Source organism: Mytilus edulis, chromosome 2 (genome assembly GCF_963676685.1).
Source record: "Mytilus edulis chromosome 2, xbMytEdul2.2, whole genome shotgun sequence".
In the NCBI taxonomy this organism is placed as follows: Eukaryota; Metazoa; Mollusca; class Bivalvia; order Mytilida; family Mytilidae; genus Mytilus; species Mytilus edulis.
The window spans coordinates 44,883,140-45,011,245 of NC_092345.1; the positions used below are offsets into that span (position 1 = coordinate 44,883,140).

The 128,106-nt window shown below is 31.4% G+C and overlaps 4 protein-coding genes and 1 non-coding gene across 11 annotated transcripts; 3 read left to right on the plus strand and 2 right to left on the minus strand.

Moving 5' to 3' along the window:
• Positions 1-6,187: 6,187 nt before the first annotated feature.
• On the minus strand, positions 6,188-6,260 carry Trnar-ccg (transfer RNA arginine (anticodon CCG)). Its single transcript has one exon. It is a non-coding gene; the product is annotated as a tRNA-Arg (tRNA).
• Positions 6,261-12,752: 6,492 nt separating this feature from the next.
• Positions 12,753-34,506, plus strand: LOC139512227 (alkyldihydroxyacetonephosphate synthase, peroxisomal-like). Its single transcript, XM_071299675.1, has 19 exons — positions 12,753-12,976; positions 14,965-15,054; positions 16,104-16,194; positions 17,599-17,719; positions 18,461-18,535; positions 20,079-20,150; positions 20,501-20,580; positions 22,795-22,875; positions 23,943-24,068; positions 24,784-24,892; positions 26,985-27,112; positions 27,500-27,691; positions 28,170-28,219; positions 28,545-28,614; positions 28,953-29,014; positions 31,415-31,504; positions 32,161-32,260; positions 32,607-32,664; positions 33,366-34,506. Exons 1-19 carry the CDS (start codon positions 12,837-12,839, stop codon positions 33,509-33,511), a joined length of 1,881 nt encoding a protein of 626 aa, XP_071155776.1. The 5' UTR covers positions 12,753-12,836; the 3' UTR covers positions 33,512-34,506.
• LOC139512228 (abl interactor 2-like) lies at positions 34,380-52,609 on the minus strand. 6 transcript variants are annotated; one of them, XR_011662209.1, is made up of 10 exons: positions 52,455-52,609; positions 47,248-47,415; positions 45,831-46,019; positions 44,139-44,412; positions 43,800-43,922; positions 42,829-42,852; positions 40,679-40,744; positions 39,494-39,670; positions 35,503-36,392; positions 34,380-35,322 (listed from the first exon to the last, which is right to left on the minus strand). XR_011662209.1 is itself a non-coding variant. In XM_071299676.1 (9 exons), exons 1-9 carry the CDS (start codon positions 52,569-52,571, stop codon positions 36,229-36,231), a joined length of 1,302 nt encoding a protein of 433 aa, XP_071155777.1. In that variant the 5' UTR covers positions 52,572-52,609; the 3' UTR covers positions 34,380-36,228. The 6 variants fall into 6 exon arrangements, 3 of the variants coding, with proteins under 3 accessions (XP_071155777.1, XP_071155779.1, XP_071155780.1); XR_011662210.1 differs by lacking the exon at positions 42,829-42,852; XM_071299676.1 differs by having other exon boundaries at positions 34,380-36,392.
• A 5,536-nt stretch (positions 52,610-58,145) lies between these two features.
• Positions 58,146-78,372, plus strand: LOC139512229 (armadillo repeat-containing protein 8-like). 2 transcript variants are annotated; one of them, XM_071299680.1, is made up of 20 exons: positions 58,146-58,247; positions 59,726-59,799; positions 60,694-60,765; positions 61,470-61,612; positions 62,276-62,373; positions 62,997-63,089; positions 64,070-64,150; positions 65,180-65,255; positions 65,668-65,819; positions 66,257-66,463; positions 67,167-67,253; positions 67,826-67,990; positions 68,807-68,911; positions 69,176-69,268; positions 70,031-70,180; positions 71,137-71,232; positions 72,388-72,483; positions 73,273-73,345; positions 74,103-74,196; positions 78,166-78,372. In XM_071299680.1, the coding sequence occupies exons 1-20, from the start codon at positions 58,230-58,232 to the stop codon at positions 78,194-78,196; spliced, it is 2,004 nt and encodes a 667-aa protein (XP_071155781.1). In that variant the 5' UTR covers positions 58,146-58,229; the 3' UTR covers positions 78,197-78,372. The 2 variants fall into 2 exon arrangements, with proteins under 2 accessions (XP_071155781.1, XP_071155782.1); XM_071299681.1 differs by lacking the exons at positions 58,146-58,247; positions 59,726-59,799; positions 60,694-60,765 and adding an exon at positions 60,795-60,819.
• Positions 78,373-86,911: 8,539 nt separating this feature from the next.
• Positions 86,912-109,018, plus strand: LOC139512241 (cyclic AMP-dependent transcription factor ATF-6 alpha-like). The gene is made up of 14 exons (XM_071299724.1): positions 86,912-87,080; positions 93,419-93,504; positions 97,208-97,289; positions 98,657-98,772; positions 99,590-99,857; positions 100,352-100,506; positions 101,139-101,216; positions 101,561-101,668; positions 102,534-102,631; positions 103,960-104,184; positions 104,766-104,927; positions 105,363-105,471; positions 106,534-106,618; positions 107,538-109,018. The coding sequence occupies exons 1-14, from the start codon at positions 87,008-87,010 to the stop codon at positions 107,681-107,683; spliced, it is 1,791 nt and encodes a 596-aa protein (XP_071155825.1). The 5' UTR covers positions 86,912-87,007; the 3' UTR covers positions 107,684-109,018.
• Positions 109,019-128,106: the final 19,088 nt, after the last annotated feature.

The window sequence follows — 128,106 nt, forward strand, 5'->3', positions numbered from 1 at the left end:
GATGGCGTCTGTAAATTCTATGGGATGATTTCACCATTTGGAACTCTTGGTGTGATAGCTTCCAGTTGAGTAGCAACCCCCCCCCCCCCCCAAAAAAAAAAATCAAGAAAAATATGAGAGGAAATACTAGCCTGTGAATATCGTATCGATTGGAAGATATATACTCGGTATGCAGGAGCTGCTAGATTGTTGCTTCATAGAAATGAAAATTTTATATAGGGAAGCTGAAATCATCTCTTTAGTCGTAAAGTTTGGTTTTCAACCGACCGTCATTGTCAATTTCTAAATACACGTCAAGATATGAGGCAGACAAAACTCTATCTGTTGTATCATTTATCTCTAGTTCAATGGGATAGATTCGTTCAACATAGTCACCAAATTTTGAATTATGTAGTGAGAGAACATCATCTGTATAGCGGAACGTAAAGTTAAAGGATATTGTTAACTTCTTATCCTTCTTCCTAAGAAGTTCCTGTATGAAGTCAGCCTCGTGGTAATTAAAAAATAAGTCGGCAAGAAGAGGGGCACAACTGGTTCCCATTGTAAACTGATATCTTTACTCACCGTTTTTTATTTTGTTTTTGTACCCGTTTTAAATTTTCAATATCACAGTTTCATTAATGACAAGAGTATGTTTTCCAGTTTAACTCCTTCTCGTCTGTAAACTGATTTTTAATACTCATGCTGGGTTTTTTCTGTTTGCCATACAGATTAACATTCATTGTAAAGTTGTAATGCCTGTTTAGCTTCTCCGTGTCCTATTAACTGATGTTCATTATTCTGTGTTTTCTATTTTGTTTTGTGACCCATTCATAGTTTCACCCATAACTATACTTGAATCCATGTTTACCTTTTTCTCCCCAATGTTGTTTTATATTTTGTTTGTTTTTTCAGTCTCATTAACAGTTTTAACAGTTTAATAATGTCATCTGATATATCACTTTACTCTTATTATCAAGTGTTTTATTTGTTTGTCAGTAGATAAACCGATTCAACTTTTGGTGTGAATTTCTGTTTCTTTTTTATATTTATTTTTATTATTGCTATTATGAACTTTGTTGTTTTCGGGCGATAGAAAGGGTTGCTGGTTATTATTTATTAATATTTAACAGTTATTCTCACTATGAAAATACATTTATTCATTTCGGTTCCCTTACGTCTAGTGACAGATAATTCGTAAATGTAAAAAATAAATTATCAATTAATTGAATTGGTATGTCTTTTACTAGAGGCCGCACGGTATGTAGGTCGGGAAAATGTTGACTTCCATAAGAAAATTAGGTTACATTGTATTGGGACAGAAATTTTGTTTTGCAGCAAGTCACCTACAGACCCATCAAAGACTATCTGGTAGGGTTCTTAACGTACAAAGAGAGTGGCTCTCTTTTATCGCGAATAATCATATGTGTTATCCCCATTATTACTGGATGTTGCTGTACAACGCGATAAGAATATCCTTATTATCTAGAATAATTTATACTTTTGCAAACAGTAAATTTCATAAAATGACTATATAAAAGATATACATGATATAACTGAAGTATTAACTAATTATATAAAAAGATATGGATACATTAGATAAACCAAAATAATCCAACACAAAAACACAAGATACCTGACAATAATTGATGATTAAAACTGAATCTGATTTGAGCATATCAACAGTTCGTTAAAATTATCATCTTCTGCAGGGACGAAAAGGTACACTGTAAAATCCAGTAAAGTTTGATTTTTTTTCAAAAAGCATTAAAATTTTATTTATCTTGGAAATGCTATGCATTAAAACTTTTCTAGATGCACAGGTGAGTCTTTAGTAAAATGGTATGCGAAAACACAGCTAGGCGTTTTAGCCAAGGGGTCCTCATGCACCTTAAGACACTGAATAACAATCAGTTTTAACAAAATTTGAATACATTTTGTTAAACTGTTGATGACCTATTTTCGCCTATAAATATTGGGGTCAGTATTTAATTATCTCCTTTTCCTTCTAATTGTAAACTGATATTTGTTATTCACTGTTTTCGATTTCAATTTTGTGTTCCATTCACAGTTTTTCCATATACTGTTCAATACATGTATAATTATTTACTTCTCACCTGTAAACTTGTATGTATTACTCATGCTATTTTCCACATTGTTCTGTGCCCTTCACAGTTTCCCCCATTCACAATTTCATTCGTGATTAGATTTTTTTTATCTTGCTTAATCTTTTGCTAATCTGCTCACTGATATGTAGCACTCAATGTTTTTTATAATATTTTGTGTTTTATACAGTTTCATTCGTGACGGATTTTTATCCTTGTTTACTTTCTTCTCGTTTGTGAAAAAGGGACGTAAGATACCAAAGGGACAGTCAAACTTATAAATCGAAAAGAAACTGACAACGCCATTGCTAAAAAAGAAAAAAACAAACAGACAGCTAACAGCACACACGGCACAACATAGGAAACTTTACACGAACCTACCAAAAATGGGGATGATCTCAGGTGATCCGCAAGGGTAAGCAGATTCTGTCACATGTGGCGCCCGTCGTGTTGCTCTAGTTATTACAAATCCGGTAAATAGTCTAATTCGATAGTTCACATTCGTGAAAAGGAAAGGGTTTGTAGATACGACATAAGGAACATATCCGATATCATTTGTGAAACAGTTTTTCCATAACTGTCAACCAACTCGTGATGGCGTCCGTAAAATTTATGGGATGATTTCACCATTTGGAACTCTTGGTGTGATAGCTTCCAGTTGAGTAGCAACCCCCCCCCCCCCCCCAAAAAAAAAATCAAGGAAAACATGAGCAGGAGCTACTGGAATGTTGCTTCATAGAAATGAAAATTTTATAATTGGGTAGCTTAAATCATCTCTTTTGTCCTTAAGTTTGGTTTTTAACCGACCGTCATTGTCAATTTCTAAATATACGTCAAGATATGAGGCAGACAAAACTGTATCTGTTGTATCATTTATCTCTAGTTCGATGGGATAGATTCGTTCAACATAGTCACCAAATTTTGAATTATGTAGTGAGAGAACATCATCTGTATAGCGGAACGTAAAGTTAAAGGATATTGCTAACTTTTTATCCTTCTTCCTAAGAAGGCTGTATGAAGTCAGCCTCATGATAATAAAGAAATAAATCGGCAAGAAGAGGGGCACAACTGGTTCCCATTGTAAACTGATATCTATACTCACCGTTTTTTATTTTGTTTTTGTACTCGTTTCAAAGTTTCAATATCACAGTTTCATTCATGACAAGAGTATTTTTTCCTGTTTAACTCCTTCTCGTCTGTAAACTGATTTTTAATACTCATGCTGGGTTTTTTTCTGTTTGCCATACAGATTTACATTCATGGTAAAGTTTTAATGCCTGTTTAGCTTCTCCATATCCTATTAACTGATGTTCATTATTCTGTATGTTTTCTATTTTGTTTTGTGACCCATTCATAGATTCATTTATAACTATACTTGAATCCATGTTTACCTTTTTCTTCCCAATGTTGTTTTATATTTTGTTTGTTTTTTTAGTCTCATTAACAGTTTTAACAGTTTAATAATGTCATCTGATATATATCACTTTACTCTCATTATCAAGTGTTTTATTTGTTTGTCAGTAGATAAACCGATTCAACTTTTGGTGTGAACATGTGTTTCTTTTTTATATTTATTTTTATTATTGCTATTATGAACTTTGTTATTTTCGGTCGATACAAAGGTCAGCGCACTCGAGTAAATTTTACACTTAAATGGTATAGAAAGATACGATCTGGCGTCTTAAATGCATAAAAAAATCTGCACACGATTTATATGCAGAAAAAAAGCCAAGTATCCTTTATCTTGCTGTGGCGTGTCAAACAATGGAATTTTCACAAAATATTTAAATATTTATTAATAATATCTGAAGTTCTGAACACATAAACAAAATATATATTCAAAAAATCTAAATATGTGTTCATAGATTAACGTATGTATGCAGGAAAATAAATATAAGTTCATATAATTTAATATATATGCATAAAAAAATATGTTCATGAGAAAATTAATACATAAAAATAAAATATTTATTTCAAAAATCAAATGGTTTTCATTAAATGAAACGTACGTTCATGTTTGTTACAGAATGAAAGTCTTTAATGAAGGGCTGCGGGGAACACTTTCAATAAGGAATAATAGAGATGTGTAAAACACTAAATTGTATAAAACTCAACCCACAATCGCAAACTCAGCACCCAAGTCCAAGTGAGTGTGATTACATTGGGATTAATATGGCGGAAGAAGCGAATTACACGGCGAGATCCATCGGGCCTCTCAGAGGGAAAAAATAAAGAAACTTCTGTAGATTGATCAAAAGTTCAGCGCCCAAAGTCAGGATTGAACTTGGTGTCTTCAGTACTGCACCTAACGGTCTTAACCACTGCCCGACACCTCAAGTTGTGTAGGTACGCTGGCGATACATAAAAAGATGTCTGATTTTCACCATTCAATACATCGACGGAACCCATACCGACGTTTAAACTGGAAAGGGTACTTTGAGGCCTGGGATGGTCAAATTGACCCCGGCTTTGACCTGAAGATCAATCTGAATATCTCTTCGGTTTTTGTGTTTCCGTTCAGGAGCCCGTTTGAACACTTATGTTTCCTTAGCCATAATTACCGACTTCCCGATTTCCTATCACTTGGTGTTGGGAATTAAATTGTCCATGTCGATGGGCTGCATATAATTGTGTGACACCATGGGCATCTTCGTTAATCCTTATAGGGAATTTAACAGATTCTACTGTTCTCTCTCGAGGCCCTCGTGGGTTGCCTTGCAAGTAAGCAAAGGAGTTACATGCCAGGATCCCCATGCAGGGGCGGATCCAGCCATTTTAAAAAGGGGGGTTCCTAACCCAGGACAAAAGGGGGGGGGTTCCAATTACATGTCCCCATTCAAATGCATTGATCGTCCAAAAAAAGGGGGGTTCCAACCCCCGGAACCCCCCTCTGGATCCGCGCCTGCCATGATTTTTAGAAACATGTGCCTGTGTAACCATCATATATATTTTCATGAACATATTTAAGATTAGAATGCTTCTTTTTGTAATTTATTCGGGTGTAGAAGCGTTGACCAAAGTACATTTTGTATGATAGAAATGTGCATACGGTCAACGATTTTACAACACTATAGAATTGCTTATGATTACATTTTGCTTGCATTGATCATGTTGATATGATGATAAAAACACGATTCCTATCAAGTTTTTCTTTTATTTACATGTTCACTTTATTGTTGAAACGCGTTTTATCTTGAATGCTACATTTCATATTGAAATTAAGACTAATTTCAGAATCAGCTGCTGTTAACCAATCAAAATAATGTATTATAATGAAACATACATGTAATGTAATTCTAAATTTTTGAAGGAACATATATTTAATCTAATTAATACAAATATTGCCATAAACACGTGTATATACTAGACTATCTTTATCTTGTCGTACTCTAATTCGCAGAAAATTTTCTATAAGCATTAATTTTTACCATGAGACCTCGCATAAGAAATGCGGTCACCGCACAGTGCAAGTTCGAAGGAAAAATGTGATGAAATAAACGGTAAACATACGTGGAATGCAGGTAGAGCAAATTGATTCTAAAATAAAAAAGAAAAAAAGTTACACTAAATCATTTAAAAGCTGAAAGGTATGACAAAATTTAGTAAACAAATAGAATCGCATGGAAATAAAAAAAAGACATGACACCTCGCACATGTCGCATTAGAACTTCGGCGAACGCACAGTGCAAGTGCGAAAAAACACCCGTGGTGAAATAAAAGAAAACAGATGATGTGGAACATTTAAGCGTTAATTGATTCTAAAACTATGTTTATACACCAGAAATGCAAGGAAATATAAAAAAAAAACCATTCAATATTTATTTCAAATGTTTTACAAAAAAAGTGCACAGAGGAATAAGTTAAGTCTTGGTTCAACTAGTTATCAAAGATACCAGGATTATAATTTAGTACGCCATACGCGCGTTTATCCTTCGCATTTGAATTACTAGTACATCGTTTCGTGTCTTTAAACAAAAAAAATCTAAATATTTTCTTCAAGTCCGGCATTTCATTTTGGGAAATGGGAAAATTATGTAAAATATTTGATTTTACTGATTTGCCTAATTGCAACACCAAAAAAAAGTAAAAGAAAATAATAACTTCGACCCTGATGGGACTCGAACCCACAATCTTCGGCTCCGGAGGCCGACGCCTTATCCATTAGGCCACAGGGTCATCGCTTTGCCTGGATAATATTTTATATTTATTTAACAGCTGGCCTGAGATATTTAAACTTAGATATATCATTCCACAGGACGGCTTTTTTCCTGTTGATTAGCGCAATGTTGAAAGTATATAAAAGTATTGACCATTCCTAAAATAGTTTTGAAATATTTGAAATAGCGAACTTACAATAAAAAGTCCCGAAAAGTCCGAAAGTATTATTTTAAAAATATCTTAACTCGTCACGAAAGACATCCTCGACACTATTTTCCCAATAAACTTATAACCGGCTTGAAATTTGAATACCGGGAAAAGGGTTCATTATAACCGAGACTACTATAGAACTGTTATAATAGTCTCAGATCATACTAGCATTTAGAAGCGAACATTGTAGCACACGTGTTAATGGCAAATTTTTCACAGATGATTTCTAGACCCTGTACCAGAGACATATAAATACAGTATACATGTCTCTGCCTGTACAAAGAGAGATAACGCAAATTTGTTCATTTTTTTTTTTACATGTATAGTTATTTTTAAAGATAAAATTGTGTTTTATTATCATGCTCCCACCGTCAAAAATAAATAATACTGGTTTATTGTCTGTCATTCTTATTTTTTCTCAGAAGGACATATAAATATCACCGTGACCCAGTTCATAATTACAGAGAAAAAAAATATATACCATTTATCAATTTTACATGTTCAATGATAGAATATGTAATAAAAGGGACGGGGAAAATAACCAAGACCATAACGTGTTGGATCACCTGTTCTACAAAAGCATGTGTATTGGTGGACATCGTGACCCCCACCCCTCCCCCCGGCTTTAAAATGAATCTTGATGAGTAAACTTGACTCGATTTCACTGGAACCATCAATAAAATCGTACCTGTTTACCACAGGCACGTGTCTCAGAAAAAAATCCCATATACCTTAATATAACACAGGCACTTGTCTCAACAAAAAAAATCACATATACCTTAATATAATAATATAGGAATTTTTTTCTGAGAAATTAACATAGAATTTAAATTCAATTTTTGTAAGCCAATTAATAAAAGTAAAACAAAAACAGTTTACGCAAACAACCAATGATTAACTAAAACCATAAATTGATTGAAAATGAAAAGCTCCTAAAAATAAATATTAGGTCAATGAAAGAAAAATATAAACTTTTATGTATGAGGCTGAGAAACTGGGAAGGGCGAGGTTCTACCGAGCCCTTCCCCAGTTTTGCGCCGAGTACAAAAAAGTTTATATTTTTATGACATTGACCTTATATTGTTTTTATACTGCAACTTAAACTAATACATTGATAGCTTTTTGAATTGTAACACAAATGTCAAATTTATTTTCATCCCTTAATGAACCCCTGATTGTGGAGAAAGTGTTCCATGATGAAATAGACATTATACAAAATATAGCTATGTTACTATATTTAGGAAATAAACACAACTAGTTGCAGTATAAATACTTCTTTTTCGCCATTGTGAGCCCTCGGGTATTTAAGGAGTGTATACTCATTTCTCAAACATTACTGAGACCGACTTAGGTATAAAATTCCCATTTACATGGTGGCAAGATGGACATAATTCAGTATGTAGCAAACGGACTGGAAACTTATATATTAGATAGTGTTTTACGAAGACTAGAAACAAATCTTGTAGATACAAAGAAGAATCCGAGTGGCAGTAGACTAAGACAGACTTCCCTTTATGATACAAACACATGCTTCAGATATTCTGCTTTACCTAATTATTCAAACTTTTATTAAACTTATCAAGCTTCATGCATATCTTGCAACATTCTGCCCGTGGTGACGAGGGGTAACATGAAATATTTTATGTTAGTGCAAAGGAAATATGAGTATGTATCATAAACCCGAAATGGCAATTGGCAAGTGGCGAAAATGAAATACCAATTAGTCCAAATGTCGAGAAGAGCATGGTCAGCATATCCAAATGTCGCCCTGGAAACCATGTCAAACATATCCAAATGTCGAGGAAAGCATGGAAAACATATCCTATAGAGAAAAAAAATCATAAGGTAACACAAACACAATGTTGAAGCTCTTGGCTGGTTCTGTTCTACATAATGTAAGTCTTTCAATTAGAAGAGAAAACGCATTTAAAAGTAGATTCTCTTACTTTAGTTGAAATAAGTCCTCTGACCTTAGGAGTTGAAAGTCATTATGTAATAAAGTTGCAAGATCAGAACTTGACAGCCTTTATATAATTTATAACAGGAAATTAATAATAACAATATGTGAACACATTACAAACAGAAAAATCTGAAGACTGAAAAGATCTGATCTGAGTGAGAAAGAAAACGTTATAACCTTGGGCCATATTCTTACCGGTACATTTGAACATAAGACCATTTGTAAATTTCATATAGACAGGCAATCACGAGTAATTATATTGGGAAGTAAACTAACAATCAGTCCTCGAAAATATTTGAAAATATTATATGTAACGTCAAAAATTAGTTACTATATGTCAAAATAATTTTCTGTTTGTGAGTTCATGTTTGTTGTAGGCTCAGTTTGCCGGGGACGATATTGTAAAGCCGGGAAAGTTATATTTGACTTATATATTTCCATGACTTGATATCAGATGGAAAAGTGTACTGTAAGCCGGAGGGATAGGGCCTCACCGACAATTATAAATAGCTGATTTAGTTGAAGTATGTCCAGTGTCGATATTGTCAACATCGCAATGTCAACTTTATAGTGTCGTTATTGTATTTACATTGTATCCTATCTATATGTGCTATACCTTTGTATTTATACCGTTCAGATCGTATACACCATGATGTTGACAATATCGTGTCAACATCGTTTTTATGTTGTATATAAAGAGTCTATACCGTTCTGTTTACATCGGTAAAGCAAACAGAGTAGAAGTCACAAATGGAATTCCCTTATCACAAATACACCGACAGAGAAAAGAAAATCTCAATACATGTATATTGTAAAAAAAATTGTAAAAAATACCATTTCTTTCATTCAATGAAAATACAGCATTATTATATAAAGTGGAATCATATGTTAAATTTTGGGAGAAATCCGTTTGCGCCAAAAATGCGTCCTTTTGCGCCACAACTTTTTTTCTCCAATGCTAGTTTGCGCCACCTGTTTTAAAATTATACATGGTTTCATTTGCGCAAAAAATAAAACATACGATTGCGCCAATTAGAAGAAAAATGACTTCCCTTCACCTTTATTCTTACTTAGAACCGGCAGTTTACACGGTAAATGTTTCCTTTTCTGAAACATATCTTCTTCTTATCGTGCTGCTTGTATACTTCCAAAATTTTTGTATGTAGTAGCTTGTAACTTCACTTTATTGTCCAAAAAACACAAAAATAGACAGAAGAAATGCATAAAACAGTCAAGGTAATTCTTGTGGAATGCTTCTGCTCCATTACTGATACGTCTTGCGGTAGATAGTTTCAGCCCATACGCATGGTGTCATCAACATATGTGACTAAAACATAATCAGCAAATGCTTAGACTATGTTCTTCTCTTTTGTCATATCTTGTATTAAATATTCAGCAAAGCAATACGTTTTCTTCTCCCTCTGTACATAGACTGTCTTATGCATTTTAAGTCATTTCTCTTCAGATGTTCATCTACATGGTAAAATATCTCCGAACATATGATACTTTTTAAGCCAAAAATAAGAATAAATATACATTTATGACAGATATGTGCATGATGTGTACAGGTAAATTGGCGCAAATGAACTCCGATTACTGGCGCAATTGATACATTTGGAAAACAAAATTTGGCGCAAATGATACCCCTGAAAAACAGTAATTGGCGGAAAAGGACTGCTGCCTAAATTTTCACGTATTTTACGGATAAAAGGATTTCTTTTTACAATTAACAAGTAGTTTCAGCTTGGGGTTAAAGTTACGTCATTTACATTGTCAAACCAGATTATATGTCTCTGGTCAAAACCTACATTGAATTTTATGTTTTGGCAGAAGCTTTTTATGATTTTATGTCTGAAGCCAAATTTTAAAGTATTTGTTTTCGTTCATTTTTCAGTATCATACACACAAACGGACTTATCTTTACGCAATAAATAGCTAGACGATCTGGGATTTCTTTTTACTACACTTGATAATTTTATAACCTTCATGGATCGTCATGAAATTTGGACTGACGTACAGACCGTAAAAAATAATAAAAATACACCATTTAGATTCTAAATATAAAAAAGAAGATGTGGTATGATTGCCAATGAGACAACTATCCACAAAAGACCAAAATGACACAGACATTATAACAACTATAGTTCACCGTACGGCCTTCAACAATGAGCAAAGCCCATACCGCATAGTCAGCTATAAAAGGCCCCGATAAGACAATGTAAAACAATTCAAACGAAAAAACTAACGGCCTTTTTATGTAAAAAAAATGAACGAAAAACAAATATGTAACACATAAACAAACGACAACCACTGAATTACAGGCTCCTGACTGGGGACAGCCACATACATAAATAATGTAGTATGTTGCTATTGACGAGTTTTTAATGACAGGCAAGGTGTATCAATATCGATAACTCGTTAGCTTTTGTAGGCTTCGCCCCCTTGAGCACACTACCACCCGGTGCTTTAATTTGATCTTGACCCACTTTGTGAACATGTTTTGTATAAGTTTATAATTATTGTAAACGCACTACGTTTTTTCTGCAGATCTTAAAACGAATAGAATGTCAATATTGTTTTGTGATATGAAAGATTCTAATTCATTATTTTTCATTGTAGATATGTTTCATGTAAGACACGTATGCTTAGTCCTTAGTGTGCCGGCGAAAGGACAGTTATATAATTGTCAATTGTAATTGTAATTCTGATCCAGTTGTAATTGGGGACTTTTCTTTAAATATTCTTCTGTATGCAGATGATATTGTTTTATTTTCTCACAGTAAAAAAGGACTACAAAATAGTCTTAATGCTTTATATGATTATTGTGATTGTTGGAAACTACAAGTTAACACAGATAAGTCCAAAGTTATTGTATTTAATTCAAATGGTAAAACTTTTTTGGACGAATTTACTTACAATGATTCTTGTATTGAAACTGTTAGTCATTATTCTTATTTAGGTATTGTAATAAAATGTAATGGTAATTTCAATTTAGCCATTAATACTCTTATGGAAAAGGCAAGAAAGGCCTATTTCAAAATTAAGAAAACTGTTGGTCTGAATAATCCATGTAGACTACTTGAAAAATTGTTCGATACATTAATATCACCTATACTGATGTACTGTTCTGAAATTTGGGGTGTTAACTCATCATTAATGGGACTCTGAACCCTTTGAAAAATTACACATTAAATTTATTAAAGAAGCACTTGGTGTTCATTGCAAGGCTTCAAATGATGCTTGTCGTGCTGAGCTTGGTAGAATTCCACTCAAAAATAAAATTGTTTTTTCAAGCATAAATTTTCTAGAGCATATACTTTCATCAGAAAATACACTTGTAAATCAAATTTTCTATGCAACAAGATTTTCAAACCCCTGGATCCTAAAAACTCAGTGCATTTTACAAAAATTAGGATATTCATATCTTGTTGAAAAAAGTTGTCTAACAAAGCAGCACTTGGGACAAGTAAAACAGAGAATTTATGATCAGTGCTTGCAAAATCAAAATGCAAACATACAGGAGTCTTCTAAGCTCAGTTTCTTTCGTCAAGTCTACAAAATGGGTCAAAGACCATCATATGTTGATTCACTAAACAATTTAAATGATAGAGCAGCAATATGCAAAATACGCATAAGTGCACATCCTTTAATGATTGAAAGGGGAAGACATCTTAATATTCCTAGAGAGGAAAGATACTGTCCTTTCTGTAAAAATGGGGAAATTGAGGATGAACAACATTTCTTATTAAAATGTAATAGATATACCTCAAAGCGAGAAATATTAGAAAATAAAATAAATGTTATATTTCAAATACAGCGTAACATTACCGCTGATGAAAAAATATCTCTATTGGTCAATAATAGCTCAGCATTATTACTTAGACTGTCTTCCTCTTTCATATCAGAATGTCTAAATATAAGAAATAGTGAACTTATATAATACATCATTTTGTAACTTTTCATAATTTAGCATGATATGTTATCATGGAACCTTTCATTCTACCATGTCAATTATTATAGTTGTATGTAATGCCATAGGTCTTAACCATTTATTGTTAATGAGTTTGTGCCAATAAAAATATTTGTATTTGTATTTGTATAATTAGATAATAAAACTTTGCTGCACTCGTCTAGGCGAGCTGTTTCCCATAGATAAGTGTTTGAATTTTTGTTCATAAATACTTTATTTGCGTTTGAGGCCATGAATAAGAAAGGCAACTTTATCCGATAAATTTGAGGTTCCATTTAGTTAGGGGGAATGAAACTAAAACTGTTCCGCAGGGGATCAGTATAGTGACGAATTTAAATGGTCCGAGTTGGTATTCACCGATTTTCGAATGTCTCTGTGTTTTTCTTCAAACAAACCTTTGAACCAACGCCTGATTCTGATCGGTCCAAATACTAGCACTGTTTATATAAGAAACATGTCGAAGGACAGGCTTACTGTTGTGAACAAGCACATTTGTGAAAATTCAAGCAATTGTTACAGCTTGACTCAATGCAATGGTACAGAGAAAAACAACGTTGCAGGTCAAAATGAAGCCCCTTCAATGCCAAAACGCCGGTAGGTGATATAACACAAGCATGGAAATTTTACTATGCTTGTTCACTGGCGGATCTAGAAATTTTCATAAGTGGGGGCCCACTGACTGCCTCAAAGGGGTCCCGCTCCAGTCACGCTACAGTGATTCCATATATAAGCAATCAATTTTTTTCCCAAAAAGGGGGGGCACGGGCCCCCTGCCCCCCCCCCCTAAATCCGCCTCTGTTGTTACTGTTCCTAGTGTTATAGCAAAAAAGCATGGTACAACAATCCAAATTAATATCAGCAAGTGGTCAATTTTTCAAAAAGTGACATGAATTTATTATGCCAAAAAACCATTATAATTATATATATTTGTTTTATTTTTTTGCAAAACTGAGAATACAATAGACTACTTTCATGACTTTAAGAGCGTAGTAATGTCCTTTACCGTTAGGGGTAAAGGGTAATTTTCAGCCAAAGTTAGCGTCAAATTGGTTAAAATTTTACCATTATTCGTCAAAATATCCTTATCATGATTCGTCAGAGGCCTCAAATAACTATTATGGAAAAAAATAACGTTATTCGTCAAATTCAGTCGATTTTTTCAACGTTTAAAAGAAAGTGTTCATTTTTATACGACCGCAAAAATTGTTTTTTCATGCACCAAAAATTACTGTTAACATCATTTGGCAAGAAATTTTAACGTTATTCGTCATTATTTTATTTCACAACACATGTACATGTAACATGGTAGTCTTGGTGTAAAATTAGGGTAATTAAAGTTCATTATTGCTATTGTTGGAAATTTTCCTTTAATCTTACCGACTGATAATTTCCTACTCATCACAGTAGAGTGATATGATAAATTATCGCTAGAAACTAAGGGAACACATGCTGTTGGCAATGCAATTTTAAAACAAAATTTTTGTAAGTAAAAAAGCGATACAAAATTTCCTTGGTCATCTCAACTGCTACAGATCTGTATTTCGCCATACCTGCTCAAGAAATTCAATCTCATTGAGATGACCAATAATAATTTATGATAATGATAAATCACATGATTATCAATCTTTGGTTGGTTCGGAAATGTTTCTTGCTGTTGTATATAGTTTAAAGTTTAAACATATTTTATTTGTTCAAGTACAAATTGGATAAGACACAAGTCAAACAGACTTATGAAGTCTTCTCCATTTAACATTTATAGCAATATAATACAAAAATATATGTATGAGCATGCATGTATAGAATGGTATATCTATTTAGTATATATATACATGATATATATAATTATCGGTACTTGCCTAATATTTTCGAGTATCAACGTACTGGCTGTATCACTGAAAATATTAGGCAATACATTGTGTGACATCATAATTACCGATAAACAGAATAATAGGTAGTTTCGTTTTTGATACTGACTATATCATGTGGAAAATCTAAACTCGCCTGTTAGAAACTACCTATTATTCTATATATATGGATCAAAAGACGGAAAATTGAAGAAAAAAGAAAATAATAATAATAATACAGAAAAAAAAATGAAAAAAAATAAATGAATATTTCGAAACAAAAACACAAAAAAAAAAAATACAAATTTATAAAAAGGAAAAAAAGAAAGGACAAAAAAGGGTGAAGAATGTTGTTGTATATGTGGAGGGATGAGGACTTCTTCTTTGTAACTTATTATATATATATGTATGGGATTCGAACCCATGCTATCTCTCAGTAGCATGGGTTTGAATCCTGGTGAGGGAAGAACAAAAAATTTGCGAAAGCAAATTTACAGATCTAACATTGTTGGGTTGATGTTTAGACGAGTTGTATATACATAATGTACACAGCCATGTATCACAATCATTGCTGGTGATCCGATGGATAAATCTGTTGTAGAGTTGTCACTGACTCAGACTTACTTATATATAGATTATATATATATAATATATAGATTATAGTAAGGCTTGCATGTAAACAGATTAAAAACATAAAAAGATTAAACATATTTTTGAAAATAACTTATTTACTTTCAGACAAGAAGTTTTGAAATGGAATGGTTGGGGATACAAAGATTCAAAGTTCAAAGTCAACAAGGATGGACAAGTAGAGTTCACTGGAGAAAGGTGCGCATACACATTTTTGTGCATATGTCATGTATGCTGAATATGAATTGTGATTCAGTTGAAATTACTCTTAGTTTGTTTCTTTACAGCAAATACTAATATTTATGGGTGATTTAGTTTCAAAATATATCTGTCTATTCTAAAGGTAAATAAAGTATGATCAGGTCAAATATTAAAAAAAAATAAGAAACTAGTGGGGACTGGTCATCAAAACCACTATTTTCGTTTATGGGAATATTAAACATTCCTGAACCCTATATATCTGTATATTCTAAAGGTAAAGTATGACAAGGTCAAATATTAAAAAAAAAATAGGCAACTAGTCATGCTAGTAGGGACTGGTCATCAAAACCAAAATTTTTAATTATACAACCAATGGTAATTCATGTAATTTGGGTATTCACTATTTTCGTTTATGGGTATATTAAACATTCCTGAACCCTACACCTTACAAAAACATAATACTTCATTATACTTTACAATTTAACATTGTCTAAATGAAATCTCAAAAATAAAAAAGCACAATTCATTAATTTTCCACACACATGACACACCTGAAAAGATGGATATTCCTATCTTGTATTAAAATTATTTGGGTGTTAACTTAAACCATAGTTACCACACATGCATATATATATCTCTCTAAGAGGGATTCAGAAGATTTCAGATTTGTACAAGCCATTTGTTCCAGATAATGTTCAAACTGTTCAAAAAGTTTTTGATCCTAAAGCATATGAAGCTTAAACACTACATCTGAAGTAGAAAACCATACTGAACTCTCATTAGTGCTTCTGAGTTCTAAAGAAATTCCAATCTTAATAGAGATTAAATATGAAAGGATACATTCTTCTTTTTTCATTTGAAATTTGTGCCTGAGTGTTGCTTTATAATAAAATATTGAAATATTGAATTTCAATATACTAGAACAAAGTATGAAAAAATCAATAGATAATTGGTCATTGGGTTGTATGGTATTATTTGTTGTATATTCATTGTATATTCATTGTATATTCATTGTATATTCATTGTATATTAATTGTATATTTCAGATACAAACTTAGTGGACAGACCATGCCTATGTTAAAAGAATGGATGATGGCTACAGTTGGGATAAGTCTAGATCATAAAACACCTGCACAGGTATGTTATGTATGTTAGCAATATATAACTTCTTCAATACCACAACAGCAATGATTGGTAGTTGCATGGGAAATAACTTTTACAATGATTCACATATTTTTCAGCTATTGTTCTAAAGGGGATTCATTAAAAATTCATGCTTGCATTGTCTTGGTGGTAGTTTTGACTAAATACACTGTAATTTATTACTAGTCTGTAAATTTTCAGTAGTTAATATCACAAAGGCCATGCTGTTTAAAAATGACAAAAGAAATGCATGATTATGTTGATTTTCTGTAGACAAGAAGATGAAGTCTGAAAAGTCCATGAAGCAATGCTTATCCAAAAAATCGGAAAAATTAACATCCTTTTGATCTTTAAATATATATATATATACTGTACTTCACACTATTCAGTGCCATTACTTATAGTATGTCAGTATGGTATGATTGGCAATAACTAAGACAACTTCTCACCAGACCAAAGTATAACTATTATCTCCTCAGACATTTAAGAACGTGCAAGTCTTTGAACTTACACTTCCCAAGTATGCAGACCACAATTTTAAAGACCAGTCACACTCACAGGCTGGATAAAAATAAATTAAAAATACACAAGCTAGTACATGTGTATGTCCAGTCTTTTTACTTTGATATATATTAGAATAAAATGGAAAAAGATATGTTAACAGATCAAATTATAAATATGAGGGTTTTGATTGGGTTAAATGATTAAAGAATAATGCCCTTAAAAAATGAAGATAGAGAATAACTGGCAAATGAAGATTATAGAAAAAAGGGGTTAATTTTTTAAAGATTAGAGAAAATAGGGGTGAAAATTAAATGTTTACAGAATAACAGACCCCCCCCAATCCAGACCCTCAAATATTGTAGTTGCTGGTATTGCAAAGTAGCAATAGAGAAAAACAATATTTTGATAATCTTTAATGTGAATGAAAAATAACATGTTTACCTCCAGCTCCAGTTTAATAACATATTAATACCTACATGTATGAAATTAATGGGAAATATATAATTAATATCTTATTTATGGGGGCTTTAGGGGAAAGCAATACATTTTTTTTTAATTTATTGACTAAAACACCAACCCAATATATACCCTAGGTACTAACTACAGGAGAGGAGTGATCTGAGAGACTGTACTTCTGAAATATTGAGTCTTTTTATTTTCAAACCGTAAAAAATTAAAAGGTTATGTGTCATGGATGGAAATTCCATATCCTTTGTTTTTTCTATTATATAGCAAGCTGTAATAAAACGAAAATTTAATCATTCCTTTCAATAAGAAATCTAAAATAAAAGATACTACTGTCATTATATTTGTTACACTTCAATATCTATATATTCTTGGTAAGAAGGGTACAATGTACATTGTAGCTGCACAATTGTGAAATTTATATTTTAGCCTGAATTAACAGCTAAAGATATACAGGCACCTATAAAAAATGACGAATTTATGTCAGACCTGAGACGTACAGGGATAAGTAATACAGATGATTGCCAAGACAGACTTTTCAGAGCTCATGGTGAGATTATTCACTTCATACACAAAATTTAGTCCTCTTAACAGTGTTTTTTTTGTGGATTGGTTTCTTAACTTCATGATCTTGATTTATCATAATTTATGTAATTTTGAATGACAGTCTGTATAAGATAGATGATGTTGAGATATTTCAATTTAAGGCAAAAGGGTTTCAATTTTTGTAAAATGAAAGCACCACAATTCACATGTTTTGTGTGTAAAAATGATTTACAGAAACTTGCTTAAATAATCTTTTTTTAAGTCTTCAATATATTATGATATTTAACCAGATTTGAAGGTCAAAAGATTACACATGTTTAGTTCCAAAAATTTGCAAGTAGAAAATCGATAGATTAATCTGTTGGTGAGAAATTTCAATACATTTGAGGCTCCCGCAGGGTTAAAAACGACCTGCGACCTCTGGGCTTTTTAGAGGCGACTTCCGACCTGAGAGCCTTATAAAAACGACCTGCGACCTTTAAAATTTGGAAAAAACGACCTCCAACCCACTTCCGTCCTCTATGTTGGGAAAAACGACCTGCGACCTGTACATTTCCCTTAAAAACGACCTTTCTACGAATTTAAAAGCGACCTTGCGACCTGAGGGGGGTACCCTGTGGGAGCCTCACATCTGTAGTTGTTTAATTAGAATAAAGATTTTCCGATTGATTTAGAATCAAAATAAATGGTGACCTTGTCTCTTTAGATATGTGAATTTCATATAAGTCATTTATATGTTTTGAAGGTCATACTTTACATGAAATATTTCTTCTACGAGAAGGGAAATTTAAAAGAATTCCAGATCTTGTGGTGTGGCCAAGTAAGTACAAGTTTATTTTATAATGTTTGCTGTATATAAAGAATTCCTCAAGTGACAATCATTTTATACTTATTATTAAATAAAATCATGAAAAGTATGATGTTTGTGATTTGCGGTCGTATATTGTTATCATGTATTTGTTGTCGTCGTCGTCATCTGAAGTCACTTAGTTTCCGGACAATAACTTTAAATTAAGAGAATGGATCTCTATGGACTATAAACACAAGGTATGAAACCACAAAAGGAAGGTTTGGATTGATTTTAGGGGGTTATGGTCCCAACAGATTAGGAATTAACGGCCTAAAAAGGGGTTCAAATAAGCATTTTTCTTGTTTCCAGACAATAACTTGTGTGTAAGTGTATGGATCTTTCTGAAATTGTACCACAATGTTCCATACGGAAAAAGGAAGGTTGGGATTGATTTTGGGGGTTATGACTCTTAACTGTTCAAGAATTAGGGGCCAAAAACAATACTTTTCTAATACTTTGTGTAAATTTATTATTTCTTGACCAATTTCAATGACTTAAATTGGGTGTACCTTTTATTTATCCTAGTGCTGTCAGGCCTTCAAATTTTTCCAGTTCTTCATGTTTGTCTATGCTTGGTGATTTGGAAATTCTTATTTTTAAAAGTTGACATTCATTTACATTTGCCATTCACATTAAAGGGGCACTAGCTGTCAAATTCATGGTCACCGATTTGACTCAAATTCTCATATATGATTTATAACAATGTAAAACATTTGTCCAAACTATCAAAAGTCTAAAATAAACAGTTTACAGAGCATGGGGTAGATAATATATAGGTTTGTTTCGTGTATATTTTAGTCCAGACGCCATCTAATTACCTATGGATTTGACCTCAGATGACCATATAAGCAATGTAAACATAAATAAACATATGAATAGATTAAACCAACACGTGCAATTGGATTTTCATAGGTCTGTTTGATTTCATTTTATAGATTAAAAATAGATGTTTCTCATTGTTTTTAACCGTATAAGAATGATTTTATGTGCATCGAATTAGTAATCAACTGATTTACCGTAGTTTCACGTTCATTGTTGACATTCTTTTTCTTTAAATAACCAGGACACGTACAATGCATGCGTTGTCAATCTCTAGCTAGGGGTTAAATTGAAGTTCACATGAATACGGATTTAGAGAGGTCGACTCATTCACTTGCAAGTAAATTACTAATTATCAATGTTTCTTAGCGTAATTTGACAAAATTTAACCTTTTTGGCTGCAAAGAGCGAATTGTTATTTCACTATTTCACTTTCATTATTGATTGAACAGAAAAAAATCAAACTTTAGATTTTTTATATATCTCGTAGCTAGTGCCCCTTTAATACATACATTAATATTAGAAGGTTTAATTATTGTTTAAATTCCTTGATTATCTCAGAATGGAATATAAAAGTCAATGAAGTAAAAGAAAATAATTCAAGATTCACATGCATGCCTTGAATTAGATTAAATCATTTAGCTTTTTTGCACACTTTAGTTTGTATACTAAGATATAACTATTTGTTTTCCAGCCAGTCATAATGAAGTTGTAAAGATTGTTGAACTTTGTTGTAGACATAATGTTGTGTTGATTCCTTTTGGAGGTAAGATAAAATTCAGTTTGAATGTTCAGGGTTTTTATCAGACAATTTGCTACTTTTAAATTGATGTTAGTAAATACAAGTTCTGCCTATCTCACCTTCATTTTAAACTCTTTGTTTCATTCTGAAGAAAGATATGTTTTTGAAAAGAAGCCTCAACATTTTCCAAGAAAAGCAAATATTACAAGGAGAAAAATGTGGTTTGTTTTTTTCAGATTTCTATAAACATGACATAATTTATGTTCTATAATTTTTAATTTTTTTTTAAATTTCTTATATTTCATACAAATATTTGAAAAGGTATATTAAATTCGCCTACTTTAATCAACAATTTTTGTCAAACTATTTTCCAGGTGGGACAAGTGTATCGTCTGCTCTAGAATGTCCATCAGCAGAACAAAGAATGATAGTCTCCCTTGACACATCACAAATGGTATGTGTGTTTTATATAAATAAATGCACTAGGATCAAAAGACAATTAATATGGAGTAGACAATACTTAAGGTAGCACAATACAAAGATTTTATAACTACAACTCCCAAGTTTTAAAATGCTGTAACTTTCTTAATAATGCTTGAAAATTTATAAAAGTGGTAGTTTTGGATAGCTAACAGATTACTCTTTCAATTTAATGCAATGTTAGTATTATTCAACAATTATGTAACCAATTATAATGTTAACTGTGTCTAAAATATTTTTCACCAAATTTCCACTTTCAAATGAAATTAGCTTCTGCATAGGTATCCCTAGAGGGTTGATTTTATTATATGTTGTTCCTATGGCCGTTATCTACAAAAGGGTGTCTCAGATTTCAGATAGAATGTATAGAACAAATTTTACATCTAATCAAACATTATCCTCTTTTATGTGTTTACACTAATTAGAGATTTATGAGAGAATGGAATACCATAAGAACAATTTGAGACACTCTTTTGAAGCCCATGATGTTTTGATTAAGATTTCGTTAAAATTTTCTGTATAGTTAAAGAAATGATAGAGCTAAATTCATTCAAGTGAACTGACCCAGATTTTGCCGCTAATTACATTATAATTGATTACATAATGATTGCATAATAAAAATATTGCAACCATTTAAAAGATTAATCTTTTATCTATCTATATAAACCTCTTTCATTATTTCTATGCATTCATAAGAAAGTTACAGCATTTTAAAGGTTAGTGATTGGAAGTAAAAAAATCTTTGTATTGTGCTACCTTACAAAAAATTAACGCATGGAGTCATAAGAATGTTTAAACAGCTTTAGGATATTACAAAATTCCAGACATCTGTTGATTTCCTTGTGGAATATTTTGAGTAAATCTTCTTGCCTAATTTTACTAAAATTTGGATCAGTTATTAAATAGTTTATATATTTTATTTTGGATAAAAAAATGTATAAAAATAAATTACAATGGAAATAGAAGTATCAAGATAGTGAATGCTCCCAGGGGATGTGGAAATATTTGTTGTGAGCACTTGTCCTTGGGCAAGTAAAACGGTAAATTTTACTTGTCCAGAAAAAAAGTTACTTGCCCTGATGGTCCCAATAAATATTGTAGTATTTTATTGTTAGCTAATATATGATTCTTAGCACTGTTTTGCATCCCAAACAAATCAGTGAAATCAATTGGTTTATACAAATCTATGTGTAAAAATTTAGGAATGTTGGAAATGGGTTTATAACATCAATGGGACAGAAACTCAAAAGCAAACCAACTAAATGAAATGACATGTAAAGGACAAGTTTGCAGCATTGTTTTTTATATAAACCTTGACCATCTCTGTTTGCGTTTCATTCTTTCGACTTGACTCAACATTCTTTTTGTCTTGCTTGCCTGATGTTTTATTTTAAAAGTATTCATCAATCTGAATCTCGATTCAAAATCTTAAGAAATGACACTTCCGGTGAATAGTGGATAAAACATAATCGACGATCCCGGGTCAATGGACAAAGCCAATGCAATATTACGCGACTCGGGTTTGCATATTTATTTTTACTCATTTTGATAATCGATTTATTTCCGGAGTTATGTAATATTTATCGTCATGAACATTGATTTTTATACTTAAATATATGTTTTTACTCGCTGATTATTGGTTTCTTTTACATAAATTAAATATCTTTATACGTTTTGAAATTAATCCTATATTTTTGCTGAATTTGAACTTTGTCTTGTATATTATTTTACTTGACCACGGGCAACCAAGACAAAAATAATTACTTGTCTGGGTTTTAAAATGTACGAGTAGGGCGAGTCGGGCATAGCATTTCCACACCCCTGGCTCCTCACTTGATAAAATCTATAAGGTCTATAATTTATAAATATTAGTTTCAAATTATCATAAAATTTTTAAATGATTGTCTGCCATTATTTGAAGATTTATCAGTTGATAAAGGCAAACTTGTTACCTGTGAATTCCTGCAGTATTATTAAGGCACATGACCTGTATTATTCAAGCACTTATATTATACTAACAGGACTGAAGAACATTTGTTACACAGCAGATTTTAGATTTTAAAATGAAGTAAAGATTTTAATTTTTTTCTCTCTTGAAAACAAGTTATTTTATACATTCATTTGTCTGGATATAAACTTAATAAAATCATGAAAATGCAACATTCTTATGCTTTTATTATTGTTTCAGAACAAAATACTATGGGTTGATGAAAAGAATTTAACAGCATGTTGTGAAGCTGGCATAATAGGTCAAGATCTAGAACGAAGGGTAAGTCGGACATTTAGGTTGATATTTAAAATCTACATCCCAAAAAATGTTCTGTTTTCAATTCATTTGCTATCATTTTGTACTGGTCAATACTGAATTGATTTTTTTTATATTTCGAATTTTAAGAACATAAATAGGCAAATTGTAACATCAAATATTAAAGTCATATGAAACGAGTGACAGGTGAAAAATAATGTTATTCCAATTCTTGAACCAATGCATACAAACATCATAAACTTAGTCTTCTGTGCAAGATTTTATCATTTTTTTCGAATAAATTTTATATAATCATCAATTTTTTTTTCAATCGGTCAGTGTTGTTGTGAAAATATGGCAGGTAATTAAAGTTTGTGTTTTGAAGCCGAAGTTTAACGATTGTCACCTGTTTGTCAACAATCGACAAAAAAGCATGGATATTGAGAACGTGTTTAACATTTAAAATCAGATAATATTTTATTTCAAGGACATCCATGCGTATTGCGATCACCAGATTTTTACGAGATGGGTCACACTGAGGTCACTTAGCATACGGAAAATATGTTGGGGGGGTGGGGGGGATTGCTTCCTTTCGAGGAAGCAATTAAAATAAAGTAAACTTCTTCTAAATATGAACAAATTAAAGAACTTTTTTCAGAAAAAAAGTAGATGTACATAAGTTTTATAATGAAAACTATCCATTGAGTTACAAAAATATGAAGTGAAAAATAGTAAATTTTCAAAAAAATAATTAATCAGGGCTATTCCAGAAAAAAATGTATGGGGGGGGGGGGGGGTTGGGGGTTGGAAGGCAGTTTTTGTCAGCACCCGCCACCCAGACAATTGTAATTGTGAATTATAGTGTGCAAAGTTGCTCTGATACCCATCACCCATGTATTATTAAACAATGTGCCTTCCAACCCCCCCATACATTTTTTTCTGGAATAGCCCTCATCTAGATACACTATCCAAATTAAATTATTATGTTAAATCTTTGTTCACACTAGGAAAGAGTTGGGTTTTTTTTTTTTCGAATAATAAAACTAGCATGTTTTGATTGCATTCAATTTTGTAAATATTTGTTTTTTTAGTTATCTGAAAAAGGATTTTGTACAGGGCATGAACCCGATTCAATGGAGTTTAGTTCTTTAGGAGGTTGGGTAGCTACCAGAGCATCAGGCATGAAAAAGAATATCTATGGCAATATAGAAGATATAGTAAGATTTTTACAGAAGATTTGAAAAATATTTTAAACTAAGAAGTTACTCTCATTTATTTTAAACTATCATGCTTATTTATATGATCAGTTATTTATTTCTGACAAATATGTTCAAGATCTCATGGAATAATATTTATATTTCATAAGTAGATTGAGAATGGAAATGGGGAATATGTCAAAGACACCACAACCCAACCAGAGAGCAGATAACAGCTGAAGGTCACAAATGGGTCTTCAATGCAGCAAGAAAATCATGCACACTGACTCTAAATAAACTACTAGTTTAGTGAAAATAGCCGTCATACTTAACTCCAAACATTTAAATGAACTAAATTTTAAAACATACAAGACTAGCAAAAGCCAGAGTTTAAAACTGATTTTGATTGATGTCTGCTCTTTATCTTTTATTGGGGAGTAACGGTAAACCAACTTATTTTTTTGGGGAGGGGTGAAGGGGATTTAACAGATGGCCATTTACTAATTTGAGTTATCACAGCATATTTGTGGGTTTGTACTGTATTATGATAATCTTACAAAAGAGGTTGAGTTTAAAGAGCCAGTAGGATCTGCTGTATAAGATCATTAGGTTAAACGCTCAAAATTTGACCCATCTAGTAAAATATGTACAAACTTTTTAAAGAATAGAAGCTTTGGCCTGAATCTAGGATAATATATTTTTAATTTTTAATGATTGCAGTTTCTTTTTTTTTCAGGTCGTCCATATTAAGTTTGTAACACCTAAGGGTGTAATGGAAAAGAGTTGTCAAGTTCCTAGAATGTCATCAGGGTTGGATATCCATCATTTCATAATGGGGTCAGAAGGTCAGTCAGACAATTTTTATACAACCACAAAAAAATTTGCGGTCTTATATATTGTTATCACGTCGTCAGCGTCATCCTAAGCAGATGGTTTCCGGATAATAACTTTAGTATAAGTAAACAGAAATCAATAAAATTTTAAGTCAATGTTTATAACCACAAAATGAAGCTTGGGATTGATTTTGGGGGTTATGGTCTAAGGTTTAGGAATTAGGGGCCAAAAAGGCCCAACAATAGCATTTATCTAGTGTCAGAATAAGTTGTGTATAAGTATTTCAATTGTTCTGAAATTGTACCACAATGTTTACCATAAGTAGAAGGTTGAGATATATTTAAAGGGTTATGGGGCAAACAGTCTAGGAATAAAGGGCCAAAAGGGGGCCAAAAACAAGCATTTTGTAGTTTCTAGTCAATAAATTGGAGTTATCTTTCTTTGTCCAGAATGGTTGTTGAATCACCTAAAACCAATGCTTTATATAATCTTGGAGTTATCTTTCTTTGTCCAGAATAGAAGTTGAATCAACTTAAATCAATGCTGTATACAATATACAATGCAATATTCACTTTACTACCAACTGATACATTAAAGCAATCTTTACCATTCAGTGATTACAAGCACTTTGATTACCATTCTAGGGTTATGCCCCTTTAAATGTGGAAAATTGAAGAATTTTTTAGTTTCTGTTCTCTTACTTTAAGTTTTTCTGAGCTAAATTTATTGAAATGTGTAGATAATGCTTATTACCTCTAAACTCAGTTTAAGTTCAATTTTTGGCAGCTTCACTTATACAGTTCTTGAGTTATGTCCCTTTATAACGTTATATGCTAGCGGGGCATCATCTGTGTCCTTTTGGACACATTCCCCATTTAGTTACTATTAATTAATATTAATTTTAACCCTGACTGTATGAAATTTTATATTTTAATATTTTATGATGTATTTAAATGAGTAGTAATTATTGCAAACTCCATTAGAAATTTGAATTGAGATCACTTTTGGAATAAGGGAAAGGGGGAAGTGAAAAAAAAATTGGGGTGGGGGTCAATTTTTTTTTCTCATTTCAGATTTCAGAATTTAAAATTTCTTCAAAGTTTTTTTCTTTGAGAGGACTAATATTCAACAGCATAGTAAATTGCTCAAAAGCAAAAAAAAAATTTAAGTTCATCAGACCACATTCATTATGTGTCAGAAACCTATGCTGTGTCAACTATTTAATCACAATCCAAATTCAGAGCTGTATCCAGCTTGAATATTGTTTCCATATTTGCCTCAACCGTTCGGGGTGCGACTTCTGCTGTCGTATAAAGATGCGCCCTGAGGAGCATCTGGTTTGAGAATGATTTAAAAGTATAAAAAAATAGTTTGTTTAAGGAGAAGTATTTTTACAAAAATCAAAAATATAGCAATTATGATAGAAAAAAACACAGACATTGATGAAACAAGTGGAACATCGCTGAAGTAAATTGCATGGTGTCAAACAAGTGCATTTTAGACATTACTATTATGATTAAAATTTTTCAATGCAAGAAAGAAGTGTAGTACTGTGGATTCATTTATATTTTCGTGGGTACCAATTTTTGTGGATTGAACAAAACTTACACTTTCATGAACATTTAATTTCAAGGATCTGCCAAATTCTGCATTCAAGCTAATGGAAAATTTGTAATTCGTTGAACATTTACCCACAAAATCCATAAAAATTGGTATGCAACAAAAAATAATGAATTCACAGTATTTGATGTTAAATGGGTTGTGATTATAGATTGTACATGTCGATTGAAATATGAATTTAAAAGACACAGTCAACTTTAAAAAAAAAAAGAAAGATAAGTATTTTATTGAAAAGGAAAACTGTCTTGAACTAACCCTGGTTAAAACAAAATCTACCTAGTTTTATCTGAAAAGATTGTTCAGTCTAAAAGCTTCACTGTAAATGATAGATGTATATTTAAAAAAAAATAATGTTTATGAAATTGATTTCTGTTTGTTTTATGAAAGTGAAAGAACTCTCCTTTCTTCTGAATACATGGTCAATTTAAGATAAGAAGTGAAATAGTAGAATATTTTATTTATAGTTTTTTTTTTATTTTGTAGGCACATTAGGTGTAGTAACAGAAGTAACGTTAAAGATCAGACCAATACCTACATGTAGAAAGTATGGTTCTATTGTGTTCCCACAGTTTGAGAATGGAGTTAATTGTATGAGAGAAGTAGCCAGACAGGTGAGCGAATCTATATTTGTAAGAATAATATATCAAAGCAAAACCTGTACTTTTCTAAGAATTTTATCAGAAATGACAGTTATTTTTTTCCGTACAAAATTATCTGAACCCTTCCTAACATTTTGTACGATGGACCAAAAGTTATTCCAGAAAATTCATTATAAAAACTCCAACAGTAGTATATAGGATTTAAAAGACAATATATGTAGAACCCTTAGCCAAAGTATCAGGGGGGAAATTCCAAAAAATTGTTGATTTTGGCTGTTAGTTTCCTATTAAAATTGACAATCTACTATTCAAAATTCATGATGCCTTTTTTATGTAGCTTATTAGCCTATCTCTTTTATAAAGTTATAAAGTGATTATTTTATACTGTATTTGTTTCAGAGATGTGCTCCTGCATCTATAAGATTAATGGACAATCAACAGTTCCAATTTGGTAGTGCTTTAAAACCAGAGAGTAAATCACTCCTTCAAAGTTTTATTGAGGGAATCAAAAAGTTTTACATTACAAAACTTAAAGGATTTGATCCACACAAGTTGGCAGTGGCTACTTTATTGTTTGAAGGCACAAATGAGGTGAGTGAACACTCTACAGGACTTCTGATTTAAATTTTCCTTGGATTTCAGAATTTTTGTTATTTTGCTTTCTGACAATCTCAGGTATACTTCTGACTAGGGTAACAACATGATAGGAAAATAAGGAGATTGGGCATTGCCAATGAGAAAAATATCACCAGAGTTCAAATGAGGAAGATAAAAACAGTTATTGATCACTGTACCGCATTCAACAATGAGAAAACTATAATAGACAAAATTAACTTAATTGAATGTTTTAGTAGTACACATGTTTTGTTTTCTTGTACATTGAAGTCTTCAACTTTGTACTTTTGTGTGTCTGTGCTTTTCTGCATTTACCTTAATGAGGATTGCTCAGACCCAACAATTTTAAAGCCATGGAAACTCGTGCAGTTATATAATTGTTCATTGCTTTTTACATTTTTTTACATTTTCAAGTTTAATAGACATGTTATACAATGATTTTTGTCTCATTCAGGAAGTTGCTGCACAGGAAAAAAGAGTATATGAAATTGCTGCACAATTTGGGTAAGTAATATGCCCAATTGAACTGAAGACTTTTGTTTTTAAATATTTTTCCTATAGATTTTGTACATATGAATAAAAAGATGTGGAAATACTGCAATCCATTTTTGTAAGCAAATTTTATTTTAGAAAGTTTGAATAAATGTTAGCAAACTTTTGAAATATCTATTCTTATCAGTAAAGTAGTTCTTTATGAAAAATCTATTATAAAAAAAAAATATTAGACTTAATTGAACAGATACATCAATTCTGTTGTCATATAAACAGCTTATTGGAAACCGTTGAGTTTTATTTTTAAAACACAAATTGATGTATTATTATTTTACAGAGGTCTGCCTGCTGGAGCTGAAAATGGAGAGAGAGGCTATATGTTAACATTTGTAATTGCATATCTTAGGGTAATTATAATATTAATTAACTAGTTAGTAATTTTTAAAGGGAAATTTGAATCTTTAAGGAACAAATTATCATGATAAGCATTGGTTGATGGATATATTGTAGTGAAATTCATAGTTTTATAGTTTTTCAGTGTTTGGTAAGAAGGGAATATTTTATATAAAACTCCATAGCAACCATGTGATTGTTAACCAACAACATGTACTAGATTTTATCTGTACCTTATATTTTTAGATTTGAGGATTCAAATATTGAACAGTAGTTAAACATTTCATACCTTTATGATAAGACTTGAAATTTGAATAAAATGTGAAATTACAATTTTATTATCTGTTTGCAGGACTTAGGATTTGAATATTATATTGTAGCTGAATCTTTTGAGACATCTGTACCATGGGACAGGTTAGTTTTATTATAGCAAGCATTTATTTGACTCACTTCATATTTTATTTATTAAGATTTATGTATGAAAAAGTGAATCCCTGAAATGCATTAAAGTTTTAAATTGAGAAAGGAAATGGGGAATGTCAAGTGACAACAACCCGACCATAGAGCAGACAACAGCCGAAGGCCACCAATAGGTCTTCAATGTAGCGAGAAAAACTCCTGCACCCGGAGGCGTCCTTCAGCTGGCCCCTTAAAAAATATGTATACTAATACAGTGATAATGGACGTCATACTAAACCCCGAATTATACACAAGAAACTAAAATTAAAAATCATACAAGACTAACAAAGGCCAGAGGCTCCTGACTTGGGACAGGGGCAAAATTGCGGCGGGGTTAAACATGTTTATGAGATCTCAACCCTCCCCCTATATCTCTAGCCAATGTAGAAAAGTAAACGCATAACAATACGCACATTAAAATTCAGTTCAAGGGAAGTCCGAGTCCGATGTCAGAAGATGTAACAAAAGAAAATAAATAAAATGACAATAATACATAAATAACAACGGACTACTAGCAGTTAACTGACATGCCAGCTCCAGACCTCAATTAAACTGATTGAAAGATTATGCCTTCATCATATGTCTATTTGATAAATAAATACTAATTTTTATGCCCCATTAATAGGCATTATGTTTTCTGGTCTGTTTGTTCGTTGGTCCGTCCGTCTGTCCCACTTCATGTGGAAGTTTTTGGTCGAGGTAGTTTTTGATGAAGTTGGAGTCCAATCAACTTGAAATTTAGTACACATGTTCCCTATGATATGATCTCAGGGATGATTCTACTATATAGTTTAGGGCCGCTAAGCGGCCTTTTGATCGGCCAGTGGCCCCCAAAAAATGTACATGAACATGAATTCCCAATTCAAGAAAATTAAATAAAAATCGATATTTCCGGAAAAGTTTCTGTCCCCGATTAAGGCAACTATAATTTTTCATAGTTTATTGTCAAAACGTTTTAAAATTCGAATAAGAATGCTGTTTATGATCGCATTTTATTAACAACGATTTAATTATGTCAACATGTGGCAAACAATTTTAGCAGCCAAATTCAATTGATTAATATGTTATGGGAGTATTCGATCTTGTAAAAGCAGATCGCCCAGCAGGTTGATAAAAATGGGTGTCAAAGCAAACCTCTGCAGAGAGCAAATTCAAATTTTGATATAACATTGATGGATAAAGTTTAATGGGCACCGATCTCGTAAAAGCAGATCGCCCAGCAGAGCCGGTTATATAATATATTGAAAACTTGTTTTGTAAAAGAAATTATTTCCTCAAAAGACAAAAGTTTGAGCGTTTTTTGAAAATAATGTTGATGATAGACCATTCATGAAATACGATGTCATCATTATGGAACTATTTCAAAAGTTTTGAAGATGACCCAAATAATTTTAAAGAACACTGGTTCAATACTTTAAATATCTTATGAATTAAGTATATGAACTTTTCTGAATTCGACAATTGACCAGTTGACCAGTTCAATTTGAAATCGATTTGAATCAAGGTAAATTTATAGAGATGACCTGCTGTTGAAAAAATACCAGATGAATGATTTTTTTCAGTGGTTTATGTTAGCTGAAATATATGTTTTTGTAATAGGCCTAGGTAACTATAGCTAAGATGATAGACTAGTGCATCATGTTCAATGATATTCATGTAATAACAGTAGCCCATCCAGAATTATTCAAAATGTTACAACTTACATGAACATCAGTGTACAGGTTAAACTTAAAATATACATTTTCCGTTTTTACAGGAAAATAATGTTATTTCGTCTTAGATTTAATGCTTAAAAAATTCCCAATTTGATGTTCAAGGGATCCATTTGAAAACACCTGGAATCATCCCTGGATCTCTCTAATTTTAATGCAAAATTCGAGTTTTTATAGAAAAATGAAAGTGCGGGTGGGGCATCCATGTACTGGGGACACATTCTTGTTCAATTTTAAATTTAGCTTGCACATAATTTAAAAATCCAAATTTGTGTCATGATAGCCTTAAAATGGAAATTTCTTTCGTGTTTTATGATGATGATTAATTTTGCATAGAAAGAAGCATATGTCAAAATCATCAAATGAAGTTCCATCAAAAAGGCACATTTTCTTTACATTTCTTAGAATTGTAGAAATTGGTTTCCTAAAAATTCTGTTGAACCTTAAAACAATATTTATCAAAATGTGAGTCTTATAACAAGGGCAATGAGACATGTAGTTAAACTCAATAGCAGACTAGAACTTCATTAATGAAGATTATATGTTGACATCCAAAAGTCTTTTAATTTTAATTTGATGTTTTGTTACATATAATGTACAGTTATATCCATCCTTTTATCCATGTGTATGATATATTTTACAGATGTTTGGACTTGTGCAATAATGTAAAGGATAGACTGTATAGAGAATGTAAAGAACATGGTATTCAGTTTCCACCATATATAACATGCAGGTAAGAATAGGTAACTCCAGTAAAAACACCAGGAGTCGGTTTCACCAAAAAACTTACGACTAAGATTGATCGTAAGTATACTGAATTGTTCATGACTTTCAATCAATCTTAGTTTTACACTTTTTGTGAAACTGACTCCTGGGTTATTGTTATTTTGAACACTGTTTAAAATGCTTCATAAGTTAGCATATAATCCTTTTTATGAGAAGGTCCTTAGAACTTACTTGGTAATTGTTCACTTTTAGAAGTTATTTGCCTGAATATAATAAAGTTAGATGTTATGCAATTTCAACCAATTAATTAATCAGTTTCTTAGTTGATTAATAATAATTTGGGATTAGTGTTGAAGTTACAAATAGTTTAATATAAAATAAAAAAGAATTTTTTAAATGAATTATTAAAAACAAATATGAAAATCTTTTTTGTCAGTGGACACAGTTGTATATAACCTTTAAGAATCATCTAACAGACACAAAATGAACAACAAGTTGACCTTTATTATAAAAAAAAACGCAATTTTCCTTCAAATATTATAAGAGTGGAACAATGTCTGTGTAATAAATGTATTCCAGTGGCTTTTGGAATTGTTTTCCCATTGTTCAAGCTTGATTAAGGCAAATTTATATTCACTTGTTATTTTGTATTTCTATTTTTAGGGTAACGCAGACATATGATGCAGGTGCTTGTGTTTACTTCTATTTTGGCTTTAATTATAGAGGCATTTCTAATCCTGTTCAAGTATATGAAGCAATAGAGGTATGTCATATTAAGTGTGGTTGGCTCTGAACTTCTTGTACAATTGGTCACATGACTCATACAAAATAGTCTTCAAGAACAAAAACATTCAAGATCTACGAAAACGTTATTTTCATTAAATGGATAACTTCTCAACACATTCTATTATAATGTTACTTTATCTAATTATCTCCCTTTATGTGGCAGAGTAAAAAAATGGGTTTTGTAAAATAAAACACATACTTTTAATATAAACATTTAAAGTCTTACACATAATTCAGGTAGTTATCTTGTGTACTTTTAAGGTTGAGAAATGATGTTTTTATACATGTAGATTTCTCACATATTCAAACTTTATTTATTACAGAATTTAGCGAGAGAAGAAATTTTAGCAAATGGAGGAAGTGTTTCACATCACCATGGAAGTAAGTGTATTACTACAGTCAATTATTGATTATCAACATAATTATGGGAAAGTTTTGGTTTGATCTGTAATTCAATATGGCTGCTACTATCAAACAAGTTCAATAATATTTTTTGATTACTAGAATCTATTTGATTGAAGTTGATGTAAAATTTCATATCAGAATATAAGATTGCATATAACAGAATGCTTGTTTAATATCTTTTGGTATTTTGCAGTCAAAATGAGTTTTGCTCATAGTTAAAGGCTGTACGGTGACCTACAGTTCATAATTTCTGTGTCATTTGGTCTCTTGTGAAGAGTTGTTTTATTTGCAATCATACCACATCTTTTTATAAAAAAAAATTTCGACTCTTGCAAAAAACTACCAGAAATATTGCATCTGTGAAAAATGTGTTATTTTTTATTTTTTTATTAAAGTATATATTTTGGTAAAAAGTTCAGACAGAACACATTCCAGTTTCTTCCCACATCATCTATATATTTCATACATTATAACAGCTATCTTGTGAAAGCTTCTGCTCAAATATCAATTTACTAATGTGGATATTTCCAAAATACAAAACATTTGAGCATGACTTATTTATAATGGTTCAGGCTTTCGAAATCAGTTCAGATCAAATAAGTTCAAAATCAATTTGCTTACCGGTATGTATTTAAGTCAATGATAAAAAAAAATTAATACTTGATCTTGTGTTTCAGTTGGAAAGATAAGAAAACAGTTCTTAAAACAGACAGTTGGGGATGTTGGAGTAGGAACAATGAAAGCTATAAAGAACTACATCGACCCTGAGAACATATTTGGAAATGATAATTTAATGATTGGAGATCTTTCCTCTAAACTATAGACACTGGGCTATTTAATTGATAAACTATCTGTGATATCATTCTTCATATTTCTATTTATACATGTTGAACCATGATATCATGTCATTCAAACTTGCTTACGCTAGATAAAGGCAAAGGAGTAGTTTCAAGAAGGGTCCATACCAACCCTAAATTCCATAAGCTCTGAATGCATTTGACCCTAAAATTCTGTTAAATATATCTTAATCAGACAAAACAAATTCCATAAGCTCTGATGCATTTGAATTAATGTGATGTCATATTTGTGCACTCTAATGAAGAAAGTAATGTTTTGACTCAAATTTCTCAACCTTTTCTTGTTCTACAGTATAGGAAAATATTTTGAAATACAAATGTCAATTGTCATAGCTGCAATTTTTTGCAATTCTTTTTGTTCAAATTTCACTGTTATTTATCTCCCCTATTTCTCAATAGTATGTGTCTTATATTATTAACAGATTTCCTTTGTTGGTTGTGAGAACATAGAGTATCTTATTAGATGTGTACTATTTTTCGCTATCTGTTCTGTCTGTGTGTCATTTTATTAGAGGGTATTACTAACTTCAACAACCTCTTACTTCCTTAAGGTGATACATAACACAACAGGGAGATAACTCTGCTGAACGTTTTATTTACATCTAATGTTAAGGAAATAATAAACTTTTCAATTATCAAATTTAGTGATAGTCAAACTATTATATATCTAATGAAATTTTCAGATAAAGTTTTTTGAAACAATTATATTTTTGTCAAAGTGTCAAAATTTTATGAATATTAAAAGAGTCAAATTTATTTTGGTCAGGTACCAGAATCTGAAAACAGCATTATCCTTGTACAAACTTGCAGCTTTCATAATAAATGAAAAAAAAATACAAATAATTTTTATTGATTGGTATTGCACTAAATGGTAATATAATAATACAGTATAATTAATATTTATATCGTGTAATTCATAATATGTAGATCTACAAAAATAAAAATAAATCCAAACATAAAATGTGTTTTCTTTTTTTTTTAATTTTATCTATTTGATCGTGGAACTAATATTACAAGCCTGGAAGTTACAGGGGAATGAAAAGGATATAAGATTTAAGTTTTGTAGTGAGATGCAAGGGAAATCTATGTAAATTACATTCTAATCTCAGCATCTTGACAATTATATATTGAAAGTTACATATAATCATGTATATACAAAACATATCAAGAGACTTCCTATGATTCTATATCATTTTAACTGGTTGATAATGAGTTCAAATAGGAAGATAAATATAGATTCCACAACTGCAACAAGTGTATTACGATATTTCTCCACTCGAGACAGTTAAATTTTAATATTTAAAGTGTGAGGCTTCCCGAGCTTTTTAAATAATTAAAATTTAACTGTTGAGAGTGGAGAAATATTGTAATACACGAGTTACAGTGGTGGAATCTGTTTCTCTTATGACTTTTATCCTTCCTTTTCAAAGATTTGAGGAAAATTGTGTACTTTTGATGTGACATCATCAGGCATGGTCACCTTTTTTCATGACGTCACAATAAGAAAATTTAGAAGAAAACGTCACAATTAAATTTCAACCAATCATTTGCCGAGAACAGATTTTTCACTAGTGAGGAGAAATATTTTTCTCACACCGGTCAGGAAATGTGAAAATAGCACAGAAATTAAAGAAACATATATTCATGATCTTTGTAAAGTCAACTGTGACTATAGGAAGTATTTTGTGAAACATACATGAAATACATACATTTGGATATTTTTCAACATCTACAGACAAGGTTGAATATTTTATTGGTGATGTTTCAACATGTCATACTGTAAACCAACTTATTTTCGCCAGCAATTTAATTTCGCGACTTTCGCGAGTAGAAAAATGACACGAATAAAAATCGTCGCGAATATGTAAAACTTGGATGTTTCCTTAATAATTTTCATCAAGTAAATCAGAAAATCGCGAAATTGAATAAAAGTATTGGCGAAAATAAGTTGGTTTACAGTAATTATTACTGAGATTCTGAGTTTGGTAATTTATACAAAAGAAAATCATTATCAACATAATCATTCAATAACATAAGTGTCAATTCAGTTGTACATGTACAAATATTCTACATGTAATTTTATATATGTTGGACTCAGAAAAAGTCACTCATTACTATTCAACTGTACAACTTTCATGGTTTTTTTTTTTTAGAAAACAGCTATGAATTTATAGCAAAATACAAGTCTACTATAAGCTTGTATGCTGAATTATTTTTTTAATCACAAAATTAAATTTCCACAGGAAAAAAATATTCAATCCATTAAAATTGGTACCGTGAAACTATAGGAATAAACAATATATGGAAGTCAGTTTTAAGTAGTACCTGTACACATCATTTTTTAACTTGAATATCTGAGTATATATTATAAACAAATGGGTGACATTAGTTTTTGACCTATTTTTCTATCATTCTTTATTTTTTGGAGGGCCATTATTCTCTTTTTTAAACTCCACCAAGACCCTTCCCTCTAGCTGTTAAACTGTTAAGATACGACTTAAAGTTACACCACACAAAAATCTTATATTTATAAAACAAATACTGTTTCAAATCAGTCAAACCATGAAATTTTCAATAAAGTATTTTTAAATCCATGTATATTGTGTCTAGTAAGCACTTTCAAGTTATCTCCATTTGTTCATACTTTTGGTAAAAAGAACTAAATAATCTTCACAGACACTTTTCACATGCAAGGTTCAACATAGTTTCCTGGGAAAAGTCCTGTAACGCCATTACATACACCCTCGTACCATCCATCATCGTTCTTCTTTAAAACATAGACGACTGAGTTCTCACTGAAGGAGAGTTCATCTGGCTTGTCAGCATCATAGTCATAAATAGCAATAACTGTAATGAAATAGAAAGATTTTTTTTAATTGAATGAAATTTTAAAGGTATTCTGTATTTTTCCCTAAATAATAAGAATAACATATTCCAGGAATATATTTTATATCAAATTCTTGACAGTTGTTTGTATGTTTTCTGTGACAAACCATCTTCGCTAGCCAAGGGTTATGATCCACTCCCGCTCTCTTCACCCTTGGCGGATTGAGGTAATATTTCGGAGACACAAGGTAAGGATTTTTATTGGTTGCAGTAGAAACTCGCTGCATCCAATCAAAAAGCGCCTATAACTTGATCACGTGTAAATGTAGAAAGTGTTTGTAAACAATTGCCACGTGTTTATTGTGCAACAAGTCTTTACCTCACTAAACATACGACTACATTTAGTGACAACTTGATTGTTTTCATTCAACTAATAGAAGTTCCTGTGTATGTTTCATGCACAAATGCATGAATGTTGACATATATTTTCGTTTCCGGCTTTACCAAGTGGGTAGAATCTAGACGCTACCGTGTTTTTACCTCCAAATTGAAGAGTTCAAGTGCTACCATTGGTCAAGAATAATGTATTCGGAATGGGCGTGACTTTAATCTTCCGATAGATGTCGCAACATTGATATCACAAATGTTGGCTCAATCTGCCAAGGGTGAAGAGAGCGGGAGTGGATCGTAACCCTTGGCTAGCGAAGATGGTGACAAACTTAAGTGCCTTAATCTTAAATCTTATACAAGACCAATCAGGGTTCTCGTTAAGAGGTGTATACGCGTCCTGGACGCATGGAAATCAAGCTGGAGGCGCCATTTTTAAAACCTGTGCGTCCCTGGGACGCGTCCTGATTGTATCCCCTGAGTCCCAGAAACATCGTTTTGACTAGAAGATTTATGATACAAGTTACAACATTGTTTTAAGCCGTTGTTTAGACAAAAAACTAAACCGGAAGTTGATGTCAAAACATCGATGTAATGCGTAGATCAATATTTTTGACAGCTGATAGATTTATAATTTACATAATTTACATTGTCTGCATGGTTGAACAAGCCAATGAACGATCATGAGACATTTGTCAAATTATAAAATAAAAATTGTTTGCAAACTATTTTTAAATACAAATGCTTGAATGTACCTGAAATTGAATGAATATAAAACCAAACTAAATTATTAAAAGCAGAATAATCCAGAAATTAAATGAATTCCTTGACCAAATGTTTTCTTTTGTTGACAAACATGTCACATGATCATTTTAAGGGGGGAAAAATACTTGGGGAAACACCTAAATAACAGACAACCCTGTTTGGATATTTATAGCCCTTAAAAATAAACAGCCTATATAGTAGTGCCATGAAAATAGTTAAATTTGGTGTATATATTTCAATCTACACTAATCTAATTGGGAAAAGTGTGTAGAGGGAAAGGGATTAATTTGTAAAGTTATTTTTTTGTTATTTAAATTTTGGTAACTAAAAATCACCAGACAAATTCTTTAACTGAGTTTATTATTATAATAGTCCATTCATATTAAAAAAAAAAAAAAACCTACCTATCGCCCCAATCTTTTTTATGGAACTCTGGCTTTGGCAAAACAACATTTTTTTTCAATGTGGCCCCACATCAAGAATATGACAGATCCAGAGAAAAGTCTGTTTCATGTATATATTTTGAACAATAACTATTGAGCATTGTTAAGAGATAATTTTAATTGATACTAGAACACACCCGTGATATCACGGGTCCGTGACTGAATTAAAGTATATAACTATGCGCAAGCCTTGTTTTAGTATTAGTATTGTCATCTGATAAAGTCATGCCGATTATAAGATACACAGTTTTTCTCTGCTTTCAAGTCTTTCTGTTTGAACCCGTCGAACTGAAACAATAATATTAATTATTTGGAAAACAAAAGGTCCTGGAATGGAGTATTTTTTAATCAACAGCATTGTCCTATATAAGTTATAAATAAAGTTGAATTCTTTGCTTCACTGTTTTACGTCATGCCCACTAACAAATTGAAAACTGTACCTATACGCCTTATTTTTAGTCCAGATTTTTAGTATTCGTATTGTTATCTTAGAAAGTCTTATTGATTAAAATACTACAATAGGTAACAATTTGACAATTTAGTAGTGTCAACCCTGTGGTTTAATATGACCCGTGTATATAGCATATTAATCCTGAATACAACGTTTGGTGGTGCGCCTGTCAGATGCGGAACGTACAGATAAGGTAATAGGTAACAGGGGAATATACTATTGGTATCGGTAGCGGACTCGACCCGGAACTTCTTAATTATTGGCAATATTAATTACGTGGAAAACAAAAGGGCCTGGAATGGTGTAATTTTTAATCTACACCTTTGTACTATATTAGTTATATATAAAGTTGAATTCTGTGATTCGTCGTTTTTATGTGATGACGGCTGACAAATTGGACCTCGTAATTTTAGTATTATAGATAATGAAAACTACCAACCCAACACGCATCGCTTAAGTTGTATTTTGTCATATTTCATTATATTATGACACAAAAAATTACATGCACTGTCACCAAGAATACTCCTAGCCACAACTTTAATTGTAACCGTTAATGATTCACAAGGAATTAATATGCGTACAGAAATATCAAATATTAAGGCCACGACTGCAAAAACTATAAATATCAAATCTTTGTGTACCTCATCTCATCAATTGTGAAGGTATCTGGCCAGCACTTACAGAGATAATTGATCAAATGCCAAATGGATGAAATGACACTTGTCTGACTTGAGAACAAATGTCCTGTCATCCCAATATGGCAGTAAAATAGTCAAATGTGTAAATGTCAATATGTGTATCATTTATATGTGAACATGTATCATCCTTTTGCATTCCTTACGTGCCAGTCTCAAGTTCAAGTCTCTAGCTTGTAACTCAGTGGTTGTTGTTGGTTGTTGTTGGTTGTTGTCTGTCAAACATGATTGATTAGGATTGATTGATTTATTGCTGTTTGTTTTACATCAGTATATTTTAAAATATCAATTTCAACAATCCACAGGGAAAGTAGAGAAGTTATTGTATATTTGTGCTTCACATGTATTAAAACATCTTGTCCTTAACTGTTATATGCATACCTTTCTCTAAATACTGGTTAGGCACCCAATCTTGCGTCAGCAAATTAAGAGGTCCAGTTGGTGCATATGGATCCTCAGGTGGGTCATCAACATCTGTAAACTGGGGGGGTGGAGGTGGAGCTGCTGGATAGTCAAAATTTGGGTCCGTTGATGGAGGGGGTGGCAATGGTGGAGAAGCTGCAATATACAATCATCTGTTGCATTCTGGGGAATGTGAGTTCACACATGAAAGATTAAAAAAAAACAAAAAAAAACCTGCAACTCTTTTAGAGAGAAAAAAGGAATTAAGGGCATACGATACAGTTTTTAACTCATATTGAAATTTTGATGAAAATTTTCATATAGGCTATTTTTTATCGGATTAAATCAAATATGTAATAAAAATATACCATCATGTGCTACTGTTTGAGTAAATTGAGGTTGATATTTCAGATATTTCCTTAAATTCAGATTTGAGGACGTATTTATCCTTTCAACAAAAATACACAACTTTTTTTTTAAAGATAAACACAAGCTGTTTTTTGATAAATTATTTGTAATTTCTGTTTTATGTAAATGTTCTATAAATTTGTACATTCTATTTTTTCAAAATAATTCATATTCATCAAATTTTCATGAATGTAGACAAATAATGTCATTTTTTGCTGTATATTTTTCAAATTTAAAAGAATAGCACTATAGACTTATTCATGAAAATTGGTAAACAATGTCATTCTAAAAAAGAGGGGTCCATGAACTCACTTTCAAGTTAAATCAGTTTGAATGATAAAAATCAGTTGGAAACAGCATCTTTTCCAGATAAGTCAGTTTGACATCGTGAAATTTATCAATTTACGTTAGCAAGTCATTACCTCCCCTGTAACTGTATTGCATCCCCTTAATTTAAACCTAAATCTATAAGTTAAATTTTTTTTTAATCTACAACATTCATTTCAATATACAAGATTGTATTTTTAAAAGATACAATTATTTTTTTTTTTGCTGTAAAGTTGCCACAAAAGACAATTTATCCTGTAAGTAGTTAAACTTGGGTTTACATTGATCAGTATCCCTTAAGCTTTCAAAGGGTTTTGGCATGTGAGATAATGAGGTCACTGTCACCCGGTTAACTCAAATAAGTAAAACTAAAATGAAAATTTAACTTAAACTTCACCCAAAGAACAAACATTAAAATGACATGCACACCTTCCAATATATCGCTGGTTCTGGTGTTACCAGCTATCCCAGGAGATGGCGGTGGTGGTAAAGCATCTGAAAAAACAACATCAAACGTTCATGCATTACTACCAATAATTAAGCCATTCAATTAATGCAACATATACATTCTACCCTACATACAAACACAACAAGAGGCTGTCAGAGTGACAGCAAACCACATTTTTTCACATTTAGTTTTGTCCTGGCTTTTTAAAATTTTACAAGGACCATAACTCCTGAACGGTAAAAGTGAAAAAGGTCAATATTGAACATGACCTCATCTTTGACATCAGTAACACCATTAAAAAAATTATGAGTCAATGTTTTTTTAATAGCAGTAAAATTCCTGTGATTTTCCATTAGAGGTTTTACAATTTATTTCTTTATATTTTACTGGTACTTTTAAATCATTACATTTAAATTATTACCATAAATATTACTACAATGTATAACATATTTCTGTATTCCCTATAGCTATCTTTAAAACAAAAGAAAGACATCAAGTACACATTGATTTTATTGACAAATTCTGTGGTTCTTATTTCAAGTTTCAGAATTTTGTGTGAAATTTTCTGAACTTCATACTACCTCCTGTGGCAGATAGAAATCCCTGAAAAGAAATACCTTAAAATATTCACTTATTTTGTCAAAACACAAAGAAATGACAGCTGCAAGTATGTTCAAAACAGAATAATCCTTATTATACATAATAATAAAGACCTGCATCTGAAAGCAAAGCAATGACAATGAATAAGCACATGTAGCAATATGCATACCGGTAATTATCAAAAATGAACATTTGATCTAGAATTTTGAATTTCAAAATGTCACTTTTCATGCTTTTTTGACTGAATTTATAGACTTACAAAAACTGCTAACTATTATTGCTTTTTGTTTTATGCAATGATTTTTATTTTCTCAACAAAAAGAGATTTATTTTAATGCAACAATTACAAACTAAGAGAATAAGTATTACAAGTAATTGCATAAAGTCTGGTATTTTATAGACTTCTAAAAAAAATGTTAGTGTATTAAATTATTCATGCATGAGCGTATTTTTTTTGTTTTAGTCCCTTATAAGTTCAATTCATTGTATTCATTTGATTTGCAACCAAAACCTTGATACAACAACAAAATTGATATGCTGAATTGTAGCATGTAGAATTGTTGATAATAAATGTAAAAAAAAAAATTACATAAATATTTGATTTGTTTGGTAAAGTTATCTATTATAAATTTATACAATTCATAAAATGGTCTCACCACATATGGAGAGTATGTTCTAACGAATTAACATCATAACAGGACACTTTTATTAAAATAAAATTTAAAACTATGTAAGCAACTGCAGTGCATGTATGCAGTGTATGTATGTTTCATTTTTTGTTTCGTTAAATGCTCAAAACTTTATAAAAATTTTTTTTTAAATCTCTGCAATCTGAGGTGTTGAAACTCTTTATATAGACTCTATTTTTGACTTAGCCTTTCTTTTCAATTAATCTATTTATTTTTTGTTATTAATAGAGTTTGAAAAGTGATCTTTAGATAAACAGCTTGACAGAGTGAAAGTAGATTGCTAGTACTGCTGAACTCACTTTTTAGGCAATGCCTATTCTTCATTTCAGGCTTATGTTAGACAAGAGATAATTAAAACACAGAACTATAAAAATAACCTTAAGCTTCTCTTATCTTAATTAAGAATGGTAAGGCACTTTTTGCTAACCCATGCCATCCACTTCATCATATTTTTATACTTTCATAGAATTGGTGTCAAAAATTAAATATCCTTTCAATTTTTATTATTATCAAAGTCCCTGTTCCCACATGATGAATTATGGAACAGCGCTTTGTATAACAGATAAATTCAGTATGGTTTTATTTCATTATTGACTGCGATGGGGCTTTCTAGAAATATTGTCTTAAAATATAACACAAACAAAATTATTTGTATAACCATACCAAAGAAAGTAAAAAGAAACTGAAACACAAAAAAATAAGCATGCAAAATCAAATGTACAAAACATGCATAAAAAGTATCATGTCTGAAATATTTTCGATAGTAGCTGTGTTATTCTTTAATTTTAAAAATTTAAATGAAACTTTGAGTTGAAGAATATGTAGATTTTTAGAGGCTCTACCTCTTGCATGTCTACGCCTCGATCCTACAATACAAAACTGTTACATTTACATATCATCTATTTAAAACTTTGTGAATATAAGATGTTTGCTTCCTGTAAGTTTAGATTCAGCTTAATATGTGGAAAGAATGTTTTCTTCCTGAAATTTGAGCTTAATATATCTTGAAATGATTGCTTGCTTCCTCTAAACTCTTCCTGTAATGTAAGCTTATATGTTATTAAGAATGCTAAGAATGTTTGTTTCCTGTAATTTAAGCTTATTTTTTTTTGTAACCTCTAGATATCTTCCTTTTACCTAGGCTTTGTATTAAAAAAAAATCTAGCAAACTTGTCTTCATTTTTTCCTGTTTTGATGTAAATTAATTATACATTAGCCATTAAAAATAGAGATGTCATAAAAATGTTGTTTTTTTTTTTTTTTTTAAATTTCCCGTCATTATCCCAAACAAAAGAAATTTGTTGTAATTAATTTAACAAATAAGGGAGTCAATGATTTTGATGAAAACATAGTAGCAATGTATATTACTGATAACTTTCAATAAATAAACAATGTTATAATTCATGTAAAAAATTTGACAAATTTTCTGTGTATAATTTTTCCTGACTTTTCAATTAAACAATATTAGCCACATCAGCAACAATATCTGAAAAAATATCTTAACCACAAATCTGTAAGATTTCCACAAAATCATAGGCATACTTTTATGACAAGCTTTTATAGTGTTGTGTATGGTGTTTATACCTTAATTTAAATAATGGAAATTCACTGGCATCATAAATTCTTCTTCTTACCAAAATTACTGTCCATCCTAATGGCAGACATGTGTTGCCCCATGACCATGATGACAATCAAAGGCAATTGTTATTTCAAACAGTTCATTAAAAACAATTATCTAGAATTTATTCACAAATGCAGTGCAAACTAGTACTCAGTGCCCTAACATCAACATTTGATCTGTAAAATGACTTACCAATAGAAGTTTGTGATATAACTTGAGAAGGTCTGGACTGAGGATGTGCCATGCCTACAGGAGGTGGTCCCTGTTGATTATATCTTGTAGCACTTGCTCTTCTCTGTCCTTCTTGGTGTTGTGCTATAAATTATATTTGTTTGTAAAATGGTAAATAAAAGGATGCAAACTTAATGCATACATTATAACTTTTTGTTATTTGTTTATGTAAACAGTATATTAGACAGCAAGCCCATGGTAGATATATGCATGTTGTAGCCTATGTTTCTAAATCAATATTTCTTATGAGCATTGGAAATCTCAAAAAAAGTTTACTGCAGCACATATATTTTGACTTACTATGCTGTCCAGGTAAGGCTGTTATCTGTCCCATGGAATAATTGCTAGCAACAACACTGTTAAATGGTCCTGGACCACCAGCCATTGGTATTGAAGGTGGCGCCACTGGTGGTGCAGGTGTCCTGTAATGACCTTGAGGTGGACCCTTCACAGGAGGAGCAGCTGTCTGGGGTGGAGTAGGTGGCCGAGCTGAAGGAGGAGGAGGAGCCTGATGTTGATGCGTACTACTCACTGATGGAGTACGACTTGGCTGCTGTCTAGGTACACCTCCAGTCTAAAAGGAGATTAAATTACAGAATATTTAAACAAAGCAGCTTTAAGCTAATCAAATAGTAAAAAAACAATATTAGATTTCATTATCTTAATGTCCAGGTTGATGGTCAAGGTTAAATCTGACATCCAATTAACACTGACCAGTTAATACTTAAAATCTGTTCCAATAAAATGAATCTAGACATAAACATCAATGACCCATGTACTAAGGAAGGCAAGACATGGTAAATCCAAAGTTATCGCCTGATTTGTTTCATACAGGATAAAAATCTGGTCAATTCCAATAAAATGCATATGTACCTATTATGGCATTGAATTCTTATGAAGTAAATTTTTTATTAACAACAAGATTGAGGTAAGAGAATTATTTGTATTTCTATTTTCACCATTAATGTGTTTTGTTTTATCTATTTATCTAATTACCATACAAAAGTTAAAAGTAAGAGAGTTGTATAAATACCTCCATCATCCCTTTTATATTATGTTAATTAAATCATTGTAAAATAAAAATCCCATACCTTAAAAAAATTACTTCCTCATCTTTTAATTTTCTCTAATACCGTGACTTGAGAGTACAGTTATTGTTCTTGTATTATTCTTAACAGATTGTAAAACAGAAAAGACAATTGAGACAATTAAAAGGACCAGTTGGTATTGTAAGAGTTGCTGAACGGATGATCAAACAGTTGATCACATTAGCTTCATTTGATGGTAATCCATCACTTTAACTGTTCAATTGTCACTGTTGTACAGCTTGAGGAAGATCCTGATAAAAGGGTATTATGATACAAGTATCCCATGTATTATATCCTCAATTTTCATTGATAAAAATATAAACTTAGGATTTCAAAATATTCATTGTCATGTCTCATGTAAATAAGAACATTTTGTCCAATGACACCATGAATGAAATATAACAAGTTACTTGCTGTCTACCTATTGATTACAGATGTTAATCTTAATTACTATGCTTGAGCAAACATTTTTACAAGTAAACAAAGCAAGCCAACCAAATCTTTGAAATATAAGCATTAGAAAATAGCTCTAAAAGGGGAATTATTATAATTCATGTGTAATTCATATGAATCTTTGTGCCATGACAGTCATATATCATGAGATACAAAATTTGATTTTCTACTACTGTGATTTGATTAACAATTTTGGGTATAATACCCTTAATTGGGGATAGTACCATGGATGAGGATCTTCCCCATAAGAATGGTAAAACTTACGTCCAAACTGTTTTACTAAGTATCTAACAAAGTAGTTTCTCCTGACTTTTTAAATGTGGAAAGCCGTGTCATTTTATCTTTCTTTGCAGACTTAAATTTCTTTAATTCTTTTTATAAAACATGAAAAAAGAGATCGAATAATAATTTCATAATATGTAAAAGGGGAACTATATCATTATGAGCTTACCTTGACTCCATGACCTATTTCATCATAAACAGAAAAGTCAATTGCTTTCCGTTGATATTTTGTTGGTTTCTCTGCTTGTTCAGGAAAAATGATTCCATTTTTCACACCCAAGGGTCTGGTAGAACTTTTGTTAGTAGTCAGAACACCAATTTCTCTCCTAGCTACCTTTTCTTTATGTATATTGACTGTCTGCAGGGAAAAAGGATACTTAAGATATAGTGGCATAAACAATGAATGAATTCCATATAATTTGGAGCAGTAGATTTCATGAAATAAATTTTATATAAGTTTTTTTTCATTTAAATATGTTTTTGAGTTTAGTCATGTTAGTATGATACAATTTTCACTAAACTGGTAGTACATATTTTTATTTAGGAGACAGTTGAAGCTCGCCTCATGTTGAAGGATGTTCTCGCTATGTTGAAGACCCATTGGTGGCTATCGGCTGCTTTTTGGTCAGGTATTTGTCTCTTTGACACATTCTCTTTTTCCATTCTCATTTTTTATTAACACTGTGTAGCATCAAACTCAATATAGGTACCCAGAAACAATGGATTAAACACAAATATGAAATCACATAAGGTCATGTTCTCCCTTTTTTCATTATTTTCTACATGTATGTTTTGCTTACAAGTAAAGTTTTGTGATACTGATTTTTATAAATGTAGCTACTACATGTATTTAGGGTTGATAATGATACATGTATTTAATTTTAATTGGCTTTTCTCTCTTCAGAATAGAATAGGGGGTACTTGTTCAATGAAGTATGTGAACAGGTACCCCAAATGTTTCATGTCAAACCTGTTTTATCATGTTTATTAATATTATTTAATATGCAGTGAAAGTATCTTCCCAACTGACATTTCTTTACTTACATTTCCAGGGAATATCTCTCTATATATTCATGGAAGTAGATATGTTGGAAAATATTTAAGAATTCCACTACCATGACTACTGGAAATTCAGAGTTTTTGTGATGCTTTATCATGATTAATTATGGCAAATTTTGATAAAAATATTTGTTCACATCATTCATTTGCAGATTGCTAAATTTGCAATAATTTAAAATACATTAGCATGATTAGTGCAGATTGTCAAATGATCTATTGATGAATGCACCAAATAAATTCAAAATTTACATTTTTTTTTGTTATTTCAAGGGTCAAATGGTAAATAGAAAATCTTCAAAAAGCTAGTCCAAGTTGTCCTTTCGTGGAACTTATGCAGTTAAATCTCTATCTCATCTCAACCCCATGTCAATTAGCAGTGAATGCTAAATTCCACAACAAGAACAGGGGCGGATCCAGCCATTTTCAAAAGGGGGTTCCAACCAAATGTACCTATTAAAAGTATTGATCGCCAAAAAAAGGGGGGTTCCACACCCTTCCTATAGATCCACTACTGAAGAAATACATACCTGTGATAAGTAGTTCACACTGGACTCCATCTCAGAGACAACATTTTGCTGCAGATCTAATAACTTTAGAAAGTTTGTAGCTAAACTATTAATCTGGTAGGCAACACTGGCTAGAGAATGTGTTGTGTAATTCTTTGTTTCTTCTAATGCTGCTTTCTTGTCTGGTGACTAAAAAAAAATCTATATTCAGTCAACTTTTTCAACTTAAAATCATTCTTTTACTTTTCTTCTCTTTTTGAATCTCTGAAACAAAATTATAAGGCTTTTTCAAATATCTAGGCATCATCCTTTGAAAAGCATGGGGCTAGTGCTTACTCCACCATCTGAATATCTTTCTATATTACCTGTTAACCATTGCTCACTGGTGAATTCATTATTAAATTCATTTTTTAAGGGATCTATTTTTTGTGTCAATCATAGCAGTATCAAGCTGGCATGTGTAAGTACAACATTTCAAACTGAGTTTTAATTTGTGCAGCAACAAATGTAAAAATAAATTTCACTGTTAAAACTTATTGTGCCATTTATGTTTTGTAATTTAGATTTATAATTTCTTGTACATTGTTAAGAAGATTTAGATATTTTGGTTAGAGGAGCTGTGTTTCTTCTGAGATATTTACTAATTAGCTAAATATCTTTTTAATGTGTTTGTTGTATTATATTTTGAAAGAAGAACAAAAAGCATCTGATTTTTTTGTTAAAATGCATAAACTTTATGAATAAACAAAGTTTTTAAATAAGATCATTACAGTTTTCATCTTTACACAATGCTTTATACTTTTAGGGTTGGGATCCCACTAACATGTTTAACCCCCCCACATTATTTATGTATGTGCCTGTCCCAAGTCAGGAGCCTGTAATTCAGTGGTTGTCGTTTGTTTATGTGTTACATATTAGTTTTTCATCCTTTTTTTATATTAATAAGGCTGTTAGTTTTCTCGTTTGAATTGTTTTACATTGCATTGTCATATCAGGGCCTTTTACAGCTGACTATGCGGTATGGGCTTTGCTCATTGTTGAAGGCCGTACGGTGACCTATAGTTGTTAATGTATGTGTCATTTTGGTCTCTTGTGGACAGTTGTCTCATTGGCAATCATACCACATCTTCTTTTTATAGTTTATGAAAATTAGGCTCATATCATGAAACTAGGGAGAACCTTGCAAAGTGAGTGAATATGAATAATTATATTAATTTATATCGAAAATGCTGAATGAATTTCAGATTCTTTTTGGCCTTTTATGCCTTTTGATTCCAGCTTCAATGATGAGTCTTTTGTAGAGCCTCCTAGTGGAAATACATCTTTGGTGTACAAAATTATAAGTCTTTGAATAGGTTTTAGTTTCTGTATATTAAACAATAAATTAAGACACCTTTGTTTGCTAAACTTGAACTAAAAATAGGAGCAGATATGGACAGATTTTTATAATGGAGGTAAAAATGGTTATATACATACATGATATATAAGGAACTACATCATTTAGACAAAACTGTTGATAGGAAACATGTATATTATTTATTTTGTAAATAATATTTCCTTTCCATTTATAATGTATACCTTACAAAAATTTTTTTTTTCATTTACCAGTGTACATTATTCTAATTAGCAGCAAGGTCATGATTGACTTTCTGAAATTTCACAGCGATATTAATTGTTGCCTTCATTTATTCGCCCCTTAATGGCCTTATTTTATTGCTTTTGTATTTACAATGTGTCATAGATCAAATTTATTCGTTCAGTGTGTGTTCACAGGTGTTAACAAATGGTTAATATGTCTTTTGATTGAGTTAAGCCAATTCAATTGATATTTTTTATAGTGTTATTCTATGTTTTGATGTTACAATTTTGTTTCAGGTAAGGGTGAAATATTAAAATGTTTAAACCTGCTGGATTTGTTTGCAACTGTCAAAAATCAGGAACCTGATGTTCAGTAGTTGTTGTTTGTTGATGTGGTTCCTGGTTTGTTGATGTGGTTCATACATGTAAGTGTTTCTCGTTTATAATATAGCTAAGACCGTTGATTTTGTTTGAATGGTCTTACACTCATCATCATGATCATTTTGGGGTCCTTTATTATATTATATAGCTTGCTGTTCCATGTGAGCCAAGGTTCCATGTTGAAGACTGTACTTTGACCTATAGCATAGCCAGATCCAGGGGGCCTGAGCCTCCTCCTTTTCAAGGGGAAAACTTGGTTGATTTTATAGTGAATCACTGAAGCAAGACTGAAGCCCCCCCCTCTTATGAAAATCTCGATCTGCCACTGTCTAAGGGTTTTTCTTTTGCAAATTGTGACTTGAAAGGTTAGTTGTCTCATTGGCACTCATATCACATTTTCTTATAATTATCTATATAGTATTTCCATACTTTCATACTATTTCCACTTCTATCACTTCTATCCAAAACAATCTGCCCCTATTCAATATGGCTGAAATACATTTTTAACTGTGAAGTGGCCTATATCATGTACATCTTTATCTATTTTTCAGCCCTTACTGGCATGGACATCACTGAAAATTTTGATGTCATAATCAGTGTTCTAGCCAGGATTTAAAAAGGGCAATTTAACGAGTACATGTCATTAAAAAGGGCAATTATTTATGTGTTATAATTAATTAGTATATAACTAAGGCACTATGGTATTATCAATTTTCAGTAAAAATTGAGTAATAAATTTTAAATAATGGCACCATGTTTTATGTTTAACTTTTAATATCAGGGTATCATCTACAATGTACATTTACTCACTCAATCACCTCAAATATTTTGTTGCATTTACTTTTGTTTAAAGGGCATAATGTACAATGCCAAGAGCAACTGTTGACAGTCAAGGCAATTGGAAAACACTCTTATTTCAAATTATTTTTTAATGCACTTCATAAATCAATCAATGGAAGTGAAGATGTGAAAAATAATTTTAAAAATATTTATTATTCAGGTTTTTTAGGTAAACTTAATTAAAAGTTATACTTTAAAATGCATTTGCATTCAATTTGTTATTAATTCAATCTTTTTTTTTAAAAAGAACATAAAACTTAAGACAGTCAGGGGACTTACTCAAATAAGTGATTTTTAAATCACTTATTTGAGTAGCAAATTCGAGGTTTTGTCACAAATTGGGATTTTGTAGTTTTTTCAAAATTTTAAACACATAGGTTTAAGTAACATCTTTTAATTAGTAAGTTTTATGCCTTTGATGCTTTCATTTACCTGAAAATTCTACTTTAGTTGAAAAAATGCTATAATAATGGCTTTACATAATGAACTGATACTTTCTTAAAAGATTTTTCACAGCAGTGAGGGTATTTTTCCTGTGAAGTTCAAGGTTTCATCTTTCAGATTGTGTAATAAAATGCTACTGTTCGCGATAAAAATTTCACTGTTCGGGGGTGTTGAAATTAGTGGAGGTTATTAAAAGAATGATACTTAAAGAAGTGATTTTTGGGAAGGAAATTCAGGTCTGATACTTAAACAAGTGATTTTTATGTCATTATCCTAGATTCAGTACAAGGTCATCACCTGAAATGACCTGGTCATCCTAGACAACACAGATGTTGGTTCTGATAAGTTTTACTGTTTAGAAACATAATTAGTCCCTGGATCATTAGTATTCTATATTTAAAGCTACACTAATATTAAATCACTTCTTCTAGTGATTAATTTGTACTACTTAAATAGGCGATTATTAAAGAAAGAAAACTCTAACTTCCAACCTTTATGGAAATAATGTTACTTGAATCAGTGATTTAGAAAATCACTTGTTTAAGTAAGTCCCCTGACTGTAAGAAGAATATTGTGAAAGGTGACAAAAAAGGGGAAGTAACAATCTTTTTTTTGTCAAACATTTTTGAGTTCTAAAAAATTATTTATGACCTATAAAAGCTAAGGTAATTGTTGTTAATTAACAATGTACTTGACATCAAAGCTGACAAGTGAAGCCATGCACTTAATGGGTCACTTAATTGTACAGTTTACACAGCTAGGTGAACTTCCTGTTTATGAAAGAATTACGAATTTGTCGGTATTTTAAAGGCAGAAATGCCGAGATTTTCGCCATAAAAACGGCAGGGCGCCAGAGAAACCACAGAAAAAAGCTAGGGCGTCAACAAAAAAGGGCGAGCGTTGCGCCCTGTTCAAACTTTCTAGCTAGAACACTGATAATAGAAAATATCAGACCCCACAATGTGGGTCTCATTGGGGTCTAAGCGTGACGCGGGATTGCCGATTTTTTGTAAGCGTGACACATGGAAGTCAAATTCTTGTGCTGTGAAAACAGGAAATGGAGTCTAGCGGGACACGGGAAATTACAAAAAAAATGTGAATTGCTTACATACATAGTGTAAACGGGATACAGGAATCTGACACAACAGAAAGCCGGATCCGGGATCAGAACCCCCAATGAGACCCCCACAATCATTTGACAATGGTAAATTGATTGTTGTAAAATGTATGATGTCAATACACCTTATCGCTAATCCCGGCTGACCCGGCCGCTTGAACTTTTGACGTCAACAACAATCACTTTTCCATTGTGGCGTCAGATATTTAGTTTTATGACGTCAAAATTTTACGGGAACCTGTGTGATTTCCAGCAATGGCGGACAAATAGCGATAAGGTGTATATTCAAGAGGCACAGATTCTTGGGTCAAGCAGAGCAGATTTTCAAATAGTAATAAACATGATAAAGGTCTATTTGGCAAATGTGTAAGGTTTTAGCATTTTATTAGGTGAAAAATATTTCATTCAGGGATTATATAAAACAATGAATGACAGGAGTGGTGACTGATGTTAATTTAGAAATTGCACATGTCTGTTTTTCTGTTTTTATTTTCAATCTCTTCCATTTTATACATTGTAGTACTTACCAATTTTAAGTGAGTCTCATTGGGGTCTAAGCGTGAGGTGGGATTGGTCATTGGATCGTGTGACGATTGAAAGTAGAATCATTAAGCGGAAAACGGGAAATGAAGTCCTGCGGGACACAAGAAATTACATGCGCTATTTTGGCAACAAGAAGTACATTTGAGATTACAGGATTCTCACTTAACAATAAGAGGGATCCTGGACCAGACCCCAAAATGAGAACCCCTTCAAGAGTGAATTAACAATTATGCTATTCATGAGGACTGTGACTGAGTGAGAATAGGAAGCTGTGAGCCTGTGTTGTTCGCAGGCAACTGGCGTTTTTGAAGAAATAAAGGACTACCTTTAGATAATTGTCCCTACAATACTGTGCAACTTTGTCAAGATTTATATAACTTTCTTGTAGATGTTGGCGACCTTCTGGGATTTCTTGATCAAGAAGCTGCGTTACTTCTGCCATTTTTACTACTTCCTGTTTATTATGTTGAGGTTAACTTGTTTCAGTGTACTTTGGCGTACGCCAATATATTATTACCGGCGCGTATCGCTAAGAGACAGATTCGCCACCTAAAATATTCGTCTCCGGTCTTGATGATATTGTTAAGCTGTGTAAATTTGTACTTGGAGTAAGAATTAAATAAAAATCAGATATTGCATCAAAAGACTCTAGGTCCACTTCCTACACGTTTTTTATGTTAATAATTTATGAATATGATTAAATATTGGATTCATCTGTTTAAAAGAAATAAATTGAAACTTCCAGTGGCGGATCCAGAAATTTTCATAAGTGGGGCCCACTGACTGACCTAAGAGGGGGCCCGCTCCAGTAACGCTTCAGTGATTCCCTATATAAGCAACCAAATTTTTCCCCCCTGCCCCCCCCCCCCAAAAAAAAAAATCCGCCTATGACTTCTAATATTATCCCATTCTGTGAACAAATCTTACCAGGAAACTGAGATAGGAAACAGTAAAATTTATGTGTAAACCAGTCAAACTTTAAATAAAAAACAAACATATATTAATTTAAAAAAAGGTATAAACAATTAAATCAATTTCTAAAGGGACTTATCATTTTTAACCTGGGAGGGGGGCTGGTCATTTTGAATTCAAACATATAAAATTTCTTGATCCCTCATAATATTTCACAATTTTCATTTAATCCCCCTAGTAAAACTGACATACGGCCTTTTCCATCAATATTGCAAGTCAGTGCTTTTAGTAGTTTTTTCTGACTTTTTTTTCTAAATTCCTATATTGTGCTAAAAAAGAAAACTTGATCCTAAGCAACTCACACAATAACTTTTAGAAACCGGCAGTAACAATACATTATTTATTTAGAGGAATCTATTATATGAATGCTGCTTAATTAAGCTTTACGTAAGGCCTTATTGAAACCTCAATTGAGTCGCTAAACTTTTATATGCAATTTAAAAAAAAAAAAAACTTCTAGAAAATATCATTTTTTTGTAGTTTGAAAAATAAAAAAAACTCGACCAGGAGTTGTCTACCATAAGCATAAGTCTAGGGAACTGGGGTAAGGGGACACATTAAGCGTATACAGTATACACACGTTTCGGTTCGCTGGGACATGTATGATATATTAAGAATTATAATTTATAGTTTAGCTAGCTATAAAACCAGGTTCAATCCCCCATTTTCTACATAAGAAAATGCCTGTACCAAGTCAGGAATATGACAGTTGTTTTCAATTCGTTTGATGTGTTTGAACTTTTGATTTTACCATTTGATTGGGGACTTTCCTTTTTGAATTTTCCTTGAAGTTCATTTTTTTTGTGATTTTACTTTTTTCTCCAAGTCACAGTTTCTTCCAAAATTACTGAATGATCGATGTGTCAATGACAATGTTGATTATCCAACATATTACTTTGTTTAAATTAGTATTACGTACATGGGGGAAAATATACTTGCCTCCCCGTGCCGCTAAAGTTATATTTGCTTAAGAGCATAAAAAACCACATCTATTTCCATAGCTACGACCATACAATAAAGATACATATAACATCCCCCAAAAAGAAAATTTCCCAAATTTTATCAAAATGGTGTATGTGTTTTATCCATATAAAAATTGCACTATAATAAATTCAAACTATATAATCACTTCCGTATATTAAGACTCAATCAGTTTCCAACTAATCTTTGTAAATACATTTGTATCAACTGAAATATTCTGGCTGACCAGTTCTCAATCTAGCATCGTATACATGTGCCGACATTTTTGTTTAAATGTACTTTAATCACTCTAATCATTCTAATAATCATTTACTGGGCTTTATTTTGTCAGTCATGCATCGTTGACAATGTAATGGAATTTGATGCGACTGTCATACAAGTGAGAGGTTTAGCTAGCTATAAAACCAGGTTCAATCCACCATTTTCTACATTAGAAAATGCCTGTACCAAGTCAGGAATATGACAGTTGTTATCCATTCGTTTGATGTGTTTGGACTTTTGATTTTGCCTTTTGATTTTTGATTTTCCTTTTTGAATTTTCCTCGGAGTTCAGTATTTTTGTGTTTTTACTTTTTTTGATTGTGTAGCTCAAATTTTGGGCGCAATGTATATTGATTGGTGGAAAAAAATACCTGTACAAGATATGAAAAAAATAAACGATTTTTTTATTCAATCATTGATAACAGTTCAATTTTGTTATAATAAGTAAAGAAACATCGCTGATAAATGGTTCGCTTGCAATTGAATTATTATTACATGGGTTTGATAGATATAGGAAGATTTGAGTGACAACTCTCCATCCAAGACATACTTTATAAAAGTAAACCATTAATTATAGGTCAATGTAAGGTCTTCAACACGGAGCCTGGGCTCACACCGAACAGCAAGCTATAAAGGGCCCCAAAAATTACTAGTGTAAACCCATTAAAACGGAACAGCCGAGAAATCGGTATATAACAGAATTTCGTCACCGTCCGGCAATTTTCTAAATCGGAAGTTAAGTACTTAATTGTGTTATATAAAGGAATATACGGTAGGGAAAACAAATTCTGAGACGAGTGCCTGTGATCAAATATAAGAATTTGAGTCACTCAAATCGATGAACATGAATTGTCAGTTTATGCCCCTATAAGGGTTACGTAACTAAGAAAGAATAAAATATAAAATTGAGAATGGAAATGGGGAATGTGCCAAAGAGACAACAGCCCGACCATATAGCTGACAACAGCAGAAGGTCACCAACAGGTCTGCAATGCAACGAGAAATTCTCGCACCCGGAGGCGTCCTTCAGCTGGCCCCTAAACAAATATATACTGGTTCAGTGATAATGAACACCATACTAAACTCCAAATTGTACACAAGAATTATCAATTCATAACATATATGAGAAGAACATAACCCGTGTCATGCCAACAACTGGTTTAAAATAATAAATGTGTTTATATTCCGGACCATATGAGTATTTGGACCATACGCGTATGGTCATGACCATATGCGTATACTCATATGGTCCGACCGTACGCGTATGGTCGGACCATATGAGTATATACTCGTTTTGTTATAAACGGGCCGGACCATATGAGTATTAGGACAATATAGGTATATTTTTCAATAATATGCACGAGAAAACTTTATAAAATAACAATGATTGCTACATGCAATTGTATTATTTACAATTCAAATAACATTAAATATTGATGCCAAAGTTAGTTTTCATCACTAATTGTATTCTTGCATGGATGCGTAGGGTGACATTTACGTCCACACGGCACCATAGCTTTTCTTGGGTCCGGGGTCATTCCGATGTGTCTACGGTGAAAAAGCTCTACTAGATCTTCAATATCGCAACATGACTGAAGTACATCATATCACCAGACAACTTTAAAAAATGAACTAGTGTCGACATTTTGTCATTCACTCGTAATAGCATATCGGTAATGAAAAAAAAATGTGTGTTTACTATAGTTTAGTGATGAAATTTGCTGTGTGAAACTGCTCATTTTATTTTGTTAATCTTGTTATTACTAATTTTTAATGAAAAAAATACCTTTAGTAGTGTCTTTTTAGTGACGTGACAACTAGAAGGGTTATATAAAGAGGTAAGCATAAATATACCGCGACCATACGCGTATGGTCACACCATATGAGTATATACCCATATGGTCATGACCATACGCGTATGGTCCAAATATTCATATGGTCCGGAACATTTATATAGTTCACAGTTGTTATAGTAGTCTCAGCATAAGTGAATCAATATCAACGCCAAAATATGCAATCTTTAATGACCTGAGAACAGTATCGTAACTATACCCCTTCTTAATAAGTCTATTTAAAGGTTTTGTTATCTTCTGAGGTGAATACTGACATTTTTGTGCTTTATAAAAGAATATTTCCATAAAATATTGGATGTGAAATACCTGAACGTATAAGAAGTCTACATGTTGAGCTATATTTACTATTGATGTCCTTACTGGTACCGATGATAAAATTAAGTAAATGTTTTAACTAGTTTGTGATATCGTATTTATCAAGGACTTGTTATCATTATACAAATCGTTGGATGTATTGAGACAGGCAACATCAAGGCGGTAGTTAATTATTATACTGCAGATGACAATATGTTACAGTCAGATGGTGTTCTGAACTGTGCTTTGAAAAAAAAGCGATTTTAAAGCAAATACTAAGACAGTTTTGCAGCAAAGTGTATGATTTTATACATGCAAAATAATTAAGTTTTCTGTCATAACCAGATTTTTCTTATTAATACAGATAAGAATGATTCCACTGAATTATTTGAAATGGCTAATAACTTAACTTAGAATTGAAATGTCACACTAAAGACATGTAGTATATTGTTTTATATATCTCTGGTAATACCAAGTGTTTACATTGTAAAATATAGGCATATTACGACTGGTACTGTGTGACATAACCGTTAAATCCTTAATTAAGAAATAATTCATGGAAGCCATAGATTGTTGGAAATTTACACATGGCCTGGGCCGTGATATTCGAATTTTATCCTGAGCGTTAGCGAGGGATAAAATTAACGAATATCACGGCCCAGGCCATGTGTAAATTTCCAACAATCTATGGCTTCCATGAATTATTTCGATTCTAATAGGACAAATACGGTCATTAAAAAACTGTAGCGATGGTAGGTATGCTGTGTGTGTGGCTGTTCTTTTTTTACTCCCGGTTCGATAAAGCTCAAATATTCATAAAATCTGTAGCTTGCATTGATTGTTTAGTGAATTACCGCTAGAAAAAAAATCTGTTTAATTCTTTAAATTCACAAACCCAACATTTGCCATTTTTAATTTACATGTTTTTCTCGTAAGCTACCGTCAAATCCAAAGTTGACATTTTGTAACTAAGGAGCCGCCATGTTGACTTGCTGAAATCAGTAAATATGCGAAAAATGCAATAGAATAGAAAATAAAACAAAACCTACCTTACAAATCAATTTTAATACAATATTATACGAATTTCGATGGTTCACTTTTCAGAAAACGTTCAACTGTAGCGTTTTCATTTGTATGACGTCATGTTTTGAAATGACTTAAATGCGTCAAAAACATTAAAAGACTTTCGCGGAATTTTATTTTATTTTTATTTTGTTGATTTCTCCGAGCTCTTGTGCATTATTTCTTTTTATTATGCATCCGAATTAGAATAAGTTATTTTGTCTTTTTTAACTGCAATTTAAAAAAAAAATAATCGGCAAATGGTTTACAAATAGGTTCCAATACATGTGGATTTACGTGGGAAATATATTGTAACAGCCATTATTATGTATATCTCTGAGTCTGCGCTAAGTATAGATATATGGAGAATTTTATCACGGTGTTGTTTAGAAAGCGAAAGAAGCACGTCATATTAGAATTGCATATGAAGTAAGAAAAACTTTGCCTCTTTGAATTTCATCTACAATAACTTAAAAAAAAGTGTGTCGTCTCGTTTGATTTATTTTTATGTAACAGAATGTAAAAGGTGAATTTTCGCATATACTACAGAAATTAATGGTATATTAAAATTAGGGGCGAAACTACCATATAACTTACGAAGGATTTCGCCGGTCACAATAAATCGAGTTCAGCCGATCATAGCTAAACTGTTTTGATTTTGCTGAAAACATAACAGAATGATTCAAACAGCTATGGTATACTTCTATCATGACCTTTATTTTTATCTATATAACTGAAGAAACGATTAAAAACCAACATATTCTTCGCTGATCTTTCAGAAATCAAATGAGTGCACTATAAAAATATTGTTTTCTGTTGAAAAAAAAACCAGTATTTATTTATAATTATACATAAAATATAATTGATTACAGTCAACGGTGGTGTAGCCAAATGCACATCTGTTCTTCTGGTATAAGTGCAACTGGTTGACTATTCTGCTACAAGTTTGGAGTGAGCAAACGAATTAATATTTAAACAAAAATGAGAAAAAATCATATTTGCACCTGTACATGTACATGTTCATGATGTTGCAAGTAAAAATATATCATTTAGATTTAACATATTTATTAATTTAATGTCAGCATGTAAAGCCATGAAAGAAGGTTAAGGCACATAAGGTGGTCCACTGATCTTTTTAGTATAAAATGACCAGAGAAAAGACCCCTTCTATACACTTGTTTTGCATGAGGGAATTCTAAATGCCTCTTTGTTGTTATTTCTGGTAGGCCTGTCATTTAATGTCAGCTTACAACATGTATTAATTTTGACATCGTTGTTTTGAAGTCTATGTATACATCATTATCACATATTTGTTACGAATACGTTGGGTTTTGCATATATGTAATAACCTCAAAATAACCTGGGGCAAAAAAGAGGTTATTGGTTATTGTGCCCTGGTTCTAAATAATGTGACGTCATTGCATTCTTAACGACACTTTTATGATAAAATTTGTAAGATTTTACCTATTATGTTTCGTTAAATTGTTATAATTGAATTTTTTTTTCTCTTTTCTGCAGAATTTTTAAATAGATTATAACATGCCTTTTCCATATTGGCCCTGGTATCATCCCTCGACCTATATCGGCCCTCGGCTAAAGCTTTGAGGCCAATATGGAAAAAGGCATGTTATACTCTATACTTATTTACCCCTTTGCCGCTGGAGGGACATATGTTTGTTCGTATCATTGCTTTATATATCTCTAGAAAATTAAATACTGGATTCAAAGATAAAATCATTTGACATGTTTGATGATTTCTTCAGTGTGTACCCAATGTCACATAATTTTATAATATATATGAATCATGACAAATGAAATTACTGCACAGAATCATAATCCATTAATGTACATCCATGTACAAACTGTAGCTTTCATATGGGATATAAATTACAACAACAAAAAATCATGTTTTGAAAAAAAAAATACAAAAGTGCCTTCAATAAGATAAAAGGCAATAAATCATGTTCTAATTAGTAACTTCTGATAACCTGAATTTCTTACAAGATTGATTCATCACAAAATCAAGCTTTTTAGATGGTGCAATTTAATATTTTTTAGAATGTTTTAATACCGTAATTACAATCACTGCAGGATAACTTAGCCTTAAACAAACTGGTGTAAGCAAACTAGAACTACAAACACTGTCCAAATAAATAAATTGAATTTGTTGTAGGAAGTAGATTCTGGATGGGAATGTGTGAATATCATTCTGGCAGACGAACAAGATAAATGGATGGAATCAATTGTGTGAGTATAATGTGATACATGTAGCTGTGTGTTTATTTACCACTTACCCACATTTATGACATTCCCAATTAGAATATAAACACCTTTGATGCAAATGTTTTGAAGCTGAGGTAATTTATACATTGATATTGATCACAAAATATGTTTTATTGTGGTAGCTTTATGTCCCATTGTGGATGAACAGAATATAGTTAAAACTAAACTGATCATGATATGTCACAAAAAAGGAATTTATTATTATGTCAGTATGTGAAACATTGTTAAATAGCCTTTCGACAAAAATCGTTGAAAGGCTATTTAACAATGTTTAACAAAACTAAGTCCATTTTTCTGTAAATGGACTTAGTTTTTTTGTTAGAAACAAAACATTCACTCTGTGGTTTAAGTTTTTAAAATTTTTATAATGTTCTTAAACTATCCTGGATTTCTACCAAACTTAGACAAAAGCTTGTTTCTGATCATAAGATATTGTTCAGAAGTAAATTTTGTAAAAAAAAATTAACTTTTTCCGTATTTTACTTATAAATGGACTTAGTTTTTCTTCAAGTTAACATTACATACAGTCTGCAGTTAAAGTTTATAAAACATTTATTAGATTCATAAACTATCCTGGATTTTTTTACCAAACTTTGAAGCTTCTTTCAATCAAAAGACAGTATCGAGAGGGAAATTTTTATTGATGTTTTTCCTAATTTTTGTTGAGTCTGCGATTAACAGCAAAAGTAGGCGAGACACTGGGTTCCGTGGAACCCTTACGAATTTTTTTATAATTGTACCTGGTGTATGTCAAAAAGATATTTTAATTGTGGAGGGGACAAACAGATTTTTTTTCAATCAGAAACAACTGCAAGAATTATTATGTTTTCATTATATTTTTTTGCCTTTTTTCAACAGACATGTAAAGAACTCTGTGATTGGCAACAATAAACACAAGAATTTAGCTGTCCAACAGGGAATTATACCTAGGTAAGTCATATTTTCAAAACCTTATTTAGCTGTCCAACAGGGAATTATACCTAGGTAAGTCATATTTTCAAAACCTTATCTTATCAAGACTTTCAACATAAAGTTCAGGTTTACTTGAAATTATTCTATGGTTGAGTCACTAAGAAATCTCAAATATAAATCACTTTCCTATCATAATACATGCAGTGTCCCCATAATTTTGAATGCTAGGAGGAACAACTCTTACAAATGATTCAACAAATTAGAGACAACCCCTGGCATTATAAAACAAATGAAAGTTCCAAAAATGTAAATTTAATAAAATTTGAAAATATTTTATTTTTTATTTTTTTCATGCCCCATTTATGGGCATTATGTTTTTTAGTCGTTTATCCATTCGTTTGTTTGTCTGTCGCACGTCTGTCTTCCAGCTTCAGGTTTAAGTTTTTAGTTGAGGTAGTTTTTGATGTAGTTGAAGTCAAATCACATTTACTTAGTATACATGTTCCTATATGATATGATCTTTCTAATTTTTATGCCAAATCACAGATTTTACCCCATTTTCACGGTCCACTGAACACAGAAAAAGATAGTGTGGATGGGTCATCCATGTTCTATGGACACATTCTTGTTTTTAAAGTATTTGAATTTTTTTACCAGCTTTTGAAATGATTATCTCATTCTGACCCAAAAGTGGAATACATATTATGTCATATTATTATCAGGTTGCTACAATGGATGATAGATGATGGTATTCCAATAGAACTGAGAACAGAAGCAGCCATAGTATTAGGAAGTCTTGCAAAAGGGTCAGAAGAGGAACTACAAACGTTAGTCAATGCAGGATCTGTTAATGTATTATTAATGGGTAAGAAAATGTGAATTTTGTGTTAGAAAAAAGTTAAGTTTTGTATCATGTCATCATGGTAAAGGGATCTTACAAATAAAGGATAGAAACTCTCATTGTACCTGAGAGAAAGAAAGCAGTGCTAGTAAACATGCTGGTCCCTTGCTCTTTTGATTTAAACAGATATTATATTTTTTATGAAAGCACAGACAATAATTGCCTTGCTAGTGATCTGAAGGGCACAGATTTTGGTGAGAAAGTAGATTTTTTTTTGTAACAACAGAATTTCAAAAAGAAAGGATAATGATACCAAAGGGATATTCAAACTCATAGGTGGAAAACAACCTGACAACTCCATGACAAAAAGTTAAACAACCTGACAACTCCATGACAAAAAGTTAAAATCATCTAAATTAAAAAGACAAACAATAGTATACAAATTAAAACACAACAGAAAAATACATACTGAGAAATACAAACCACACCCAAAAGTGTGGGTGATTTATGATATTATTTAAATAACATATGTGTGAAAATTGTTTCCATTATCAGTGACTTTTGTCAAATTATGTGCCAAGAATTATGTCCTATATAATGACAGACCTTAAAATTACGTAATGAGTGATTTTATTTTACAATGCAGCCATCTTTAATTGTAATTTTTGTCTTTATTTTTTTTTATAGGGATTACCAACAATAATATAAAATTTGTTGAAGCTTGTTTGAGATGTTTGAAAACTATATTCTTGATGAATGATCCACCTGTCCATCTTATTTATGAAGTAAGTATGTTTAGATCCTTTCAGATTTCAAATTTTTTAATTCATGACATGGAAACATAACTTCTGTTTTGTTCTTTCTTATTGAGCGATCTTAGTAGATTGTCATTATGTAAGAAAACAAATATCTTCTTGTTCCCCTGTAGTAATAGATGTTCATTTTATACCTCAAATTAAAGGTCACCTCTCTTGTCTAAGGTCAAGTTTCTTTGTTACTGAGGTTGAATCTTATTTCAATGCTCTTCAACTTTGTACTTGTTTGGCTTTATAAATATTTTGATATGAGCGTCACTGATGAGTGTTATGTAGACTAAACGTGAGTCTGGCGTACTAAATAATATTCCTGGTACCTTTGATAACTATTACCAATGCATGTTTGACTGTAGTTCTTCTATTATAGAGAAGTGAGAATGGAAAAGATTAAAAAAAAATGTGTATCATTAACACAACTTCTGACACTGAGATCTTCTGGTGAAGGTTATATAAAGTTATATAATGCAGCCATTTTCTTTCTTTACATATTATTAAAGACAATAAATTTAGTTTGTATAGTAACATAGGACTGATATGATTTTTCTAATTGCTCAAAAGAATACAGTAAAAATTGTTCTTTGTTTTTTTTCCAGAATAAGACAGTAATTCCACACATGATCAACATAATATCAAAGTCACTATGTACACAGGAATGCATAACTACATTGTTCTCCAGATGTTGTAATGTAAGTATTTAACATCTGGATCATTACTTCCAAACTTAAAAGTGCTTAAAGGGAGATAATTCTGTTTGTCAAAGGTTCTTTTATTTATTGCAAATGCATAAATGTTTCAGATATGAAAGTGAAGATATATTTAAGGTTCTGTTAGTACATTTGAAGATATTTTGGCAGTTCATTGATTCATGTAGACATTGGCTTGTTTGTAGATAACATATAGTAAGATAAGTTTTTGTATGTGAGTTATTTCCCTTGACTACCATTTTGAAGTGTTGATTTTCATGTTTTACTTATCAAATTGAAATTTGTGATACACACATGTCTAATAAGAAAGCCTTATTTGATTATTATGGTGAATTATGCAAGGATAAAAGAAATAAGAAAATTTCAGAAAACCTCTTTTTATTTAGTATAGTGGTCAGTTTATTATAACATGTTGAATTTGGCTGATTTATGTAGGGATGTGTACACTTAGTCCTCCAACTTGTCAACAAAAGGGTAGTAGCTCTTGCTCAAATTATGTCACTCAAACTTTTTTAGTATGTGCTGTTGTATATTTTAGTGATATGATCAGTTACATGTAGCAATGAAATGATAATGAAAAAGTTATAAGAATTTTACAAGTATCAGATAATGACCTATTCTTCTAAATAATAAAATTAATAAAGAAGTTTCTCTTCTTAAAATAATGAATGGATAAAGGTTGTAAAGGAATGTGTGTTTGATAACACATTTACATTTATATTTTGTTTTCAAATTCATTTCAATGAAACACAATCTTGTAACCCTTTAGAGTCAGCTTAGGTCTTTTACTAACTGCAGTCTTTCTGAAGTATTGTTAGAATGTAAATACAGTTTAAAAATCACAGTAGTCGTCAAAATTGTCAAGCCTGAAGATCACAGCTTAACAGATATTTATTTTAAATTTTAAAAATACTACTTAATAAGTCGTTTGGTCCTCAACCAAATTTATGTTTAATTTTCAGACAAAAGAACATCAAGAGAAGCTATGTATGAATGGAGCTTTAGCTACCCTTGCACCTCTACTCACCTCATCCATTTACAAAGTAAGTTGACATACCAGTTACCAAGTTTAGCTAAAAAAAAACAATTCATTCCACAAAAGTTATATTGATGAAAAAATTATTTGATAGATACTTTTTTTATGCCCCACCTACGATAGTAGAGGGGCATTATGTTTTCTGGTCTATGCGTCCGTCTGTTATTCTGTCCAATTGTCTTGCTTCAGGTTAAAGTTTTTGATCAAGGTAGTTTTTGATGAAGCTGAAGTCCTATCAACTTGAAACTTAATACACTTGTTGTTTATGATATGATCTTTCTAATTTTAAAGCCAAATTAGACTTTTGACCCCAATTTCACGGTCCATATACGGTGAACATAAAAAATGAAAGTGGGAGTTTCAGGTTAAAGTTTTTGGTCAAGGTAGTTTTTGATAAAGTTGAAGTCCAATCAACTTGAAACTTAGTACACATGTTCCCTATGGTATGATCTTTCTAACTTTAATGCCAAATTAGATTTTTTACCCAAATTCACAGTCCGTTGAACATGGAAAATAATAGTGCAAGTGGGGCATCCGTGTACTTTGGACACATTCTTGTTTTTTGATATACTCATTTGTAATATAGAAAAATAGTACTACATTGTATTTATTGCACTTGAAGCCTTCTCTTGTTTCCTGTGTATTTTAAATTTTAGACACCATGTAATTAACTGTTGAGTTTACCTCTGAATAACTCTTATTGCCATATGAGCGATATAAACATGAATATAGTTACAAATTGATAACAGACTTTTCTAGGTTTGTTTAGTTTTATATCATCAGCTTAAATGCTAAAGGGCACATCTTCAGAATCTTCAGACTTTTCTTTATTTGACTTTTACAAATTTTAAGTATATATAAATTGTTTGTAGTAACTCTGAAGAATATTTGATAGTTTTTGTATTTGAATATTTCTTATAGGTTTTTTTAGTTTTTTAAGGTAGGTCCAAGTTTTGATTGGTTGATTTCATATCTGCAAACTAATTTTATTGGTGGCTATATATATTGACAAATGATTAATTTTGTTATTTTACAGGTACAAATGCCTACACTAAAGTCAATAGCTGTGTTATGTTACCAGAATGAAGAAGTTGCTAAGGCAACTGCTACAGGTATCAAATTCATATCAGATTATTATTTTACATGTAATTCTTTAAAAACTTATAATGTTATTTTATTGAAATTATAATTATTTCAATATCTCAAAAAATGTAAATCCTCTTCCCCATGCCATACAGGCAACATTGACAAATTGATGTCATAAAAATGTTAGTACAGATCGATGCAGGGCCTAATCAATGGAAATAGACAAAATCTATTTCTTTAAAGTAAGTACATGTGTAAGTTAATATGGCTCTAACTATACAAAAATCTCACCAAAAGTGTCATTGTTATACAATTGTATATCCTAATGATAATAATCTACCATGTTATGTTTTCCCATGGACCATCAGCATTCATCATAATTGTTCATCCATCATCATCATTAAAGTACTGTGTATCTTGGTTTTGTTTGTGTTGCAGCAACCTACAATGGTGAATCTATTCCATCATTACTTGTGAAGTTGCTGGCTAGAGATAAGACTTCAGAAATGCAGATGGCAGCAGCAAGGTGTCTGACATACCTCTGTAGAGGAGGGGCACTACAACCATCTAGTAATGTTATTATGTTTAAGGTAATTCAGAATAAATCTTGTATAAATTTGATAAAATATACCCCATATTCTTTGTTTTTCTATTATGCAAGATATTTTCCCCAAACTTGCTGGATTGAATAATTGAATTCCTCATGATTTTATTTTAGCATCTGAACATTTAATTTTCACACAAGCAAATGTAGAAATACAATAAAATAATGAAACAATATTTCTCTTTCTTTTCTTTTATGTGTTGAAATTGCTTTTAAAAATTTTGAGTTCACAAAATACCATAGCAGTGTCTGCCATTTTGAACATCACACAAATTTATGGCAGAGTATAAAATATCTGACATGTCTTAGTATTAATGATTGTTTTATGACATCAAAAGTTTAATTGTGGCAAAATCTTAAGTAAAATGTAACAGATTCCTAAATTAAGGTATAATTCATTATTTCTTTGCCTTTTTTGTTCAGGCCTTGCCAACAGTGATAAGGATGTGTAAAAAGGACAGAACGTTAGAAGAGAATGTAGAAGGAGCAGAAACATTAGCCTATCTTATTGAAGAAGACCCAGAACTACAGGGTATAGCAGCAATCTCTGACCACATTATTAAAACACTGGCAGAATATCTTAGGTATACGGATGTGCAACAATTTAATTCTAGAACTACACACAAAAAGGTAGGCATATTTTTTTAATTTTAATTCATTCAATGAATATCAAGAAATTAATTGTGGTATCCATCTATTCCTTGCTGAATGGAAAATAAACGGAGAAAATCTTTATTTATAGATTATCGTTGATCATCTCAACAAGATTGATTTTCTCGCTTGAGCGGGTACAGCGAAAGCAAGAAGAACAGCAGAGTTGAGATGACCAATGATAATCTGTTTATCGCTATTTTACCTATGACGTCAATTTCATGTCAATTTCATTAGCAACGCAACGTGCTCCTTAGTTTTTAGCGATAATTTGATAATTTTCCATCTCAAGCGAGTAGCATGATATGAAAAATAGATCAAAAATAGATCAAAAGGAAAAATGAACAAAATAGCGATAAAAAAGTTTATAGGAACATAGTTATTAGAATATTAGTAAAAGGATATGCAGGGTATAAGATCTACACCTGACTCTGCAGGTTATAGTATAGATGCCATTTAAATAGGACTTCATCAAGAAGACATTACTATCAAACTTTTAATATTTAATTTTTTTTTGAAAACATAAAGAAAACACTTTTACTTTGGTGCAAAGGGGAAAAAAATCTCAATGATATGTAGCATGTATTGAATCGTTCCTGAAATAATGTAATATGTAGTTTCATATAATACCTCAGCATCAAGTATAAAGCTATATTAATTGCTTTGAAATCTTAAATTTTAGGATATTAATTGGAGCAATGAATTGAAGCAAGCAGCTTTCAGGGCATTTGCCTCCCTTGGTGCTAATGATGAAGATATACGGAAAAAGGTTTGTCAGAATCAAATTATTTTATAGCTTATTGCTCCTCACATATATATTGTAAAATGCAGAGGTATGAACATCACAATGATTAATAGTCACACTTTTAATTGTTTTTTTGCAAATATTGACAAAATTATAATTTCAATAAAAATCTGTAATTAAAATAATTACTGGTATTGGTTATACTAGTTTTAATACTTGAAAAGAGACTTATATTAACTATATATAATTAGATCTATAAGCTTTGATAGTTATTTTATACTACATCATCAACAACAAGATACATTAGATAATATTTATACATTGTCAATTGTTGAAGACTCTAAATGTTAAACACAAACATAAGATTCTGGCTAACAGGATCAGGAACTTTAAAAAAAAAAACCATTAAAAAAAGCCTTGGGGAAATGTACTGAAAATGGATGGAACATAAACTTTTTCATAAGCTTTTCATAGGTAAGTCAGTTATCCTAAGGCATTAGATATCGCTCAATTTCCCTAGCTTGGTGATCATTTAATTCTTATCAACATTTACCTTTTCAGTTGAACATTTAATTTGAATTTGTTTGTTATTATAGATAATTGAAACAGAGAATTTGATGGATCACATTATATCAGGAATGAACAGTGAGGACATCAAAGTAAAAGCAGCAGCTGTTAGGTGTCTCCATAGTCTCTCCAGATCTGTACAACAACTAAGGACAACCTTCCAAGATCATGTGGTTTGGAAGCCATTAATGAATGTAGGTAGTGCTTATGAATATTCATATTGGTCTCTCCAGATCTGTACAAAAACAAAGGACAACCTTCCAAGATCATGTGGTTTGGAAGCCACTAATGAATGTAGGTAGTGCTTATGAATATTCATATTGGTCTCTCCAGATCTGTACAAAAACTAAGGACAACCTTCCAAGATCATGTGGTTTGGAAGCCATTAATGAATGTAGGTAGTGCTTATGAATATTCATATTGGTCTCTCCAGATCTGTACAAAAACTAAGGACAACCTTCCAAGATCATGTGGTTTGGAAGCCATTAATGAATGTAGGTAGTGCTTATGAATATTCATATTGGTCTCTCCAGATCTGTACAACAACTAAGGACAACCTTCCAAGATCATGTGGTTTGGAAGCCATTAATGAATGTAGGTAGTGCTTATGAATATTCATATTGGTCTCTCCAGATCTGTACAACAACTAAGAACAACCTTCCAAGATCATGTGGTTTGGAAGCCATTAATGAATGTAGGTAGTGCTTATGAATATTCATATTGCTGTATATCATGTTTTGGCAACTCATATCATTCAACTGTTATTAGACAAGAATGCAGATACTTGATGATGAAGGACGAAATCAGTAATATAATAATAGAAAAAAAAATTGCCTAGATATGAAAAGATTTTGAGAAAGTACTGTAGATTCATGAATATTCGTTGGATACTAATTTTGTGGTACCAGTGACAGCTTTCCATGCTCATTAACATATCTTAGCATATGCCAATTCTTCTTGAAGTTTAATCTACCTTAACAGAAAAGGTTTTCTCTTTTTTTTTTTTACAGATGATACAGAATGGACCAGAAAATTTGTTAGTGATTACATCATCAACATTATGTAATCTTCTGTTGGAATTTTCCCCTGGGAGGGAAGTAAATACCCCAAGAAAGGTGATTAATTTTCATAAGGAAATAATTTTGTTTTTGATTCATATTTCGGAAGATGTATGGTAATGATTTTTAATCTAACATATCTACTATTTTGAGTTTATCATTTTTGAGGAATAATGTCTTTTGATATACTCTTTTATCATATTTTTTTCTTTCACATTTGCAAATGTGTATCCGTCTTGTGAGTTTCAGATATTTCTACACAGTACCTTTCCTATTGGCTTTAATGTCGAATAGAGAATTTTATTGTGATTTTTATTTTAGGCAATTTTGGATACTGGAGCAATTGGCATTCTGGTAACGCTGACAGGAAGAAATGAATCTGAACTAAGACTAAATGGAATTTGGGGGTTGATGGTAAAGTCTTTAAATTCATATCTCCTAATGATTTTATGTATATCATGGAATTTGTTTATTTATATAAATTACTGAAGATTTATCAATTGTACCACTGCTACTGGTTGATTGATCCTAAATTAGTGCATGTGATATAATCTACCATTATAGCAATACAAATGTTCTAATTTTTCAAATTTATCAAATATATCATATCAATCCTTATGCAATGTATAAAACTTGGTTAAGATTTCTTATAGTACATTTTAACTACCCCAGTTATTAAAAAAAATATACAATGAAGCTGATGGTTTATTTTTATGCCCCATTTATGGGCATTATATTTTCTGGTCTGTGCGTCCGTTCGTTCCACTTCAGGTTAAAGTTTTTGGTTGAGGTAGTTTTTGATGAAGTTGAAGTCCAATCAACTTGAAACTTAGTACAAATGTTCCCTATGATATGATCTTCTAATTTTAATGCCAAATCAGATATTTTCCCCCATTTTCAAGGTCCATTTAACATAGAAAATGATAGTGCGGATGGGGCATCTGTGTTCTGAGGACACATTCTTGTTTTATGTTTTTTTTCCATAACCCAAACAAATCTGTTGGATTATGAAAATAAACAGTAAGTATAGGATGGTTACAAGTACAGCCAATATTTACAAGATAAAGTTACAAGTAGATTTAGATATTTCTCACAGAATAGTAACCAATCAATAAAATCTAATAACACTATAAATTCAAGAATTATTAAAAGTTATACTCTAGATTTTTTTTGTAGAATATGGCTTTTCAATCAGAATTAAAAGTCAAGTCACAGATTATTGAGGCCATTGGAACAGAACAATTATTCAAGCTTTTGTCAGATCCAGATCCAAACATTCTGATGAAGACATTAGGTCTTATTCGTAATTTATTATCAGGCAAACCAGTAAGTGATTTTTTTTGTCACATATTTAATGTAAATTCAAAAGTTTTGAGTGTAATGGAAAAACAAAATATTTGGGGTATCCATCCATGACACAGAATCATTACATGCACAGCAAATAAACACACAAAAAGCAAAGGAACAGTGATTTTATTGCTGATCTCCATTTCAAATTCACAGTGAGGCCTTCAACAGAGAGCAAAAAAATAGACCCTGAGTTTGAGTGGAATTATGTTCAAATTAATTTGAATGGACATTGTAAGATGTAGCACCACCATAAAACTTTCGAGTCTGTTTTTCGTACTCGTCCTAAAAAATTAACCAATCAAAATGCTGGATTTCATGTTTTGAGCATGATTTTTGTGCTCCAAGCACTGAGCAAAGTTTTATGACTTCAACACCTGGCCAAAAAAAATAGGAACATACTGGAAAGCAGTATGTATTTAGAGGAAAATACTTCAGACGCACAGATATAAATCTTAAACTGTGTAGCATATACTCTGTAGTATGCTTTTAGCAAACCATAAATAAAAAAGGGTGAGAACTGAATGAATTACATTTGTATAAGTAGAATTTTAAATTCTGGTAACATAATTAATTGGCAATAGTTCTTGAATGGGATGAATAAGTGCAAGAAATAATTATGCATTTTTCTGAGTCTGTACCTTGATTGTAGATATAGTTGGACAGCTGTTTTTTTTCTTCATGAGACAGTAATCTGTTTTTGAAATACAGATGCATGTTACAAGAAAAAAATGAAAGTGTTCCAACTATTATTACACATATATGTAATTAAGTTGTTACTTATGGCATGAAGCCGTTTTGGTTGTGTTGAAATGCAACTTGCTCTGCTCATTCAAACATATTTCTCTCTTTTATGTAAGATAGTCATTTTTTATACTATCAAGATATCTTGTTAAATCTACTAATTATACACCTAAACTTCTTTCTACTGACAGCATATAGACAGTATAATGAGTGTGTATGGTACACAGATAATGCAGGCAGTTGTCTTTATATTGGAAGGAGATCATTCAGCTGATATTAAAGAACAAGTGAGTACTCAGGCCCGTAGCCAGGAATTTCAAAAGGGGGGTTCGTTTGACTCAAAAACTCGACTTTAACAGTCACAATTCGAACAGAACATTGACTTTAACAGTGCTTATTTGTTTTCAAGGGGGGGTTCGTCCGAACCCCCCGAACCCCCCTGGCTACGGGTATGGTACTAACAGGGGCAGACCAAAAGCCTTTACAAAAACAATAACTTTAAGTGACTGGATCTGTATGAAATTTAAACATAAGATTTGAAACCCCAAAAGAAAGGTTGTGATTGATTTGAGGGGTTATGGTCCAAACAGTTTAGGAATTAATTACCTAAACAGGTGTCCAAATAAGCATATGGACCTTTCTGAAATTGAACCACAATGTTTCATAATTCATACCACAAAAAGAAAGGTTGGGATTGATTTTTTTATGGGTTATGGCCTTAACGGTTTTGGAATAAGGGGCCGTAAATGGGCTAAAAACAATACTTTTCTAATACTTTGTATAAATTGCTAATTTCTTAACCAATTTCAATGGGTTTTTTTCATGAATTCTTGGGGTCCTTAACATGCTGAATCTAACCATGTATTTAAAGTTTTTGGATTTTGTTTTTAAAAGGGTCCAAAATTAAACTTTGTTTGATTTCAACAACAATTGAATTATTTGGGTTCTTTGATATGGTGAATCTAACCGTGTATTTAGATTTTTAATTTTTGGTCTCGTTTCCAAATTGGTCTACATTAAGGTCCAAAGGGTCCAATATTAAACTTTGTTTGATTTCATCAAAAATTGAATTCTTGGGGTTCATTGATATGCTGAATCTAATCTGTTCGACCTCTGCGGTCGTTTCAAGCTGCACTCTGCAGAGCATTTTATTTTTCATGTTATACAATTATATTTGTGGATTTTGTGGGTACAGGCGAACTATGAATTTGAATGTTCAACAATCTTTAGATTCTTTATATAGGCTTAATGCAGAATTTTGTAAAATTCAAAATCAATGGAAGGTTCGGATATGATGCAAGATATTTTGACCTGACTTAATTTATAAAACTTAGACATAATCAGTTATATAAGCTCAATATTTCTGTCTGTGTGTCCACTCTTGTTCTGTACCTTTGTAAGGAGATGACAATTGTGTATATTGGTAATGTTTATACTTACAGACATTGTGTATATTAACCAATGTTGCTGATGGTGATGATTCTAAAGGTTATATAATGGAAAATGAAGATGTACTGAAAAAATTAATGACATACATGGTAAGTATTGGGGTATTGATGTATTAGCATATTTGTAATATTGATTGTATCATATTTTTTTTCCATAAGAGAGGTGGGTAGTTTGCGAACTGTTAGAAACAATTTTCAATATTATTGATATTCTGTTTTGTCTTTGCTGTCTTGGCATTACATTGATTTTGTTCCTAATGTTTATACATGTATGTAATGCCATTTCTGGTGTTTAAGCAAAGAGTTTTTTTTCAAATACTACTGAACAGAATGACTTCATACATAGTCAGCTTATCTGACGGTAATAAGATGTCAGTTGTAAGCATTTTTTTTCATCTTTCAGACTGATACTTTAAATTACGAGTGGGTGTATACTTAGCTTAACAACATATGCATTGTTTGCAACAGTAAAAATGATCATAACTACATTGTACTAACAATATAATACAATAAGCTGTACTTGTTAATGTATTATTTTTTCAGAGGACTTGATTAATTATTTAAGGAATGACTGTAATATTTTTTCTGTCTATGAAGAAATAACATAAAAAATTTGGTGCACACTGAATAACGCGCATAGCGGGTTATTTAACAGTGTGCACCACATTTTTATGTTATTTCGAATAGACAGAAAAAATATTACAGTCATTTCTTATAATTTAATTCTAAATCCATTTTAAACCGTAGAAAACCATGAAAAAAACGTTGATGACGTCACGGTCACATGACTAAATTATGTCTATGGGCTCATAACAAAGAAACGTCAGCCAATCAGAAGACGCGTTACATCCAAAATTAAATTATTTCTTAATATTTTAGATGCATACAAATGTGAAATTACAAATTGCTGCCACAACATGTATATCTAATCTAGTCTGGAATGAAGAGGAAGGTAAGCTGTTTGCAGTTAAAATTTGAAATTTTAACCATGGGTTGATAAATTGTTATTTTTTAAGTATTATCATACAGTTACAGGGGAGGTTATGAGGTTGCTAACGTAAATTGTATTTTTTGCGATGTTTAACTTTTAGCTAAGCATGTCTAGAAATGTTAAAAAAAATAATTGAAGTTTTAAGTAAATATCTAAAAAAAAAAATCCCATTTATATGTCAAAGTAGCACATGAATGTATATTTTTTATTACATTTTTTAATTGCTTAATAGATGAAAAATAGTTTGTATGCAAATTTTCGTCAAAAATTCACCATGGGATCCAAACTGTATTTTATGCCCTTGATCAAAATAAAAGGGATTTGTAAATTATTTTTTTTAATTTTTTTAGTAAACAATATATTGCATGCTGTTAACAATTAACTTCACTTGTCCAGCATTCTAGTGAAGGGTGTCTTTATTTTTACAAGAAATCCAGGGTTTCTCTCTGTGTATCAATAATACATTACAATTCATCTCTAAACTATATTATAAATATTTCATTTTCAATCGTAAATAAATAAGTATATATTATATTCTTATTTATCAATATGTATTATCTAGCTTGTTTGGAAAGAAAAAGTTTCTGGAAATAGTTGTGGTAAAATTTATCTTTGTTTTGCTTGCCAAATTTTTATTTTTAACAGAAAGGGGGAAAAAATGGTTTATCATGATAAATACATAGTTTATTTGATAAATACTTTTTTTATTTCATTTTAGGTGCCTATAAACGCCAGGCAAAATTGAGAGAAATGGGCGTACAGAAAATATTACAACAGCTGTTGAGTTCAAGTGATGCTATTTTATTTGACAGGCAAGTTTTAAAACAGTACATTGCTCAATAGTACCTCATATGAGATTGGTGTTTATTTGCTATCTCTTTCTCTAAAAGCTACCAAATGATATTTTCTTTCTTTAATATAATGTTTTTAAGGATTTTTTATATACTGTGAAAGTACTTTTATTCGTGGGGAACCAATTTTCGTGGATTTCGTGGATGACTTTATCCATGAATTTAAGTGTTTAACAAAATAAAACAACCGTTGTCCAAATCAAGACATGGATACCCATGTACATGTAGGTTTGACTACTGATATGATCTAGAGAATATATTGAATATTGCAAAATCTGTGATTACTATAATAGTTGTCACAGGGCAAACGCACCATGAACTAAAACTGCAGGTAGGATTATACCTATTTAATTTTTAAAAACCTAAACTGTACAACTTTTGATTTTATCATAAAAATATTTTTGTGATCGATGATAGTCAGATTTGCGTTATTGATATGCTATGATAGTGTTCATTTTATGACCTCATAAATCTCGTATGTAGTGGGAAATAATAATGAAATTTTATTTTCATGGCGGTCTTGCTTTTTATATGAATTATTTTACCATTCAAGATACATTTATAGCATTTATCTTTAGCTGACATGTTTATGGCCTAATTAACACCTTTGATGGTCTTTAATCTGTTAATCACTCTATCTCGGATTAATAAGTGTGATCACTATGATTAACATGGGTCAATGTTAATTTACTTTGCAATTCCCTTCAATCCAGACAATTTGTATCCTTCGTTTCTAATGTCTTAAATGTTTTCAATTTTTTCCTCAAAAACTAAAATCCATGAACTTAAAAACCCAGGAACATGTAACAACGAAAATTGATACCAACGAATTAAAGTACTTTCACAGTAGTTCAAAAAAGAATATTTGTTTCAGTTGTATATTTATAGAATAACTAATCGAAGAATTTAAATAGAGAAAAATATTCAACGAGTGACCAAACAACACATTAATTCACAAATGGGCGTAGCGCATGAGTTAATTATCAGTGTGTTTGGTCACGAGTGGAATATTTTTCGATATTTGAATTCTTTAATTAGTTATTCTTTTTATTACATTGGCAAATGGCTTTTTTAAAGAAATTAATGTAAAACATGTAAGGAGCAATTTCTTTTTTCTATGCATTCACAGTCTGTTTTGATCCGCCGTTTTCGACATCTTGACAACGCCTATTGTTGTATGAAGTCAGAGAGTGAAATAACGTCGTTTATTTCACAGGTAAAATTATCGGTTTTTATTTAACTGGGAAATCAATGTAATTCATTGCAACCAAGGGTCCGGAAACGGTCATATATGCCAGTCATGACTGATTTGCAAACTCAAAAGTCCTAAATGAATTGTTGGGATTTCGGTCTTTTTTTTTTTTTTTACAGAAATAATTTCGGTCATTTCGTTAAGATCGTTTTTCTTAATCTCGATTTTGAACTTATTTTTTGTTTTGTTATCCCTTCCTGTAATAAAACTGCCACTCCAGTATAGTGTTATAATCCCGAGGGCCCTCCTAATAACTTTTGTTATGCCTCAGGGGAATATTGGCTAATGATCGCTAGTCTCATTACCTGTGTTTTTAATTCACACCTGACAAGCTCAGAACTAAATTGTAAATAAATTAATAATTCCATAACAACTGTCTTCATTATTTAATTACTTTTCAGCTTATACAATGTCTATTCTGATTTAAAATTAAATTTAAACTTGATTTAATTTACGTAAAAATCCCGGTAGAAATAAAGTATTTTTTCACAACACATGCTTTTTTCTATGTAATACGCATGCTCGAAATTCTCTTCCGCAGATTAGACACTAGATCGTAAATTTAAAATGATTTCATGCTAAATAAAGCAAGTGCAACCATTTTCATCAATATCATTACACTATTAAAGACAAAATATTAAAAAGCCAAGGATTTCCTGTGATATTGATAAACAAAACTAATCCTGGAAATTATTCCGGAATTGTTCGTTTTAGTATTGTCGCATTACATCTGGTTGGAATTTCGACTTCAGAATCGAAAGAAACTATTAAGCGATGACTGAGAAAATTATCGTTTTAAGTTATTAAAATAATTTCAAATTTAAACTGTTGCCTTCCCTTAATTGCTCTTGATCGATTTTTAGGAAAATGGAAGGATAAATCATGAAGTAAATGCGATGCAACAGAGAAACAAGTTCGTTGATGCTACGAGTATGAGCATACTCATGCAGAAATGAGATTTTGACAATCTTTTTTTGAAAAGGGGCACCAACTTTTAAGTTATATGAAAATGACCGAAATTAGGTGAAAAAATTTCCGGATCCTTGATTGCAACCAATGTAATAAAAGTATTTATTTAATCCAGTAGTATCTTAATGTCTTACATTTGTCACAAACCTTGTCAAGATGAGAAGTAGCATTATAATGTGACAATGTAAAGGCAATTTGTGATTTATTAGTTATGGAAATCTCAGATGCTCAAGCAAAACAGCTGAGGGGCATTACGTTTTTTTGGTCTGTGCTTCCGTTAATCCATTCGTTTTTTCATTCGTTTGTCTGTCCTGCTTCAGGTTAAAGTATTTGGTCAATTTTTTGAAAGATTGGAACTTGTTCTAAATCTTTCTTTAGGCACTGGCCTCCCTAACAACATGACAGGTTAGCTACTAAATGACATGTATTCTCACTGAAATATAGTTCTCTATAGTTCTCATGTATGTGCATATGATACACATATAAACTGTGAAAAATGGTATATTTTTATAGTTCATTCAAGAATTTATGTCATTAAAGTGTGTTGATGTGCAGACTTTTTTTTCCCATCATTTTGATAAAGTAATAGAGTATTGATACAATACTAGTATGATTGACAACTGTCATTATCACAATCTGGGACAAGGTGGACTTTTAATTACAATGTCCCACCTCCTAAACTGCCAATCAAATTGACCACACTACTCAGTCTTACATAATTGTACAGAATCAACCCCAGTCTTACATAATTATACAGACTCTTCAATATACATCTCAATACACAAATATTTGACCTCATAATTGAATACTCAAATGTATATATTAGATGTTTGATATATAGAGATGATAGATTTATTCATTGACTATTACTTTTGATCTACACTACATAAAATTATTCTGTAAATTATGCCAGGAAGATATAAGCATGATTAATTAAGGATTAACAAGATCTTAAAAAAAAATTGAAAACTAAATATAAATATGAATATATAAATGGTATTCAAGTGAGGTCGAAAATTTACCTGATAATTTCCAATACTTATCTGTATTGGGAGATAACTCTTACAAAGAAAATTGTTCGTCTTAGCAGGGTGAAATTTAAAAGCGCATTAACTATACGATACAATGTATGTGTGTAAGTAATAAACAATTTATATTTATATTTATTTTTTTATCAGTAATTTGCTTGAAACAGTTAGTTAGATTGTTAAAACTTTTAATTATAACAAACCATTTTTCAGCATTAGTGCTTTATTAATGTTCCTTTTTTGTCATGAAATTATTCAAACTACTCTTCCAATCTTTCCATGAGTGATTTCCATTAATTTGACTTTATATGAAGTTGATGTCCAATCAACTTGAAACTTAGTACACATGTTCCCTATGATATGATCCTTTTAATTTTAATGCCAAATGAAAGTTTTGACCCCATTTTCAAGTTCCACTAAACATAGAAAATGATTGTGCGTGTTGAGCATCCATGTACTATCGACACATTCTTGTTATAGAGCATTTGTTTTATGATAGTACTGGCTCAGTAATGTTTAAGTTTCAACATCATTAAAATATTTCAAAAAACCCATTTAAAAAATTAATATCTAATGAACATTAGAATATAGTTTCTGGTGTTTGAAGACTAAAACATTACATCATTTCAAGTTTTATCAGTAGAAATCATTATAATTATACATGTACTTGTTTTATTTCAGAGTAAAAGATGCACTGAAGCAGTTTGGATGAGTACAAACTATTCATAAATATAATGACTAAAATTATCAGCATATGAGCTGAAAGTTCATGCGTTTCACAAATCTGCCATAGTAGTTCCAAGAAGACAGCAGGGACAGGGATTGGACACAATAACATGTACATGTATCTGTGATTTAAAATGAAATGAAATTAAATGTAGAAATGATGATGTTAATTTCATATTTTATCTGTAGAGATTTGTTGTACAGAAATTAATCAAATTTTATTTAATGTAAATAAAAATCTAGCTGACAGGAATAAAACAGAACATTCTGAATAATGGATTAATAGATGTGAATAGATGAAGATGTAGAAAATAAGACAGCAACCCAACCACACAGAAAAACACGATTCATATTAAATGTCAATTGGTTAATCTGTTGATGTGAATAAAAGGTAATATATATAAGGGGTAAAGTCAATAAGACAGCAACACAACAACAAAAATAAAAAACTGCTAGAAGATAACATGCAGTCTTCAAACCAGATTTCTAAATAGTCCCATGTCTTTAAAATTGTGAATAATGAATAGACAACTTTCGAGTTCGATGCATGTTCGTCAAAAACTTTGGTTTTAGTGAACATTACTTGTGCAATCAGGGGCCTCGTCACTTCCGTTCCCATGTTGAGCGAGTGGTTGGAAAACTATGATGCAATATTGCACACAAATGATTTGACAAATTGAATTCTAAAAATTGACACACTTGTATCATTAGGAAATTGTAATTAAGTACCTACAGAATAAACATTATTGTTAGTTTATCCTGCACAATGAAGATTACTAAGACGCTTGATGAATGTTAATAGTGCAGGGATACAGGCGATCCCCTCTATCTGTTAAAGGCGCACATAATTGATGAGTTTTTTCCAGTGACGGATGAATTCGAAAGTGGTCTATTGGGTCAAACTTTTCATTAATGAATTGATAAAATACCATTCCATACAACAACCATATTAAAATAACCTTTATCAGGTCTATTAATCCATAGAGAAAGATTTAAAGGACAATTCCTGTGCTTGTTAGCTTTATGAATAATATAACCATCAAAATATATTCTGAGATACTAAATCTATTAAATTCCTGCAGGTTGAATCAACCTTCTATAATAAATCTATGGTTATGAAGAAACAAAGTATATTTTTTGTCAAATTGATGGCCCAAATTTAGAAATTATTTAAAATTTTTATTCATGTCTAAAATGCAAATGTATGAGTATCTAAATTATAAAAACTTGCATTCTGATATATGATACATATTCCTGCATGAAGCTTTAACTGAAGGGCAATAAAAAATCTTGAATTGTGGTTACTTACATCAAAATCATAATAATAAATACATGTACTCTCAATAATTTCTGAATCTATAGTATTTGGGTCACTACTTGTAGTTAAAGATTTTTAGTTATGAAAATATTATGCCTATTGAAGACATAACTGGAAACACATAAGGAAAGGACAATAAAGTCATACTGGTCTAACATATACCACCAAATGTGGTATTTTGATTGATTCTGATTTTAGATAAGAAGATGTGGTATGAGTGCCAAGAGACAATTCTCTATCCGAGTCATAATTTGTAAAAAGTAAACCATTGATATAGGTCAAAGTATGGCCATCAACACGGAGCCTCAGCCCACATCAAGCAGTAAGCTTTAATAGATAAAACATAGGATATAGGTTATCCATCTATGACAAAAACTTAGTACATGTACACCAAAAAAAAAAAATTTGAAAAGGAGCAGCACTTTTATCACTGTTCTTCATCTTTTAAAAAGTCTTAAGGATGTACTTAGGTGAGGTTTTGGAATCTGTGTCATACGTTCAGACTCCTTGGTGTTTTTCCATACAATACAATGTAAAATATTTTGCCCCATAACACCCACTTATTTTTATATATAAGACTTATTAGCTCATGAATGGTCATTTAACAAAATTTTAAAAGATTCTTGATTTTCTTTCTTTTGTTTCGAGACCCAATAATACCAATGTAAATATAAGGTAAACGTCTGAGTCAGCCTTTTTTAAATCTCAAATATCTCGAAAAGGAGGTCCATGACCTATCAATATTTTTAGCTTGTTTTAATCCTCAATTGATGCTCTACCAGCTTATAGTATCAATTTTAACTTCTTAATCTATTAATTTTCACCTAACCTCACATAAGTACATCCTCAAAGGGACTTTGGTGGTGGAGTGATTTAAGTAGTTACTACTGTAATCACTAGCCAGTCAACACTGAGGTTGTGAGTTAAAACCCCACTAGTGAGGTTGACTCCAATCTTGATTGACTAGGGTTGTCAGTTTTCCTGTCAAAGGTCAGTGGTTTTCTTCAGCTTCCTCCACCAATATAAACTGGCCACCATGAAATAGTCAAAAAGCGTTGCTCAAGTGAGGTGTTAAAACACAGAAAATCTAATTAAATCTTAAAGTCACAAAGAGGCCTTCAACAGGAGCAAGAAAAAAACTCAAAAGCATTGTTCAAAGTAAAACTGATGTTGCAGTTTCAATTGTGACTTCAACCATGTGCAGCCCATTGGAATTAGAACATTGCTTTGTTTCCAAATCGAAAGAAGAACGTTCTATTAGAATACTAGTACTAAGTTACAGCAAAATGCATCGAGTGTGTAGGAAAAGGTAATATCTTTGGTAAGCTTGCTAGCTGAACAAATAATGTCTGCAAAAAAAAAATTCAGAGATACCAGTAGGTGCTCGGTACCTATTTCCAAACTTGTTTTATGAGAGACTTTCTGTGAAAAGTTGGGGCTTTTACCCCTAAATTTGTTTCATGTCTGTGCCACCATTTCAAAATAGTTTTTATATGACAGCAAAAAAAATGTTTGGGATCGTATAATGGTATGATGTCGTCTGTGTCGTTGTCCGAAAACACATTTGTTTTCCAGACAAAAACTTTACTTTAGGTAAATGGATCTCTGTGAAATTTTTTTAAGAAGGTTCAATACCACATAAGGAAGGTTTGGATTGATTTTAGGGATGATGGTCCCAACCGTTTAGGAAATGGGGGCCCAAAAGGGGCCAAATACAAGCATTTTTCTAGTTTCAGGATAATAACTTGTGTATAAGTATTCTGATTGCTCTGCAATCATACCACAATGTTTGATACCAAAGGTAGAATGGTTGATTCATTTTGGGGTTATGGTGCTAACAGATTAGGAATTAAGAACCAAAAAGGGGACAAAACAAGCATTTTTGTAGTTTCTGGACAATATTACTTGTGTGCGAGTGTATTGATCTCTCTGACATTGTACTATAAGGTTCCACACTTCTAAGGCTTGAATTGAGTTTGGGATAATTTGGATTCAAAAAGTTGGGGGGTCCAATTTTTTTAAGGGGTACAAATTTTTGAAAAGTTTCAAGAAGTAAGAATAAACCTTTATTTACACAGTACTGTGAAATATTTGTAAGATCTTTTATCAGAAACCTATATTATGTCAAAAATCTGATCACAATCCAAATTCAGACAGTATCAAGCTTGAATATTGTGTCAAAATTTGCCCCAACTGTTCAGGGTTCAACCTCTGCGGTCGTATCAGTCTGTGCTCAGCGAAGCAATTTTTTCAAGCTTACCTTAAAGTCAACTGTATGTACTTTGAGGTTCTTAATTACCTTGTAAACATGATTATAATACTGATCCAGTTCCATCATCATTATCAGGTGGGGTCATTCTTCGGCTGTTTCGGCGCTATTCCACATAGATGCATAGTTCCCTGTGATCATAATACCATAACTGGTCTTAGCGATGTTGCTGCTATTTCTGCTGGGAAGTTCATATGTTGCTGGATATCTGCAGTACACTACAAGTCTACTGCAAGGATCACAAGGCCTTCAGGTGTGCTGTCTTTGTTCTCTCCAGCCTTCACAAAATTTACGAAAGTGATGTTCTGTTTAATCTTTTTCTTCTTCCTTTTGATGATTTCCAGTTTTTCAGTACACTATCATGTCTCCATGTGTTCCTACCATCTTTCAGTGCCACATGGCATGATGACAACACATGTTGTAGAGATGCTGGTTTGTCTTTGCATAATTACCCAATTTCCAATTACCCCCTGCTGCTTCATGCCTATCGCCTTGATATTCCTGCTCTCTTCTTCTATCTGTCGAACTCCCTGCTGTACCAAATCTCTCTTTTTTATCTGCTGTACCCCAACTTGGTTTTTGTTGTCATACTAAATCCTTGACTCCCCACTGCTATGACACCTACGATGACACTGTGTCTTTAAGTCTTGTCCTTGCTTCTTTCGCCGATTCCTCTGCTTTCCGCTTTCTTCCTGTCCGGGTCTTCACTTTTGCTCCTCTAACTTTGGTATCTTTGTTGTCCTCAACACCGTGACCTGTCGTATTTTTGTAACTTTAAACTCTTCAGTCAACGCTTTGAGTGGTAATTGAAGTTTATTCCCTGTACTATAAGAGCGATCGCTCCTGAAACTTCTTGGTACGTCAATCCAATGTCTGATCTTTCAGCACGCACTGATCTTTTTATCTAAAACCTCAACTTTGGACACGGGGGAAACTCATATACCAATAACGGCCATAGTATTCTTTGCAAAAACACCATGTTGATACATCAGAGCTTCGTATCTTCCTGGCAGGCCACTTTTGTCTTTCTTCAATAGCCAATCTACTAGCTGCGTTTGTATTTCTTCGGTGTTTCCACTTTCTGCTAGTGTAGCGTCAAACTTTCCCCCCAAGCATTTCACTGGTCTATCTGCAACTGTTGGTATCTTTACCCCCTGTTAATTCAAAAGTTTCATCTCTAACTTTGCCTTTTCTCACAGCCAAACTTGATTTACTGGGTTTGAATTCATTCTTGCCCACCTTATCATTCCTTCCAACTCCTCTAAGGTCAATCTTCCCTCTATTACTGTTTTTGCTATAACAGGTTTATAGCTGCTGCAAACAATACTGCTGACACTGTACATTCCGTAAATAATCCTACTTTTAGTCTCTGCCATGTTGTGGTGATATCTATGGTAGACCTCATCTCAATGTGATAAAAACATTCTTGTAGCATTGTTTTGATGGCGGTTGGAACATCGTACCTCTGCAATGTCAAATCGACCAGTTTGTGCGGAATGGATCCGTAAGCATTTGCAAGATCTAGCCTAAGTACTGTTAAGTAGCTTTTCTTCTCCTTTGCTTCTCTTAAGATCTGTGTCAAAACACAAAACACTAGAATGTTCAATACATCATGATGTCTCTGGCATGCCTTCTTTCTGAACTGATTGATTGCTTAGCTGGAACCATGTTATCCTCTTTGCTAGGACTGCTAGGAAGATTTAACCCTCGATGTTCAGTGGGGAGATGGTTCTAAACTGCCCAACGTCCATGGAGTTCTCTTCTTTCGGAAAAAAACATCCTTCCGCTTTATACCATGCATATGTCATTTTTCTTCTTTTCCAAACTACTCTCAAAAGCTTCCACAGTCGTCTGGTCAGCTCGTGACAGTTCTTGTATAACCTATATTGAATACCATTTGGTTCTGGTGCTCATGTTGCTCTTGCTTTCTTCAGAACATCCTGCACTTCTTTAAACTTCAGTTCTGACTCATCAAATTGTTCTTTCGGTTCCTCTGGTACTACCAGTTTCTCACATTCTTCCAGATCTTCCTCACACCTTTTACCACAATGGATTTTTCTGAGATTTTCTTCTACTTCCTTTGAGTTTTCCAATTTACTAGATCCTCTTACTCCAAATAATCTCTTTAATCTGCCCTACACACGAAATTTTAATTATATTTTTTTAAAATGTTTATGAATTTTCGAAAATTCCACCTGACAACCGATCAGAAAATAGTTTTAAGTTGTCTCAATGCAGACAAGTACATTTACTGAGTCTCATTAGACAGTAGCTAGTACATTCGTCTTTTAAAATATAGTACAACTGACATATAAGGATCGTAATGGTGCTATGTTGATAAATTTATCGGTTTTCAAGAGCTAAATTAGCAGCGCGTCATCCCTATAACGGCTTCCATTATTACGATTGAAAAAATGAACTGGCGTAATTGGGAGATAATTTTGACGAAGTAGAATCCTGACTGTCTTCTGACTGTTGGTTCTCTCAGAGTTATCTCTTCTTCTTCTGTAAGTTGTTCTATCTCTGTAAGTTGATCTGTGTGTTCTTTCTTACCCTGGATCACATGGAGGTTATCATCACAATAATTTCATAACAATCAGGTATTCTGGTACCGGTACATGTGGCCGATTGATTTAAGTAGTTAAGCTACTGTTTCACTACATTAGGGAGCTACCATTTGATGTTTATGGGGGGGGGGGGGGGGGGGGCTAGGATGAAAAATTGTGTCCTGCCTTTTTTTTTATTTGTAATCTCTGTCCTGCCTTTTTATTTTTCAGTCTATTCGGTCCTGCCTTTTTTTTTTCTTATCTTATCCTGACTTTTTTACAACAATTGTCATCCTGCCTTTTTTTTTTGCCAAGTTACTCATCCTGCCTTTTTTTCAAATTTCATCCCCCCCCCTTAAAAATCAAATGGTAGCTCCCTTAGCCTGTCAACAACGAGGATGTGAGTTCGAACCACGCATCGGTGTCAGATGTGTTCGACTCTTAATCTTCTGATTAATTTTAATATATTAGGAATCTGGATTGCCACTTTTACTACTGAAGGTCGATGGGGCATTCTGGCTACCTCCGTCAATAAAATCTGGCCGCCACGAAAAAGCCAAAAGTGCCGAAAGTGTCGTTAAAAACACACACACACACACACAAAAACAATCCGAATCAATCTAGAAAATAACCAAATTTGAAACGCCCGAAGATAGCACAAAACCTCAGCTTATTACAAAATAAAATATATAAAATGAAGAGCGCTCTATAACAACAGACTAAATAAAAACACCGAATAACTTGAAAAACGTCCCTACCTGCAAAACATCGGCATTTTGATCCATTCCTGGACTGAATAATTGGAACTGGCGACGCTCGTTTAATACGGGTAAATCATTATACGACCGCGGTCGTATATTGGTATCACGTCGTCGTCATCGGCAGCGCCGTCGGCGTCGTCGGTGTCGTCGTCGTCAGCGTCGTCCGAAGACGGATGGTTTCCGGATAATAACTTTAGTGTAAGTTAATTGAAATCAATAAAATTTTACTGCACAATGTTTATAACAACAAAAGGAAGTTTGGGATTGATTTATGGGGTTATGGTCCCTAAGGTTTAGGAATAAGGGGCCCAAAGGAGCCCAAAACAAGCATTTATCTAGTGTCCAGACAATAAGTTGGCCATATGTACATGCGTATTTCAATTGTTCTGAAATTGAACCACAATGTTTAATACCGGGTCCTACTAAAATGCGCCCGGGTGAAGAAAAAGCGCCCGGGGAAGAAAAAATAGCGCCCAGGGAAGAAAAAATAGCGCCCGGGGAAAAGAAAAGGCGCCCGGGGAAAATATATAGATATTGTATTAGCATGAGACAACTTTGTGTTGATGAAATAAGTTATGCACATTAATTTTTTTTAATTTTAGACAAGTAATTTTCAAATTCAGATAATAGACATTTGTAATAAAACAAGTATGAATGTTTCAATTTTAACAATAATATAATTTTGAATACTATTTCGAAAGACTGATTATAATGGATCACAGTTTATAAGGAAGATTGACATCAAAGGTATGTTTTTCAAAAACGATATCAAAATGAAAAATGTAAAAAAAACGACTTAAATTTCACAGATAAATATTAATTTAATCGAAATTAAAAGAGTTATACATAATACATCAGCGAATAAAGCAGTACTATACATGTACCGTAAAAGGCAGGATTTTGGTTTAAATTTAAAAATAAGCATTAAAACCCTGATAAGCATAGCCATTGAAACAGTTTTAGTTTCATTAAAAAGATATGATAAATGTATACCAGCATCTGCATAAAAAAAGTGTTCACCATGCAGTTGCAAAAATATTTAGACTTCAGGCATCATATCCACATTTATACTAAGGACAAAACAAGTAATGATTATTTATTCTTTTTAAGGAAAAAATGTATTGTTATAAAATATTATTATTTTATTCTCCCGGGCGCTATTTTTCCTTCCCCGGGCGCTTTTTCCTTTCCCCGGGCGCTCTCGGGCGCTTCCGGGCTCTTTTTAGTAGGACCGTTTATACCATAAGTAGAAGGTTGGGATATATTTTAAGGGTTATGGGGCAAACAGTCTAGGAATAAAGGGCCAAAAAGGGACCACAAACAAGCATGTTTGTAGTTTCAAGACAGTAAATTGGAGTTATCTGTCCAGAATGGTTGTTGAATCACCTAAAACCAATGCTTTATGAAATCTTCTTTGAAAATTGGAGTTATCTTTCTTTGTCCAGAATAATAGTTGAATCAACTTAAATTGGCCTCAGCGACTTATTTTCATTTTTTTTGTCACTGAGTCCAGCTCGCTCTCCATCACCTTCAATTTTCAGTGAAAAAAAGTCGCTGATGCCAGGACTGGACTATATCCAGTACATGCATTGTAATTAGTATTCTATAAATCAAATATGAGAAATTCATTTGAATCAAATCGGTGAAAAAGTGCCCATCTTAGATTTTTCTATGCTTTGATTTTTAGATTTATTTTATTTCGAATTGTTTGTATAATCTGATACTCCACTCTCCATCCTTAAATTTGCACTCTGAACCGGCCTTTGTGTTCGTGTTAGGACATGTTTTAAATTCCGCTTACTGGTTATTGGGGATTTTATTTTGTGTCCAACTACTTCCGGCTTGGCTGGGAAAGCACGCTTATAATATTTTTATTGATGTTTTCATATCTAAATCTTGAATTATGACACTGGATTTTGTGTCCGAAGTGGACAGAAAGTTCTACTCCAACAACTTACTAACAAACGATGACTGGGGTAAGAATAAAGTTATCAAAATTAAAGTGCAAGTTGAACGACATATGATCATGACACTGACAGTAACAAAAATTATGTTGACAAAAACATGTTTACAAGAATATTTATATCGACATTGTTAAAATACATAATTAGTGTGTGTGCCATATATTATATACAACACAATATAATTATCATTTCTATATGAATGACATTGTCTTGTTCAAATTTTTTTTACCAAATAATAAGGCAATTTTTATGAAGGCTTGTTTATAATGTGTTGGGGATTCCCCACATGTTCAACACTTTTCAGTCGGTAGATAAGAAATTTGCAGGTAGTTTTGAAATGTGAAGCCCAAGCTTTTGGGAGTGAAATATTTTTTTTTACACACAACTTTCTAATGAGATCATATGATGCATCAAGATAATGATCCAATTATATATATAATTAAAGTTCTAATAATTGCATTTGTAGCTGGTTTAAACAACCCCTGCACAATGTGTTGTACAATGTAATGTTAAGTTCTTCACTGCTGTGCACTGTCATGAACAGATGAAGAGAACTACTATTCAATTATTATTTTTTTCTTTGTGATTTTTGTATTTTTACTGAAAACTTATTATTGTATTTACATCAGGGGCGGATCCAGCCATTTAAAAAAAAAGGGGGGGGGGGGGGGGGGGTTTACAACCCAGGACAAAGGATTGTCTAAAAAAAAAGGGGGGGTTCCAACCATGTACAATGTGTTCACACAAGATTTAAAAGTGCTATAAAGATTTAATTTTGTGAGACTTAAATTGAAGTATGGAATATGACTTTTGGTTTTTGTACATGTACATGTTCACTTCAAAAGAGATCAAAGATTGATATGTTTGAACAGTTTGTACATGTACAATGTAAGTTGTTTCCCTTAGGGATCAAGATAAATGGCATTGATAATCATTGATTGTTGTGGACAATAGATAAAATGTATCAACTAGCTGGACAACAATAAGCCATCTGAATAGACCAGATGTTTAAATTTTGATGATTGAACAGTTTAAAGATCAATGTTTACATTTGTAAATTTGAATGATTGGACAATTTCAACATGTTCAAAGATCAATTTTACTTGACACCTCTGACAATAGAAACAAACAAGAACATTCAAATGTTAAAATGTGACTTTTTTGTCTATGGAAGTTTTCGTTTCTGAAACTTAATTTTTAAAGTATTATAATGGTATAATGGTCATTCTAAAAAAAAATTATGAATTTAGAAAAAAAAGTTATACAGTGTGAAATGATTGTATTTATATCATGATAGTGATAATGTATAAATTTATACATAAAGTGTACAGTGTTCCAGCTAGGATTTGAAAATAGAGGGGGGCATTTTTAAAAAGGGCACTTTAGCGCGTTCTCACTGAAAAAAATCAAATACTTAATATTACCACATAAAGACATATTTCTTGATGCATGGTGGGTCTAAGATGAATTGTTGCAACGCGATGCGCTGCGTTGTTTTGTAGAATTATTTTTATTACACTTTTGAAATGAATTGTGCATGTCAGTTTAAAAACTTCACATAAATCTGCAATACAGTCAGGAACAATACTTAACATTTTCTCTGAAGGCCAGCCTGGATCCAAAAGTTTTTTCAAGGGCCCTGTAGAATTTTTTTAGGCCTTACCAGGTTTGTTTTTACTGCAGGCACATACATATTAATAGTCTTGAATGTTCTTATATAAAAGCCAAAAATATACATGTATGTTTGAAATACCTTATACATGTAGCTTGTTTCTTATTATGATGGAAATAATAAAGGAATTAAATACAGGGCGGATCCAGCCGTTTTAAAAAGGGGGGGTTCCCAACCCAGAGTAAAGGGGGGGGGGGGTTCCAGCTATATGCTCCCATTCAAATGCATTGATCGGCCAAAAAAAAGGGGGGGCGCCCCTCCATTTCATGCTAGCTGGAACACTGGTGTACTTAGACATTATTTAGTCATGTTAGTAATAATTAGTTTTCCATATCTTTATTCATTTTATAAAACATCATTATGATTTGATAAAACATACAACATCCCCTCTAATTATAAAAAGAGTTATAATAAGAGAGTATTAAAAACTTCACATACACTTTCTCTGCCATTAAAACTAGTAAATTGAAATACTAACATCTACTTTTCAATAAAATGTCATTGCAGATTTTGGCAGTACGTGTATGTAATATAAAAGTACATTTTATCATCTGTGTATGACAATTAAATTTTCTCTTCATCTGGAAAATGCATATAAAATTAACATACATGTAACTTAAAAATACTTGATGAAATAAATTTATAGCAATGCAAGTCCTCATACACATGTACACAGGACAATTCATTAAGACATGTTTTTCATCTTCAATTTAAAGATTTTCATTACATGTGTTCATGTTAAAACAAATTCTTTTTCAACTTAAAGACCTTCATACACTTGTATCTTCCAGTCTCAATTTTCAAAGGAGCAGTACCACTTACAAATTTTTTATGTTTTATATTTTGTGACAAATGTTTTTCTTCACCAACTGATATTTGAATTATCTGCATGTACGTATTTTGTATAAAAAATAAGATGTGGTATGATTGCCAATGACACAACTCTCCACAAGAGACCAAAATGTCACAGAAATTTACAACTATAGGTCACAGTACGGCCTTCAACAATGAGCAAAGCCCATACCGCATGGTCAGCTATAAAAGGCCCCGAAAAGACAATGTAAAACAATTCAAATAAGAAAACTAACGGCCTTATTTATGTTTTTGGTATGCTTGAATTGTTTGACATGAAATCATTATAACTTTGTTCATGGTGTTTTCTCATATTGATTAAAACAGATATCTTTTATAACATGTACAAATGTAACATGTGTAACTTTGTTTATTAATAGTCTTTAGTCTTCAGTAAGTGTCAACTTGACACTATAATCTCTCTGTATTTTAGATCACTCTGGTAATTAAATCAGTATTACAAAAATGTCCATATCAACTTCCTTTAACTTTGTGTGTACCCTGTATTTCCCCACAGATTGTTTGCAATAGAAATAGGTAAAATCAAGTACAAAAAATTTGCAGAAGGTTTTTAAATTTTCACAGTGACAACTTGAACTTCAAATGATTGAAGCCCTACAATGTATTTGCTGTCCTACTTTTACCTTTTTATTTGCTTTATGGCTTGCACAATTGACTGGACTGCCAATATAAATTTGCAGATTACTGCAGGATTTTCTTTAAAATATACAAATCAGCAATATATATCTAATGGATTATGTACATGATATATATTCAATGGTACATATATACAAAAGTATAATACAAATATATTGTAAGAGGAAGAAAAACATCCTGCATTTCCTGGTAGATAAATCCCAAACACATTTAACAATCTCATGAATATTAGGCCTAAATTAAAATATTGTTTGTTTCCCCAAATCCCGACCCTGCCAAGCCAGGTGTGGGTAGGTAGGTAGGGAAATAATTTTATTTTTCCAAAAAGATTGAACATTATCAGACGATCCGGCAAGCCTGAAAATCCGAAATGAATAAAATAATATTTGACTTAGTTTTGACAATAAAATTTGATGAGTAGCACCAATTTTGCAGGGTCGGACGTCGGGATTGGGGAAACAAATAATATTTTATTTTTGGCCTTACTGCAATAAATTTAAACAAATGTTTTATTGATTTTCAGGTAGATGAAATGTACATAAAACATACATGTAATCGAAATCAATATATTGTCAACATTTGATATAAATTTTTAAAATCTCCCTAAGACTATTGTTAGAACATGGGATAAATCAGTAAATCATTCTATTTCTTCAAAGTAAAATGGAAGCATACATTTACATGCTAATACATTTATTTGATGACTGATTGTTTTCTTATTTAATTTTTTATTGATCTCAAATAAAAATAAATAGACCAAACTGTATGAGATTTGAAATTTTAAGTAATAGGACTTCCATGACTTCAGTGATTTAAAATTAAAGTTTTTGTTTACATAATTGATACTCTCAGATTCTGCATGCCTTTGTAAAATCCATTTCTGGTTTATAATGAGAGACTTGGGAATTTGTACATAAAGAATTTTATTGATTTTGTAACTGTAACAAGTGTGACATTTTTATATTGTCTGTCTCCTTTAATTTTCTCAGTGATGTTGAATATACATGTATGTAAGTTTTTAATGATATTTTATCATTGATCTCACACTCATAGATTTGACCAGTCATCTGAATTTATAGCAATCAATGATTTTTTTTTTGGAAAAGGGGGGATCAAATAATGTGCTTATATACAATGTATATACATTAATGTATAAAGGTTTCCACTCAATTTTTGATCATTTATCGTGTTTATTGCCAGAAATCCTGGTTCTTCAATATTTTTTTCCTAATTTCGAATTATATTTTTTGTTGAAAATAAGATGACTGTGATTCAACTTAATGTTAGAAGAGCTTTGATTATTTGTGAATGAACTGTGTTCAGTTGGAAGTCTTTCTCATATCATGCATTATATTCAAAATCTTTTTGTAAGAATGTCTATTCTTTGACATCAACATGGAAATCAATAGACCACTTTCGAGTTCATCCGTCACCGGCAAAAACTCGTCAATTATGCACGCCTTTATGACGTCATTTACCAGATAGAGGGGGTCGCCTGTATCCCTGCACTATTTACGTTCATCAAGCGTCTTAGTGATCGTCTTTGTGCAGGATAAACTAGAAATAATGGTTGCTCTGTAGGTACTTACTGACAATTCCCTAATGACAGCAATGTTGATTGTCAATTTTGAGAATTCAATTTGCCGAATAATTCGTATAATATAGAATTATAGTTTTCCAACCACTCGCTCAACATTGGAAGGGAAGTGACGACGCCCCAAAACGCACAAATGACGGTGATAAAAGCGCGTATAATTGACGAGTTTTTTCCGGTGACGGATGAACTCGAAAGTGGTCTATTGTGTATACATCATTATACATGTTATAAGGAATTGTTCTTGTTTTAATAGCAATGTTTAGTTTAAATGTATTAACATGATAAATGATATTCATGCTATTAGAAAATTAGAACATTGTAGACGTGGTAGAGATAACATCAAATGTCCTTAAACTGAAACTATATAACTACTTAAAGTTGTACATGTTAGGATGCACATGAATGCCTAGATTATGTCACAGTGTATTATATTTTAATTTTGGACATACAATGTACATTTTGAATGTCTTTAATTTCTAGCTAGACTTGTTGGGTTTATACTTTAATTTGTGCTAGTGCAGAAATACCAAGGTTATTTTTTTTCTGTATAAATAAACTTTATTGTAAAGAAATAATTTCAAAAAAAGTGTTATAAATATTTCAAGAAAACAAAAACATAAAAGTTACAGTGACAGCATTCAAAAGTGTATTATTTCAAAATTTAAAATATCTCTTTGTCATAAACAATTCTATTAATAATGTGTTTATATCCCAAGGTTATTAAAAATATGTAGTTTTCCCATAAAACTATGGATGTTGTGTTAGGAAATTCTACCTCTTATTCATCACGTAAATTCAAGACTGCAGTTATCCTAACACTGTCTAAATAATGACTCTTGTCCATTTTCCACAGGATGACATGCATGACATGTGTGTTCCGTAAAATTAGAAATTTTTGCAATTTTATTTTTAGGTGTTTACATGGTTAAAGTTGAGCAATGCTTCAGAAAAATGTCTTGAAAAAATACAACTTACATTTTAAATTTTGATAGCATTATTTTTAAAAGCATTCCCTGAAATTGCAATAATGTCTATTTGTGTCCATTGTTGATAGACTTAACAATCACAAATGAGTGCAAATATTTCTGAATTTACAGTTGTTTAATTGGGATCTGACCTGTAACAACTATTGTTTATATCATAATAAATGTTAAACCTACTAACTGACATCAAATCTGCATAAAAAGAGCTTGTCCCAGTGTGGAGCAACCAAATAATCTGAATAATTCTCCAATTGTAAACATGTCTTGTTATAGTAAATTCAAAAAGTACAACAATGGTTCTCAATGATATGAATATGTTTTGTTATATTTCAGAAAGTACAACAATGATTCTCAATGATATGAATATGTTTTGTTATATTTCAGAAAGTACAACTATGGTTCTCAATGATATGAATATGTTTTGTTATATTTCAGAAAGTACAACTATGGTTCTCAATGATTTAATCATGTTTTGTTATAATTCAGAAAGTACAACAATGGTTCTCAATGATATGAATATGTTTTGTTATATTTCAGAAAGTGCAAGGATAGATTTTCAATGATATAAATATGTTTTGATATATTTCAGAAAGTACAACTATGGATCTCAATGATTTACTGGGTATGGAGAACTATCCCAGTGAACTGATGCCTGATTTACCTGATGATTTTCCCGTAAGTTTTACTTGTTTAAAATGTAGGTCAACCTATTCTAAATAATTTTAAATTGTTAATTTTTGGGCCTGTTTAATTTCATGAGAAAGGAAGATTAATGAACATGTGAAATCTTGAAAAAAAATAACTAATTTGAACTATGTACCGTTACACAAAATGGAAATGGGTAATATGTCATAGAGACAACAAACCAGCCAAAGAGCAGATAACAGCTGAAGGTCACCAATGGGTCTTCAACCAGGGCTTCCAAAAAATATTTGAGACAGCCGGACATTTCATATCTGATCCCGATTTTAATCTCTTAAGACTTAGTCACAAAAGGCAATTATGGTAATCAGATGGCCATTCCAATATGATTGACATTACAGTAAAAAAAAATCAATTTTAAACTTTACTTTGATATGATATATGAATTTGATGTTCGGATGTTACTGTTAAATTGGCAGTGCATCATTCAAAGTGTGCACATCAGCGTGCTCATATCTGCCTTAGACTTTTTATTTGTGCAAAATGACATTGTCAAAAACTATACTTTCGTTTTCAACCGGATGTTGACTTGACAATGGTAAAACATGGACCATAAACGGATACGTAAAATCCGTGTACGTTTACAAAGCACGACTGAGAAAAGAAGCCCTTTCCACATTATTTCTTCAACAAAATAATTGAATTGAACGATACAGGTATCAATGATAATTTTACCATTTTTATACGACCGCAAAATTTGAAAATTTTTTCGTCGTATATTGCTATCACGTTGACGTCGTCGTCGTCCGAATACTTTTAGTTTTCGCACTCTCACTTTAGTAAAAGTGAATAGAAATCTATGAAATTTTAACACAAGGTTTATGACCACAAAAGGAAGGTTGGGATTGATTTTGGGAGTTCTAGTCCCAACATTTTAGGAATAAGGGGCCAAAAAGGGCCATAATAAGCATTTTCTTGGTTTTCGCACTATAACTTTAGTTTAAGTAAATAGAAATCTATGAAATTTTGACATAAGGTTTATGACCACAAAAGAAAGGTTGGGAGTTATTTTGGGAGTTTAGGTCCCAACAGTTTAGGAATTAGGGGCCAAAAAAGGGCCCAAATAAGCATTTTTCTTGGTTTTCGCACCATAACTTTAGTATAAGTTAATAGAAATCTATGAAATTTAAACACAAGGTTTATGACCATAAAAGGAAGTTTGGTATTGATTTTGGGAGTTTTGGTCCCAACAATTTAGGAATAAAGGGCCCAAAGGGTCCAGATTTAAACTTTGTTTGATTTTATCAAAAATTGAATAATTGGGGTTCTTTGATATGCCGAATCTAACTGTGTATGTAGATTCTTAATTTTTGGTCCCGTTTTCAAATTGGTCTACATTAAGGTCCAAAGGGTCCAAAATTAAACTTAGTTTGATTTTAACAAAAATTGAATCCTTGGGGTTCTTTGATATGCTGAATCTAAAAATGTACTTAGATTTTTTATTATTGGCCCAGTTTTCAAGTTGGTCCAAATCGGGGTCCAAAATTAAACTTTGAATGATTTCATCAAAAATTGAATAATTGGGGTTCTTTGATATGCCAAATCTAACTGTGTATGTAGATTCTTAATTTTTGGTCCCGTTTTAAAATTGGTTTACATTAACGTCCAAAGAGTCCAAAATTAAACTAAGTTTGATTTTAACAAAAATTGAATTCTTGGGACTCTTTGATATGCTGAATCTAAACATGTACTTAGATTTTTGATTATGGGCCCAGTTTTCAAGTTGGTCCAAATCAGGATCCAAAATTATTATATTAAGTATTGTGCAATAGCAAGAAATTTTCAATTGCACAGTATTCAGCAATAGCAAGAAATCTTCAATTGCACAGTATTGTGCAATAGCAAGAAATCTTCAATTGCACAGTATTGTGCAATAGCAAATATTTTCAATTGCACAGTATTGCACAATAGCAAGAAATATCTAATTGCACAATATTGTGCAATAGCAAGAAATTCCAATTGGATTTGAATTGGAGTTATCTTTCTTTGTCCAGAATAGTAGTTGAATCAACTTAAATCATTGTTTTATACAATATACAATGTGTATTCACTTTTACTACCAACTGATCTATAGATTAAAACAATCTTTACCATTCAGTGATAACAAGCACTTTTTTTACATTTTAATATTTTATGATGTATTTAAATGAGTAGTTATTGTTGCAAACTTCATTAGAAATTTGAATTGAGATCAGTTTTGAAATAAGGGAAAGGGGGATGTGAAAAAAAAATTGGAGGGTCAATTTTTTTCATTTCAGATTTCATAAATAAAAAGAAAATTTCTTCAAACATTTTTTTGAGAGGATTAATATTCAACAGCATAGTGAATTGCTCAAAGGCAAACATTTTTTTTTAAGTTCATTAGACCACATTCATTCTGTGTCAGAAACCTATGCTGTGTCAACTATTTAATCACAATCCAAATTTAGAGCTGAATCCAGCTTGAATGTTGTGTCCATACTTGCCCCAACCGTTCAGGGTTCAACCTCTGCGGTCGTATAAACCTGCGCCCTGCAGAGCATCTGGTTAAAGAAATGTAGGATGCATTTTTAAATTTTCCACCTGTGCACATGCGCACACGTGTTCTAGTTCATACGACGTAGTTCTGACGATTTTTTATATAAAACCTTTTTAAATTTTTCATCAAATCATGTTGATAAACTAATTTCTAATTATTTTAATCTTTTGGACTAAATCAATTAGATACAAACCGCTGAAATGTAAGAAAATAATTGTGAATAAACCGATCAATTTATACGATGTCTGGTACTGAACATAGTTCACCTGTCACTTGAACAGGTAGATTTCAGCTGTCCAACTACTAATTAGCCTTGATTAAAATTAGAAAGTATTGAAGTAGGTGTTGTTTTGATAGTAATTAATCATCATGTCACATTTATGACCGGAAATGTGTTGATGTTAAAAGGCAAAAGGTTGGGTCAAAAAGATCGTGAATTATGTAAAAATGACCGAAAAAGCCTTGAAAACTAAAAAGTATATGACTGTTTCATGCTTTGCCCAGCCAGACTTTTACCGGACATTATACAAATGACCGGAATATATGACCGTTTTGGAAGCCCTGTCTTCAACGCAGCAAGAAAATCCAACATTCAGAGGTGGGCCTAAGCTGGACCCTAAATAAAAATGTGTACTAGTTCAGTGAAAATGGATGTCATACTCAACTCCAAAAACATTTAAATGAACCCAAAATGAAGGAATAAAACATACAAACAGGAAACCCATTGAACGGTCTAATCTATACAACAAACGAGAACAGAGAAACACTTATATGAACCACATAAACAAACTACAACTAGTGAACATCAGGTTCTTGACTTAGGACAGGTGCAAACAAATGCATGCATGTCATACCCTAGAGTTATAATGCAATATTCAATTCTAAAGTTTATCAATTTGAAACTTATATATACGAATAAATTTAAGGTCACAAAAAGTTTTTAAGGTTTAAGACATGTATGACTTCTTTGTTTAATCATGAAATCAATAAATTTAAATAAATCCCATCATTATCATGATTTTCATTTTGTCTAATTTTCATCTCTGTATGCAAATTAAATGAACATATGTAATAAGATTATACTAAAGATTACTTCACATGAAATAAATTTGAATATTGAATAGCTGATTTGAACCTATATATATCATGTGGTTTCAGATGAATATAGATGATGTACAGACAGATTTTCATGATACTTTACTACAAGAATACAGTGACAGTTCTGACAGTGGAATCAGCAGTAAGTTTATGACGTCTGCTAAATTTGCTGTGGCATATTATTTGCCATAGATAAAGGGTTTCTATAGATGCTATGTCACTTTTACATTTGTATGTGATTATAAATATACTTTTCAATCAATAGAAAAATAATTTAATTGTAAATTAGTTATAAATAATATATTGTATGTTGCAATTGGCAAAAAGGGATAAATTATGGTTGACTTCTCTTCATATTACAAATCTAATAAGAGATTACTGTTAGACATATGCATTGTGTTTATGTAATTTTGCACCAGGTTTTGTCTCGTTTATTTGATCAGTTAAATATAAATAATGTAAGGTGTTACAATACTTGTCAGGCTTGTTGAAAATGTGTTTCAACTACAGTACAGGCCAATGGAGTAAGTCAAGTGTTTTAGTTGATAAATTCACTGTAAAATGGTATTGGGTGATTGATTTGGTGATAAAAATCTGATGTACGATAGAATCATTATTATTCATTGGATACCAATTTTTCGTGGATTTCGTAGGTTACATCAAACCAGAAATTTAGATGTTCAACAAAAAATGAATTTCCAATAGGCTAATAATGAAATTTTTGCAAAACCACAAAAATGCAATTTTTCTTAAATTCACTAAAAATTAGTATACAGGAAAATAAATGAATTCACTTGCATGATTAATTGGTTTTGCTTGCTTGATATCCAGTGGCAAATATTTCATGCATATTCAGGAACCAGAACATATAAAATAAAACTGATAAATACTATAGGTATATGTACTTAAAAGTGGGAGAACTGGGAGGAATGGTTGGATATTATTATAAATTACCACAGGAAAAGAAGGTACATGTACTGTACAGGTGGAAATTTTTGCTAGGGATTATTTTTTTGTTAACTTCTTCATTAAGATAAAATCTCTTAACATTTGCAAAAGTTAAAGATAAACTGTTTGTATGTTGGATTGGGCATTTATAAATTTCCTGCAACAGGTTTTAAATACACATGTACATGGTTTGATGAGATGATGCAAGGTTTCTGTGGCCTCCAGAACTAGAGAGTGTACTGGTGCTACTCTCTCATCCATAATTACAGATGTAGGAAGACAACTATAATGTATTTAAAGGATGAAAAACAGCCTGGCAGTGTCACTTGGTTTATCTTCGTTCCACCTGACCAATTTTAGCTTGCACAGCTGGTATTGTTTGTGACAGCTCTTCATAAAATTAAAATAGAATTGATATCTTGCCAGAATATTGCAATTTGTTAACGATTCATTATATCTCAGGCTCCAAAATTTATAATCACCTGTGATAGTTTTAATCAGTTTTTAATGTTCGGAATTGACCAATGCCGTATTCATAATTGTTTTTCTTTCATTTATTAGGTATCTTGCCAGAAAATGTATTAAAACATGAACAGAGGTTAGACAGTTCACCAGACATCAAACATGAACCACTATCACCATCGTTTTCATTCACATCAGAATCCTCTGAATCACAGGTAAATATCTTTCTCGTGTCTTCTGAACAAAATGTATACACCTGTCTCTAACATGTCTTCTGAATCACAAAAAATCTGTGATGATATTAAGGCTGAATCATATTTATGTATCAACTCCAGATTGCAGGAGAACATGATCATATTGTGTCAAATATCTAAAATGAGCAGACATTAAATATTGTCATTTTATCCTTTGAAATTACATCTCTTCCAATGTTTTATGCAGTTCTATTGAAAGTAAAACATGTCAACCCTCATTTAAATTTCACAACACAATCAACATGTCAAGCTTAAGATTCACTTGATGGTTAAATTAATTTGAGTTAAAATATCTTTTATGTTTATATTTAAGAAGCAAAATAATAATATTTGGACAAAAATGTAGTAAAAAATAGTGTCTGAAATTTTTCTTTCATGAAATTTTTTATAGACAGGATCACTTCAAATAGGGGCGGAAATGAGGCTTCTGAAAGTGTGATAATTGCTGTCCCGACAGAAGGTTCACATATATGTGAAAACTACACACCAAATAGCACAACAGTAACATTATTATAACATACATTGGGTAATGTTGAGTCAAGTGTACGACATACTATAATTCAGAAATTATTGCGTGCATTTATTATTGCGATTTTGCCATTTTTAACTAATATGTGATTTTAATTTTTTTCAATATTAAGAAAAATCCTGTTTAATTCATATCAAAAATATAAAAATGTGAGTTTAAATTATTGCGATTAGAGCCCTGTTGCAATTTTCACAATAATAACAACATCAAAATAATTTCTGAATTTACAGTATTTAATTATCTTTACAGGTATGCCTTGACGGAGTGAAGGACAGTCCACCACCATCCCCATGTTATTCACAGCCGTCACCGCCTTATTCTTCAACCTCATCACCATTACAGAACATTGTCTATGTAGACGACATCACACCAGATCTTAGTAGTGCTATAAACCCTGTTATCATTACACAACCTAAATACAACACAATATTGAACTCTAAAGTCAGGATTAAACCAAAACCTGTATCAGCAGTAAATACTCAAACTGTCAAAGTCTCACAACCAAAACCACCAACAGGTACAGTATTTTAGTCTAGGTTATTGCAAAATCACTTTTATTTTTCACAGTGTATTAATTGAGTTTGTGTATAGAAATTTAACTTCTAACCTCTTAATTACTCAGCTCATTAGGATCCTCTTCAATGGTTTCTGGACCAATCATCTGTTTATCAGTTACTTTTTAAAAAAAAACAACACATTTTTTCCCCTGAATTGGTGAAAGAAAACTAAAACTACAAAAAAATGATTGGTGACCACATGTGCTCAAGTAGGGTAAGAAGATCCTGTTTCAAATATGGCACCCATCTTTATCTATGTGAAATGTCTATTTAGATTATTTATTTGTGAAAAAAGTAATATATTTATTTATCCCTCAATATTTATTTAGTAGGTCTTTTGTCTTATCTGTTTTTAATCTATTTTTATTTGACGGATTTGCTGACTATATTTTTCGTCAACCTGCTGATACCAATGTATTTTCATTCAATTCATACCTTCTTTTTGTACTTGCAGCTCCTGTTCAGAAAACAGTTGTTATAACACCAGAAGAATTTAACAAACTGAAAGCAGAAGGGATATTAAAGTTCCCACAGCCAGCAGCCCAGCGACCTGTCCAGATTATTTCATCTACTGCAGTAGCTAATCCCACAGTACAAGTTGATAATGAGGTAGTTATACCAGATTCAAAAGGAATGTTGAGAAAACTAGTTATCTAAACTGGTTTAGTCCTGTCAGTTCTGCTTTCTGTTATCCAATGACTTTTTGAAAACTGACAAAAATATTGATAGGAAATGTTGGCTGAATAAATTGTGAATAAAAAACTCAACTTTTTATTCATCCATTACAATTTCCTACATAAATTTTCTTTTACACTTAAGACCAAAAAAAATCATAATGTGTATTCATACCTATCACTACAAATTTCACTGTTTTCTTGCATAAACTACCTTGTTAATTAGTTCTTAAAGGTATCTCCTTGTTATAGTCCTAAACATGCATGAAAAACTTGGTCACTGGGCGAGTAGCAACCAATTATAAGTTAAGGATTCACCACTTTAAGCATATAAAAAAGGACTTTTTTTAAAAACGTTTTCTGTTACAAAAGATGTTTAAAAAGTTATATTACTTTGTTTGTTTTTTGAAAGCATCATTTTCATTAATTAAGCAAGAAAAAACAGAGTTAAAATTGAACAGTCTTTTTGTGTGTGTTTATTTTACAATATCAGACAACATAAGAGAGAGAAAAGCCCCTTTAGAAGGCTGAACAGTATGAGTTATATTTTCTGCCTTTCTTTTCCAGATAAAAGCTATAAAAAGACAGCAGCGGATGATAAAAAATAGAGAATCAGCAAGCTTGTCAAGAAAGAGGAAAAAAGAGGTTGGTTATAAACAATGTTGATCTAAACAGTATGAAAAGTTTATTAAAACAAAAGATTTCTTTTCTTTTATAGTCTTGTTACAATGTGATTATTGGTTGCAGTAGATTTCGAGATATATTTATTGAAATGTGTTGTTGAGGTATATTCACATATACTTTTTTTCTCATAATTAAATTTTTACTTGCCTGTGATGTAGTTTCAGAAACAAGACTTAGAAGTCCTGTTTCTGGCCACATCTTCAACAATAGTTAAAGTTTTTTATTAGGTCGGTTTTTTGAGTTAATGCACACATTAAAAAGAAATTCACAGAAATGTAATGCACTGTCTTTTACCATATTTGCAGTACCTAACAGGCCTAGAAGACAATTTACATGAATTTAATGAAATGAATAGAAAGTTACAAGAAGAAAATGAGTTGTTGAAACAGAAACTGAAGTCTCTGCAGGATGAGGTGAAGTAGACATTTTGAAATTTGAAATTCTTATTATGTGAAATGAACACCTCAAAACAGGCATTCAAATGATTTAACAGGATATTTAAGCACATACGGCAGAAGATAAAACACATTTTTGACAGTGTAAGATGAGCATAAGATCATATTGCGCTTAAAATCCCCCTTTGAGATTTTGAAAAGTTGGCAAGTATGCTAATGTTTATTGTTGGTTGTATATCAATATTGGATTATAAAATTTTCTAAATGAAATAGATGTGATTAAAAAATGTTCTTCTTTATTATTTTATATTAGCTCCCTGATATAGAGGAAAATATACTCCACACATGCCTATTTACTCAGGACTGTTCCAAAAATAAATGTAGGGGGGAAGGAAGGCAACATGCATACAATTTAAATTGGATATTTCATTTTTCATGTTCAAGCAATCTTTCTTAAATAACCACCACCCATCAAATTTTAATAAAAGTGCCTTCCTTTGCCCCATACAATTAATTCTGGAAAAGCCCTCATTAGTAAATGTTACATTTATAAAAACTATTTACCAATATATACATTTTAAGTAGCATTCATCACTCTGCTACTAAAACTAATTCTTATAGGCATTTAAATGATTTAAGTCTGTAGCAAAAGTTGCTGTTACATACTGAAGATTGATTTATACATTGTATAAATGTGGAAAAAAAAGGATATCATATGTTATGCTTAAGCTTATTCAGAAGAAATTTATATTTTGATAAATTCAGTGATTTTACAAAAAACTATTTAAACATTTTCATTATAGATATATGAAGTCTGTATCCCTATTCCTAGTTTGAAATCAGTTGGGGATTTTTTTTTTAATGTTTTCTTTTTCCATTGTAGAATGATCGATTGAAGAAGTGTACTGGTGCATCACCAGCTAAAAAGATCTGTTTAATGGCAGTTTTTGCAATGCTCAGCTTGAATTTGATGTCATTGAAGTAAGTTATTCAGTGTGCGGACAAATTATAAACAAATTAGATAGTTGTTACTGTAAATTATAACTGCTTCTGGTATTGTGGAAATAAGGGTCATTTAAAAGGTTACTTTTGGTACATCTACCACCAAAGATCTGAAACCAATTGGAAGTCTGTTCTTGAATTGATGAACATTACTAAATCAAGTCAAATCTTATGACCTCGTGTCTCTTTGTATTGCCGTAACAAATCACATGTGTCAACTTGTTGCATGAAAACCACCATGACTCTAGTTCTGTGTGGAAAGCATGTGTGATCTGGTTATGTTGATTAAAGAAAGTGTGTGGTAAAAAAAAGGAGTAATGAGAAAAAAAGTTTTGTTATGCTACAGACCTGGTAGTCTTGAAAGGAAATGAATTGGGAAATTATCATTTATGTATGGTCTATCTGCTTGACAAAAAATTTCTTCCAAAGTCATGGACAACATTTTCCATATATGTATATGGACAAAAGCCCCAGTAAGTTCCCAAAATAGGCCTCCAGTTGTCAAAGTAACCAAAGACTAATCAAAGAAATGAACCAGTTTACTGACAGCAGCCTATTACGGTATAACATTACTTACTGGAGTTGTGTATATCCTTTTCCTGGTTGTTTCTCTTTTATACCTACTAAAAACCAATAACCGTTAACCATTATCATGAGTTAGCACTGGACAATTGTATAGACAATAATAGTGCATTGACTTAATATATCAATGATATAAGGATGAGGCTTAGAAACTGTGAAATGCACTATTATTGTCTTTATACTGCAATCTACAATAAACATTTCCAATTGTTGTTTAACGTGTTAATATTATTTATTTGATTTAAATATTGGGGAAACATCCCCCTTTGAAAAAGCCTCAGGCGGAGAAATATACAACACAATGGACTGTACATTACCTGATGCAGCCCGCAATCGTTGGTAAACGAATTCTTTTAAATTTGAGTATTAACTAAAATATCAACAATAAGCATAAGATATAGTGATTTATAGGTTTCAAACAAAACATGTTAACAAGAGCAATATGTGTTTCCAAAAATTGTAAAAGAAATAAGTTTGAGTCGATGGATACATTAGGCACAAGAACAGTTTGAAGAGGTCGTATGAATAAAAAATATAGTTCCGGCAACTTCTATTTAAATATTCATGAGGAAAAGTGATATCGGGTAAGTGACTGTATATGACATAGAAATATAACAGTTAAAGCATTTTGACTGCTCAAATAGAACGAGTGCATTATAAACTAATTTAAACATGTATTCATTTCATAAATAGGTGTATTATATGCATATTTTATTGTATTTCAGTGACTTTATTATTAAGCCTAACTCTAAACCTGAACTATCAGTTCACAAGGGGAGACAACTTATGTCAGTACAAGAAGAATACTCAGTCAGTAGTTTTGTGCCCGATTTTTCATGGACCGGACTGAAGAAATTAATGGAAGATAATCCATTTGAAAGTCTAGATAATAAGACACTGTATCAGATGTACACCTGTCCGTCACTCTTCAATAAGACAGAGTCTATAAGGTGAGGATTTGCGATTCTATGTTAATAGTCATTCAAAATTTCAGTATTTCATACAGAAAACCCACTAATGTTTTCACAATTTTATTTAGGACAGTTCAGTTGCAAGTAGAAAATTAATGGAAAATAAAAAAAAATCATCTTTCCTTTCTTAGCTACATCAAGTAAATTTTAAAGTTTTGTAATTTAATTATATCAAAATGGACTAGAAATAGCGAAATAAAGTACCTAAAAATTAACTGGTTCACAGTAAGAGAAAGGAGACCATGAAACAGCAAATTAAGGTGGTGCATAATAATACTGTAAAAAAAAAAACACCAGCCAAATGCGTTAATGACACTATTGTTAAGGCAATATTAAGCTTCTCAATTTAATATCAAAATTTGTGTTTTTCAAACTGCTGCATATCCAACGAAATTTTCTGATAAGTGTGCGGTTCTAGTTTTTTGATTTTTTTTATATTTTTGTCAAAGGGTGAAAGGAAATATTTTGTCAAAGTGTTTGGTACCACTTTAACAATTAAAGGAGAATAAAAATAATAGAGAAGACGGGATGCATGATGCATATATTGTCTTTCATTTCAGATTGGCAGATCAGTTATCAGGCTGGATGCAGTCACATGAACTCACTAAGAAGAAATCAGCTAATAAAGAAAAGAAAAATCCAAATAAAAAGAAAAAGAATCTTACAACTCTTCAAAAAGCTGTGAGAGGAAACTATCATCAGCAAAGACCAAGTGATACAAGGTTAATATCTTTAACATTATTCATTTGGTATTAAACATTTGTGTAGCCATGAGACAATCATGTACAAATTTAAATTCATGGGAGTACTGACATCAGAAAATAAAAATTCTTCAAAATATTTAGGTCCGGCCCTTACAAATTTATCTATTAAAGTTCAATTTTGCATAAGCTTAGTTTAATAATATTTGCATAATTTAACAATAGGAAATTAATTTTTTTTTTAATTTTTCGATACAAAATCACTGACTACTGAGCTGATGATGAATAATGTTCTATATCAAATTGTGTCCATGAACAGAAAGTAGGTCAGGTATTTTAGATGCATTTCTTATTGCAAAATTGAGAATGAAATGGGGAATGTGTCAATGTGTGCATACTTTTGCATAGGTCTCAATTAAATTTGTTGAATTGATATTCATGAAATTTTTGTTGTAGACACTTTGATCATGGTTACCAAGTGAAAGTATTTGATGGAGGAGATGGAAACATCTGGAAGTCAATACCAAGGAGAAATGACACCTTTTATGTTTTGTCATTTAGTGAGGTCAGTGACATGCAAAAGTTCATATACGGTTGTTAAGAGGAGGAATGTGTATTGACGAATGAAGGAATTAAAAGAATGAACAATATAAATTATATGATGTTGTTATTACAATTGGCTGAAACATAGTGAATACATAAAGAAAAAAACTCATATGAAATAAATAGCAAACACATTCTTTTAAAATAGCTTTAATAAAAATAAATCAATATAATTTAGTGAATTTAGGTAAAATAAATCAATATAATTTAGTGAATTTAGGTAAAATAAATCAATATAATTTAGTGAATTTAGGTAAAATAAATCAATATAATTTAGTGAATTTAGGTAAAATAAATCAATATAATTTAGTGAATTTAGGTAAAATAAATCAATATAATTTAGTGAATTTAGGTAAAATAAATCAATATAATTTAGTGAATTTAGGTAAATAAATCAATATTATTTAGTGAATTTAGGTAAATAAATGTCTCGTTGAGGGGAAAATAGAGGAATACAGAAATGACTGTTGCAAATGTGATTTTGGGAATTGAATACAAAACTTTAAGGAAAGTGATTGGGAAACCATTAAGTTGAATATTACTGTCAATTCATGTATCTTTTTTTTTGGATTGCAGAAAACTTTCATTTTTATCGAGCCTGCTACTTTTGATCCTACATTCTATCTTCTGTATCGTCTTATGTATTTGATAATTTGTGGTTTTGCCAAATTCAGGATTCAAGCCCATAGAAAACTAGCAATTTGTTCAATACTTACACTTGTGGTTAGTCTGTACCTTCAAAATCCATAATAATGCATCAACACTAAATTTACTACATGAACAAACATTTAAAATTTCTTTGAAAATTTAACTTTCATATATTTTATGACAGATTTTTGGAAAATATGTAAGTTGTTGTAGCAAATAACATTATTTGTTTTATATGGCTAAAAGTCAGTTGAAGTGTAGATGTAAATAGTCCTTTCATTAGTGAATATTTTTTTATTTTGCGTTTTTTCTTTGGTAGTCTTTTCTTCTATTTACATGTATTTGTTAAATGAATTGATGTATTTTTAAATTGCAGGATTATTTCCTAGTGCCAGCAACAGCTCACAACAAAACAATGCGACCAAGAATGTCTTTTGTTATGCCAGCAGTTGGTTTAAATGGTAAGCAAATATTTGAGTAAAAAAAAAAAATGTTAAGCAATAGTTTCAATTTCAATATGAGATTGAATAATCATGAAAGAAGACCAGTATAAATTTGTAATGCCTCTAGGTTATATAAAAACCCACTCTCCCAGTGTTTTAAGTAGTCCAGATAATGTTGTTTGTTTATTTGTAAAATTTGAATAGTTACGTGCTTTCTATTAAAAATGTGTACATAATTAATGCTTTTCCAACTTATAAATTTACAAAAAAAAAGAAGCATTTAATTCTTATAATTACATTTATATGCTACAAACATGAAATTATTAGTTACCGGTATATCAAGCTTTTTATTTGTCTTCAAATGCATTGTATTGATGGTTTTATGGGAAGCATGTGCAGTCATAAATGTTGCATTTTATTGGGGAAAAAATGTGAATTTTAATGTCTCTCAATTATTGTCAGCCAATCAAAAGTACAGATACTTATGAAACATACATGAACTGTAATTATGTATGCTTGACTCATATACACAACACATTCTGTTACAATTTGACTTATTAACCCATCAGTGAACTTATATAATTGGTTTGACTAAATATACCCCTGTGAAGAAAAAGAAGGAATATTTTTTGACTGTTCAGTCAGTCCGCCAGTCATTTTCTTTTTCATATGATGTGATTGCAATTTGCAACCTTATATGGATGTATAGTCAATTACACTGTTTATTAAAATAAAAAATGAACCAATTTGAATATGGAAACATATAGCAAATTTGAATAGATATTCCTTCTTTATTAGCTTGTCTATTGTTTAAACAATAGAGGGACTATCTGATATATATCACCTATATTTTTGTACTGGTGGTTGATTCAGGCACTTCAAAGCCTCTTGATGTTTCTTATTTTTTGCACCAAAATAACCTTTACATTTTTTGCAGATACCATGCAACCGCCTTCAGGAAATGTCGGAATGATGCAGATAGATTGTGAGGTGTTAAACACACAGTTAATACACGTTCATAAATCTAGTTTACCACCTAATCAAAGAAACACTACTTTCTACAGAGAGGAGTTTTATCCTTGATCAAATGGCTAATCTGTCATTATAACAGATTTTAAAGAAGAAAAGATGTTTGGAAAATTAGTGAAGTTCCTAAGAAGAAAGAGAAAGAAGGATTTAAGAAGATTTTATTTTGGTTGTTTATTGAAACAAAGTGTCTTGGCAGCAAACTTTTAAATAACCTTGTTTTATTGTAGTCTTTAGATTTCAAGAAATCTTGAGTGTTCAATGCATACAGTAGTGTTGAAAAAGCAAGAAGATAGAATGGGCGTTTATTTAAATGTGTATATATAAATAAGATTCACATCACTAATCAGGCAATTTTATAAAAATGGCTTTTTTTTATGAAAATGTTGTTATAAACGCTGGTGATATCAAGTATGATTCACTGTAAAAAAAAATCAATATGGTCAACAAAAAGAAGTTGTCAATTTGTTTTGTCAGTTCAAATCATGATTAAGCAATCATCTTGTTTCAAATTTAAGCAAGAATTATTTTAATCAAATTTATCCTGTATATTGTCAATCAAGTTTTGATTTTGGTTTAATCACTGTTATTTTCTCATGACTATTTTGAATAACCCATACAGTTAGTTCAGAGATTTTACTTCTGGAAATTTGACAGAATTTTAAATCAAAAGCATGACAGTGCACCTTTTTAAGAAAGTTTGTTCAATTTTAACTTAAAATATTTATTACTGTTAATTCATTTCTTTTTTGTGGGTACCAATTTCGTGAATTAAAGAAAAATTTCGTGGACATTTTATTTTGTGGTTTTACACAAGTCTGTATACAAGCCTATATTAACATTTTACTTGATTGAACATTTTAAAAATTTGTGGTTCATCTGTACCCATGAAATCCACAAAAATCAATATCACACAAATAAAAATGAAGTTCAACATTCCATTTGACATTCCAGACATATTTTCATATATCTATTCATGTTTTTGTGATATATTGACAGATGATCCTTTTTTACTAAGCTAATTAAGGAAGAATCTTGTTTAGAAGAGAATTGCATCAGAATTATGTTTTATTACCATAAATGAGGTCAAGCTTATACTTGCACTTATCCAAAATGATTTAAGAAAAATATTTTATTTGCTTCGCAGTACATGTACTTGAATATATCTTTATAGTCCAATTTGCCTGTACTATGTATGAATTGACATGTATTTGGTATTAAAAGTGTTGGATCCAAATACTGTTGGATTTTGGTGACTAGGGACAAGGGACTGGAGATATATCCAGCATTTGTTCAACTGATTTTTTTTACAATTGACGAAAAAGGGAACCTAACCCCTGGATCTGCGACCTATGTCCCAGTTATGTTCAAAATCAATTGTTGCAGTAAAAATATAGAAAATATGAAAACCTATGCCTTAATATCAAGTTGAATTAAAAAAAAAGTGTACTTTAGAGGTTAAAAGTTAGTAGACATTTTTTCAAGTATAAATGTTAATGATTTTAATAGATTTGTTTTCTATGAAAGTTTATGTAAGTTACTGATATATATTATATAGTTGTTTTATTGTTATGTTGCTGTCATTGGTATGTATTTTAAAATGGCAGTTTCTGTATGAAATTCTGGTAAGATGTTTGTATGTTGTTCATATTTAACTAGTGCTAATCATATTCATAACAAATCATATTTCACAGAAATCCTTATACTTCAAAATATTACTCCATAACTTACTTAATATTTGTCATAATAATTTGTTTACATTATTTTTCATGTTCAATGAATAGCTAAAGAGTTTTATCCAGGACATAGATATGGTTGTAAATGTATAATTTCAAAATCTAGACAGGTCAATCATGAGCAGGGTTTTTGTTTGTTTATGGAATACAAGCATTTAAACCTTTAAGTATTGAAGATACATTGTTAAATAAAATATGAATGTATGTAGCACTTAACCCAAATTACATGAAATATCATGTCCGCTAAAGGTGTTCGACATTTCACTTGGCATTTTATCCAGCAGACATTTTTATTGTTTACTAATGAATGTGAAAATTTATTGGACAATCAGTTATTTACAATTTTAGATTCTTAATTATTATTGGAACCCTGATAAGAAAATAAGGTCACATGATTGGTCGAATTGTTTTGCATTGATAATACTGATTTCAGGTTTTTTCTCTGAGTTTTTATAAATCAATCTCTTGCTTTGATGCATCTATTACAACATTAAAAAGTATCTAGATTGACAGTATAGTATAATGGCCTATCATTGCTTACTTTGACTTTATTTTAACTATGGTGGATAGTTGTCTCGTTGGCAATCATAGCACATCTCCTCAATTTTGTATAGGATGTTGTATTATAGAAAATGTTATTATTTGTTTTGTGTTTATCTCTAGTCTTCATTTTCTGCATAATACATCGGATTAGCAAAGTTTTAGTTTACAAGGTTATTTCTAACTTGAAGCCAACTTCAACTCTTTACAGAAGCTTGTTACTGATCTGTAATTTATTTTTTCTCTCTCAAAGACCCAATGACACTAAGGCAGCAAGCTTGAATTGTTGCTACCATATATAAATAATTTTCACTGATAAAAATTTCAGTGTTTAACCTTCTACCTCAAAGATTTTAAATTCAATAGTTGAGTATTCAGTTCACAAAACAGTACAAGTAGAAAAAATGTATTTAAATTACTGAAAAACTTGTTTATTATTTTATTGTCTTTTCTTGTTGAAATAAAGATCTCTCGCTGATCCTAAAGCAATTGCAATGATCATATCTACAGATGAAAACTTCTGGAGTTGCATGTAAAATTTTTTCTTCATATTGTATTATTCATTAATTGAAAAAAATATACATAAAATGTCATTGAATGACTAGAATCATTTTTGTTATTTATTTTGTATAGAAATTCATGTTTATTTATAGTTATTATATAATTAAAGATATATTTATTAATATGTATATTGGCTGAAATGATGTTGTAATTCCTTGTATATAATATGTTTTTAATGAATAAGATAAAATTCAAATCATTCTTTATGTAAACCAAATCACGAAAAAATTGTGTTGAATGGGACACGCTGATAAATACAAGTTTATATTTAGGTTAGTCAATAATTGATGCATACCCGTAACTATCAAATATTTACCATATATGATAGGCCTTTCTTCCTTCACTCTTTGTACAGTAAGGTTCCTTTTAAATATATTAACATAGAGTGAGGTGACAGAATTGTTCCACCTCAAGCAAATATACACTCCAACAGCTGTTATATTCCTAGTTTTAATTTGTTACATCTATCAATAACTTAAGATTGCCATTTGACATACAGGAATGACTACTGTCCAACAACTATTAAAATGGAAAAGTCGTTGTTATGCAAATGCATTGAAAATTGTCATAACTTCCTTCAAACAAGTTACTGTTATGTCCTTAAAAAAATTGATAATGAAAAGCAAAATATATAACTTCTAGGTTTTTTTTGCCTCTTTTCTTATTCTGTACCAATCTTTTAGTTAGAAAGTTTGATTTTTAGGAGTGATATGCTTGGTTTTTATAAAAGAATACCAAAAGAGTCTTTTATCTTTACAGTTCACAGGGAAATGTTTGATTTATTTTTGTCATTACTACAAATTTAAGAGTGCCATTAAATAATTCTTTTTTCATAAGAGCTGAAGAAAGTGGATTTTGGTTTGTAAAATTGTCTCTTAAGATATATGCAATTCTATTTTTATTATATTTGTGCAATATGCTATTGTGTTTTATGAAATGATTTTCTTAATGCTGTTTGTGCAAACTGTTTTCATTTTAAATGACAAAGAAGCACACTACAGATTACACAACACCTACACAACACCAAATGACAAAGAGCACATTTTACAGAATACCCAACACAAAATGACAAAGAGCACATTTTACAGAATACCCAACACCAAATGACAAAGAACACGCATTACAGAATACCCAACACCAAATGACAAAGAGCACACATTAAAGAATACCCAACACAAAATGACAAAAAGCCATATTACAGAATACCCAATATCAAATGACAAAGAGCACACATTACATTACCATTGTAATTTTTAATACAAGATCAATCTTAATTGGGTTGAAATATTACAATAGAATAAACAAATAATAGGTATTTACTTTAATGCACCAAAACTGATATGAAATGAAAGAGACATGATTAACACTGAAATTACACCACCGAACATCATTTTTAGAGTCTGTTTGTCCATTGAAGCCCATGATTTTCAGTACATCAATTTCATAAACTAAGTTTCCAATGTTAAATTTAACTTAAAATTCCTCATTTTGACCTTTACTAGTATCACTATTCAATCATTTGTGTCCAACTGATCTGACAAGTAGCAAATATGTATTTTTCCTGGTCATCCATGATTTGCAAATGAGTGCGAAAAAACTTTTACAATGCATTTATTAGTGAAAGTTTCACAGTACACAACTTTTACAACATAAAATTTATGATGTGCACAAAATCTGAGGAATTCTAGATATTAATTGTTGAAGAAATAGAAGTTATGTTGTTGACTTAAATGTTTTCACAACATAGTTTTAATGATAAGTTATGACTTTTAAATACTACTATTTTCATATTCAAAACGAATTATTAGCTGTTCAGGAAAAGCTTTAGATTGGGGTGATGAGGTACACTGTCCATGTAGGTTCGAAATATCTTTACATGTAGTACAAGGGAATAGTGTTTCTATTACCCAGATCATTTGTTCATCAGTGAGCTTTTCCTGGAGTAGCTAAATGAAATAGTGCCTTGGTACTTTTTTATATTGTTTTTGTATTTTTTGTGATAGGATGTGTGTTTGTGATGTGTTTATATGGGAATAAAATATCTAAAAAGGTGGCTGTTTGTTGTTTTTTTTGTCGAGTCTTCAACTTTAGTCGAAAAAGCGAGACTAAGCGATCCTACATTCCGTCGTCGTCGGTGTCGTCCACAAATATTCACTCTGTGGTTAAAGTTTTTGAAATTTTAATAACTTTCTTAAACTATACTGGATTTCTACCAAACTTGGACAGAAGCTTGTTTATGATCATAAGATAGTATCCAGATGTAAATTTTGTAAAAATAAAATTCCATTTTTTCCGTATGATACTTATAAATGGACTTAGTTTTTTCTGCGGGGAAACATTACATTCACTCTGTGGTTAAAGTTTTTAAAGTTTTAATAACTTTCTTAAACTATTCTTGGTTTGTACCAAACTTGGACAGAAGCTTGTTTATGATCATAAGATAGTATCCAGAAGTAAATTTTGTAAAAAAATAAATCCATTTTTTCCGTATTTTACTTTTAAATGGACTTAGTTTTTCTGCGAGGAAACATTACATTCACTCTGTGGTTAAAGTTTTTAAAATTTTAATAACTTTCTTAAACTATCCTGGGTTTGTACCAAACTTGGACAGAAGCTTATTTATGATCATAAGATAGTATCCAGAAGTAAATTTTGTAAAAAGATAACTCCATTTTTTTCTGTATTTTACTTTTATATGGACTTAGATTTTCTTCCAGTTAACATTACATACAGTCTGCAGTTAAAGTTTTCAAAACATTTATTAGATTCATTAACTATCCTAAATTTTTACCAAACTTGGACAGAAGCTTATTACAATCATAAGATAGTATCAAGAGGAATATTTTTATTGATTTTTTTCCTCATTTTTGTTGAGCCTGCGATTTACAGCAAAAGAAGGCGAGACACTGGGTTCCGCGGAACCCTTACAATTTTTTTTTTATTATTTTGCAGAATGGAAAAAAATGTACTAGACAATACCAATCAAAAGAATAATGCTTTAAATGCTGTTCTAAATAACACTTATCTGAATATTGTGCTTTGGAGACACTTTTCTGGATTTTCTTTCATAAGGAACACTCAAACCCCAATATTATATATGACCAAAATGACAAAATTTCAAAAGCCTCACTAGGTTTGAGCTTACTAGCACAGATGTATGGATTAATATCAACCAATCACTATTGCAATTGACAAAAAAGAAGAAAAAAAAGTAAGTGCTGTCATATAATATTCAATCTCAGAATTATAACACTTATGATATCATTCTCTGCAACAGATGTGCATTTAGACAATACATGTCTCTTCCATGATGCCTAACTATTGGGAAATCCAAAACTTATCAAAAGTGGAGAGCTTATAAACAAAAAAGGACAAAAAAGTAGAGCCAAAGCAGGACAAGAAAATTGCATGAGGAAGGTATGTTGCATGAATTTGAATAATTTCCAAAATTAAGGAACAGCAATATCTATAATTAATATTAAAGGAAATAAAACAAGCATTTAGACTATCACATGACAGATCCGGATATTTGTGGGAATAGTTATAAAAGGTACCAGGATTATAATTTAGTACGCCAGAGTCGCATTTCGTCTACATAAGACTCATCAGTGACGCTCAAATCTAAATATTTATAAAGCCAAACAAGTACAAATCATGATTTGGATGAACTGCATAAAAACTGAAAATAAATGAATCCAAAATATAACAATTTCCTCTAGACTTGTATGCAAAACAATTTATTTTCTAAATGTCGTTTTGTATATAGTGATCGTGTTAATCCCAACTTATAATTTGTAATTATAAATACAATCATCAATTTAGGAATGTCAACACTATACTGGGTACGCATATCCAAGTTTTAAATTTCATTATATTATTTCTTTTGTATGGAACAACTGCCGACGTACCCCATCCCAAAACTATTATTAACAATAGAAAACAATCTCGTGATTAAGGCAATAAGAGTTGGGAATTTATTTTGAATGCAGCTCATAATATGAAGGACGTGTTTTGTCACAATCGGCATTCACATGACAACTTTTTGCCGAATTGTTCCTTTCATTTCATTTCCACGATTGAATGACAAGACACTAGGTTTATATTTAACTTTCTGTTCCTCAATATACAATGAAGATGATGTCCTCGCACTAAATAATTTAAAATATACAAAACACAACACAGAGGAAACCAAAGACTCAGCAACACCACCCTTCCAAAGGAGAGGGCGATCTCTTAGATGTCATTCTTCATTACAAATACTGGCGGAGTTTTAATTCCCCGTGGGTATCACCAGCCCAGTAGGTAGCACTCCTGTGTTGACTTGAGTTATCATTGATATGTTCATAATTATAAATCAACTGTTTACAAATTTTGAAATACTAAGGCTTTTCTACCTCAGGAATAGATTACCATAGCTGTATTTGGCAAAACTTTAAGAATTTTTGGTTCTCAATGCTCTTCAACTTCGTTCTTTATTTGGCCTTTTAAACATATTTTTTTTAATTCGAGGTCACTGATGAGTCTTTTGTAGACGGAACGCACGTCTGGCGCAATTATAAAAATTTCAATACTAGTGTCTATGATGAGTTTATACACTTAGGCAAACATCCAAACTAAGTTTGCAAACACACCAACAGAAGTTTTAGTAAGCATGAATTAAAAAAAAAGTGCTTTGTATATTGGTTTTATTTCCTTTTGGCTGATTTATGTAAAGCCTTCGACTTTAGTCGAAAAAGCGAGACATAGCGATCCTACATTCCGTCGGGGTCGGCGTCGGCGTCGTCGTCGGCGCCGTCCACAAATATTCACTCTGTGGTTAAAGTTTTTGAAATTTTAATTACTTTCTTAAACTATCCTTGAATTGTACGAAACTTGGACAGAAGCTTGTTTATGTTCATAAGATAGTATCCAGAAGTAAATTTTGTAAAAATAAAATTCCATTTTTCCGTATTTTACTTATAAATGGACTTAGTTTTTTCTGCCAGGAAACATTGCATTCACTCTGTGGTTAAAGTTTTTAAAATTTCAATAACTTTCCTAAACTATCCTGGAAATGTACAAAACTTGGCCTGAAGCTTGTTTATGATCAGAAGATAGTATCCAGAAGTAAATTTTGTAAAAATAAAATTCCATTTTTTCCGTATTTTACTTATAAATGGACTTAGTTTTTTTCTGCCAGGAAACATTACATTCACTCTGTGGTTGAAAATTAAAAAATTTTAATACCTTTCTTAAACTATCCTGGAATTGTAAGAAACTTGGCCAGAAGCTGGTTTAAGATCAGAAGATAGTATCCAGAAGTAAATTTTGTAAAAATAAAATTCCTTTTCCTCGTATTTTACTTATAAATGGACTTAGTTTTTCTTCCAGTTAACATTACATAAAGTCTGCAGTTTAAAGTATTTAAACATTTTTAAGATTCTTAAACTAGCCTGGATTTTTACCAAACTTGGACAGAAGCTTCTGACAACCAAAAGATAGTATCGAGAGGAATAATTTTATTGATTTTTTTCATCATTTTTGATGAGTGTGTGATTAACAGCAAAAGTAGGCGAGACACTGGGTTCCGCGGAACCCTTACACATTTTTTGTCTTTCTTGCCATTTTTCTGAGCTTTCTTTTATTGAGTTAGTGTCTATTTTTTCTATTTACAATGCTTTATATATCATTCAATGTATAGTATGCATGTCATTTTATTTTTATCTGTATTGTTTACATGCCGACTTTTATTATAATTTATTTACTTGTTTACATGTTTACTATCTTCTATGTAATCAGTCTTAAAATATTCAAATGACAAGCAATTCCCGCAAATATACCTTGACCTCATAATAATACTGAGAAACGTATTGTGGTTAAGATAGCCTGAAGGCATACTAATAAATTGTCTATGCTACTTACTAGTACTCTAGGTACAATCAAAAACCTGATAATAAATTGTTAAAATAAGGCCTTTGAAAATAGTGGAATTAGTTACTTTTGGATGGTCAAAAATTCGTTGGAAGTACTAGATAAATTGCATGCATATATCGGGGATTTTAAATCTGTTCAAAGTTTTGATTTTTCTACCCTATATACCATGTTGCCTCATATTCTTTCACATATCTAATTAAATGGACATTTAAAAAATCAGAATGCGAATACATATGTTCAAACTGTTTTAAAGTCATAAGAAACCTCAATTTAAAAAAAAAATAATGCATATGTTTTTTATAACTCAATGGATAGTTTTCATTATAAAACTTATGTACATATACTTTTTTCTGAAGAAAATTCTTTAATTTGTTCATATTTAGAAGAAGTTTACTTTATTATAATTGCTTCCTTCCAGGAAGCAATTCCCCGACATATTTTCCGTATGCAAAGTGACCTCAGTGTGACCTATCTCGTAAAAATCCGGTGATCGCATTACGCATGGATGTCCTTGAAATAAACTATTATCTGATTGTACATGTTAAACACGTGCTCAATATCCCTGCTTTTTTGTCGATTGTTGACAAACAGGTGACAATCGTTAAACCTCGGCTTCAAAACACGATCTTTAATTACCTGTCATATTTTCACAACAACACTGACCGATTGAAAAAATATTGATCATTCTACGAAATTTATGCGAAAAAAACATTATTTTTCACTAGTCACTCGTTTCATATGACTTTAAGTCATTTTTAGTGGCAACAAACGAAAGAATTATGCCAATTGGACATGCTTTGATACTATATCTGCCCTTAAATGTTTACTAGATAACATTTTTGTTCGTTTTGTAGATTCCGTATATATCGTCAAGTTATAGGAATTCCAATGGGGACTTACTGTGCACCACTTATTGCGGACCTGTTTTTGTATTGTAATGAGTTACAATTCATGACCAAAATCAGCAAAGACCCATCAAAACAACATTTGATACAAAAATTTAACAATACTTTTAGATATTTGAATGATATATTGTCTCTCAATAAAGACGACTTCAGTATGTATACTAAAGAAATGTATCCTGTTGAACTAACTTTAGATAGAGCTAATACTAACAATGACCACTGCCCTATCCTCGATCTTGATATCAATATCATTAACGGGAAACTTGATACAAAAATTTATGTTAAAAGAGATGATTTTTCATTTCCTATCGTTAATTATCCATTTTTAGATGGTGACGTTCCCTTGTTACCATCTAATGGTGTTTATATATCCCAACTTGTACGATTTGCTCTTGTATGTAACAACGTATTAGATTTTAGCGAGACAAAATTATGTATTACTGAAAAATGCTTACACCAGGTTTTTGTTATCATAAACTAGTCAAAACATTTACTAAATTTTATCATCGGTATAAGGACATCATTCGTAAATGTAACTCAATATGTAGACATCTTATACGTTCAGGTATTTCATATCCAATCTTTTATGGTAATATTCTTTAAAAAGCACAAAAATGACAGTATTCATCTCAATAGCTAATAAAACCTTTAAACAGACTTGTTAAGAAGGGATAAAGTTACGATACTGTTGTCAGGTCATTAAAGATTGCATATTGTGGCTTTAATTTTGATTCATTTATAGGGTCTTTCCATCGGAATTAAACATATTTATTCTAAAACCAGTTTTTGGCATGACACTGGTTATGTTCTTCTCATATATTTTATGATGGTATTATACTAAACTTCTAACGGGAGCGATTGTGCTTGGTATTCATATGAAGAAGACATAATCTTTTAATCAGTTTAATTGAGGTCTGGAGCTGGCATGTCAGTAACTGCTAGTAGTCCTTTGTTAATTTATGTATTATTGTCATTTTGTTTAGTTTCCTTTGTAAACTTTTCTGACATCGGAATAGGACTTCTCTTAAACTGAGTTCTACTATGCGTATTGTTGTGCGTTTGTTTTCTCTACATTGGCTAAAGGTATAGGAGGAGGGGTGATATCTCAAAAACCATGGTTTACCCCACCGCAATTTTGCGCCTGTCTCAAGTCTGGAGCCTTTGTTATTCTTGTATGATTTTTAATTTTAGTTTCTTGTGTATAATTCGGAGTTTAGTATGAAGTCCATTATCACTGAACTAGTAACATATTTGTTTAGGGGCCAGCTGAAGGATTCCTCCGGGTTCGGGAGTTTCTCGCTGCATTGAAAACCCATTGCTGGCCTTCGGCTGTTGTCTGCTCTATGGTCGGGTTGTTGTCTCTTTGACACATTCCCCATTTTCATTCTCAATTTTATCATTAACTTTCTGTATAACATGCATTTATGTAATACATTCTTTTAATGGTTACGTCAATGTGTTAAAACTTATTTTAACTATTTCTCTTTTTCTGGTACTAAATGTATCATTACTTACATAGAAGTGCAATCATTTATCAGCCAAAAATCCAGGCTTTGTAATTAAACCAGCAAAGACAAGATAGTATAAGGATTCATATTGTCACACAAAAGCAGAAATACAGTATCATTTGATGACAATTATAGCCGCAATTCATATTTCTTTTCAAAGCCATACCATTGTCAGAACGTCTGACAAATTTAAGATGATGACACTATGTTTTACAATTAAAAAAAATAGCTCTTTTAGGAACAACATTTTTTATTTTTTATTTGTCTAAATCTTCTTGTAATTTACATCTTATTGTCACCCTCTTCAACTACAAAACAAAATGGACAATGCAACGAGAGACAATATTCAAATTTCTACTATGCATTTTAAATGATTTCATTCAATCACTACAATAATCACTGAGAGAACCTCTTCTTGGATTCATGAATCATCCTGTGCTTATCGTATGATTTTGGTGACTACTAGCATGGCATTTTTGTTTATTAAATTACGTATACGAATACGTCAAACGAATGGATGACAACTGTCATATTCCTGACTTGGTACAGATATTTTCTTATGTAGAAAATGGGGGATTAAACCTGATTTTATAGCTAGCTTAACGTTACATTGATATGACAGTCGTCATCATAATCAATGAATAGGACTTGTGAACCATTTTATTTTCAAAAGGAGAGCTTGTCTGTCAAGAAGTAAATAATATAATCCGAATACTATCTTTATTTCTTGCAGCATACATGAAAATTAAAACGCAGGTAAAACAGAGTGTGGAATTCATAAATACTGTGTTTATTGTTATTAATTTTAGAGTATTACACAATTTAACTATGAAGTTTCGTAAACAAATTATATCCTAGAAAGTTGATTTGCACTATTGTTTTATTCAAAGGTCAAAGCATAGGGTTGTGCGGTATATATTCAACATGTATATGTTCCGAACTTCTAAGATTTTAAACGTATACTAAAATTCTGCACTACCGCTCCCTTCACTTACTAAGCCTTACTCAAGACTCAATTCCACAGCCCACCATGTGCATTTATATATAAGTCCCAAGTTATGTCTCTATTAGATGAAACATAGAGATCATATCTGAGAAAAAGTACGTAAAGAAAACAAAATATCTATGAATATTATATATATCTCCAAAAGAGGCGATGTTTATGAAACAGCTATATTTACAAAGTGTAACCTATAGCATGTCTTTCTTTTGTTTGTTGTTACTGAAAAATGAAATAAAAAAGTTTAAATATATTAATTCTTATTCTGACTTTTTAGATGCCCATTTACTTAGATATGTGAATTCGAACTGAATTAGATTATGTGGCAAAATGGTATATAGAGACGAAAAAAATCGAAAGTTTGAACTGATTCGAAAAGACTAATACGAGCATACAGTTTACCAAGTACCTCCATATCTCCATAGAACTTATTCAAAATATGTATAACCAGGTTTTTGATTGCACCAAGTATACAAGTAAGTAGAATAGAAACAGTTTAGTAGTTGAACAATGGCTTGAATACGAAAACAATCTATTTTTGCAAGAAATTTTTAGTCGCTTTCTGAAGCATAAAAATTATGGCATTTCAGGGGAATGACTGACGAAGAAGAATGGGTCTGGATAATGGCGAATGAGTTATGGATAAAAAAAAACCACTTTAAGTTATTAATAAAGAGAAGGTCTCGATCGAACAGATACTCCATTCTCTTAAATACTATAGGAGGATTTTTATTTTGCTTCCTCTTCGTGACATTTTTGCTGAGCTATCTGCTTTTGATTTAGTGTCATGATTTCTATTTTGCTATTTACAATGCTGCTGCATATGGCTGAATTGATATTCACTGCTTTTTATTTTCTTTTATTCTTTATTTTCATATACGTACCGACTTTTAAATTGGCTTAGTGGAGAACTCATTTTCAAGAGAGTCCTAAGTCACGACCTCATTTCAATTAAAAACAACCGGATAAAATGTAGTCGAATTGCATCCAAATGTCACCCAGTGCTGCCCAACGATCGATTTCGTTATTGCTTCCTGCTAGATTAAACAAATGTGTTTTTATTTATATCAAATCGTTTTTTTTTCTGGCTGGATTTTTGTTTTGCTTTCCATTATTTACATTCTGTTGAGCTTTTAATTTAGTGTCTTTTTTTGCTATATACAATGCTATTGCATATGACTCAATTTAAGTTTTTGCTTTTTATTTTCCTTCTTGTTTATATTTTCATATGCCGACTATAACATGTATGATAAAAACATACTTACTTATTTACATTTTTACTAACTTCTATGTAATCGTTGAATTTTTTTTATTGAAAAAATAATATTTTATAAAAATAAACCATTTCAAAGAGCGTACTCCTGCTGGAACCCCTGGCTCCAACTAATTGAATGACTATACAAGTAAACTTTTACGTAATAAAAATATTTATCCAATCCATGCTGCCTCAGGTGTAGATTTTCTTTTTTTTATCATTATAGTAATTTACTTATACGTTTGTCGAATGATTGAAAATATCAACTATATGTACTTGTCTTGATTTTGCTAATGTACTATGGACTTACTTACTATGATTAATTATCTATGTAGCTTTTGCCAATAAACACATTACAAAAACAAAAAAAACTTATATGTACTCAATCTAAGAATATTTAAATGATTAGCAATTCCGAGAAATTAACCTTGACTTCATAATATTACTGAAAAAAGTATTTTGGTTTCCTGGAAATGGTTTGTTTAGATAGCCTAGACATATAATTATGATGATTAATTTTCTGTATAAAACATCTGTAAACATTTACGTTTATCATTTTTATTAATAGATGAACTTGGAAAACGTAACGTCGAAATGTGGAAACTTATTTTAACTATTTCACTTCTTGTTGTGTTGAATACAGGTAGGTTGATCATTACATGCGCCAGCTTTTGCATACGGTCAAAGTTGAACCTTTAAGAATAGAGAGGATAAAAATTTATAACCAAAGAGCTTGTTTTGTTGTTATCCATTTGTTTTAATATCTTGAACAAATAACATGCACGAAAGTACGTATCATTCAAATCAGCTTTCTGAAGTAGTGTTTAATAACATTTCAAAGATTACTTAAAATATCAGAAACTACTTCACAAAAACTGCATTGAAATTTTCTTTTAAATTAATTCTTATTTTAATCCTCTGCAACTACTAAAACCAACGACAATATTCAAATCTCTGCTTTAAATTTCAAATGATCATTTTTTTCAATTATTTCAATGATCACTGAGAGAACCTCTTTTAGAATGTTTTACCACGTGCTTTTCGTGTATCTTTACATGACTGATGCGGCAACATTTATATTTAGTAAATTACTCATAATGATAAAAAAAACAACAACAATATAAATGTTGCACAAAGCATACATAGTTTTTGAAATCCCTTATTAAAAATGATTTTCATTTTAATGGATGTGAGTTATAATGTTTCAAGGACAAGTCCCTGTCGCGACACAATATCATAAAAGTAATTGTCCAATCTAATTGTTGCATATTATAAACAGACTGAAACTCCGACTAATTATTATCTCCAAATATAAATCTTCAGTTAAATGATGAAAATATTTGCTAGAATGTCAACAGAACTTTTGGTCAACATTGGTCTTTTAAGCTGTGTTTTTTTTATCATGACGATCTTTGATTGATAACATTTTATACATTACAGATAATGCTAGCTTTTATTGTATACAGAGATTTGACATATGTATTGTCGCTCTAAATATTACGATCTGTATAATTTTGTAGGTATCGGCATGGCCAGAACATGTAGTAATTGTCCTGATAGTGAGCAGGTTAGATGTTTCGTTAGTCCATGCCGCTATCATAAGTGTCCATGGGGCACAGCATATACGGTGGAGTGTGTGATGAAGAGAGAGAGAGAGAGAGAGAGAGAGAGAGAGAGAGAGAGAGAGAGAGAGAGAGAGAGAGAGAGAGAGAGAGAGAGAGAGAGAGAGAGAGAGAGAGAGAGAGAGAGAGAGAGAGAGAGAGAGAGAGAGAGAGAGAGAGAGAGGAGAGAGAGAGAGAGAGAGAGAGAGAGAGAGGCTTACATTGTAATTTCTTTAAAGTGGCTGAACAGCAGGGGACGTTATTCCCTTGGAATAAAATTAACGGTACCAATTTTCTTGCACCAGATGCGCATTTCGACAATACATGTCTCTTCAGTGATGCTCGTGGCCAAAATATTTGAAATCTAAAGCTTATATAAAAGATGAAGAGCTATAATCCAAAAGGTCCAAAAAGTATAGCCAAATAGCGTTTGTAGTCGCCCATTGCATTTGATGATTTTGTTCCGATTTGGCCTCTGTTGTTTATAACGCTTTGTTACATTCAATTTTCTATGGTTCTCACTTGACATAGCTTCATACTGTTGATCACTAGTTTTAGGTAATTTTCACCTAATGAAAAAAAAAAAAAAAACCCAACATTTAAGTATATGCTAAAATTCTCATTTTCTTAAAATCAATCAGACATCATTCGAATTATTATATGAATTGTTTTTAAAGTTACTTTTAACAGTTACATAAATGACAGTGTTGGTTTTGTCTGTTTAACCGGCGAGGCAGATACATTTTTTTGTTTTCCAGCGTTTTTTTTTTTTTTATCTAATTATCATTATTGGATATATACCTTAGCATGCATTTGAAAATCTGTCATTTGTATATTTGATGATAAGTGGAGCTTATTATTAAAATTTGTAAGCCAGTAATTTCTGATTGACCGTACTCTACGTAGTTGATTTTTCGGATGTCAGATTAAGTTTTCTGAGGTCTACTCCTCAATAACCAAGTATGACTAGCTATGAAGCGTTGATGTATTGAATATATGTTTTTTCAAACTTAAGTGGTATGGTAGTTTTTCATTAAATAACAAAATTCAAATCATTTTTTGATACTTACATTTTACAAATGCATAATTATTTTATACTGAGAAATAACTTATATATCGTAATGATAAAAATAATGTGTACACATATGTATATATATGTTTCAATTTGTAGCGAGTAGACGAATTCGATGACCAGATTGTCTGTCTATTTCCTTAAATCTTCAGCGGTGCTGTTTTTCATATTTCATTCATAAATTTCTTCTGATTGATTTTTGTTTTTCCTCTAGATAACTTTATTCAGGTATTAACAGTTATTGATGTGTACTTTGTTATCCAAATCGTTAACGCCAATTTGCGGATTTCTGACCTATATACCATTTTTTTATTCTATATATCTGATATAAGGAGCCAAGTACATTTGTATTGGAATAAACTGACACAAAAAATAACATATCTGCTTTATTTTATTTCAGCGAAAACTACTGTGGAGGATGTAATTACAAGTGTATCTAATAATGGTATGTCTTGTGACATGCCAACTGAACACAATTTATTCTACTGACAAAAACTAATGTTTGGAACCTTTTTTCAAACATGTTTACGTACAGAAATAAAGATGTTTATCTCCTTAAATGTATTTATTTCTTCTTCTTTCCATTTCAAATCCTTAAAGCAAAATTTATAAAAAGAACAAAAAACGTTAAATAGCAAAACTACTGGACTCCAAAGAAAATTAAAAAAAAACGTACAACTCTTAATCCTATGGCAAAATCATAAGCTCAAACACATCAAACGAATAGCAACAACTGTCATATTCTTTACTGGGTACAGGCATTTCCAAATGTAGAAAATTGTGGATAAAACCTGGTTTTATAGCTAGCTAAACCTCTCACTTGTATGACAGTCGCATATAATTCCATTATAATGACAACAATATGTGAGCAAACCAACCAGACATTTATAGGTAAAATTGTCAAAATTTAGAGTACAGCAGTCAACATTGTGTAATAATCTTAGTCAATATAAAAAACAAATAACTGTTTAAGCAAAGAAAAACAAAAGTGAAAGACAAGAATACAAAAAATCACCATAGCACAATAACACAATAACGGTTTTGTTCAGTCATCGTTGACTATGTTTACACCGATGTATTCATTGTACACTTAAGCTATCTAAAATATTTAATTATAGCGTCCCTAATAAAGTTAAATAATGATTCTAAAAAGCAGTAACAACAAGAATGTGTCCAAAGTACACGGATGTCCCACTCACACTATTATTTTCCATGTTCAGTGGACCGTGAAATTGGAATAAAAAATCTAATTTGGCATTAAAATTAGAAAGATCATATCATAGGAAATATGTACTTAGTTTGATTGGACTTCAACTTCATCAAAAACTACCTTGACCAAAAACTTTAACCTGAACACGCACTATCATTTTCCATGTTAAGTGAACCGTCAAAAATCTAATTTGGCATTACAATTAGAAAGATCGTATCATCGGGAACATGTGTACTAAGTTTTAAGTTGACTGGACTTCAAAATCATCAAAAACTACAATGACCAACAACTTTAACCTGAAGCCGGACAGAGGGACGGACGAACGGACGAGTAGACGAACGAGCGAATGAGCAGACGGACAAACGAACGCAAAGAACAGAAAATGTAATGCCCCATTACTATTGTAGATGGGGAAAAAAATCCGAACTCAAAGGTAAATTCAAAAATGAGAATGTATTAATTTCTCAGTATGCAAGCGATTATATTTGCATTTCAGACCATATCCATTCTTTTGAACTGATGATCAGATTCTCCTATGTTGTGTGAATGCCTCACAATTTATCATTGTGTTTTGATGCGTATGTTGTTAGGGATAAAAAAAAAGGACTCGGCTCTCATCTCAGCCACAATGTACACCAGAAAAAGCCACATCTATGCATCCATCTCCCTAGCCCCTTCGATCAAAGCAGGGTTTTATTATATTCTTTGGTATTTCGTCTTTTTGGACAATTTAAGTGTACTTTTTACTGAATAATTCAGTCATTAGGGAATAAATAATCATATATATTGGAAAAGATAACTACTTGTTTGCTTGTGCATAATTTTAATATTTCTTGTTTTAAAGGGGTTCCATAACTTGACCCTGAGAAATACCAGAAAATTCCTTGGAAAACAAAGAGTCCTTACCATAATTGGTAACTGAATATTGTGAATTCATTATTATTCGTTGCATACCAATTTTCGTGGGTTTCGCGGGTACAGATCAACCACGAATTCAAATGTTCAACGAATATCGTTTGGCTTTCTATACAGAGATTGGCAAAAACACGAAATCAAATATCCACTAATATGAATACCCATGAAAATTGATACCAACGAAAATAAATAAATCCACAGAAGTATTTTCTCAGATAAAAGTAGGATATTTATCTTCGCAATGCAGTGTGAAAAAGGAAATGTGGAGTATATTCAACTAGACAGCAACCCGAAGAGATTAAAACTGAAAGAAATCTAGAGGTCAACATACATTCTATCAAATTAATAGACAATTAAAATTGAGAAAGGAAATGGTGAATATGTCAAAGCGACAACCACCCGACCACAGAGCAAACAACAGCCGAAGGCAACCAATGGGTCTTCAATGTAGCGAGAATTCCCGCACCCGTAGGCGTCCCTCAGCTGGCCCCTAAAATATGCATAATAGTACAGTGATAATGGACGTCATACTAAACTCCGAATTATACACAAGAAACTAAAATTTAAAATCATACAAGACCAACAAAGGCCAATTGTTTGTTTCCATTAAACATTCTTGAAAATGTAATCTTACAACATGAAATGAGTGAAACTGGATATAAACTTTGCGTAAAATTAAGTTTTTTTTATTAGTATAGAAACACTGTGGGCCTGGTCAGAAAGTACTGCATATTAAAATCAAAATAGTTCAATCACATAGTTGTAACTTTGTAAATAAGTATATATTTGATTAGAAATCAAATGCAAGCTTAGGGACTTGGAGACACTGTAAAAAATCAAGTTGAAAGTTTCTTTTAAAAAATAATGGACAGTTTTGAGCACTTCTGTGTTGACATGAATTATCATTGATATGTTCATAATTATAAATTTACTGTTTAAAAACTTTGAAATACTAAAGCTTTTCTACCTCAGGAATAGATTTCCTAAGATGTGTTTTGCAAAAAATTCAGAAATTTTTGGTCCTGAGTCCTTTTCAACTTCGTACTTTGAACTTTTCAACTTTATTTTATTCGAGCGTCACTAATTAGTCTTTTGTAGACCAAACGCGTCTGGCACAAATACCAAATTATGGTATCTATGATGAGTTTATTTGACATGAAAATACGGTCCCTTTATTCAAATTTAAGCCGAAATAGCTGTTTGTAATTATCAACTCGATTAATAAATTATAATTGAGATATAAACAATATATTTTTAAAAAGACACTTGGACAAAGTGTTGGAGCACGGTTTTTTTAAATATACAATAATGTAAAAGAAAAAAAAAATCTAAGAAATTGAAAAGAAAAGAAAAGAAAATAAACTGACAATGCTATAGATAAAAAAGAACAAGACAAAGAGACAAACAATATACAAAACACAACATAGATAACTAAAGACTAAGAAACACGAAGCTCACCAAAAACTGAGGATTATCTCAAGTGGCACGATAGGGTCAAGAGATCCTGTTTCACATGTGGCACCCGTCGTGTTGCTTATATTAGTAAAACCAGGTAATAACTTTAATTCTGTAGGTCACATTCGTGAAAAGGGTACGGGATTACAGTTACGGCACTATGAACATGTTCGCAATCATCTGTAAAATGAATATTCCATACAGCTCAACCCACTCGTTATGGCGTCCGTAAAATTTACGAAGGGGTGATTTCATCTTCACCATTTGGAACTATTATTTTGATAGCTTACTTGTAAGCACTTACCCTCTATCAAGAACATTATGATAGAAAAAACAAACTTGGAAATATCGTATCAACTGGCGAATATATAAACTATGTATGCAGGCTCTGGAATATTGTTACAAAGAAAAGGAAAGGTCACAAATGGAAAGCTGAAATCATCTCTTTTGTCGTAAAGTTTTGTTTTGAACTGACACTCATTGTCAATTCCATGATATAAGTCAAGATTTGAAGAAGATTTAACTATATCCTTTATTAGAGATAAAGGATATAGTTCGATGTGATAGATGCGTTTGACATGAGATGTTTCTGTATGAATTTAGTCTCATAATAATAAAGAAACAAGAGAGGCACAGTTGGTTCCCATGTGAATGCCGATTGTTTATAGAAATAAAACATATACTAGATGATTCAAACGATTAAACGTCTAAAACACTTATGCTTACTTTATATTAGGCATAATTCCAAATTTAAACAGAGTAAAGCCTATGCATAGTAAAAGTGAAATCAAATTAAAATAAACGATAAA

What these genes read in the sequence shown, in the direction of transcription:
- LOC139512241 (XM_071299724.1), top strand. Translation starts at nt 87,008, where the DNA reads ATGACACTGGATTTTGTGTCCGAAGTGGACAGAAAGTTCTACTCCAAC. An exon ending in CAGTACAAGTTGATAATGAG is followed by an intron (nt 100,507 to 101,138) that starts GTAGTTATACCA and finishes TTTCTTTTCCAG; the next exon opens with ATAAAAGCTATAAAAAGACA. An exon ending in GCCAGCAGTTGGTTTAAATG is followed by an intron (nt 106,619 to 107,537) that starts GTAAGCAAATAT and finishes CATTTTTTGCAG; the next exon opens with ATACCATGCAACCGCCTTCA.
- LOC139512227 (XM_071299675.1), top strand. Translation starts at nt 12,837, where the DNA reads ATGTCGAAGGACAGGCTTACTGTTGTGAACAAGCACATTTGTGAAAAT. An exon ending in GTAGAGTTCACTGGAGAAAG is followed by an intron (nt 15,055 to 16,103) that starts GTGCGCATACAC and finishes TGTATATTTCAG; the next exon opens with ATACAAACTTAGTGGACAGA. An exon ending in ATCATAAAACACCTGCACAG is followed by an intron (nt 16,195 to 17,598) that starts GTATGTTATGTA and finishes TTTATATTTTAG; the next exon opens with CCTGAATTAACAGCTAAAGA.
- LOC139512229 (XM_071299680.1), top strand. An exon ending in TGCTAAGGCAACTGCTACAG is followed by an intron (nt 65,256 to 65,667) that starts GTATCAAATTCA and finishes TTTGTGTTGCAG; the next exon opens with CAACCTACAATGGTGAATCT. An exon ending in CAGCTGATATTAAAGAACAA is followed by an intron (nt 71,233 to 72,387) that starts GTGAGTACTCAG and finishes TTATACTTACAG; the next exon opens with ACATTGTGTATATTAACCAA.
- LOC139512228 (XM_071299676.1), bottom strand. Translation starts at nt 52,571, where the DNA reads ATGGCAGAAGTAACGCAGCTTCTTGATCAAGAAATCCCAGAAGGTCGC. An exon ending in GTGTGAACTACTTATCACAG is followed by an intron (nt 46,020 to 47,247) that starts GTATGTATTTCT and finishes TTTTCCCTGCAG; the next exon opens with ACAGTCAATATACATAAAGA. An exon ending in AAATAGGTCATGGAGTCAAG is followed by an intron (nt 44,413 to 45,830) that starts GTAAGCTCATAA and finishes ATCTCCTTTTAG; the next exon opens with ACTGGAGGTGTACCTAGACA.